At 43.0% G+C, this 144,179-nt stretch overlaps 1 protein-coding gene across 1 annotated transcript; it reads right to left on the bottom strand.

Moving 5' to 3' along the window:
• Window positions 1-62,221: 62,221 nt before the first annotated feature.
• ONECUT1 (one cut homeobox 1) lies at window positions 62,222-103,034 on the bottom strand. Its single transcript, XM_044231116.1, has 2 exons — window positions 101,844-103,034; window positions 62,222-67,010 (listed from the first exon to the last, which is right to left on the bottom strand). Exons 1-2 carry the CDS (start codon window positions 102,946-102,948, stop codon window positions 66,718-66,720), a joined length of 1,398 nt encoding a protein of 465 aa, XP_044087051.1. The 5' UTR covers window positions 102,949-103,034; the 3' UTR covers window positions 62,222-66,717.
• Window positions 103,035-144,179: the final 41,145 nt, after the last annotated feature.

Raw genomic sequence — 144,179 nt, 5'->3', positions numbered from 1 at the left:
CTTATAAAGCTTGAAGTCCTGACTAGTAAAGTTGCATAGCTTTGGTCAAGTCACTTTCTATAGCCTTCTTTCACCTATAAAAATAAAGTATTTTGAATCTCACCAAACATAATTTTTTTACCTTTCTAATTCTAAAACAACTCTATAATTGCATAAAACATATCTAGAGTGGGTTGAAAATAAGGACCTTCCCACAATGGCAATTCGTAAGTGTTGGTGATAAATGTGTTTGCTCTTTGGGGCACCCAAGCAAAACAAACATCACTGGTTGCTACTTGGTGAAGGGTTAAGGGTCAGTGAAGCAAGGAAGTCAAAATAGCTGACAGGAGCCTTACCCTTTTCCATCTGATTTGCTCTCTATTTTGCATTCCCCTAGTGTTCCAAAGACTTATAATTCACTTCAAAAAAGATTCATCTTCAGCAAGGACATAATCCCCTCAACTTTAACTTTTTTTTTTCAACTTTTGTTGAAATAGGCAGTATATAACAAAACTGTATTTAATGGAGGTCTCTCTAAGCTCTTTTACTGGCTGAGGTGTTGAGGATAACTGGCTTGCACACTTTATTAACACAAGGCTGTTACTGTTACCAAGGTCATGGAACCAGGCCAGCCTACCAGAGTTAGCTCCACCCAAGTAGAGATGGGTGCCCTTTTCTTCTGTCTCTAGCACCAAAGGACCGGGCACAGAGCAGGAGTTCAATACATCTCAAACTTTATATTGACCAATAAAGTTTTCTTGTACATGTCCTAAACTGTACCTCTAATATTGACTGGCATTTTCTCCTTAGTGAGTTAAAGCTAGAGAGCTGGGAAATCAGTGGGTGGCACAAACTTCATATGTAAAGGATACGTTTTCACTGTCCTTGTGGTATTCTCTCGTAATAGTAGGAATGTGTTGTGTGCTGAAGTGTGCCCCCCAAAATATTATGTTCAAGTCCTAATTCCTGTACTTGTGAATGTGCCCTTATTTGGAAATAGGGTATCTGCAGATATAATAAAAATGAAGTCATACTGGATGGAGGTGGGCCCTAAATCCGACTACTAGTTTCCTTACAAAGAGAAAGCTATCTGAAGACAGAGGAGACACAGGGAAGATGGCCATGTGACAGAGACTGGAATGATGCAGCTGCAAGTCAAAAGAATGCAAAAGATTGCTGGGAGCCACCCGAATCTAGTAAGAGGCAAAGAAGGATCCCCACCCCCACCCCCAAAAAACGTCATGGGGAGCATGGCCCTGCCAGTACCTTGATTCCCCCCTTTTCACTTTCAGAACCGCGAGAGAATACATTTCATTTGTTTTAAGCCACTCGAGTTTGTTGTATTTTATTACGGTAGCCTTTGGAAACTAATCTAGAACTCTAGCAAAGAACATGGACATAATTTTTTCTTGGCCTCTAAGTTGTATTGCTGATATTGCAAGTGTTCTAAAGTTCCAGGCTCTGAATGATCACCTAAACATGGAGATCTTAATTCTGTAAAAACTACAGTAAATCAATGGCAAATGTGAAGGAAATCGCTGAAGTATCACAAAAGAACTTTGTGACCTACAGCTAAAGGATGATCATGAGTAAGTGGCTGAGAATCATCGCATGAAAATACGCTATTTTAAATATGGTGATTGGTAAATCTGTTTCATCATAAAGTTTTGGGGAAATAAAGAATAGTAGAATTACAATGTGCCGATAATGCTACTCTTGCATAGAGAGTAAAAAAACAAGCAAAAAGGTATTTGTGTACTTTTAGTTCTTGAAACAAGAGGAGAGGCAAGCTATCTTTTCCAAAGCTAACCTGTTTCCAGTGGTTCATTAAATTCATTGCAGTTCACTTGTTTCTAAGGGAGAAAGATTGTGGAGTTGTTGCTAAGGTTCTGTTTACCAGAAACAGTCCTCCACCTTCCCTTAAATTGGTTGGCTGTTTTGTCTTTCTTTCTTTCTACCCTCCTCCCCCCGCTCCTCTTTGTCTACCTTCTACAACCACAAGTATAAGGAAATGAAAAGTGATTCTTCTGGTTCCTGTCTGCAGAAGTGACTACAGTACTTAGAAATACAAAAGCCTCTAAACTACAAGCCATGGAAACACTCAATCAGATTTGCTGAGTTGCTAGAAGTCTCTGAGTCATCAAGATTTAAGATCTTTTCAAAAGTTAATTGCTCATTTTTGTGATAGTAACTGTGCTCAGCACTTCACATATATTATACACTTGATCCTGATACCACCTTCTTATCTTGTGGATTAGGAAATTGAGGCTTAGAAGGATAACTTTCCCAAGGCTACAGTTAATAACTGGAAGGAGTCTTCCTTGATGGCCTCATTTAATGTCTGTAATATCATGAAATAGGTTAAACTATTCCAAAATTTTCAAGAGGGGAAAACAAGGCTCAGAAACATTGAAAATGGTTGTACATTTTAGAATGTAAATTGGTTTAGATAGACTTGGGCTCAATGCTTTGAGATACAAGTTCCAAATAGAGTGGTTCTGGCTGTTTTATTATATATAAACTCCAGGGATGCGTGGGTGGCTCAATTGGTTAAGGGTCTGCCCTTGACTCAGGTCATGATCCTAGAGTCCTGGGGTCCTAGGATTGAGGCCCAACATTGGGCTCCTTCCTCAGCGGGGAGCCTGCTTCTCCCTCTGCCTGCCGCTCCCCTCCTTGTGTGTGCTTGCATGTGTGCTCTGACAAATCTTAAAAAAAAGTTTTTTAAAATAAATAAACTCCAAAGAGCAAATAGCCACACAATAACAGTAGCTAACATTTCTTGAACACTTAGGTGGTAAGCACTATTCTGAATGCTTTATTGGGATTAGTTTGTTTAATCCTCATAACATCTCTGTGAAATATTATACCTATTTTATAATCAAATAACATGCCCAAGGTCAAGTAATTAGGTCAAGGTCAAAAAATGTCCAACCAGGATCCACAGTCAAGAAGCATGACCTTGGAGTATAAATTCTTAATCACTACCTCTTATTGGTCCCATTTAGTTTGGTTTTCCACCCAAACCCTGTACTTTCCTGCCTCTGGGCTTTTGTCATGTCTGTCGCCCAGCACTGATACCTCCCCAATCCCACACCTTTCTTGACTTTCAGGGCCCAAGGTCTTACCTCACCATGTGTTCTAGAGCCACACTCACCAATCTTTTCCCTAAATACATATATATGGCCTTCAGATCACATATCCATTTTATCTTTTTATGGGGCAGAGATGAACTGTGACCTCAACATCCTTTGTAGTTCATGAGGGGCACCAGACTTGGCACAAAGACTTAATTATTGAAGAAGACCTGAAACTACCACTGTTCTCCAGAATGGCTCCAGCCAATCAGCAGTCATTAGTCACATGTGACCACTGAGCGCTTGAAATGTGCCTAGTCAAAGTGAGAAACTGAATTTTTAATTTTAACTAATTTAAACTTAATGAAGGGCTCTGGTTTCATTATTAGAAAATGAAGCATGGGGGCGCCTGGGTGGCTCAGTGGGTTAAAGCCTCTGCCTTCTGCTTCGGTTGTGATCCCGGGGTCCTGGGATCGAGCCCCACATCAGGCTCTCTCTGCTCGGCAGGGAGCCTGCTTCCTCCTCTCTCTCCCTGCCTGCCTCTCTGACTAGTTGCAGTCTCTATCAAATAAATAAATAAAATCTTAAAAAAAAAAAAAAAGTATGTTCGGAACAACTTGGGTATGTTGTTGGTATGTGAATCTACTTTTTCCAACTGCAAATTTCAGGAAATCTAAATATAGACCAATTATTTCTAATGAAAATATAGCACCCAAATTGAAATGTGCTATAAAGTATAACACATATGCCAGATTTCAAAGACAGTAATAAAAAATATAACCATCTCTATTAATACTTTTAAAGTACTGATTACATATTGAAATGATATTTTAGATATGATCATATTTAGATATTTAAATTTTTAAAAAATACACTGCGTAATGTAAAGTTACATATGTAGCTCCCATAATATTTCTTTTTTTAGTATATGTGCTGCCGAAGCGAGCACAGTATATTTCTTTTTTTAAAAAATATTTTATTTATTTATTTGACAGAGAGAGAGATATCACAAGTAGGTAGAGAGGCAGGCAGAGAGAAGAGAGAGAGAGGAAGAGGAAGTAGGCTCTCTGCTGAGCAGAGAGCCCTATGCGGGGCTCGATCCCAGGACCCTGAGATCATGACCTGAGACGAAAGCAGAGGCTTAACCCACTGAGCCACCCAGGTGCCCCATCACATAATATTTCTATTAGGACTGCTTTTGGATTTGGTGGCTTGGCAACAACAACACAAAAGACATTTGAAAATCGGTTGTTCTCCTCAACAAAGTGAAGACTTTGAACAGTTAAATTTTGAGATAAGGGAACCTGCCACTTGCTCTTGTCCTATCAAAAGTTCCATGCATCCTAATGGGACTAGAGTCTACCACAACATGGTGAGTGCACCTTAAATTTGGTGAGCATAGCAGTGTAGGGCTCTTCAAAACACATGTTTGATTTGGTAGTTTTCACAGCAGTTACTTTCCTTATGCCTGTTAGAGGATCACATAGGGAACTAACTGCCTTATCCCAAACAATGTAAGCTATTCTGAGAAGTAGTGATGGGTGAATTCACTAAACAGTTAAATTCTCCATGAGGGGGCAGAGCCATTAAGTCTATTATAAATCAAATTACCGATCCTTTACATCTCATCAAACTATATCAGTTCATTCCATTATTTTTAGATTTGAGAGAGACAGAGTGTGTGGGTGGACAGAGGGAGAAACTCTTCAAGGCTCCCTGCTGAGTGCAGAGCCAGACAGGGGACTCCATCCCACCTTCCTGAGATCATGCCCCCTAGCCAAAACCAGGAGTCAGATGCCCAACTGACTAAGCCACCCAGGTGCCCCCACAGTCCATTGCAGTCTAAGGAGAATTCTGCCATATTGCTTTTCATGGTTAAAAAACGAGGCGGGGGGCACACACCTGGGTGGCTCAGTCCAATAAAGAGTCTGCCTTCAGCTTGGGTCATGATCCCGGGGTTCTGGTATGGAGTCCGGTATTGGGATCCCTGCTCAGCGGGCAGTCTGCTTCTCCGCTTCCCCCTCCCCCCTGCTCACGATCTTGGTCTCACAATCTAAAAAAAAAAAAGAAAGAAAGAAAGAAAGAAAGAATGGATCCATACTATTTAACTTGAAAAGTAGATGTATCTTGGAACACTGAAAAAACAAAATAAATTTTAAAAAGAAAGGAAAGTAGATGTAAACAACAGTAATCTCCATTTTAAAATGTACATAGCAAACCAAATGATCAGATACTTCAGGGAAAAAATTTCGAAGTGGAGTTTTATCCTCTAAAAAAGTTTGTAAGAAAAATCTTTTCTTAGTTTGTATCATCACCTTGGGTTTTAAAGCACAAACGTTTTGTAAGACTACACAAGAATAATGCAGAAAATCCCAGCTCCTTTTTATAAATGGGAAAATACAAAATTGAAACTAAATTCTTCACATAAACTGGATAGAGCATGATAGAGTAATCTGTTTTATATATATATATATATATATATATATATATATATATATATTTTTTTTTTTTTTTAGATTTTATTCACCTATTTGACAGAGAGAGAGAGATAACAGTAGGCAGAAAAGAGGCAGGCAGAGAGAGAGGAGGAAGCAGGGTCCCCGCTGAGCAGAGAGCCTGACGCGGGGCTCGATCCCAGGACCCTGAGATCATGACCTGAGCTGAAGGCAGAGGTTTAACCCACTGAGCCACCCAGGCGCCCCATCTGTTATATATTTTTAATAAACCAAGCTTCTGCTGCTTCTATCAGAACCCAAAAGCTCAGTTCAGCATAAAGAGAATTCTACTAGTTTTCTTTTCCTTTTACAAGCATAAAGAGAATTCTAGTAGTAGTTCTTTTATTGGCCTGTTGCGTGTATCTCAATAATTTCATACTGCCATGCTTCAGAGAGAAAGGAACACTAGCAGCCTCTCTACTCTAAATTGCCCAGGCAAAGCTCTATACTTGCAACTGGCTGTATTTGGTCTTTATTTCCAAAATGTCATTTCTGTCTAACGTAAGTTTAACTCAAGCCAACATTCATTCAGCTTTGTATGCCAAATACTTTGCTGAGCCCGAGAGAGACCAAGGCCAGAAAATCTAGTACTTACCCTCAAAAAACTTTATTAATTTTAAAAGGAGATAGCCATATGAATAAGTAACAACTTCATTTCATTATTTATTTATTTATTTATTTTTTTAAAGATTTTATTTATTTATTTGACAGAGAGAAATCACAAGTAGGCAGAGAGGCAGGCAGAGAGAGAGAGAGGGAAGCAGGCTCCCTGCTGAGCAGAGAGCCCGATGCGGGACTCGATCCCAGGACTCTGAGATCATGACCTGAGCCGAAGGCAGCAGCTTAACCCACTGAGCCACCCAGGCGCCCCAACAACTTCATTTTATAACAGGAAAAAAAAGTTCATGCAGAAGGAAAACAGCCCAGAAAGGGGGAAAAAAAAAATAACTTCTTTCTAGGAGAAGGTGTTGCTCAAGAAGGAAAGGTGAACATATCAGCTATGTTTTGGAGGATGAAGAGGAGCTCACTGGACAGGCAAAATGGGGTGCAATGGAGATGGAGAAGTTGTTCCTATCACGTGGAACAGCTTGTCACTGAAGCATGACAGAATATACTCTGTTCAAGACGCTATATTAGAAAGTCACATTTAAGGAAGTTAGATGCAAATGATGTAGAGCATTAGAAAAAGGCCACCTTCCTCCCCCTCAGTTCTTTGTCCCCCACTGCAACCCCATATCCCTACCTTTCCCATATAACTACAGTCTTTCTCAGTAATAGGTCTGAGTAAAATTTTGCCTGGTTCAGCATCGGTTCAGTCACGTGCCTTGCTTTGAGGAACAGAATAAGGCTAAAGTGACAATTTTGAGCTAGACCTTAAGAGGTTTGGCCTCCTGTGTTAACATGAAAAACCACTTGCTGGGGTTGACATGCTGGTCTCCAGAAGATGGGAGACAAGTGGAATGAACTCTAACCACCTTTCTTGACCCACGGATCAACCCAGTCTTGATTAGCAGAACCACCACAGCCAAACCCAGACGTCCTGCTTATAAATTGTTATTTTAAGTCAGCAAGTTTTGGATTCCTTTGTTACATCACATTATTGCACGGAGAGCAAACAAATACTGCTATAGCGGTGAATTTGGATCTTATCTGGAGGATGACAGAAAACCAGAAAGAACTTTAATAAATAAATTTTTTTCAGAAACAACTGGCTTTAGCAACAAAGCAGAGTATGGAGATGGCAACAGGATGGTGGGAGAGGTGGTGGGGAAAAAAACCTATTTCAAGAGGCCAACCCCAAGAGTATGCAGACCTGAATGAAGGCAATGGCAGTGGGGATGGAGCAGAGAAGAGAGGCTAGAGAGAGGTTTAGGAGGCAGAATTGTTAGAATTTTGGTGGCGATTGGCCATAGGCAAAAAGAGAAGGCAACATTCTTGCCTCCACCACTCTACCTTAACCTGGCTTGGAATAGTTGGTGGAACACCATGGACTAGCAGGAAACTCAAAAGAAAGATCGGATCGGCCCTGAGGGTGGGAGTAAGGGTAGAGAATGGGAGTCTTTGGTTTTAGACACAGTAAATTTGAAAAACCTGTAAACATCTAGACAAACATTCAGAACGTTACAGGAAGATTCTGCTCTGGAGCTTGGGGATGAAACCTTATTTAGATCTAGATTACTCTGAAAACGTCAGCATACAAATGGGGGCTGCTGCATGGGAGTAGAGGAAGATGTCAGGGGATATAAGAAGGAACCATCCTCAGCAATGGCACTCCGCAATGTTGCCTGTTGCAGAGAAGTCAAAAACGTACGTAAGGACTGAGAAATATTCTTCTGATGTGGCCATCATGTCACCCATAAAAGAAACAATTTCAAAACTCTTCACAAATGGACAGAGGTAGCCTGGGCAGCTGAACTAACTGTGTATTCAGAAAATATCCCAATAATCAGGAAATTCACAGTGCGAGTGCTTGGAATCTGATCACTACTTTGTACCAGGTCAGTGTAGCATAATTCTGAGAATAGTTGAAGACCTATTTTGGGAATTCAACACTATTTGTACCAAATCCCAGAAAGGCCATTACCAACGATCTCATGAAGTATACCAGCAAAATCCAACATGTAGAGATCTGACCAAAATTGTTTTTCTGAGAGTAATGTACTTCCAGAATGTTTTGATTTACAGAAATGTCACATGTGAAAAACAAACAAAAAATAAAAAAATAAAACAGAACTAAAACCCTCCTGAGCTCTTATCTATAAGTGCCCATGTATTGAATTTCTCTTCAGTGTGCTTAATACATGACATTTTCTTCTCAATGAATTATGGTTTCTTCATCAGGGTGTATGGGTTTTTTTTTTTTTTTTTTTAAAGAAGGATTTTATTTATTTATTTGACAGAGAGAAATCACATGTAGGCAGAGCAGCAGGCAGAGAGAGGAGGAAGCAGGTTCCCTGCTGAGCAGAGAGCCGGATGCGAGGCTCGATCCCAGGACCCTGAGATCATGACCTGAGCTGAAGGCAGAGGCTTTAACCCACTGAGCCACCCAGGCGCCCCCAGGGTGTATGGTTTGATTCTAGGAACTATGACTGGGATTGATGGTTTGTCTAGCACATGAAATCCATACAGCAAACATGTGGAACATGAATATAAAATAAAACCAGTATGGCTGTTTGGATGGTTAGATATTGATACAAGACAGACCCTGGTTATTGCTTTAAATAGTAAGGCAGTACAGGGCCATGCAAGATGACTCAGGGTACCTGTCTCTTTTGTCACCCTCTTTTTTGTTTTTTTCCATGTAACCTTACTCCTTGGGCCACAGCTGATTGAATCCAGGATCAATACATGACCTGAAGGCAATCCTCTAGAACTCAGCCCAGAAGGAACACACCGTATTGGTTAGTGATTAGCTAATCATACTCTTTATGATGGTGATTGAAGAAGGGTAGTGAGTGATGTGTTTTACACACACAGAGTCACAGCTGGAAAAGACACACAGGCCTCCCTATCCGTGAGCAATGGGAAAATGAGTAACAGATACCCAATTGTGAACAAGTGTTATGTGCTCTTAAGCCAAGAACTTCAAGTAGGCTGCTGGAGGTGCCAGTCCCCAGTCACGGGAATGATGGTCCATTTTTCTGTGAAGACTCTTTTGAGGCTTTTCTGAGATTCTTTGTTGTTACTTTCCATGGTACCATGAATTCTTCCAATAAACCTCTGTAACAAAGGCAACCTGAACATCTCTGAGAGTTGAAACTGGGAAGCATCTAACACAATTTTCTATTACTCTCAAATCCTGAGTGAAAATGTTGAGATGCATTAATGAATTAGACTCCCTACAGATGTCAATTCATTTTTCAATCAACAATATGGACTGATTACCTGCTATATGCCAGACGTGTATTAGCATTAGGAATTCAGGAGTGAGTAAGTTAACATACCTGCTGCCTGCAAGCTGTTATGGTCTAACCTGAAATACTTAGACCGCTTGGGTCTTAATATGTACTATAGGGACAAACCTACACTCAGTAGGTCTCAGAAGCTTGTGATCTACAGTTTTACATATTCAAGGTTTTCCAAATATACTGCATTGATAAGGGTATGGCATGTGTTCACCCTCTAATCTAGGGACACCTACATTTATATTAGAATAAGTTCAGTTCAGGGACGCCTGGGTGGCTCAGTTGGTTAAGCAGCTGCCTTCAGCTCAGGTCATGATCCCAGCGTCCTGGGATCGAGTCCCACATCGGGCTCCTTGCTCGGCAGGGAGCCTGCTTCTCCCTCTGCCTCTGCCTGCCTCTCTGTCTGCCTGTGCTCGCTCGCTCTCCCTCTCTCTCTCACAAATAAATAAATAAAATCTTTAAAAAAAAAAAAAGAAGAAGTTCAGTTCAGAGCTTTCTAAGATTTACTATATCTGGGAAAAAAGCAAATGAGAGAAAACAGAGTTAACGGAACTATAAACTATTAAGTAGAACATGGCCGCTGAGTACAGCCAGAAGTGTAGTAACAAGATGAGGCTTGCAGAAGTCAACAGAAATGAATAAAGTGATGACATTTATATGTGAGCATTTTGCACCAGTGGTAATGTGTCACCTACAAATGAAACTGAGTCCTGACATAAAAAGGCCATTTTTCTTCGTCCTCAGTAAAAGATAACCTGAAAATTAATGGCCTGGATTGCCCAAGATAACAAGGCTGAAAATAAAGATATAGGTAATTCATTAAGCCAGATTGAAGAAAAATGGAGAAGATGGAATCTAGAGCTTGGTGAAATTGAAATGTCAAGGAACTGACATTGATGCATCCTGCTGTTAACTCAGTAGTCAAAGCAAAAATTTTAATGCTGTATTTCTTAAATTGACTAAAATTAAGAGTGAATGTATTTCCAGTGAAGATAAAATGGTCCAGTGAGAATAGAGTTGTTTCGGGAACACTGTTAAATTCTTCAAAGTTTCTCAGACTCTTTAGCTATTGTTTTACTTGGAGCATCAAGGGACTAATGGTCTTGTTTATTATAGTCTACCATTCAAATGTTTTTCAGGCTTTCCTTCCAAGATTCCCAAATCCCTAAGCACCCGAACTTCTAATTGCTGTATGAGAGAGTCTGATTGCTACAGTACTGCTATGGAAATTATCTCTTGCTGTCTTCAGTTCAATATGTTGCAGTTTAAATGTTTGCAGCTCTTTAAGCAACATTAGACATTAGAAAGAGGACCGAACTATAGCTAGAAGAGATAATTTAATTACCATAAAATTTTATTTATGTGATTTTACACAAATTTGAAAATATGAAATGGATAATCTTTTGGAAAATATAAACCATAAAATGGAGTCAAGAACGGGTAGAGAGCCAGACTAAACTAATCTTTTTAAAAAAAACTAATCATCTTCTAAGAAACAGAATGGCAACTCCCAAAGAGATACCAGGCCCAAAAGACTCCACGGGTTTACATAAGAATTCTACCAAACCATCAGAGGACTTCTTTGTTATACAAACTACCCAGAGCAAAACAAAACAAAACAAAAACTGAAAAGATAAGAATTAAAAACCTTCCCATTTTATTCTGAGACCAACATAATCCTGATAACAAACCCAAATGGGAAATACTGCCCCCACCAAAAAAAACCCCAGAATAACATTTATGAATTTAGACGCAAAAATCCCCAATCCATACAGTATTAGCACGAATATGGTAGTAAAGTAAAGGAATATTCCATCATGACTAAGAGAGTTTATTGTGGGAATACCGAACTGCTCCAACATTATGAAGTCTATGAATACAAATCAGCAGACCCGCCATTTAAAGGAAATAGAAACCAAATTATCATCTTAGGCTGAAAAGTACACTTGACAAAATCTAATAACATTCCTATTAAAATGCCTTTAAAAGCTAAGAAGAGAGGAAATCTTCCTTACAGAGGATTTAACACAACCTTACAGAAGGCATCATACCTAATAGTGAAACATTCAAAGCAAGAATTCCCTTGAGGGGACACCTGGGTGGCTTAGTGGGTTAAAGCCTCTGCCTTCAGCTCAGGTCATGATCTCAGGGTCCTGGGATCGAGCCCCACATCGGGCTCTCTGCTTGGTGGCGAGCCTGCTTCCTCCTCTCTCCCTGCCTACTTGTGATCTCTGTCTGTCAAATAAATAAAATCTTTAAAAAAAGAATTCCCTTGAACATAAAAACAAAAAACAAAAACAAAAAAACCCACCTAATTTCCACCAGTACTATTTGCTATTTGAAATTTTAGTCAACACACTCAAAAAGGAAAAGAAACAGAAGATATAAGTAAATAGAAGAATTGAGACAGGGGCACCTGGGTGGCTCAGTTGTTAAGCGTCTGCCTTTGGCTCAGGTCATGATCTCAGGGTCCTGGGATCCAGCCCCGCATTGGGCTTCCTCCTCTGCGGGAAGCCTACTTCTCCCTTTCTCTCTCTCTCTCTATTAAGTAAATAAATAAAATCTTAAAAAAAAAAAAGAAGGATTGAGACAAAACTATTTTGGAGGATGGGGCACTTGGGTGGCTTAGCTGGTTGAGCATCTAACTCTTGGTTTCAGCTCAGGTCATGATCTCAGGGTCAGGAGATCATCAAGCCTCAAGTTCATGCTCAGGGTGGAGTCTGCTTGAGATTCTCTAGCCCCTTCCCTTGCCCTTTCCCTCCTCCTGCTCTTTCTCAAATAAATAAATAAATAAATAAAATCTCTATTTAAACACAATTATTTCAGAGGTGATGGTTAAACTAGACCTAATGAGGAAATTCAATATATGATTAATATTTGAAAATTAATAGCTTTTAATACTCCAACAAACAGGTAGAAAATGTTAGGGGAGAACGATCCATTCATAATAGCAATAAAACCATCATATTGCTTACACATGAATCCAATGAAAAATGTTAAAGACTTATTTAAAAAAAAAAAAAAAAAAAAGGGCATAAAAGAAGACAAATAGCTAGAGATAAACCGTGTTCCCAGATAGGAAAACCCAAAGTTTTGAAGAAAATTTTTTTCAATCTACAAATTCAATGTATCCTCAATCGAAATTACAAAAATGTTTTAAGTGGAATTTGACAAGCTGATTACAAAGGTTTACATGAAACACTAGAACTATATTAACACAGTGAGATGCTTACACTTCTTAGTGTAGCACGTGAAAATACCAACTAATGAATCGCATCTTTAAGCCTTGCTTTCATTGCTCACATAGAAAAAGATAATTCTAGGGCACTGAGGTGGCTCAGTCGTTGAGCATCTATCTGCCTTTTGCTCAAGTCATGATCCTCCTGGGATTGGGCTCCCTGCTCTGTGGGAAGCCTGACTCTTCCTCTCCCACTCCCCCTGTCTGTGTTCTCTCTCTTGTTGTGTCTCTCTCTGTCCAATAAATAAATAAAATCTTAAAAAAAAAAAGTTCTGAAACCAATATTGTACTGTATGTTAACTAACTAGATTTAAATAAAAAAATTTTTTAAAAAGGGCCTGAAACCTAATCCAGAAATGTAATGCAATAGAAATAACTAATGCAATTTACCAAAAAATTCTAAATTTCATCTACCGATAAAATCTGTGAATAATAAAGGTCTTCTGAAAAAGAAAAAAGATAGTAGTGAGGGGAATGGAAGAGTGCCTATACTATTTAAATCCTTCTCTCTGATACCTAGCACTTTCTTTTGTCCAGTAACTATAAAGGAGTTCTCTAAATGCACTATATGATGTGACTATTTTGTACTTTGATACATTTCCTTCAAATAGACCCTAGAATTTTGCAACTTTTCCCATCAGTCTCTGCACTTCACACTTGGGCTTCCAACAAAGTGCATTTTAATATATGACTGCTTAGAATTAAAGCAGATAATTACCCTGTCTCCTTTGACATTCAAGAATTCATAGTTGACCTGGTGCCTTTGTCAACAACTTTTCTGGTGTCAGAAAATACAAAACAAATAATACAAAATACAAAATAATGAAACAAAGCATTTATAACACCACAAAACCACACTGTTTTTCAAGAGCACAGTTGCCAAAATTAGAAAAACCCACTGCACATTTTTTAAATCTAATTTGAAAATATTTTTTGTCTTACTAATTTCCTCGAACACATATACTTTTCCACTTTTAAATTGAGTAATTTCTTTTTTTTTTTTTAAAGATTTTATTTATTAATTTGACAGAGAGAAATCACAAGTAGATGGAGAGGCAGGCAGAGAGAGAGAGAGGGAAGCAGGCTCCCTGCCGAGCAGAGAGCCCGATGCGGGACTCGATCCCAGGACCCTGAGATCATGACCTGAGCCGAAGGCAGCGGCTTAACCCACTGAGCCACCCAGGCGCCCCTAAATTGAGTAATTTCTGTGTGTACGCTCAATAGCCAAAGAAAGAATAGTAGAAAAAGCTATCACTTCCTTTTTGGGGTTCCTTTTAAATGTTAGTTTCCCCCCCCAGATCTGACAGTTTTCTTCTTCGATCAGTCTACAGGTACTCTCTGGACAGGCCCAAGCTTCCAGTATTTCCCACAAGCTAAAGAGCTTCCAAATCTACAATTCTCTACTAATTACTTTATCACCCGAACCCCAGACCAACTCAGGTGTTTACATCTACCAGCATAACCCATAGCTTGATTAAATCAATAACATTCCACTTCATTCCCTAAAAGCTTCTGCTGCTCTCCTGCCTTTCCTTTCTCAGAGACACACCATCATCCCCTAGTCATTCACACAACATCTGCTGAGCACCTGCTGTGCCCAATCACTGCTCTCTCCAGAGAGAGAGACCCACAGGGATCAAAAACAAAGATCCCTGTCTACAAGAGGTTTCTGTGCTAGTGAGAGCAGAGAGAGAGAATAAACAGAGCAAGTGGTATGGTATATTAGAAGGCAGGAAAAAATAGAACAGAGTAAGTGAGTCTTGAGGAGGGGTTATTTTAAGTAGGGTTGTCAGACACACCTCGCTGGTGTAACCTGAAGGAGTCAAGGACGTTCGTATGTGGCTGTCTAAAAAAGACTGTTTCAGGGGCACCTGGGTGGCTCAGTTGGTTAAGTGGCTGCCTTTGGCTCAGGTCATGATCCCAGGGTCCTGGGATCAAGTCCTGCACTGGGCTCCCTGCTTAGTGGACAGTCTGCTTCTCCCTCTCCCCTTCCTGCCCACTCATTCTCTCTTTCTCACTCACTCTCTCTCAAAATCTTGGAAGGAAGGAATGAAGGAAGGAAGGAAAGAAGGAAAAGAGAGAGAAGTTGTTTCTGACTAAGTGAGGAATCAGTGCAGAGGCCCAAGGCAAGAACATTCCCTCATTATATTTGAGAAGAACGACTGGCTGGAAGGCAGTAATCAGTGGAGGCAGGGGATTAGGAGGGGTGAAGGGAGTAGGCAATGAGGGGAGAGAGAGGATGGGAGGTCCAGATCACATGCGGCCTTAAGGACTATTGGAAGGACTTCAACCATTGCATGGCTTTGAGCAGAAATGTTATGTAATCTCACTTATCTTTAAAAAGTTCACTGACTGCTCTGTTGAAATTAGACCTTAGTGAGGCAAGAACAGACCCTCCTAGCTAGTTAGCAGGCTATGACAACAATTCAGCTAAGAGCTAGTATAGCTCGGAATGCCATCAACTCTCTTACCCAAGCAGGGAAGCTAAGGGAGTTCCTCCTAGGCATTTCCCTCTCCCACTTCCCAAACCATCTCCCTACCTGCTCTTAACACATGCACCTGGATTCTATTTCTAAATACCACCCCTTGCCACAGTCTCCACTCAGGATTATCTGGATCACTGAAATGGTGTCTTAGCTGGTCTGCCTCTGGCTTACTCCTTTTAAGTGTATCAGCCAAGATATCCTAATCACAGGGAACCTTAGTCTGGGATGCATACACAGACTTCATTGGATCTGACACCGAGAAAAGCACATTTCTATTTTCACTATCATCTAACTGAAATTCACCTGTGATTATGAATGTGAGAAACAAACCATAGTATTAGGAGAACCCATGACGGTCATCAGTAGATTCAGGTATTTTCCTAACACATTACAGTTGGAACAAGTATCTCATCATCTATAATCATTACTTTGAAATTATGATAATTATTAGATCTATTACTAGATCTTTTAAAAAATATGCTAATAGAACAAATGTCATAATTAAGAAATATTTGTATTTCGCCATGACTGGTTCCCTTTTAATTACCATGTGTTTTAATTTATACATTGAATACGATTAGTTTTAGGAATTTATAGTTTTTTTTTATTTATAGACTTCCAAAGGGGTTCAAGGCCAGAAAATATTAAAATTGCTGTTCTAATTATACCTAATCTATCTAGACCTGATCTTACTACTTCTGTACTTTCCAAATCCTCATTGGGTTTGCCAGCACACAGGGTGAAGTCTCAAACTATAACAGTGCTACAAACTTCTCCACATCCTCACTTAGCTAAATTTCCTGCTGTAGGACAATTCATTCCTCCTCTCCCGCAGTCTGCATTCTAACCATTCAGACTCGTTCTGCTTCTGGTACATGGCCCTTTCACTCCTCTGGGCATTTGATCCTTACATACCCCCTATTCTTTTTTTTTTTTTTTTTTTTAAAGTAGGCTCCATGCCCAGTGTAGTGCTCTAACTCACAACCCTGAGATCAAGAGTCACATTCTCTACCCAAAAGTCACAAACCTACCCAACCATGGAAAACTGCTGCTCCATCTTCAAAACTCACCCTTTTCCAGTATTGCCTCCTATCAGGCCAGATTAGTTTTCCCTTCATTCACACTTCCACTGCACACCATACATGTCTTTTCACATCCTATGGCACTCTTAGTTGACTTGCTTGCTTCTCTTGCTCAACAGTAACACCTCATGGAAGGAAATCATCTTAATTACCTTGGAATCTCTAGAAGGCTTTAACAGATGCCTCATAAATGGCTAGGTGAATTGAACTAAATACTTTTTAAGAAAATTGATCTGAGATTATGAGCTACTTCTTTAATTTGTAAGAACACGATGAAATACACCTCAAGAAGTTTTCCTTCAGTCTTCTAACCCTAGGTTAAGAATATGAAATTCCATTTGCTTATAGATAAATTTGCTTGCAAGTCACAGAGTAGAAGATACTTGCAATACATTTATCTGGCAAAGGATTCAGAACCACTATTTTAAAAGACTCCTATAAATCAGTAAGAAAAAGACAACTAGGGTACCTGGGTGGCTCGGTCGGTTAAGTATCTGCCTTCCTCTCAGGACATGATCCTGGGGTCCTGGGATGGAGCCCTGAGTCAGGCTCCCTGCTTAGCCAGGAACCTGCTTCTCCCTCTGCCACTCCCCTACTTATGCTGTCTGTCAAATAAATTTTAAAAATCTGAAGGAGAAAAAAAAAAAAAAAAAACAGTCCAGTAAAAAATTAGGCAAAAGACTTGAACAGCAACTTGGAAAAGGAGGATATCCAGATGGGCGATAAATATCAAGGCAAACTTCAACAGGGCCTTAGATGACTCATCAGGGAAATGCAAATTAAGACCACAACAGGAGACTATTATTCTCACCCCAGAAAGACTAAGACTTAGAAGACTGAAAATATCAGGGGTTTTTGTTTCTTTTTAAGATTTTATTTATTTATTTGAGAGAGAGGGAGAGCAAGAGCACAAGAGTGGGGAGGGTCTGAGGGAGAAGCAGATTCCCCACTGAGCAGGGAGGCCCCCCCCCAATCATGTGGAGGCTCTGGGATCATGACCTGAGTGAAAGGTAGACCCTTGACTGACTGAGCCACCCAGGTGCCCCAATATCAAATGTTTTTAAGGATGCAGATGCCCTATATTGCAGATGGGGTGGGAGGGGGCACAAAGTGACAATCTCTTTGGAAAATCATTTGTTCGTTTCTACTAGGATTAAATACACATTTGGTTATGATACAGCAATTCTGTTTTTTTTTTTATGTCTAACAGAAATGAATGCAAATATTGTAGCATTTGTACCTTACATCCAGAACAACTTTATTCATAATATCCGTAATATGAAACAACCCAAATGTTTATGAACAAATGAACTGCAACACACATTTATATAATGGAATACTACCCATCAATTAAAAAAAAATAATTGCCTCCAACAACAAGATGGAGAAAGGTCAGATACTATGTTGCAGGAAAGACCGACACAAAAAAGTTGTAGTATGTACTTCCATTTATATAAAGGTTAAGAACAAGCAAAAGTAAAAGATGTTTATAAAAATTGAAATAGCAATTAATGCTTCAGGGCATAGATTAAGCAGCAGCTAAGAGAATCTCATGGGGTATAGGAAATGAATCCTATAGTTTTAGCTCAATGGTGGTTATCCATACATATACACATGTAAATATTCAAACTACATACTTAAGATTAGTGCATTTTATGCACTTTATGGAGTATTACTAAGTATAATAAAGAAACTTGATCAGATCTACAGAAGGGGTAGTATTTTAGGAAACTCAAACCATGGCACAACCATTTAGAAAATGGTTTTAATACAGTCTAAAACAGGGCGCCTGGGTGGCTCAGTGGGTTAAGCCGCTGCCTTCGGCTCAGGTCATGATCTCAGGGTCCTGGGATGGAGTCCCGCATCGGACTCTCTGCTCAGCAGGGAGCTTGCTTCCCTTCCTCTCTGCCTGCCTCTCTGTCTAACTTGTGATCTCTCTCTGTCAAATAAATAAATAAAATCTTAAAAAAAAAAATACGGTCTAAAACAGTTGACCTAGTGGAAAGAATAAAGTTATTCTGGAGGAGTAAGAGGGAGAATGAAAACTGAAATATTTTGAAAGTAAAAGCACACTGCACAAATGTACCGTGTTAGAACAAGCATGTCCAGTCTTGGAACAATGAGAACCTGAGTTAAGCCAATGGCTCAAGAATCACTGAACACAGGCATAACTTTGGCCTAACCATTAGTACATCTTTTTAAGTCTACCTTTTTTTTTAATGTCTTTTTTTTTCAAAGATTTTATTTATTTACTTGAGAGAGAGACAGTGAGAGAGAGCATGAGCGAGGAGAAGGTCAGAGAGAGAAGCAGACTCCCCGTGGAGCTGGGAGCCTGATGCGGGACTCGATACCAGGACTCCAGGATCATGATCTGAGCCGAAGGCAGTCGTCCAACCAACTGAGCCACCCAGGCGTCCCTACTTTTTTTTTTTTTTTTTTAAAAGATTATTTGTCAGAGTGAGAGAGAAGGAGTGAGCAAGCACAACCAGGGGGAGCAGCAGGCAAAGGGAGAAGCAGGCTGAGCAGGGAGTCAGAGGCGGGACTTGATCCCAGGACCCTGAGATCATGACCTGAGCTGAAGGCAGACGCTTAACCAACTGAGCCACCCAGGTGACCCTAAGTCTATTTTTACTCAGATATTATAACACTGTGTAAGTTTAAGGTGCACAACATGTTGATTTGATATATTTATATATTGCAATGTGATTACCACCTTAGCACTCGCTGACACCTCTGTCATGTCTATTTCTTATGTTCTCTCCTCTTTTTTTGCATGTGTCTTCACACTGGTAGCACTTGAGATGAACATTTTCTTCCTTTCTGCAGGAGATGGAAAAATATCTCTGAGGAAGATCATTTGGCAAGGAGAAAGGGACTCCCAGGGTGCCGGGAGTCCAACCCCTGCCATTCCCACATCCCTGAGAGTGTACCTCGTCATCCCAGGTGGGTCCTCCCAGAGGAATCCCTAAATCCCAATCGCCACCTGCCACTGCCTTATAAGGCCCTCAGTGTTGCTCCGATATAGTCTCCTAATTCATCTTGCTTTAGATCTCTCCATGCTGATTCCACTCTCCAGCAACCAGAATGATCTACCCAAAAGGCAGCTCCCATCAGGGTCTTTCCACTGAAGTGCTTCCCTTTGTTTCTGTATAAAATCCAAACTGGCAGTAAGCAGCCTTATCTCCCCAGCAGGCATCCTGGACAAGTTCTCAGAATGTGCTAGGGAGAGGAAACCCCCCAGGTTAGCCTTCATAGGCTCACCTGGACCAGAATTCTAGGGGTGTCTTACTGACGTCCGCAGCAATTCTGTCATTTTCCTTCTTGCCTGTTGTCTCTTAAATTGTCAGCTCTGCAGTTTCTAGGTTTCCAAAACTGAAGGACATTAAACACAAGACATGGGGCTTCCCCAACACAGTAATGTTGAGGATATGTATGGGTGTGGCATTAAGTACTTTATTTTCAAATTAGAAATCCTTTAGAATCTGAAGGTTAGGGGCGCCTGGGTGGCTCAGTGGGTTAAGCCGCTGCCTTCAGCTCAGGTCATGATCTCAGGGTCCTGGGATTGAGTCCCACATTGGGCTCTCTGCTCAGCAGGGAGCCTGCTTCCCTCTCTCTCTCTGCCTGCCTCTCCGTCTACTTGTGATTTCTCTGTCAAATAAATAAATAAAATCTTTAAAAAAAAAAAAAAGAATCTGAAGGTTAGATCTTTAGCATGAAATCAGATTAATGACCAGGGGAGAAAGGTATTTACCTATTCTCTTTTCTCCAACTTTCATAGGTACACCACTATGATCTCGGAGCGGGTATCATGCCAAATTAAAACTTGCTCAGAACTAAACTATGGGGCACAACTTTAAATGCACTAGTTCCAAACTGTAAAAACCTAAGTGTCCATTATCATGTGACTATAAACAGTTTTCCTTTTGTTATTTATTTCTAACTTCTGAGATAGGATATCTTCTCTGAAGATGGAGGTTATCTAAATTTTTTAATCCTATAGAGATTTAAATTGTGGTCTATTATATAGTCTGTCCTGGAAAACGTCCTGTGGGCACTTGTGAAGAATGTGTCCTTCCTTGTTTTGGAGTCGAGCCTTCTGTATGTGTCTGTTACATCTAGTTGATTCATTGATTCCTCTGCTTCCTTGAGGAGGAGAGGGGGAGTAATGGATGAAGAGTTTGAGATAGAAGAGAGATGGAAGGAATAGGACTAGAGGGGAGGACCAACAGGACTAGACTGGAGAGCATGGCGGCGCTTGCCAGGGCCTGGTTGCCCAAGGGTAGAGGAATAGAGGGTTATTATTTAATGGGTTTAGAGTCTCAGATTTACAAGATGAAAGAATTGGAAAAATGGATGATGGTAATGGTTGCACAGTGTGAAGACATCTAATACTACTTCACTGTATCCTTGAAAATGGTTCAGATGTGGGGCACCTGGGTGGCTCAGTGGGTTAAAGCCTCTGCCTTCGGCTCAGGTCTTGATCTCAGGATCCCGGGATCGAGCCCTGCATCGGGCTCTCTGCTCAGCAGGGACCCTGCTTCCTCCTTTCTGCCTGCATCTCTGCCTACTTGTGATCTCTGTCAAATAAACAAAATTTTTTTTTAAATGGTTCAGATGGTTAATTTCATATTACTTGTACTTTACCATAATAAAAAGAGGAAGAAACACATCGAATTGTACATTTTGAAAGGGTGAATTATATGGTATGTGAATTGTAGAACTAAACCTGTAAACACCCATAAAATGGCCTAGAAAGGAAGACTCTTCCCCACAACAGAGGTCATTTAATAAATGTGGAAGCAGTGGTGGTATAATTGGAAAAATGACCATCTTGCAGCCGGTTTGAGCAACCGCAGATGAACAAGAATGCATGTTAAATCTGATGAGGAGGTTATCTGTATGAACTCATTGTCTTTCCAAGGGCTTTTTACTGATTTCAAGTGTCCAAGTAATAAATACACAGAGAAAAAAATAAACAGTGACTGGATGGCTAAGATTATCCCCTTGTAGATACAAACAAATATCATGACTCCAGATGTGAGAGTCTGGAAAGAACACAAAATCACAATGTAATAATGCAGCCAGAGCTGCATAATCTGAGTCTAATTATGAGGAAACACCAGATGAACCATTTGAAGAACATAAAAATAAATCGTCTACATTCTTCATAAACGTCAAAGTCATGAGAGACAGAGTGAAGAACTATTCTAGATTAAAGAAGACTAAAGAGACAGGATACTTTTTTTTAGGGAGAGTAGAATATTAGTTGGATGACTGACAAAAAATCAGAATCAGACTGCAGAATAAATTATTTTAACAAGATTGAATTTCTGGAATTTGTTAATTATAGTGTGGCTATGTAAAAAAATACCTTTGTTCTTAGGAAATATATACTTAAAGAGCATGCTACTTGCTACCTACTCTCAAATGATCCAGAAAAAAATAAAATAGTGAGGAGGGGTGTGAGGGAGTGAAAATGATAAAGCAAATGTGGCAAATATTGAAAAACTGGTGAATCTGAGTACAGGGTATACAGAAGTTCTCTGTACTCTTCTCACAATGTTTCAGTAAATAAAAGTTAAGTAATAGAATATTTGTAAGAAGTGCTCATTAAAGACAAAAAATGGCATTGTTACATTCATTCACCTTTCATCTTTGAGCCTCTGAGAGCAGTTTGGTTTAGGATAGCCAGGAAAATCTTAGTCCCAAATCCACACTATTTCTGTGCCAGAGAAACCTTGCCACCCGAAGGTGGAAACACAGGCGCTTAAGAGGTTTTCTGGCACTTCAAGAAAGGAGTGCAGTTACCCTGGGAAAATCGCAGTGACTATCAAATTAGAAGAGTAGTAAATAGGACAAATGAAAAAAGAACAAATGATGGGGGCACCTGGGTGGCTCAGTGGGTTAAGCGCCTGCCTTCGGCTCAGGTCATTATCTCAGGGTGTTGGGATTGAGTCTCCTGTTGGGCTCCTTGCTGGGCTGGGAGCCCAGAGCCTAAGCTCAAGATCAATCCTGCTTTCCGCAGCTTGGGGGACTGTGACTCCTTCCAAAACCTTCACCTTTCACTGCAGGAGAGGGAATTCCAATCCCCTCTTCCTCAACAAAAAATGGGTGGGGAGAAGGGAGAAGGACTGTTAGGTTCCAAAAGCTAAGCCAAGTATACTTTCCATCTAGCCTTGGGAGTCAAAGCCGGCAGAGTCCCACTTCCCACCCAAAATAAATTCCTCACTGAGAGTTTTAATTCTTTAAACAACCAAGCATTTCATTTGTGATAAAGTCTTCAAATGCAAATAGTTGGCCAGGCGTCACAGAAACATGCAAATGTTATTTATGCTAAAGTATAATCAGCTAACTAATCAGTTCAATCCATAATTATAAAGGACAAACAAAATCAAAAACAGAAAAGGAACTGATTTTCTTGTTTTGAAAAAAAAAGAGGAATTGAGAAAAAGGAAGACATTCCTGGGATGTAAAGACAGGGAAGAGAGAGGAGAAGAGAGGTCCTTAGAACTTTTATCATTTGCCAGAAAGTTAAACCTCCGATTCCTGGTGAACCAAAGCACTTGAGGAGATCTTGGTGGGTTTTTTTTTTGTTTTTTTTTTTTTGTTTTTTTTTGTTGTTGTTGTTATTTTTTAAGATTTTATTTGACAGAGAGAAATCACAAGTAGGCAGAGAGGCAGGCAGAGAGAGAGAGGGGAGGAAGCAGGCTTCCCGCGGAGCAGAGAGCCCGATGCGGGGCTCGACCCAGGACCCTGGGATCATGACCCGAGCCGAAGGCAGAGGCTTTAACCCACTGAGCCACCCAGGCGCCCCGTTGTTGTTTTTTAAGATTTTATCTATTTATTTGACAGAGAGAGACACAGCTGAGGGGGAACACAAGCAGGAGGAGTGAGAAGGGGAGAAGCAGGCTTCCCACCGAGCAGGGAGCCCAGAGGTGGGGCCAAAAGCAGATGCTTGACAACTGAGCCACCCAGGTGCCACGAGATCTTAGGAGATCTTGTTTTTAACCACAGGGACACCCGTGCTTGCAGTTCAGGATTTGTGATGTTAGCTTATCACACTAACTTCATAACACACCTTAGGGCTCGGAGGATTTTTCTGAATCAAGGTGTGGGTGTTAAAATGGACTCTGTTTCTCAATCTGCAAAGTGGGAATAGTTATATTTATAAAATCCACCCCACAGCATTGTCGGGATTTAAGAGACAGTTTCTGTTGAACTGTTTTGGAAAGAAATAATGTAGCACCAATTTAAAATGATAGTTTTTTCCCCCCTATTCCAGTCGTCTGAGCAAATTCTGCTTGAGCCTATCACTTTAAACCTTAGGCCACTCACCCCAGTATTATCCAGTTGTGTTAACTATCATAGAGGAGGGTGCCTGAGTGGTTTAGATGGTTAAGCCTCTAGCTTTGGCTCAGGTTGCAATCTCAGGGTCCTGGGATCAAGCCCCATGTGGGGCTTTCTGCTAAGTGAGGAGTCTCTCTCTCCATTAAATAAAAAATTAAATCTTAAAAAAAATGTATCATAGAGGAGTCTTCTTTTCTCCCTGGCAAAAAGAGGTTTGTTAGTTCACAGGGGTTACAACCTCAACTTCTCCGGGGCCCAACCACGTCACACAATCCCGTGGAGCTGGCTGACAGGACGTGAGTGTTCAGGAGTGGGGAGGACTGGGTCAGCAGAGACAGCATGTCCTACCTGTTGGCCTTCATGACACAAAACCTGTCTAGGCAAGTGGGTCAGTTTTGCCTCCTCTAGATTAGAGGATGTCTAAATTCCCTTTGAGCTCCCAAACCCTGTGACTGATTATTTTGAAATTTCACATCTGGCATGGGAACTCGCTTGGAGCTCCTTTTCCAGTATTTATTAACCTGCATGCCTCTTGCTGGTCTCCTATCACTGCAAAATCATCAGACTTCATGTAGCCAAGCAGTTACTACTTGAATTGAAAAGTTCACATAACATTTTTCATGTATTTGCTGAACTTTGCCCCAAGGCTCAAATTCTCTGGTCTCTCTTAAAGGACCAAACTACTGATTACAAAATGACAAGGTATGGATTATTTTTCATGTGACCTTTTCACATCACAATGTAGACAGGCCCGGTTCACCTCTCCCAAGGTTGCACCTGATTTCTGCTTTCTCTCCCTTGAATATTCCAGAGCTCTCTTACCTCATCTGATTACAAAACTATCTGAGCCCTCTGTCCTGCTTAATCTCTTCAACCTCTTCACCCCACCGTGTGCCCCCATACACCTTCATCCCCCTTCCACGCCCCGTTTCCTCCAGACACATACCTCCTAAGTCTGTGCCACGGGGCCAGAAGCATTCTCTGCCATGAAGACCAAATGAGGGTCTGGGTCTGGAGACAGCAGTGAGGACCCGAAGGGGTTGCTGCTTCTGGCATAAATAAGCAGAGGGAGGAGTCTGTGGGAGGAGTAGCCAAGAGGGAAGTCCTTAAAAGGGGGATGCCTGAGGACTGGTTTGCTGAAGAAGGGGGCCCTTGAATTGTCCCAACCTGGCTGACCCCAAATAACTTTGTTGTTAAGGCCGGTTCCTGATACTGTGGTCTGATTCATTCAATCTGGAGTAAAGCTTTTGGGGCTGTTTATTATTGTGATCATGATAATGATGTTGAATCACGGTGATATTTGGCGCACAAGAACTCAGAACTCCAAATTTCTAGAGCTAGTGAGTGGCCCACCAGGTTCTGGTGTGCTATATTGCTGGCAGCTGATCCCAAAGAAAGGCAGCAGTGAGGTCAGGTGTCCTCAAGTTCAGAGTCCTGGGCTGAGAAGAGCACCTGTAAGATTGCAGCTGTAGCTAGTGAGGTTTCTGTTCCTGAGGTAGGTGTATTTACATGTTCCTTTAGGTCCACTACAGACAGGCTCCTTTGGCTCTTGTTACAGCTTGCTGCTTTGCACCCCCTGGAATCCCTCTCTATTGTTGTTTCTAAGGCCTTCCCTGCTTGGCCCCTGCCAGCATCTCCACCTTATCCTCTACCATGTGACCCTTTTCCACTATGGTCCAGCTATACTGTGTTTTCAATGTAACATATCCTTTAAAAAAGCCAAACAAGGGCGCCTGGGTGGCTCAGTGGGTTAAGCCGCTGCCTTCGGCTCAGGTCATGATCTCAGGGTCCTGGGATCGAGTCCCGCATCAGGCTCTCTGCTCAGCGGGAAGCCTGCTTCCTCCTCTCTCTCTGCCTGCCTCTCTGCCTACTTGTGATCTCTGTCTGTCAAATAAATAAATAAAATCTTTAAAAAAAAAAAAAAAAGCCAAACAAATTCCACCCCAGGACATTTGCACTGATTATATCTGCTACTGGAACACTCATCCCACTATTACTGTTCTTCCCTTATATAAATATCTGGCTCCCCATTATCCATGAGTCAGCTCACTGATAAGAGCCTTTCTAAGGGTGTTAGTGGCGGGGGTGGAGGGGCGCGGGGGTGCCTGGATGGCTTAGTCCACTGGGTGTCTGTCTGCCTTCAGCTTAGTTTCCAGGTCCTAGAAACTAAGCCCGCATTCATTCGGCTTCCTGCTCAACAGGGAGTCTGCTTCTCTCATTCCTTGACCTCCCCATTACTCATTCTCTTTCCCTCTCTCAAATAAATAAATAAAATCTAAAAAAAAAAAAGAGTCTTCCTAAGGGATAACCCTGACTTCCCCCTCAATCACCAGAACACTGTTTTGTCTTCTTCATAACTATTAGCAGTACTTGAAATTATTGAGTTTATTTGTTTACTTGGGTATTTCTCCAGTTCCCTCCCCTCACTAAATTCCAAGTGTCCCAAGGCAGAGTTGAGCCTGTATTGCTCATAACATTACCCCACCTCCAAGATTAATACCTTACGCACAGTGGGTGCTTACTGTATGTGCATGGACTAAATAAATGGGATACAGTTCAATCATTGACTATGTATTATTGTGTAGCTGACATGTGCCAGGCACTGTGCTGAATGTGGGTAATATGACAAACAAGACAGACAAAGCCTCCCTGAGAAGGCTTCCTGTCTAGAAGGGAAGACAATCCTTAAAGTCACATTCACTTGATAGAAAATGCATCTTAAAAGAATAAACACATAAAAAATTGTTTGTTTTTTTCACAGTTTGGCTATAAATGTGCATTTCAGAAATGTTGGTGGGGGAGATAAACTGTCAGTCACAGAGCCCAGAGTTCTCAAGAATCCAAGCCACGTTTATAAATTGATAAAATGATTTATTCCTAGAAACTTGATGGGATCCCTTGGAGCAAATGACCCATTTCTAGTTCTCAGACTAATTTTTTTGCTGAGGAGTTTAATTAAGACTGCCCTGTGGCACTAGCATATTTATCACGCTCAGTGAGTTTAATTCGAGAATGACCTTTGAATCCATGTTTCAACATCAAAAGAATTCAGATTCTGGGGGTGTCCTAGGACTCTCAGTGTCCTTTGGAGCTTGAAAAAGAGATCTGGCGTAAGTCAGGGATTGCAACAGGCCAACAGGGCTTCCTCAAAAGTTTCAGAAGGGAAGTTGGGACCAGATCACTTGCTGGTGAATATCACAAATTACACCATAGTAATTTGGTTGGAACCCTCCTGTTTCCCTTCGGCCAAGTCTCTACTTGGTTTATTTCTTTCACTTGTTAGGCCCCTGAAGGCATCCAGACATCGGGTTGCATATATTAACAATTTTAGGATTCCTGGGCATTTTCGGACAAACAAATTCTGATTTGGAGGAACTCAAATGCTAAAATGCTGGTGATTTGGTACCGAATCCAAACATCTCTAATACAAAGGGGTCCAAGATACAAGGATGATAAATCTCCAATTCTAAAGATTCATGAAATAAAACTTTTTCGACACGTTCTTTCGAATTTCCTCAGCAGGAACACATTTTACCCTTTGGTGGTTGCTTAGTTACTATGACTGCCTAAAAACCACCCTGAAATGGTTAAAAAATAACCTTTTTTTAATGCTCATGGATTCTGTGCATCGGGAATTCTGACTGCGCAGAGAGGGGGCAGCTTGTCTCCGCTCTGTGATTCCAGGTTTGCTCCTGGGAAGAAGAGGGGAGTGAGTCAATGGTTAAAGGCTGGAATCCCATGGAGACATCTTCACTCATAGGTCTGGCGGATGATGTGGGTAACTGACTAAGCACACATGCACGTGATCTCTCAGTGTGGTCTCTGCACATGTTCATCTAGACGTCCTTCCAGCAAGGTAGCCGGATTCCACAAATGAGGGTCACAAGAGAGCAACGCAAAAGGAGAGCAAGGGTGCACAACATCTTTATAATCTGGCTCAAGGGGTCATTGTAAGAAGAGTATGTGGGATGGAATTATTGCAGGCATCTTCAGAAAATGCAATCTGCCACAGGGATAGAGTTGACTTCCAAAAATAGCTGAAGTGCTTAGGTGTCATGTTTGTTGAAAAACGTAAATGTGGGGCCCCCGGCTGGCTCAGTCAGTAGACCATGAGACTCCTGATTTCAGGACTGTGAGGTCAAGCTCCATGTTGGGCCTGGAGCCTACTTTAAAAAATGAAAAAGTAAATAAGGGGTGCCTGGGTGGCCCAATTGCTTAAGCCTCTGCCTTAGGCGCCAGGGTCCTGGGATCCAGCCCTGCTCTGAGCTTCTCGCTCAGCGGAGCTTGCTTCTCTCTCTCTCTTTCTGCCTGCAGTTCCCCTGCTTGTTCTCTGTCTCTCTCTGTCAAATAAAATCTTTAAAAAAAAAATGTAAATGAGTGAAGCTGTTTTAGATTCAAAAGATGAGGAGTAAATAATAAGAACATTAAATAATAAGGACACTTCCTTCTGTGGATCTCATCCAGTCCAGAATTCGATTTCAACAGACCTCTCGTGGAGCTCTTAAAACAACCAGCATCATTCCCCCCAATTACCATGGCGGATCTGATTAGGCATTGCATTAAGTAAATCATCTCCTAGGGGTGTATTCAAAGAACTGACATGCAGGCAGGTAAATTCCTGCCTCTGGGTTTATCAGGGAACAAACAGATAACCTCATCATCTTACATCTCATTTAGTCATCACCAAAAGCTACAATTTGCTTTGGGTCTATATAAATTCTGAGGTGCTAGCAACAATCAGTGGATCCCAAATGTGCTCCCCCAAATGTCTTCTAAAGCTAGGTTCTAAGCATTAGCTTTTGGAGGTGAGAAATCTTCCTCCTGAAGATTAATAATTAATAATCCCTGTAAGTATTAGAGGGTGTCTACAAAGGAAACCTGGTTGATATTGTTTAGCCAAGTGACAGGAAGATTCCCTTTTCAAGGAGATCCTATTAATATCCCTTGGAACAAGCATCCTATGGGAAGTACTGCCTGTGGTCTTGCCACTAAAAATATTTGGGAATAGGGTGGCTGGGTGGCTCAGTCATTAAGTGTCTGCCTTTGGCTCAGATCATGATACCAGGGTCCTGGAATCAAGCCCCACATCAGGCTCCCTCCTCAGTGGAAAGCCTGCTTTTCCTTTCCTGATCCCCCTGCTTGTGTTCCCCTCTTTCTCTGTGTCTCTGTCAAGTAAATAAATAAAATATTTTAAATGTTTGGGAATAGCAACAAAAAAGGGACTGTTGATTTGCCATTGCATGCCCAGTGTTCATGTCTAACTTCTGATTGAATTGGTGCCCCAGGATCTGATGAACCAAGGAGGATGGAGGACACTAGGGGCCACTTGATAAAGACTCATTCATAGAACGCAGTGGTATGGCGCAGGCTCCAGGGCCACTTTCACGAAGGTACAATGCAATCTGGGGTACAGACTAAAAGAACCACAGAGCTGGAAGAAGTCCTAGAGATCATCCACTTTAACACCTTTATCTTAAAGATGGAAAGTTAGGCCTACTTCTACTGGAACAACTTCCCCAAGAAACACTCGTCAGTGTCAGACCAGAGCTGGAAGCCAAATGTACTTTCCTAGAGCTGTTTTTGCAAGTATAAAAAGCACATCTATATGATCTCAGAGTAAGTCTGGATCCTGCACCTCCTAGATGCAAAAATTTGGAGTCAGGCCTTGGGATACCCTGCCATTTATTAGCTGTCTAATTTTAGGCATCTTACTAACTCCCCTTCTCCACGCATGTTATCTCCTCTGTCAAGTGAATGATACTGTTCCTGACTGCCTTACCAGGGGAGTTGTGAGGGTCAAGAGAGGTCAGGTACTACGGGAGGCTTACGCAAATGTCTGTGGTGTTTGGTTTGCCTGCTCTCTGCTGGGATGCAGTTCTCTGCGTTCCTAGAAGTGTGACTCTGGACTCCTCAGTAATCTGATTGGTTTAGGATGTTGATAGACTCACCCATGCAGTTAGTCATTTAAACTAGCTGCTTTTTTTTTTTTTTTTTACCTCTTTGCAAATGACACAACATTGCCCACAAAACTGAGGGCAAAAGAGCACATTTCCAAAGAGCCTGAGAACTAAAGCCCAAGTAAGATACCACTGATGTCTCCCCTCTCTGCTTGAGGAGCCAGAGGCTCTAATGTTCATCTTGAAAAATTCTGGACATAGGGAGGCCAGTTAGACAGGCCTTTCGCTAATGCTAATAAGGCTCAGGCAAGAGTAAAAATAGAGGCCCATACACTCTATGTCCCTCAGCCCTACACTATGCTCACTTTGTGGAGAAGGGCACAGCCAGAAGAGGACAAGGACATGTGCCCCTCATACCTGGGTCTAACGGACACTGAGGTTATTAGAAGTCTCTCACAAAAATTCAGTGAAGGGTGACAAGGTTGTGACCAAAGGAATGAAAAGAAGACAGCAACTGGGAAGGTCACATAGGGAAGTTTCTGTGGTACTTAGAAACTACTGAGATAGGGGAGAACAAAAAAGAAAGAAGGCAACAGAAGATAAGAAATTTTTCACTCCTGGGTTATTGGTGGGGCCAGGAGGGAAACTTCTGACATAGTTAATCTCAGATTTCTGTTAGCTTGTATGATTTTTCATGACGGAACAACACTCTCAGATATTTTCAGACAGAATTGTCACCTATTCTTATGTGTTCAGAATAGTGCAGGTACTGAAGCATTTGCTCTAAGCATCACATGTAAGAACATATTTGCTTAGAAATGTTAATAGTAATATCTTCTAGCAACATAGCTTAGAAAAATGTGTAATACCTTTTCGAATATTATGTTATCTCAAGTCATGCAAATAGATGTCATTCTGTAGCCTTTAAGGTGGAGAATTTGGTCAGCTGCAAAATAGAGCCATTAAAAATGTTTTATCATTAATTTTTAAAATACACTTCTGGAGTGGAATGGGGTGGGATTTTACTAAGCCTGAGACCTCAAAAGTCCGAGACATGAATTTTCCTATTCAAATCACTCCAGCTGATTCATAGATAGAAACATAGAGATGGAATATAATTATTCTAATTGGAATATGGCCATGACACCAGCCAGCCAATATTCCAGTCATAAAAACAATGGTTATTTTTTCATCTCATTGCTTTTTATGAGACATTGCAATAATGGTTTGTGCCAAATAACTCTGACAATGTAATTGAATTCTAGAGTTACTCTTCTAAACTTGTCATATAAGAAACATTTGTAATATAAGAATGTATCTTTCTTCAAAGGTAATCCATCAGAAGTTTGATTGAAAGATAAAAATATTTACTCTTATGAAAGTTCCTATTGATAAATAATAAATTATAGAATTCCCACAGTGTTGTTTTTCCTAAAGAAGAGTGAATAGTGGGGCGCCTGGGTGGCCCAGTGGGTTTGGCCGCTGCCTTTGGCTCAGGTCATGATCTCAGGGTCCTGGGATCGAGTTCTGCATCGGGCTCTCTGCTTGGCGGGGAGCCTGCTTCCCTCTCTCTCGCTCTCTCTCTGTGCCAGCCTCTCTGCTTACCTGTGATCTCTCTCTGTCAAATAAATAAAATATTTAAAAAAAAAAAAAGAAGAGTGAATAGTAAATGGTAAATTTTTTAAATGGCCAACTATTTCTTAATATTGAAAACTATGCAGGGAAACCATGTAGACTTAAGTGTATCTTGGGTTGCAGGCCCTTAGAGCATTTGCAAATACCCTGGTAATCCAGTGTGCCTCAAATCAGAGCCTGAGGAACAAGGAGCAGGACACGATGTAACTGGAAGGTTACTGGGTCCTCATCACCAGCACCAGCCCACCAAGCACATTTGACAAACCCCAGGTCTCAAATGGGGATGGAGGGAGGTGAAGACTAGGATAGAGGTGAAGGTGGGGGCTAGATCTCTAAGAAGATCTATCAGGGGCGCCTGGGGGCCTCAGTAGGTTTGGTGTCTGCGTTTGGCTCAGGTCATGATCCCAGCATCCTGGGATCAAGCCCCATGTCTGCCTCCTTGCTCAGTGAGGAGCCTGCTTCTCCCTCTCCCTCTGCTGCTCTGCCTACTTATTGCTCCCTTTCTCTCTCTGTCAAAAAAATAAAATCTTAAAAAAAAAAAAAAAAGGTATATCAGAATAGGTTCTTGCTCTTCAGAGTGCACTAAGAAGCAAGGGAGGTAGAAGGCTTTGCTAAATAAGCAAGTCTCCCTGAACACCACTGAAATCTTAGGGACCCAATCAATCACATGCTTTCTCCCCTTTCATTTCGAATCAATTGAGAAATACACATGTAAAACTAATGGGAACAAAACCACGTTTTTAAATTAATGGTAAAGCTGAACTAGACAACCCCACTACTACCCAGGTTCATGTAGGACTTCAGCTCTACCTGTGGGTAGGAAAAGCTGTTCTGCAGAGCATACTTGACCTATCTCTACAGGGAAGGGAGTTTCCACCCTTCTTACCTATCAGACTCAGGGAGGAGGCCTAGAGAGACATCAGCCTCCAGAAAGTAGGCCTGCACCCCCATCCAGATCCACTTGCTTCATAGGAACAAAATCAGAGAGACGGTGCAGCAGGTCTGAGCAGAGAGATCGAGCAAGCAATGTGAACTTAACTCTTCTCCCCGGTCATATCAGTCACTCCTCCCCAAAAGGCAGAGCTGGGAGTGCTTTCTCACTTTCCTAGAGAGGACAAAGTCTGGGCAGAAGTTACTATTCTAGGGGTCAATGATGGAACATGAGAAGAAGGAGAGAAGTGTTCTCCCAGCTCTCATGTGATTCAGCCTTATCCCAGCAGAAGAACATTCTAGAACAGTTGGGTCCTAGAAGTTAGATTTTTACATGAACCCAAGTTTTAATCAGAGCATAGCTAGGTAACATTCACTCCCTGTGGCTCCTGGCTGGGGAGTCGAGGGAGGCAGATGTAAGTTGCAGTTAAGCATTTGCAACTGAAACTCAGATCAGTCCTGAAAAAGAGCCAAGGTCTGCCTTCTGAGAACCCTGTGGTCTTATTCAGAGGGAAGAAAATAATGTATACTTATTCTTATTTGGAGCTGCTCTGAGGAAAGAAGGGTGTCTCCCTTCTGCATTCTGGGGCTCTCAGGGAGAGAAAAGTCTGGGGTGGGTGTGAGGGGCGGGAAGGGGACCCTAGATATGTGTACAGGAGTAAGGTTGAGTTTTGGCAGAAGTCTGAAAATTAGGTTGATCTCAGATATCCTCATTCTGCTTTTAATTTGACCAAAGCCCTCCTGCATGATTTCCTCGTCTTCCAGATGACCTTTCCTTCCACCTGAACTCATCAAGCAAACATTCCTTCATTCTTTCAGCACAGCTCAAAGGTAGATGGTGGGAGGAAAATTAATTTATTAAAATCATTAGCAGTGAAGTGTGAGTCTCAGCCCTCCTTAGCCATCTTGGATGTATTTGTGTTTTGAAAGGAAAGACTGGTTTACAGGTATAAATATCTCAGTGGTTTAAATTTCAGGCAGAATTCTGAAGCTATTTGCCTGGGAATCAGGGATAGAATTGTTCCCAGCACCGAGTGGACAATACAGCCTTCTGTGAAAATGGAGCATGAGTAAGGACCAGGCACAGATTCAGCGGAGGTCAAGAAGGATAAAGACAAATGGCCATTGGTTGGCATAAATGAGGTCACTGGTAGCAGGAAGAAATTGGGGAACAGCGGTAGCAGTGATGATGGACAGTGATACATGTAGCATGAATCCAGCCAGTAGTGTCTAGAACAAAACATTTACTTCTCTGAACACCTGCCCTGATAAGTAGACTTTGCTTATCTTGCAAACCACAAGTATTTCTTTTCTAAACCACCAGTCTTGAACAAAGGAAATGCCAACGTATTCCTTTTCTAACTTTTCTAACTGTGGGACTCGTGCTTGGTGGTGAGGTCTGCCCTGGGTCAGTCCCCTGTATGTGTCATATTCATACCCTAAGCAGTCCTTATGTTCAGCCAAACAGGCACCTGATTGATCTCATATCCTTCACACTTCTCTCCTTGCCTCAGACACTGTTCTCCCTGCCACCCCTCCAAGCCTGCTTGTGCCCCTTCTGAATTCTGCTCATCCCTCAGAGCTGGCTCAGGTTTTCAGACACTTCCTTCTCTGGATATGCTTCCCAGAGTACCAGGATCCCTTCCTCTTCCTGAATTTCAAGTCTTCTATGAATAGTCATAATGGCAATAATTACAGTAATAATAATGATGTCCTACATTTGAATCCTAGGAATTTTTAAAAAAAGATTTTATTTATTTATTTGACAGACAGAGATCACAAGTAGGCAGAGAGGCAGGCAGAGAGAGAGGGGAGGAAGCAGGTTCCCTGCCAAGCAGAGAGCCTGATGCAGGACTCGATCCCAGGACCCTGAGATCATGACCTGAGCCGAAGGCAGAAGCTTAACCCACTGAGCCACCCAGGCGCCCCATGAATCCTAGGAATTTTTTTAAGTGCTGACACATTCTGTATTACATGGGTCCATCACAGAATCATTTAACAGATAATAATGGATTAATATTACTCCTAATTATTCCTACCTAAAAACAAAATAAAACAAAAACCAAAAAAGAAATTGAGGTCCAGAGAGAGTAATTCTTCTTTCAAGGCCACATATCCCAAGATGTATTGTTATCTGCCATTCTGGTCTCTCTAATTTAAGTTACAATTTCTGATTAAATGTTATCTTGCATGGTTTTCAAATTGTTTCCTGTTGCTTGCCTCAGCTCTGTAATGAGATTATACATTTCTTCAGGACAGGAAAAATCTCTTGTGCATTTTGATAATTCTTCAGCACCCAGAATTATATTGAACACACAATTTTGGCTTAGAAAATGCTGCATTGATGACATGGAGGGTCACATGTTTATATTTCTGCACATTCTGTGACTGTGGATATTTGAGTTTGCTGGAAGGTGTCATGGCCCTGTGATTCCATTTGACCTTATTTTGGGTGTTAGAGATCCTGGGGCATACATACTGAGAAGGAGCCTTCTACCATTATCAGTACTGGTGGCTACCATTACTGATCTAAAGGACTTTAAGGTTGGTGTCAAGATGGGAAGGAATGAAATATCTCTGTTAAGTGTGTCGTCTCCATAGCCCCTGCAATATTAATCTGGAAACATATGCCCTGCCTCCATCTGCTTTGAAATTCCTTGCCTCGCTCTCTCTCATCAATAGTGACATCTGACTTAGTGGGAAGAGGGAAAGCACCTGACCCTCTGACTGACACAGTGATAATTCTGGCAAAAAGAAGGAGCCGAGAGGGTTAGCAATTGTGCAGGGGACTTTGGCCATGTGAGAGGGAAAGTGGGGAGGCATGCATGCTGTTTCTCTCTGCCAGGGCTTTGCAGAAGAAGGATGGTCTATGGGTTACTGCTCTGGCTCAGTGACTGCCCTCTGAGGGAGAGGAAAGAGAAGAGATCTGCACAAGCTCCAAACCAGATTCCTGCAAGGTGAAACAACGAAAGATCATTGTATTGATAGGGACAATTTGGGGTTCAGTTCAAGGATGTCATGTCCCAGGAGGGATGGATCCATTGGTTAATGTATCCACTGGCTTGTTGCCATGTAGATTATGTCTCACAGTTAGGGTATGTAATCTCAAAATACAAGGACATCATGAAAATTTGCTTAAATGTACATCTGTAAATAGAGTGGAGCACTGTGGTTTCAACACTTGAAGCAAATCCTACCAACTATTGATCATTGCATAAAAGATTCATTTGAGGGTGCCTGGGTGGCTCAGTGGGTTAAGCCGCTGCCTTCAGCTCAGGTCATGATCTCAGGGTCCTGGGATCGAGTCCCGCATCGGGCTCTCTGCTCAGCAGGGAGCCTGCTTCCTCCTCTCTCTCTGCCTGCCTCTCCATCTACTTGTGATTTCTCTCTGTCAAATAAATACATAAAATCTTTAAAAAAAAAAAAAAGATTCATTTGAGCCAGTATTCAAGTTCGAGTATGTACCAATGCCAGTAAGACTACTGAGGTGAAAAACATCAACATATGCCTCCTGGTTTCTGAGTCAATCTTGTGTATCACTTTCAATAAACATGTAACACCTACTTCATCTCTCAATGATAGTATCAAATGTTCCAGGAAACCTGACCTTCTTCAGAGGGAAATCAATCAAACTATGACAATATGGGGATTAATCATCTGCCTTTGGGTCATGCCTCAGGTCATGATCTTGGGGTCCTGGGATGGAGCCCTGCATCAGGCTCCATGCCAGGTGGGGAGCCTGCATCTCCCTCCCCCTCTGCTGCTCCCCCTGCTTGTATTCTCTCTCTCTGTGAAATAAATACATAAATAAAATCTTAAAAACAACAACAACAACTACAACAATATGGGATGCCTGGGTGGCTCAGTCAGTTAAGTGACTGCCGTCAGCTCAGGTCCTGATCCCAGAGTCCTAGGATTGAGCCCCATGTTGGGCTCTCTCCTTGGTGGGAAGTCTGCTTCTCCCTCTCCCTCTGCCCCTCCCTCCTGCTCTTATTTTTTCTCTCTCTTTCCCTCTTTCTCAAAAATATAAATAAATAAAATCTTTAAAAAAAACGATGACAATATAATAGATATCTTGAAACAAAAATAAGAACAAGAGAAAATTTTAAAAAGTATTTATTATGCTAAGAATTATTTCCTTTCCCAGAATTTTGACCCTCTGATTTATCAGACAAGAGAAGTCTTAGAATAGGCTGTGAAATAAAAACAAAGAATAGTTTCAAAATTCTGAATAAGGAAACATTTATTTTGCACATATTAAAGTATAAAAATCATATTAGAGAGCCAAGACTAGCAACAGGAAATAATTAAAAAACAATGCAAGGTAATATTTAATGAGAGGCCAAACTTAAAAATCAAGAGACCAAAATGGCAGATACGATGCATGGATGGGGGTATGTACTTGGAGTTTAACTCATGATTGAAAGTAAAATAGCAACTATTCATGTTATGATAATTATATGCCAGACACTGTTTAAATGATTTGAATATATTAACTGATTCAATTCTCATAACCTACCAATGAGATAAGGTTTTGTTGAACTCATTTTACAGATGAGAAAACTGTGGCACAGATCAGTTAGGTAATTTTATGTTATACCTGAAGTAAAGCTTCAGGTGTGAAGTGAAATACAAATATGCAGTCCCTGGTCTTAGTTTCATGATAAGCCACATCCAGAACATCCCATCTTCCTGTCTCCCAGGCTATAACGGACAGAAGCTATCAGCAGCGGACTCATTAACCATCCCGTGTAGGCAAAACCCCAGCTTGTTTGTAGGTCCACAGCCTATTTGCACGCCCACCGCTGCTTCCTCAGAAACCCAGGTTGCATAAGAGGCTTTAATTTGTGCCATGGAGACATGACCCACCACCCCAGGTGCACATCTGCTCGAAGACAGCCATCTGAAGGCTGGCCAGTGACCTATGACTGGCCTTACCTGAGACCTCTGGCCAGCACTGTGGTGACTGGACCAGTCAGACATTCTCCCTTTGAGACTTTAAATTGTGAGGCAGAGAGGGGATGCTGAATGAGTGAACTGCTGTTGAATGAGACAGAGAAATGGAGAAAAAAGCAAAGAGGAATCATGAGGTGGTAAAAAACAGGAGAAAGTAGAACTGTGAGGTGGATGGGGAAAGTGGGGGGGTGGTCAGTCCACTGGGGGTAGGAGAGAGAGAACAAGTGATAGCAGGCTCTGGGGACCTGTCGCAAACTTGGCCACGGAGGAGGGCTTCAGTTGAGCCCTGAGATGATACTGGATTACGAGAGCCACATTTGAAATGTCATGAGTGACATTTTCGTGAGACCAGGAATGCAGTTACAGAGCTGGTTCCTAGTCCCCTTCAGGTTTCCATGTAGTCTTGTAATCTAATTCCATTCATGGAGGTATTTTGATTACTTTCTTGCATTTTGCAACCTGAAAGAATCCCACTAATCCAGGGGTTCATAATCCCAGACTTTTCTTTGTTCCCTCTCCTTCCATAGGCCATTACCAAATCCTGTCAAATTTGTTCTCTGACCCCTCTTTCCATACCTACCTCTTGACTAGAGCACCTTAAGTCTCCTACCCACATGTCTGCAGGGGCCTCCTGGCACAGCCTGCTTAAAAAATTCAGAAGCATAATTTTCTAATTTGTTTAAATATGGTTCTGATGAGGAATTTCAACGGGATTTGCACTTGTTTGTTAAAAAAAACAAAACAAAACAAAACCAAAAAAACCCCAACCCTGTAAATCAGCCACTTCTGATTAGTATGCTATCACCACTGATTGAAATCAGAGAACATGGAAATTTCCTAGCTGAATTTCAATAAAAATGCTTGCATAATGAGTGTGTAGGATTGAAGAAATAATAATTATCGTGATTTATAAGCACACTTCTTCTTCAGTCTGCTTTACTTTGGTGAGGGATCTTTTTTTTTTTTTAAGATTTTATTTATTTATTTGACAGAGAGAGACCCAACAAGAGAGGGAGCACAAGCAGGGGGAGCGGGAGAGGAAGAAGCAGGCTCCCTGCTGAGCAGGGGCCCCAGGACGTGAGGCTCAAACCCAGGACCCTGGGATCACGACCTGAGCCACGGCAGATGCTTAAGGACAAAGCCACCAGGTGCCCCTGAGGTATCTTTTTTATTTTTTTAAATTAAAAAAATTTTTTTTAATTTTTAAAAGATTTTATTAATTAATTTATTTGACAGAGAGAGAGATCACAAGTGGGCAGAGCGGCAAGCAGAGAGAGAGAGAGGAGATCGAGGAGGAAGCAGGCTCCCCGCTGAGCAGAGAGCCTGGGATCACGACTGGAGCCAAAGGTAGAGGCCAAACCCACTGAGCCACCCAGGCACGCCCCCACCCCCCCAGGTATCTTTTATCAGCCACGACAGCTACTAAAACCAGAGATCAAAATATACCCATCTTGTGTAAGTCCAGCTTATCACTCACATAAATTTTTTTAATTATTGTTTTTAAGAACAAATATTAAGAACGATTTTTAAGGCATATTTAACTCATCTAGATCAATGTTATCTGGCTCATCAAAAATTCCTTTTGAGTGTATGGTTTATAATGTACGAATATTACATACAGGTGTACAAGCTCAAACAATACTAATGGATGATGTGGGTGATGAAAAATCCCGGAACCCCTGTCCTGCGGGATAGAACATTAGGTTCTCAGGGTTCTCCCGCCGCCATCCTCCCCTGCCTTACCTCCAGTCATTCTCAGCCATCGCTCCTCCCCTGCCAGCCAGCTGGCCATTTCTGGAAGCTGGCACTGCTCCAAGCTGTAAGCCCAGCTGCCCTTGCATCAGGTCACCTCTGATAACATACCTTTATCCTCCTCCCACGAAGACAACTGGCTAAATCATATTCTTTTAAGGAAACTCAGGGTTCCTAACCTTTAATTCCCTCCCCCTAACAGTGAGGCCGACTCTAACGTATACCAGTAGCCACCATTTCCGTCACGTCTGCTCTGTCTCGAACTACGATGTCGATGCTAATACTCTCATTTTATGCTAACAGCGTCTGTTTAGATGGATCCACATGTCATTAGCCTAGCGGCTCATTATTCTTCACAACCTCCCCTTGCACAACTGTAGTGCAGTCCATGGGTGGTAGGCTTTGCCAGTGGCCCTTCGGTATCCCCTCAGCCAGTCCTGCTTCCAACCCTTGGCATCTGCAGGTCTGCCTACTGCATGCCCTTTGCTCCTGCCGGGTGCAGGCAAGAATGTGGAGGAATAATGCCTCCTGGGAGCAGCACCCCGTTCTGAAGGGACGGGCGGATACCCCGGCTCTCCTGCCCTTTGGCCTCCTCCATCCGACACTGGCCCCCGGGGTTCCTCAGTGGGATGAAGCTTCAGTGGCTCATGGTGGTGACTTGCTTGACAATGCACCTTTTCTGGCCTCCTTTACTTTCTGTCTCACTTCCCTACTTGCCTACAAATATTTCCTGGGATCACCTCTCAAATCAACTTTCATTTAATAAGACTTACTTTGGGGGAACCCTAGAGAAGACAAGATCATTTTGAAATTCTCTTATTGCAGGCTTAAGGATGGCAAATTCAGTTTGGTTGATCTGAAAACATCTCCACTGCATTCTTATTCTTGGGAAATGGTTTTGATGGATCCACAGGCCTGGGCTGTCAGCTGTTTTGTCTCGGACTTTCAAAGTGCTATTCTGTGGTCTCCTGTCATTCTAAGTATTATTCCTTTGTAGGTGATCTGCCCTTTCTCTCTGAGAAAAGATTTTTTCTTCGTCTCTGGTGTCCTGCAGATTTCACTATGATGTGCCTAGGTTTAGATATTTAAGAAATTATTTTTCTTGGCATAGATTGCTTTTACTGTATCTTACCGTATCTTCATTCTGGAAAAATCCTCAGCAATGATCTCTTTAAATATTGCCTCTCTTGCATTTTCTCAGACCTCCCCTTTTGAGACTCTAATTAGGCATATGCTAAACATTTTCCTCTTTTCTGTCTTATCTTTGCTCCCCGCACTACATTCTGGTTAATTTCTGATGCTCTTGCTTTCAGTTTTTTCAGCCAATTTTTGCTTCAGTTGTTTCTAATCTGCTATTTAATCTCTTTATTGAGTTTTTAAAAATTCTGTACTTATATTTTTTATTTTAGAAGTTCTATGTGTTTCTTTTCCCACTCAGCCCCATCATTTTTTATTGTTTTCCACCCATTTTTGTGATTCCAACATTTATTTATTTACCATGAAGGATAGATGGAAGAAAGGCAGGCAGAGTTAAGGGGAAACCACCCTAAAAGGATTTTACACCCACCCTGGAAGGACCCCTCCACACGTTCCCACATGACAGGCAGATGACAACCTGAGTGGATGCCAGGCGAGGGAGGGTGAGTCAGATTAAAATAGCCCTCCCTCCACAAGCCCATTAAAAACTCCTAGGCATGGAAACTTTGGTGGCAACCCCGTCAGGGTCCCTCCCGTTTTGGGAGCTTTGTATCTATCACTCAATAAACTTTGTACTTTCTGCTTTGTACTGTCGCTTTTTATCACTCAATAAACTTTGCTTTGCTGCCAACCACTCTTCGTCTGGTCTACCTCTTCGCTCTTCAGAACCGCGTGACCAAGAAGGAAAAGAAATCCTACAGCCCTTAGATGTTTCCTATATTACTATTTTGTAGCCTTTATTTGGTAATTCTAGTATTTAAAGTTTGGAGGGTCCTCATTCTTTGTAAGTGGTGACTTATGAAGAACATTTTTGCTGATTCCCTCTCATAGTGACTTTTTTCCTTATTGATCTTTTTGGTAATCAGTGAATATTTTTTTTAAAGATTTTATTTATTTATTTGATAGAGAGAAATCACAAGTAGACAGAGAGGCAGGCAGAGAGAAAGAGAGGGAAGCAGGCTCCCCGCTGAGCTGAGAGCCGGATGCGGGACTCGATCCCAGGACCCCGTGATCATGACCTGAGCCGAAGGCAGCGGCTTAACCCACTGAGCCACCCAGGCGCCCCAATCAGTGAATATTTGATCTTAACCTATAGGAACCCTCAGGGTCTAAACTGAAGTTGCTTTTTCAGAGAAAAATTCATTTTTATCTGCAGGCAGGGGCCACTGCCTTCAGGGACCATTTGGCCCCTTCCAGGATCCTTGGCTTAATCTAGAGTCCAAGGTTCACTTTTGTGACACAAGATGTAGGCTCTGTTATGGGTGGAATTGTCTCCCCAAAATTCACGTGATGAAATCCCAATCCCCAGTGCCTCAGATCGAACCCATAACCATATTTAGAGATAAGCTCATTAAAGAGCTGATAGCTTTAAAATTAGGCAGAATCCCTAATCCAATCAGGGTCAGTCCTTCATCCAATATGACTGGATCCCTTCCAAGGGAGGCAAGAGCACAGAGATGAACATGTGAAGGGGCAGTGAGATGGTGACAGTCCTCAGGCGAAGGAGAGCGACCTCAGAGGGATCCAGCCCTTTTGGTGCCTTGATCTTGGAATTGTAGACTTCAGAATTGTGAAAAAATTAAATTCTGTTGTTTTAGTCAGCCAGTGTGTGGTATTTCATGGTGGTGGCCTAGTGGACTAATAGAAGCTCCCTAGTGCAGTTCATTAGGATTTGCCCTCAGGGTTACTGCAACTTGCCTCCTGTGTGCTGATTATTCATCACCCTGGTTTCAGCACTCGCATTTTAATCTCTGTCCCTGGGAAATGTCCCTCACTTCCTACAAGCTCATTGATGCAAAGAAAATATGTTTCATTGCAGATCTAGCTGTTTTGTGGGGGCATCTAGGCAGGGCCTCTGGTCAGCCAGGCTGTTAGGAATGCTACATATTCTACCGCTTCCTTAAGTACCACTTTAACTCTTCTTCTTTTATGACACTGTCCTGAGTGACCTTCTCCTGTGGCAATCCTTTCCCTCCTTAAGACCTTAGCATTATATAGATGTCATTTACTGCCACTCAGTAATTCATTTAGAATTAGTCACCGACTATTTCCTTGAAAACAGAGGCCAAATCTTACACTTCTCACACAGCTCACAAGGCACCCCAAAGCACCGTAGGCCCACATTTCATGTTTATGAAATGAGTGAATATAAAATGAAAAACTAAGGACCAAAACTCTCTTAGCTGCCCATACTACACCAAACAGACCGCATGAACCACGGAGTTGAGTGCGACTAGGAAGTGACCCAGATGTGCTTTAGCTACCAAACCCTCACGTCTGAGGCCAGATTCATAGACAGCCTTTGAGGAGTGAGTGAAAAGACCTTCCATTATTGGTCAGAAAGCACCGCCGAAGGAAACGAAAACTGAAGTGAATCAGATCAGCCATTCTAATGTACTTTGCAAACCCTGCTCTTCCTGAGAAACAGCAAAAATAATAGAAACTAAATTTATCTGGCACTGCCTCACACCAGAAAGGAAAATACAGTCACCTGTTGTGACTCATGCAGCCTGTTTGGCAATGATTTCCAGATTCCTCTTCCAATTAAGAAGCAAGACGCAAGATCTAAGATTGTTTAGTTAAGTCTGTGTAGCTACAGATATTAGACTGCAACCACATGGAGGCACTTACAATATGGGGATTTAATCTGAAAATAAATTCTGATCTCTAAAGATTGTATTTATTTATTTTTGTGAGAGAGACAGGGCACACGCATGCACACAAGGGTGGGGGAGTAGTATGGGCAGGGGTAGAGGGAGAAGGATGCCAGGACTCTGGGATCATGACCTGAGGCAAAGGCAGCTGCTTAACCAGATGAGCCACCCAGCTGCCCTGAATTCTGATTTTTAAATTTACTGAGATTTCAGGTTTCTTCTATTGATTGTGCCATGTTGGGGGGGGTGGCTCCGTCAAAAGAGCGTGTGACTCTTGATCTTGAGGTTGTGAATTTGAGCCCCATGTTGGGTGTAGGGGTTACTAAAAAAATAAACTAAAAAAATTTCCATGTTATATATTAATAAAAGGGATTAGGTAGAAAATAAAGATTTAATAGCTATATAACCATATGCTCCAAAATCCTTTGTTATTCTAAAGTTTGATTTTTATTATTTTCTTAATCTCTACACCCAATATGGGGCTCAAACTCACAACCTTGAGATCAAGAGTCACACTCTCTACCAAATGAGCCCACTAGGCTCCCCTAAGTCTTGATTTTTAAAAAGCTAAGAAAGATGCAAAGGTAGAAGAGGGAGGTGGAGCTGGGAAGGAGAATTGGGTGTGGGATGGAGGGACGTGCATGGCTGAGAGGAGTAAGGAACCAAGGCCACCTTTTGGGGTGACTCAGGAATCTGGATGTGGGTCTCTTCCCTTCCAGTTCTGAGGCGCTCCTGGAGAGTTCTAAGCAGGCACTTGGAGTCTGGGACAAGAGAGTCAGCTGTAAACTGTATGTTACACGTCCTGCCTTTAACTGAGGGCGTTCTGTGTTAGTGATACGGGAGCAGCCACTTCTTCCTTAGCTATGAACTGAGAGAATAATGCTAGGAGCGAGCTGATTCTTAGGTCAGTGCAAACCCCCAAAAAACTGGACTAAATTTGATGTAGATTCTTCAGTGGACTCCATTTTCTGAAAGACTGGCATTAAAAGATGATGTAGCCTTGTAATCAGAATTTTGATGGTCTCTACAGACTTGTCTTCCTATTGTGTGTGATTGTGTGTATTTGAAACAAACTCACAGGCTGCTTACATTTACCTTCCTTTCTCTTAAGGGAAGGGACAATTGTCCACAAACAGGCCCAGACTAGTTGCTTTCTAGCCCAGCACTCACATAGCCGGTGATGTGGAGGGATATCTATTTACTTAAGTGATATGTCTGTATCCCTCTTTTGTTAATAAATCGATATCCCTTCATACTCATTTCATGAAAAAAGAAAAAAAAAACACAATCCCCGAATTTCCTACAAATCTTTTTGTGTCGCACACATATTTCAACGTCTGTCTTCACCTCATGAAAACACGACAATTTCCTGTTGACTTGATTTGTCTCATGCACGTGCTATTAGATCTTATGACTAACGCACGCCACCTTCTGAAGAGGACCTAAATAACCTACCTGTAATTCTAGTTCTTTTGTAATAGACCCACAACTGGTTTCTCTTCCTGTTCTAGTTAAGGCAGGTGATGTGAGGTAATTTTTCTATCCCCTTCCCCATGGGGGTGGGGGAGGTAGTGGGGTGAGCTGCCTGTCCCCACAATGCACGTCTGTGTCAGAAACAAAAAGAAATATGATATCCAAAGGGTTTCTGGGGAACCATAATAAATAGTTTTCACTTATTACAGCTTTTATAGTCCAATCCTCCAAGGTGCATAAAACCAGCACATTGAGGTAGGGCAAATGAGTCTAAGCGTTGGAGCTCAGCTTTCTTGTCTCATAGAACGCCCCAGAGAATACCTGAACCTCTGTGTAAGCCAACACCAAGGTTAAAAATACCTCTCTCTGCTCTGGCTGAGGGAGAGTGGGGCTTCACCTTGAAGACTAGCAGTTAAGGCCACAGCCACTGCTGCCTGACTTGGGCATTCTGCTTCTGGAAAGCTGCTTAAACACAAGGGTGGCCCACCACACACTTTCCCTAGAAGCATGGTGGGGACAGTCTTGAGCTGTCATAGAAATTTCAGAAGAATTGAGAAAGGCTTTCTCCTGGGCAAAAATACATTCCCTATTCTAACAAAGAGCCACCTAAAATTCTCTCTCTGGTGGATGCCTATAGACAAGTGAACAAGTAGACAAGTAGACAAGTGAAAATACAAATCCTCCCAAGAATGGTAACATACATCAATGTGTGAAACAAACAGCAGCAACAAAAACCCTGTAGTTGTTGAAAAAGTCCTATGTGCAGGGCACCTGGGTGGCTCAGTGGGTTAAGCCTCTGCCTTCAGCTCAGGTCAAGATCCTAGGGTCCTGGAATCGAGCCCCACGTCAAGCTCTCTGCTCAGTGGGGAGCCTGCTTCCCCCTTTCTCTCTCTCTGCTGGCTTGTGATTTCTCTCTCTGTCAAATAAATAAATAAAATCTTAAAAAAAAAAAAAAAAGTCCTACGTGCATTTAAAAAAAAAAAAAGCTCTGATGGTACACAAGGCTATACATTAAAATTAGTTTTCTTCCCAACCCATAGCTTCAGTCTCTCTGCAGTCATACTCATCAGAGTCAGGCAGATGACAGATGGGTGTCCCTCTAGAGCGGTTCCCTTTGTTTCTTACCTAGAGTTGTGGCTCCTCCTGTCCCTCCAAGCCCCACCTTTTTTTTTTTTTTGGCCTCCTTGCTTTCGATGGATTGATTTAATCTAAGGGTTACTTAGCACTTGGAGCATTTTCTTCCCAGCTGCTGCTCCATAGTCCATGATTCTAACAACAGGCCAAAGCTAACCTGTCTTAAGGATGATCCCGAGGCTGGGGCACCTGGTGGGCTCAGCTAGACTAGCATGTGATTCTTGACCCCAGGGTCATGAGGTCAAGCACCACACCCGGCAAAGAGATTACTTAAATAAAAACTTGGGAGGGGGTGGGGAAGATGATCCAGAGGTTCCGCATTTCCTTGAACAGAAGAAATAGCTGAGATCACTTTAAAGGGGCTTCTCTGAGTAGGTCACAGGTTCATAGAACAAATTCCTTATTCCACAAAACATGGTAAAATATTTAGGATTTGGGGTTAAGTTTTAAAATTAGTGGCTCTTATAAACTTTGACAACGAGGTAAAACTTCAAAAGTCCTACTGGATTCTCTGTTGCTACTCTTGATTTGTCAGTTATGGGGTTAGGGCAGAGGGAAGGACCAGGCAGAACAGGTAGTTAGACTGAGATCAGAACCAGCAGTGCGGGGCAGGCTAGCGCTGTGCTTCAGAAAGTGGAAACAGATCTTGCTCCCAAGGAAAAAAAACAGGTGTTTCCTTAAATATCCTAATTTCTTTTATGGGGATTTCTTTTTTTTAAATTTAATTTTATTTTTGTTTTATGGGGATTTCTTCCAGGCCGTGTCAGGGCTCCTATTTGTGACTTATGAGATTCCAAAGGTAGACTTGTAAATAGACTCGGGTCCATGTAACAAATAAGTAAGTAGGTTTTGGGTTTCATGAGACCAAGATACATGTGTTCAATCAGTTGATATGTGGGCAATATAGCCATTGTCATTTATGTCCTTCAGCCTTTCTGTGAGACACTTTCTCCATTTTATAAAATACACTAAGAATTCTGGCACTTTAAAAATGTTTAACCCAAATCTCTGTTTTTAGATCTAATATGCAGGTTACAGGAAACTTAAGGAACAGAGAAACTAGCTAAGCTCCATCCACAGGACGCCATCACCAGGAGGCTGGTATTCTACTAATCAGCCCATCCTAGTCCCCAAAGAGCCAGTAGCAGGAGAAAAGGGAATGTTGTAGATGAAGAGACAATAAAGACATAAAAAAAACAGGTGTGATGTGTGCTCCTGCTATTAGAGCCTAGTTTCTTTCTTTCTTTATTTTTAAAAAAGATTTTGAAGTAATCTGTACACCCAACGTGCCCCTCGAACTCAAACCCCAAGACCAAAAGTCACGTGCTCTACTGACTGAGCCAGCCAGGAGCCCCTGGGATCCACTTTTGATGAACAACTATAAAGGACATTACTGACAATTTGAGAAATTCTAACTGGGAATTGTATATTAAGGCATGTAATTAGGTAATTTAACTTTGGTTCAATAAGAAAACGTTATTTCGACTATTAAAAAAGTTCCTATTTTAAAAAGAGGGTACCCCGAAGTTAAGCAAACTGTGTCGTGCTCCCCGCCTGCCGAAACTTTGAGTTCTTAAGATGTAAGATGAAGGTTGTCAGGTCAGGGTAGGGTGCAAGGCTGTGCTACATTTTTATTTTCCTTCTGGTTAAAACCAAGTGTCATCCTGGACAACAGTGTGTGTGTGTTGGGGGGGGGGGCGGGTGGCGGGTAGGTGTGTGGGGAGGAAATTTCAGCAAATGGAAATGTTTACAGCCATGCAGGTCTTTCTGAGTTGCTTCTTTGTGGGCAATGAGTTCTTGTTGAAGTTTTGCCCCGTCAGCTGAGCGGTGCCTGTGTTATGTAAAGCTCCGGGTTCCTGCATCACAGTATTTAAGCCTTCTTACCCACATCCTGTCACATTCAGCCGCAGATGTGGGAAGAAGCTCCAAGAAGCACGAAAGGCCTACCCTGATATACTGTGGGTCAAGATGAACTGCAAAGACTCTGGGTTGGGAGGGAAGGCAGAGGTAAAGCCGGTGGGTCCCTGGGCTGGCTGGTTTGGATTGGGCCTGTGGCTCGCACAGTCATATAGCTGCCTGCAGTGGTCCCCCCTCGCTGCCCCTCCCCCCACCTGGGCCTCTACCAGAAACTCAGGAACAGCTTCCCCTTGGGACTTTTTAAGCTCATCTCTGTCAGTCGTCTATTTCTCAAGGCTGGCACACGCGAGCCCTGCTGGGCCTGGCTGATGCTGAAGGCCGTGTCCTTCTACACATCCAATCTGCGGCTTTGATGAATGGGCTAGGAGGGTGGGAAGGGGGAAGGGATGTCTGAGGATGCCAGGCCCTGAGTGTTAACTGAGTATCTGAATGTTGCTGGGGAGCTCTCTGAGCCGACACCACAATGCCCATCTGTCCATTAGCAGTAGGCTATGGATTAGAAGTGGTAGAAGGGATATCTTTAAATAGATTTCTTTTTTTGTTTGTTTGGTTTCAGGCCTAGTGATTGAGGTCACTCTGGGAGAAGCTTCAGAAGCAGCAGGAAGCTCTGGTCAGAAGCTTGGGGTTTTACATTTCACAACCATTATCCTCCCTCCCACTTCAATGGGAGAAAGAAAAGTTAGGTGGGTGGGGTGGTGGAATGAGGAACAGGAGTCCTCAGTCTAGGAAACTCAGAATTATAAAACATTACAATACATATTTTAGACGACCGAACCGCTGTGGGGAGGGTTCAGCTCAGCACAGCTCACCTTCCTCCGGACACCCTTGGTGCCCACCACTCCCGAAGTCAGCCTGCCTCCCTGTTCCCTTCGAGCCCACTCACTTGCTGATAAAAGGCAGGAGCTCAGACCTGGTTTCCGCTCCGTGGAAGGACTGGACTTATCCCAAGTCTTCGTTTTCATTCCTAGCTCCGGCGCTTGCTGGCTGTGCTGTTTTAAACATTTCTCTCCCTGGCGCTCAGCAGCTCGCAAAGACGGCTGAGATCAGGGCGTCCGACGTCAGACTTTGCTGGGGGCAGTTCTGGGGTGAGGAGACAGAGGACGAGAGAGACAGAGAACCGTGTGGAGTTTGTTCCAGGTCTATAGTTCCTCCCCTCCGCCCTCCAAGTTGCTCACAGTCATATTCAAACCTTACTAAACTTCTTATAACATTGATAATTATCGTTTTTTTGTAATTCATTCTTTGAAAGTTTAAATTTGCAAGTCATCCTTTGTTATTCTTTCAACAGTGTGGCATTAGCACCCGGTGGAAGCAGTGCCCTGGGCTCCTTCCTGATGCCCCGGGCTGGGGTGGGGGCGGGGTGGGGATAGGGCGGGGTGGTTAATTTTGCCTCCAAGCCTTACATCACTGTTTACCAATTCTTTCCTCCCTGCCTCATCACTTAAGCGTCCATAAAAATGGCATCTCCCTTTAGTGACTGTACATCGAATATTGACGTTGTTACCTTCAGCTCCCGGGTCGGGGAGGTCTGCCTGTTTTCCCTCCCTCTTTGCAATCTCGGGGTTCTTCCGGCGTTTTGCGGAAAAGAACCTGGTTGGGTGCTGCCACCTGCTGGCCAAAGTGCATATAACTAAGGAGCAGTGACAAGGAAAATGTTAAAAACCTGAGGTTTCCAAGGCAATGCGCTGTGATGTCACGGGGTTGCTGCTTTTCACATTATTCTGTTAGCAACCTATAAGGCAAAGAAGGAATCCACAACTGACTTTCAGAGAAAAATAACTTGACTTTCAGAGAAAAAAACTTTAGAAATAGCTGCTTAAATCAGAGTTTTTTAACTTTTTATGTTGAAATAATTTGAGATTCACAGAAAAGTGATAAAACAGTACAGAAAGTTCCATTCACCCTTTATCCAGCCTCCCTTAATTTTAACGGCCTATTTGACCATAGTGCCATTATTGAAACTAGAGAACTAATATTGACATGATACTTTTAGGTACATTACAGACCTAATTTGATTTTTGAACATTTTTTTTTTTTTTTAAAGATTTTATTTATTTATTTGACAGAGAGAGATCACAAGAGGCAGAGAGGCAGGCAGAGAGAGAGAGGAGGAAGCAGGCTCCCTGCTGAGCAGAGAGCCTGATGTGGGACTCGATCCCATGACCCTGAGATCATGACCTGAGCCAAAGGCAGCAGCTTAACCCACTGAGCCACCCAGGCGCCCTTGAACGTTGATTTTTGAACATCCACTCGAATGTTCTTTTCCTTGTCCAGGATCTAACTCAGGAGCTTATGTTGTCACGTTTCCTTAGTTTTCTCTGATAGTGACAGGTCCTCTCGACCTTAACATTTTTGAAGAGTACTTGTCAGTTATGTTGTATAATGTCTCTCATTTTGTCTGACAATTTCTTATGATTAGATCAAAAAACATGTTTTTATCAGCCCATCATGTAAGGGGATACATGATGTTAATATGACTTATGAACAGTGATGCTAACTTTTTTTTTAAAGAATTTTTTTAAAGTAATCTCTATACCCACTTGGGGCTCAATCTCACGACCCCCAAAATCAAGAGTCACATGTTCTGGGATACCACTGGCTCAGTTGGTTAAGTGTCTGCCTTTGGCTCAGGTCATGATCCCAGGGTGCTGGGATGGAGCCCTCGGGGAGCCTGTTTCTCCCTCTACCTCTCCCCCACTCATGCACACTTGCTCTCTCTGACAAATAAATAAAATATATATATTTTTTAAAGTCACATATTCTGCTCCCTGAGTTAGCCAGGTGACCTCCCCACCACCCATCCCGTGATGCCAACTTGGACTTCTTACTTAAGGAAGTGTCTGTCAGGTTTTTCTGATGTAGAGTTATTATTTTCCTTTTTTAAGTTGATGGGCATCTTGTGCCAAATACTGTGAGATTTTGCACATATCCTGTTTACCATACTTTCAACTACTGCTATTAGTATTCATCAGTGGTTCTCACTTGTGATTATTACTGTGATTTTGCCTAGCGGGGACTATTACCATCATTTCTACATTTTGAAATTGGAATTCTACTGTAAGGTAGGGCTGTTTCTACCTCCCTTCCTTCCTTCCCTCCCTCTCTCTCTCTTTCTTTCTTCCTGCATATCGGTATGTACTCTTGGATATTTATTTTATTCCGTAGGTTAGAATCCAGTGCTCTCATTTTTTATTTTGTTGTTCATATGGTCCAAGCTTAGGCCTTTTGGGAGCTTTTAAAAGTCTGCTCCTTTGCTGTTTGGATGTACCATTAGTTTTTAAATAACAACATTACTGAGATACAATTCACCTGCCATAAAATTCGTGCTTTTAAAGTGTACAGTCCCATGGTTTTTAGTTTATTCATAAGATTGTGCATCACTACTACCTAATCCTAGAACATTTCCATCACTCCCAAAAGGAATGTCATACCTATTAGCAGTCACTCCCTATTTCCCTTTCCCTCAGCCCCTGGCAACACTAACATCTACTTTTCTTTTTTCTATGGACTTGCCTATTCCAGACATTTCATATAGACGAAATTAAAGGGGAGAAGACACTTGAAAATGTGTCACTTTGGCATGTGGTTTATTTGATTATTCTGAGCTGACGTCAATCAAGACACTGTAATCTCAAGAAAAACTTTCACCTCTCCCTTAACTACAGAAGAGAATTTAGATCCAGGACCTGACCCAGAGAAAGAGAGCTATCACCACAGACAACTTGAATGTGCAAGACCTATCCGTATGGCAGGATAAACACCTGATTACCAAACATCTGCTCTGTGAATTACCTTCCTCCCCTTGGAAGCCCCAGGTCCATATCCCATTCCTTTGCTCAGGCTGGTGTACGTGTCTTTGCAACCTCACTTGCCTTTGCGTCTCCTACCTTTGGGGCTCCCTTACATTCAAAATTAAATTTGTTTTTCTCCTGTTCGTCTGTTTTATGTTGATTTAATCATGAGACCAGCCAAAGAGCTTAGAAGAGGAGAAGGGATACATTTTCTGACCCTACAGAATCATACGGTATGTGGCCTTTTGTGTCTGGCTTCCTTCCCTTAGTGTCGTGTTTTTGAGGCTCCTACAATTTGGGGCAGGTATCAGTTCCCCATTCCTTTTTGTAGTTGAATAACCATACATTCTGTAGATATACTTCATTTCGTTTATCTAACGAACACTTAGCTTTTTCCATTTTTTTGGCTCTCATGACTAATGCTGCTATGAACATTCATGTACAGGTTTTTGTGTGAACATGGTTTCAATTCTTTCAGTGATATACCTATGAGTGGAATTGTTGCATCAAATGGTAATGCCATGACTAACTTTTGGAGGAATTACCAACTTGTTTCTAAAGTGGCTGCACCTGTTCACATTCCCACGAGTGACATGTAAGGGTTCCGGTTTCTCTACATCCTCACCAATACTTGTTCTGGTCTTTATCATAGCCATCCTAGTGGGTATAAAGGAATATTTCCTTATGGTTTTGATTCTCATTTCCTTAATGACTAATGATGTTGAGCGCATCTTTTCATGTAGCCAGTGCATTGGTCTGATGGAAGGAGACTTAATATACAGAAATAGCCTCCCTGGCCCCTCCTTCTGGTGGGCAGAGCTGTATATGACATCCTTAGATGCTGTGGAACTGAGAAAGGATGAGGCAATCCTTGAGTTAGGCGTAAACTAAGGAGGCTATCAAATGTTTGTCGAGAAGGCACCTGGCATATAAGGTAGAACTGCAGTTAAGGAAACAAAAAATCCTTTCTTATGATCAGATGGCTCCAGGTTGGTCTTAGCTCTTCCCAAAGGATGATAATGTGCTGATAATGCAACTTTTCGGGTGCCTTGAGTGTTCTGGGCATATGGCAGGATATCATCTGAGCCAGTGGGTTGACTGGGCTCAGCTGGGTTATTACTAGGTGGACCAAGGATGCACTGAAGGTACCAAAAGTTGAGAACAATTTTTGGAAAGCCTGTGATGTTTGATCTATTAAGAAAAGGATTAAAGTGGTTATCACAGGAAAAACAGAATTTGTCTAACTTCCATGTACTCCAGGTTTAGTATTGTCTTGAGTTTGAATCCTGCATCAGGGGTATTGTGGGAAGGAGGTGTAGCATAATCTTTTCAGTGCTGTCTGAGGGATTTATCAGAATGTGTTCTAGTGGGAAGAGCCTCTGAGTCTTAATCTCTGATTTTACAAAAGAGGAAGCTGAGGCTCAGAGAAGTTAAATCCTTGCTGTACAAAGTGTGGTCTGTGGACCAGCATCACAGCATTGCCTGGAATCTCAGGTCTCACCTTAGACTTACTGACTCTAAATATGCATTTTTAACAAGAACTCTAGGTGATCTGTGTACAAAGTGGTCTGAGAAGCACTGGGTTGAGAGACTTACTGAGAGTCATAGAGACAACAAAGCCAAAAGTAGGACCTGCCTCCTACCTGCTGTGTATTTATGTTTTTGATGTCACAATTTACTTCGTTTTATATTGTATATTCATTAATTATTATAGCTATACTTATTTTTTTCCAATTTATTTATTTTCAGAAAAACAGTATTCATTATTTTTTCACCACACCCAGTGTTCCATGCAAGCCGTGCCCTCTATAATACCCACCACCTGGTACCCCAACCTCCCACCCCCCCGCCACTTCAAACCCCTCAGACTGTTTTTCAGAGTCCATAGTCTCTCATGGTTCACCTCCCCTTCCAATTTACCCAAATTCCCTACTCCTCTCTAACGCCCCTTATCCTCCATGCTATTTGTTATGCTCCACAAATAAGTGAAACCATATGATAATTGACTCTCTCTGCTTGACTTATTTCACTCAGCATAATCTCTTCCAGTCCCGTCCATGTTGCTACAAAAGTTGGGTATTCATCCTTTCTGATGGAGGCATAATACTCCATAGTGTATATGGACCACATCTTCCTTATCCATTCATCCGTTGAAGGGCATCTTGGTTCTTTCCATAGTTTGGCGACTGTGGCCATTGCTGCTATAAACATTGCGGTACAGATGGCCCTTCTTTTCACGATATCTGTGTCTTTGGAGTAAATACCCAGGAGTGCAATTGCAGGGTCATAGGGAAGCTCTATTTTTAATTTCTTGAGGAATCTCCACACAGTTCTCCAAAGAGGCTGCACCAACTTGCATTCCCACCAACAGTATAAGAGGGTTCCCCTTTCTCCACATCCTCTCCAACACATGTTGTTTCCTGTTTTGTTAATTTTGGCCATTCTAACTGGTGTAAGGTGATATCTCAATGTGGTTTTAATTTGAATCTCCCTGAGGGCTAATGATGATGAGCATTTTTTCATGTGTCTGATAGCCATTTGTATGTCTTGATTGGAGAAGTGTCTGTTCATATCTTCTGCCCATTTTTTGATGTGTTTGTCTGTTTCGTGTGGGTTGAGTTTGAGGAGTTCATTATAGATCCTGGATATCAACCTTTTGTCTGTACTGTCATTTGCAAATATCTTCTCCCATTCCATGGGTACTTGAGGAACTACAGAACACTCATGAAAGAAATTGAAGAAGACACAAATAGATGGAAGACCATTCCATGCTCTTGGATCAGAAGAATAAACACTGTTAAAATGTCTATACTGCCTAGAGCAATCTATACTTTTAATGCCATTCCGATCAAAATTCCACCGGCATTCTTCAAAGAGCTGGAACAAATAATCCTAAAATTTGTATGGAATCAGAAGAGACCCCGAATCGCTAAGGAAATGTTCAAAAACAAAAATAAAGCTGGCGGCATCACCTTACCTGATTTCAAGCTTTATTACAGAGCTGTGATCACCAAGACAGCATGGTACTGGCATAAAAACAGACACATAGACCAGTGGAACAGAGTAGAGAGCCCAGATATGGACCCTCAACTCTATGGTCAATTAATCTTTGACAAAACAGGAAAAAATATACAGTGGAAAAAAGACAGTCTCTTCAATAAATGGTGCTGGGAAAACTGGACAGCTATATGTAGAAGAATGAAACTCGACCATTCTCTTACACCGTACACAAAGATCAACTCAAAATGGATAAAAGACAGGATAAAAGACGTGAGACAGGAATCCATCAGAATCTTAGAGGAGAACATAGGCAGTAATCTCTTTGATATCAGCCACAGCAACTTCTTTCAAGATACGTCTCCAAAGGCAAAGGAAACAAAAGCGAAAATAAACTTCTGGGACTTCATCAAAATTAAAAGCTTCTGCACAGCTATACTTATTTTTGATACATTTGCCCTTTAACCTTTATATTAGAGTTAAGTGATTAACACACCGCTGTATGACAGCATTAACACATTCTGAATTTGAATATATACTTACCTTCACCATTGTGTTATATATTCTCGTATGTTTTCATGTTACTAACTAGTGCCCTTTCCTTCCAGCTTGAAGAACTCCTTTCAGCATTTCTTGTAAGACAGATCTAGTGCTGATTTCTCTCAGCTTTTGTTTGTCTGGGAAAGTTTTTATTTCTAATTTCTGAAGGACAACTTTGCTGGACAGAGCATTCTTGCTTAGCAGATTTTTTTTCTTTCAGCACTTTGTTTTTTTTTTTTTTTCAATTTATTTATTTTCAGAAAAACAGTATTCATTATTTTTTCACCACACCCAGTGCTCCATGCAATCCGTGCCCTCTATATTACCCACCACCTGGTTCCCCCAACCTCCCACCCCCCGCCACTTCAAACCCCTCAGGTTGTTTTTCAGAGTCCATAGTCTCTAATGATTCACCTCCCCCTCCAATTTACCCCAACTCCCTTCTCCTCTCTAACACCCCTTGTCCTCCATGATATTTGTTATGCTCCACAAATAAGTGAAAGCATATGATAATTGACTCTCTCTGCTTGACTTATTTCACTCAGCATAATCTCTTCCAGTCCCGTCCATGTTGCTACAAAAGTTGGGTATTCATCCTTTCTGATGGAGGCATAATACTCCATAGTGTATATGGACCACATCTTCCTTATCCATTTGTCCGTTGAAGGGCATCTTGATTCTTTCCATAGTTTGGCGACCGTGGCCATTGCTGCTATAAACATTGCGGTACAGATGGCCCTTCTTTTCACTACATCTGTATCTTTGGGGTAAATACCCAGGAGTGCAATTGAAGACTCATAGGGAAGTTCTATTTTTAATTTCTTGAGGAATCTCCACACTGTTCTCCAAAGAGGCTGCACCAACTTGCATTCCCACCAACAGTGTAAGAGAGTTCCCCTTTCTCCACATCCTCTCCAACACATTGTTAAAATGTCTTTCAGCACTTTGAATATAACATCTCACTGGCTCCTGACCCTCTGCTGATAGCCTTCTGGGGTTGCCTTGCACATTACTTCTTTTCTTTTTCTTTAAAGACTTTTATTTATTTATTTGACAGACAGAGATCACAAGTAGGCAGAGAGGCAGGCAAAGAGAGAGAGAAGGAAACAGACTCCCTGCTGAGCAGAGAGCCTGACTCGGGGCTCGATCCCAGGACCCCAGGATCATGGATCATGACCTGAGCAGAGACTTTAACCCACTGAGCCACCCAGGTGCCCCACATTACTTCTTTTCTCTTGCTGCTTTTAAGTTTCTCTCTTTGCCTTTGATTTTTGGTAGTTTTTATTTTATTGTGTCTTGGTGATCTCTTTAAGCTGAATTTCTTTGGGTATCTATAAGCTTCATGAACTTAGATATCTAAATCTCTTCCCAGATTTGGGAAGTTCTCTGCCATTTTTTCTTTAAATAAGCTTTCTGCCCCCTTCTTCCCCTCTTCTCTTTCTGGAACTCCAATAATTTCCAGATGGTTTCTCTTGATGGTATCCCAAAGATCACATAAGCTTTCCTCATTCTTTTTTCTCTGTTTTCCCTGGATGATTTCAAAAGCTCCTGTCTTCTAAACACACAGATTTTTTTCTTCTGTCTGATCTGTTCTTCTGTTGATGATCTCTATTGCATTTTTCATTTCATTCATTATATTCAGCTTCAGAATTTCTGCATGGTTCTTTTTTTGTAGGGTTTCCATTTCTTTGTTAAACTTCTCATTTTGTTCATGTATTATTTTCCTGATTACACTGAATTGTTTTTGTATGTTTTCTTATAGCTTCCTAAAAACAGCTATTTAAAATTCTGTCTTGGGTAAATTGCAGATCTCCATGTCTTTGCAGTAGATTACTGGAGATTTATTGATCCTTTGATGATGTCATGTTTCCTTGAATTTTCTTCTCCCTTTAAGTCTGATATTGTTGCCTTCAGATTTAAAGTTGCAGTACCCCCTCCAGTCTTTACTGAATAACTGGGAGAGAAAAATCTTCCCTAAGCCCTGCTAGAGATTTTGAGGTTTTCTCCATCTTCTGTGGATACACCTGCTCCATGCTTCTTGCTTCCTCATGTGGCAGAATTCTTAGGCTCTGTGCTCTCTCTTGATCCATCAGCATACCAGGCTGAGTGCTGACAGCCTCCCTTTTGCTTCCTCAAGGGTGGTTGCTAGAGCTCAAGTTTGTGGACTCACCCTGAACCAGAGATTTGGGCTGGTGCAGGCCTTCTGTGAGGGCTCCCTAGCCATCTGCCAAAGCTCTCTCTCACCTCTGCTGGGGGCACATGTAGGGAACTGACCATAGGGTGTGTGTGAGAGTGAAGGAGTAAGACTCGAAGGGTGCTGGGGGTGCCTGTGGCCAGCTGGGGGGGGGTCTGTGGTTGAAGCATTCCCTAGTAGATCATGGATGAGCTCCTTGATGGAGTCCATGACATGTTTATTAGGATCTGTGGCCCTTTAGTGCCCTCTGAGAGTCCTGTTACTGTGCCAGCCACTTCCTGTCCCCTAGTGGTGAGCTTACAATTCACTACTCTAGATGGGGTGAAAAAGAAATGGGCTTCTTTGGCCCTGTCCTGCACAACTGAGGAAGCTGGGCGCTCACTCACCTGATTTCACTTTCCACTGTGGGAGAAATCATGCATTAAGAAGGTCTTTCATGGAGAAAGGGTAACGTAGGTAAGGTCAAACTGTTCCTCTTACCCTCTCCGATGCATCCAAATTCATATATATTTTTCTTTTTTTTTCTTTTCTTTTCTCTCCAGTGGTGTTCTAGAACCTCAGCTACACTCCTGGACTTTCACAGAAGATTTCTTGTTCATGGGTAATTGTCTAAGATAATGTTCTCCAGGGGCTCCTGGGCCACGGGCAAGAGGCACTGGAGTCAGTTCCTGGTCCATTGCAGGGTCCACAACTGGAACTGAGGTCTGTATGTTTAGTACCCTGTAAGGGTTGGCAAGACTTCTCCTGAGTCCCTTGGCATATAGTGCTGGATCCCATAGCTCCCAGGAAGGCAGTTGTGATCTAGGGTGGATACCAAGTTGTTGATGGGGGATAGGGGCAAGGAACATCTTATTTGGCCAACTTACTGATGTCATTCCCTGGGTGTCAGTTTTCAACAGCTATTTTCTTACACTGCTTGTTAAGAAAAGATGCCATATCCTATGATTGAAATCCATGTTGTTTTGGAGATTTGGCTTATGAGATCTAACTGTCTCCCCAGCAAAATGAAAAATCTTAAAGAAGAAGCCAAAGACAAAAATACTCCGGCTTAATGTTTTCTAAGGAATTGGCTGATGTCATAAACACTATGTGGTCCCGACCATGGCAGCTTAACTAAAATTCAAGAAGGAGGAAGTCAATGACCTCGGTGTGGAGACTTCCAGTGGTAATATATTAGGGGGTTGGTGGTGGGAGTAAAGTTTTAAACACCCGAAAGGAGAATAAGATGAATCCTTTCCCATCACCTCCTTCATGTTCATGAACATACAGAATGCATCATGTTTCCATGAATGGAGTCCCTGAAAGTAAGGACCCTGCCTAGTAGGGTGGAAATACAGAAAACTTTGGAAATAACTGAAACTGATTATATTTTATAGATATTTATTTGCCAGCTGCACTCAGTATGTACACTATTTTCAGCATTTTAATGAAATAGAAGAAAAACACTGACCCCATCTGGAAGACTTCCAATTTCCTTCTGGCTTCCCTTCCCCTGGGCTTCATTTACAAGATCTTTCCGCAGATGCTCCTAGTCCCTCTAGGTCCTCCCGGTGGAGCTTTCCAAATCTACCCAAACTAGCTCCACTCTGCCAAAGACTTAATAGTTGAATTTCAGGAGATACTGTTTGGGATGCCTCTAAGGAGTCTCTTCCTCTTTGTCAGGGTCAACGTCCATTTGCCATTCAAAAAGTTCTTCTAGACAGGTGCACTCTAAACAGTAGTTGTTTTTCTTTCCTTTCTGGTGTCCTGGTACTTAGGTGTTAAACTGGATATCTCTTCAGTGTCAACCCACTGGACCACTTGGCAAAGCCCATTTCACATTTTATTCTACATCTTTGTTGCAAAGCCCCTAATTTTAGAGAACATAAAGTAATTGCTAGAACATGCCAAGAAAACAGTTCTACTCTTATACTGAAAAAAACGGAAAACCTAACTTAGAAATTCAGTTTTTTTAACTAGAAAAATCTGCATTTTAAGATATTTAGCAATAATAAAAATAACTTAGATATATCAAGGATTTGACATATGCCAGACACTATACTAAGCTTTATTTACTTCTAATTTCCTATCCTCACAGCAACCCTGTAATATAGATACTTATCTCCATTGGTTAGATGAGGAAACTGAAATTTAGGAAAGTTAAATCGTTAAAGAATGTGCCCAAAGTCACAGATCTAGTGATCAGCACAGCAGGAATTCCAGAACTAGTTTTCTTTTTCCCTGAGCCAGTCCTCTTGATCAATCACTACACTCTATTAAAGAAAAAAGATCCTAATTTCTCAGTCTTCCCCTAGCTCCTGAGCGACACACACACACACACACACACACAGTATTTTACTGGTGAGGACTTTTAAAGGCCATTCTCTCTAGTAACAATTTTTATTTCTTCTGAAAGTCAATCAGGTTAATATAAATGGCTAACATCTACAAATAGAATGTCCCACTTCCATTTAAAAACAGCCTCCTGCAGCACCTGGCCGGCTTAGTCAGTGGGGCATGGGACTCTTGATCTCGGCGTTATAAGTTTGGGCTCCACGGTGGGTGTAGAGATTACTTAGAAATGAAATATTAAAATAAGTAAATAAACAGCTTCCTGTTCCACCGGGGAACATCATTTTCTTTTTTCTCTTGTGATGAATCCTTTAAACCAGGACCCTGGCTTGAGTTCCCAAACACGCCCCACTCTCAGCTTCATCCTTCCTCCAGAGAAAATCCATGAGCTACTTGCTGATAATTGCGGAGAATAAAAACAAAAGAAGGCAAGAATTGTCTAAATTTAAAGTGCTGGAAAATCCAACCTTTTATTTTACTACATTTTGGTGACTACATAAATGCTGAAACATTTTAACACTGAAAAGCATGATGGCGTCATCACTTGCTTTTTTTTCTTTTTTTCTTTTTTGCTTAGCAAACACAGCAGATGATATTGCACGGCATAAAGTGAGAACAGTAGCGAAGCTTAAAAAAAAAAGAAAGAAACCTTAATGCAGTACAGGAGATACTCATAAATCAGAATAATGCCTAATGCATTACACTTTTTGTTGCTACACACAAAAATACAGAAGAAGCATTGGACAGAGAGAAGGAGAGAGAGACAAAATATTAGCGAACAACCATAACTGGGTACAATAATCATTTAGTCTGAAATGTAGATGCAACGTAGAAACTACCACTGCTTTCTAATTGACAAAGAAAATGACAGCAACATTTGTCTTTTATCAAAAATCTTCTAAGCCCCTCATGGTTAGGTTTTAAAATTAATTATTTAATTATGTATTTACCTTTTTTTTTTTTTTTTTTTTTTCATTGCTAAGGAAGAACTCCCTCTGCTCTTGGAAGATTTTCTACTCTACTGATCTTTTTAAAATTTAATTTTTAATTTTTTTTTTTACCTGATGATTGTCTTAGGCACCCTCCTTACATAATAAACCATCAAGCTAACTTGAACAGGGAAACTGAGTCACACTCAAAGGATAGCTAAGGTCAAAAATGTACTAAAAATAGAAGGGGGGGAAGGGACAGGTCTAAGTGAGTGACAGATGGGCTACCTTCTGAAGGGACAAGAAACACAGGAAGATATGAAGACAACTACCCAAGCAAGTGGAAGACAATGTTTGAAAGTTTATTTTGTTAAAAAATACTTGTCACTTGGTTCAGATGGCAAATCTAAAATGAGCCCACAATGATTATGTAATAAATGCAGAACATACCACAAAAAATAAAAACCAAAACTCACACAGAAACAGAAAATATGACCTTGTGAATCCAACTCTGTTCAGCGTTTCATTGCTGATGGTAAAAGTCTACTTCCTCAACCATTTTCCTGGGCTTTCCGTAACTCGCTGCTCAGCATTTGTATTAAAAACAATAACTAGTCAATGCTCGCCAATCATCCTGCAGCTCAGAGCAGATTTATTGCCCTACTAACATACGTAACAAGTATAAAAATGTTTCTAAGAAAATGGAACATTTGACCCGAAGTCTAAGCCCTCCCTTTCTTTCCCCACCCCTAAGACCCCTGCAAAAGAAAATAAGATAAAATTCTTGTATTGAGAGGAAAAGTATTTACATCTGTGGATTTATGCCATGGAGTTGAAGCAACTTATTTCAGCAACGTAAAACAAAGCAGTGGGCACCGGCATTTCTGAGGATGCCCCTAGCTGGCTGAGAATTATGTCTGTGTGGTGACCTAAAGCAGGACTGAGTATCTGAACAGCCTCGATTCTGGGAGCCTGGGGTAGGGCCCATCTCTGGTGTGGACAAGAGAAGTAGTGGGAAGACGAAGAGTGATAAGAGACCAACTCTAACAGGGCTAGGGGACATTCACTTGGGACTCTTGCCCTTTTGGTTGGGGCGGGGGTGGGGGGAGGCGGTGTTGGGGGAAATTTTAGGTAGCACATTACAAGAAACATATGTGGAGAGGAATGTGTAACTGTGAAGCATTTTCCTTGATAACTGGGGCCAAGCAATTAAATGTTGCTTCTTCTATGGGTCGGCCAGCCAGGCGGGGAGATGGGCCAGCTGCCTCTCAGCCTTGACTTTCTCTTAGGGCGTGAAGCCATTATACTTTCCTTGGCTCTGCAAGAGGAACTGCGCCTCTGCCCTGCCCCTTGCCTTGAAGCAGTTCAGAAACCTGATGAAACTTCAGAGGATTTCCAAATTCAAGTTAGCTTGCCTCTTTTGTTGAGTTTTTTTCACACCCTTTACTTCTCATACCCGTGTGAATGATTTAAAAAAAAAAAAGAAAAGTAGCAAAGTATCTCACAAATGCCGGTGCTTTGAAACATGAAACAACTCTTAAATTCTTTGGAATTTCAGGTCTAACCTGCAAAATAATCTTTTCTTAAAAAAATTAATAAATTAAAAGAACACAAATAAATGCCTTTCTCCTTTCTAAGTGACAAAAAGGTCTACCTTGAAACACTCATTTTGGCATGTACAAGTTTTTTGAGGGGGGATCCTGGCAGTGTTCACAACACACACTGAAGTGCGTGCTAAGAAAAAGCTAAAGATACACCCTGCAGTTAAGAGAAGCTCTTGCCTTCAGCTTATCTTAGCATCAAGAACAAAAAGATTGTAACGTAAAGCTTTGGCCATTTCAATTCTACTATATACACCATAAAAACTACACAGTCATAAATTAAAGCAGTGATTAAATAAGCTCATATAAAATGTAATTAAATTAAAAAAATCACAGCACATTATAGAGAAAAATAGGAACCAGTTTCACAAAAAGGAGATTATATATATATATATTTTTTACCCTGTGGAAACAAACTTACTACGAAACACAAAAACTTCATAAGTAACCATCAAAATGAGAATCATTTCTTATTCCATTCTTGCATTTTTACACAACCCTTAACCCACCTGGGGGAACATTTATGGAAATTAAGTCTTCCTTGAGCAACAGAGCAGTTCTGCCAAGAAAATAAACCCCAAACCGAAGGGGGGGGCGGGGGACATCCCAAACATACAAACTACAAAATAAATAAGAATTATAAAGTTTTTTTTAAAAGTAACCTTAACAATTATCAAACTAGTAAGTTCTGCCTTATCACATAGACTCTCTATACAACATAACCCTAAAACTTTATTACTATGAGGTATTTGGAGGAATTGGTAAAAGTGATGCACGGCCTGCCTGGTGAAGGGACTCGGTGAAGTTGGGGAACCTCGAGAGGGAACGAGGAGGAGGAGCTTTGGTTTATCAGCAAGAAATTGGGGGGGGGTAAAGTCATCCTTTGGTATCAAAGAAAGTTTCATTGCATGGTTGCACGGAAAAAGCACCACGGTGAATAATTATTCCTTTTTTTTTTTTCATTAGTGGCCTTTCTAAGAGGCTGAGGTATTCAAAGAGTATAAGGTGAGAGGTCAACAGCGGTTTAACACTTTGGTTCAAGCAAGGCACTCGTCCTAGGAGTTTACAAAGTTTGCAACATGTTTGCCTAGAGATTTACAAGTAGAACTAGCAGTAGTAAGAGTAGTATTTCCTAATGTTGTTATCATTTCGTATCATTATTATTAAGAATGAAGACAAGTTTACACACTGAGTGAAGAGTGAGAAAGGGAGGGGAGGTGGGAAGGGGAAAAAGGTGGAGTTCCCTCTGCAGACCAAGGCCGTGCATGAACATATCTTTGGTATTCTTTGGTATCATCAATGTGATTAAAATCACCAATGGAAATCGAGTGAGGTAGCGTCTTTGGTTCACACTATAAATAGTAGATTTTTACACTTTTTTTTCTTTTTTTTTCCTTTTTTTCCTTTTTTTTCCTTTTTTTTAACACGTGGAAGTAGCTATTTCTTACCTTCTGCTTCTTTGTCCTTACTATTTAGGAAATAGTTACCAAATGTACTGTAAAGCTAACCACACCACAAGAATAATCCAGAAGGCCAATCGCATCTCAAAATGGCCTCTGGTATTTGAATGCACCCTAAACAACTAGATAGGAAAGGGAGAAGTGCTTTCTCTTTGTTTGCTAAATGCATAGTTTTCATCCTTTATGTACAAAGAAGGGAGGACCTTTCTTAGGGAAAATGCCTTTAGAGTTCATGTGAAAATGTCCTAGGACTCTTTGGTATAGCGAAGTTTGCATTTAACCTGCAAAGACGGATCATTCACCTGGGGTAGCAATGGGAGTGGCAGGAGTCCAAAAGTAGCGCAGTACTTTCATTTTTTGTCCTGGAAAAGTAATTATGATTTTTTGGGGGGCAGAGTGAGTGACATGTTCAGTTGGAACATCCGAATTCCTCCACATTCTCTCTGTGTTTGGGGATCTATGCCAGCTGCTTCCATTAGTTCCTGACATCCAGACCTCATTTACCTGAAGACTTACTGAAATCTGGGCTCTTGGAGTGTCCAGACTTCACATCTCCCACTCTCTCTCTCTCTGCCCCCTTTCAGGGAAGCTTCTGGCCATGAGAGGACCTGAATGATGGATGGTCAAAAATAGTCTAACTTCCTCTACCAAAAAACCCCCAAAACATGTGAGTGTAGCACTGGAATCAACAAACATACAAATGAAAGACTGAGGTACCTTTTTGGGTGAATTTTGCAAAAGGATTGAGAAATAATGGGTGAGCAAATGGCACGTGATCTGCTCCACTGAATGTGGTAGGTTACAAAACCTGAGCCGTAAATCAATGCTACATGCCAAGTTAGAAGCAATCATCGGTCACGTACGACGTAACGAGTGTATTGCTCATGAGAAGCTGAGTTTGTCTATTATGATTTTGAAAAGTAAAGTTTGTGAGTATGCTTGAACAGTCTAGTAAAAAAATTGCTTTTCAGGCTCTGATTTGTGCATCTGCTTATGAGAAAATATATCTCTAGGCCCTGAAATTTTGTAATGGGTGCAAATTCAATGCTGGTATGAAAATTATCTTTGGTGTTAGCAAATAGGATCACTGGATTATTTTTCAAAAAACCATAATGATGGGAATATTAGAAATGTAGCAATATTCTTTGAGGCTGTGTCTACACAGTACCAAAATAATTTGTCAGAAATGTAAAATGCAATTAGATTAATCTGAAGGGGCAATATAGCAAAAACAAAACAAAAAAACATGGTGTTCTAATTCAACTTTTGTTTTTCCTGGGGTGCTGAATTTGGTAAGATTGTGTGTAGACACAGCTTGAGTTTCCCTGCATTTAAAATTCTCGTGTTTTAAATAAATAAGGCTTTCCTCCCTCCTAAATTATAAATATATAGCTGTACTCCTGGCCCCCTCCATTCTGGAGTGAGACAAAAAGTTAATCATTTTTCTCCTTTTGGTTTATGTCATTGACAAGATTATATGTTAAGCAAATCTCTAGGGGAGGCCATTGAAATGGTCTCTTTTAATAGCTGAAGTGTAATTGTGCCATGTTTGGAAGGGAAAATTTTAAGCTGGAATTTGGTGTGAGATTAAAACAAATACTAAGACAAAATGTGTCAAGGCAAATGCGCTGTTTCATTAAAAGAGAAGCATGTGTTGGCTTGCTTTTCTCATTCTATAGCAGATATGAAGGACAGCCAGATGGCTTGTGGGTATAGCTTTATCTCTCCAGGTGTCTGTCTCTTCTAGACCTAGACAAGATGCTCAGATTTGACCTTAGGGAGTTAGGTTTTTGTGTCAAGATGGTTCAAATTCTTTTTAACATTTTAATGACACTCAATCAACAACTTGTTGTGGAGATTACATTTCATTTTATATTTCTAATTAGGTGTGGTAATTAACCAAGAGCACCCAATTCTTTACCTAATAGTACAAAGGGATCCTCTGCTATGAAAAGTTATAATTCATTGGCATTCAGAGAGAATTTTTCTGGGAAGCAAGTGATTCACTTGGGTACTACTACTACAACTGTGTCAGCTTTTTTTCTTCCCCCTTGATTTCTCCAGCTGTGGTTAAGTGATTTGGAAAAATAGAAATTGAAAATTTTGTATTTAGAAGCTCAGGTCTAGGGATCTATCTGTCTCTGTTAGAGAGTGAACTCCATGTCATAAAATTTCCAGCTTAATGCAGTAGCAAGAAAGAATGTAGTACACTTTGGAGGCTATGCTTAGTGAAATAAATAGCTTTGTGCCTAGACAACCTAGTCTTCCACTAGAACTCTGGTGTTTTCTACGCTGTTCCACCATTTCTCAGTTGGATCTGCTGTTTCTAGTGATGTCCAAGTCACACAGTATCTGTGATTGGCAATGAAATCAATTTGGCTTCAAATACTGGATAGTTCATTTTAATAATAATGTTGGTCTGCTCACTTTGTGTGTTTGCAGAGTATTTTTAAAAGGTATTTGGTGTCAAATGCATAAGTCAAATTAACCTAAATGTGATATCCTTTATTCAGTGGTCTTTTACTAAAAAAGCATTACTTAGAACAAATTTTCTAATTTAATTACTTGCTCTGCTAACCTTAGTTTTCTAATTTACAAATGGGGTCCTACTACGGAAGAATCCCCAGGTTTTCTCAGCTATAAACAGATTATGGCATCATGTCTACAGTCTACTTAAGTGTCATTTACGGATCCCGCAAGGGAGTGTGCCATCTGGCTGTACCTGTCCACTACACTGACCTCTCTCTTATGATATTAATTGCTTCCCTGAAGCTACATTCTTTCTTGCCAGTTCTGAAAACTAATATTTCAAATGCGTCAAGAGTCATAAATAATAGTCATGATCCTATGTGGCATGTGTATTACAGCTAGATCAGTTCATACGTATAACTTTACATAGTATCTTGTGTAAAAATAGCTTTGGTTATTAAAATCATTGCAATAAAATACCTGCACTATAATATTAAGTGTGTTCTTTGGTACCTAGGTGATTTTTTTTTTTTTAATGGATGGACTCTTGTTTCATTTCTTAAAAAATATCTGAACATTCCTTAACAAACAAAGAGAATGCACTGGTTTAGGTGTCATTCAAATTTTCTTTGCTGGGTTTGAATCTGCATTTAGGTTGTGGGCCTGGCAGGTTCAAACGCTAGGCTAGATGAGCGAAATCACACTCCTATCCAATGAACTCAGACAACCCCACACTATATTGGTTGCACGCCTACAGCACAACCCTTCCTGAAGACCAGCCCTGCCTAAGTCCCTAACCACTGGTGGTGTGTGCATGTGTGTATGTGTGTGTGTGTGTATGCACTCACGTACCCACACACAGTACTGAGACACCATACACCTTCGAGGCATGGTGGAACAGATGAGAAAGTCTGGTCTTAAGAGAGGTCCACTCAAAGGCTCAAAATCACTATGCTCCAAACCACGAAACAGCCAAGCACAGCGAGAGTGATCATGGATTGAAGATGTGAGATCCAGTGGTGCTTTCCTGCTCATGGTTTTTCTTGCCAAGTCGTTGCCCCGCTGAAGTGTGTGTCTCCGAACAAAGTCAGAATGCAGGTGAGCTAAGTCTTTGGTTTCTTTGGACTATAAATAACACTTTTTTTTTTTCTTCAAATATTTCTAAGTATAAACCTGCTATCTTGAGGTCCTGGTCTTTTAAAAATTTTTTTTATTTAAAGCTTTTCCACCGAGGTTTAGTTTGTGGTTATTCCTTCATGCTTTGGTACAAGTGCTTGATGAAGAAGATGAGTTGCCTGAATTGGAGCTGCCCTCGTCCTGCCACTTGTCCAGACTCCTCCTCCTCGCGTTCATGAAGAAATTGCTGACGGTGCTCAGCTCCAACCCCAGCTGCTGGGAAATAGTGATTTGTAATTCTTTGGATGGGCGCTTATTTTCCTTGAATATTGCATGTAGAGTTCGACGCTGGACATCTGTGAAGACCAACCTGGGCTTTTTGGGTGTGTTGCCTCTATCCTTCCCATGTTCTTGTTCTTTCCTTTTGCATGCTGTAAAAAAAATCACAGTGGATGTTAGAACAAATTGCCCAGGAGATTCAAGAGTAGAAAGGCAGAGCCAGTAACATTTGTTTGCCATTCCTCACGGACCACTTTGTGGTTGCTGAGCTCTAATATTAGTACCATGGTGGGATGAGAGGCAAGCGTGATATAAAGATGGAGAATTTGGAGGAGAGGGGGTTCTGTGAGTCTTGGGTGTGGGTCCTGGCTTTGTAAGCATCGGCTCTTTGTCCGTCATGAGTGGTAAACCAATGAACTCCACCTTGGCCTCAGATACTTCGTCTGCAGAAGATAGTGTCCTGGCAAAACAAACTTGCTGCTTGAATTTTTATATCACCTTCTGCAAAATGGTTATAAGAATAACGGGCCAACTAACGGGTGGCTTAGTTGGTTAAGTTTCTGCTTTCAGCTCAGGTCATGGTCCTAGCATCAGGGTCCTTGTTCAGCAGGAAGCCTGCTTCTCCCTCTGCCCTGCTCCCCCTGCTATGCTCTCTCTGTCTCTGACAAAAAAAAAAATAAAAAATAAATAAAAATAAATAAAAAATTAAAAAAAAACCTTCCTTGCTGGGTTGTGGTAAGGATGTATGAAATAGTGCATGCAAAATTTATGTTAACTGAAATGCTTTACACATGCAAAATCTTATTAGCCAGAAGTGGCTGTATGCTTCAAAGGGTTTATAGTCTGCTCCTGGTAGAATACTAAGAGCCTAAGAGTCTGAAAACAATATAAAAAGGAATTGCATTTGTTCTCCTTCTGATCTTTTTTTGTTTCGCAGGCAACTCCGTATGTAAGGAAACTGTAGATAGCATGCTGTCATACCCATCAAACAGTCTCCAGTGTTAGGGAGTGTACACTTGGGGCTTGGAGACCAGAGACCACTCCCAATGCCCCCATCAATCAATCCCGAAATAACCATATAATCCCGAAATAACCATATAATCTATGTAAAAATGATGCTCTGGTTATGCTAACGCAACTTAAGACAAAGCGCCTGTGTCCTGACTCCAATCAGATTGCTGCCTTTCCTCATCCTACACAGGCACTGAGGAGCAGCCAGTACTATCTTCATTTCTGGCTGGCTATACTCTGACATGAGCTCCAGTCACAGTGAGAGGCAGATGGGGCAAGTTCTTGGTTGAGGTAGAGACTGTTACTCTTCCTTCCATCTATCTTTCACCCTCCCTCTCTCTTCCTCCCAGTGTTTCTTCCTTCTTTCCTCTCTCCCTCTTTCTTCCCCCCTCCCTCCCTTCCCTTCTTCCTCTCTCTCGCCCTTCCCCGCCTCCCCCTTCCTTCCTTCTTTCCCTTCCTTCTCTTCCTTTCTTGGCCTGAGTGATAAAACAACCTTTACTGTAGTAGTAACACTGATACAGATGTTCTATTCTGGATCAGGACTACCCCCACCTTGCCCCACCCTACCCCTTGGTCCTCATCAATGTGGAACTTTGGAGAGGAGGGGCAGAATCCCTAAACAGAGCTGGAGAGGGGCAAGTGGGAATGGTGAATGCAGGGGTCACCTGGAACCAAATGTTCAGCAGGGTCAAGATGCTTGTATCCTCTGTCCTGATGGAGGCTGGGAATACTTGCATCCTGGGTTCAAGATTTGACAATGCCCTGACCCGCGTTCAAAGCTGGGGTGGGGTGTGGAAAAGACTTAGTCCAGGGTTCAAGAGAATGCCTTGGTCCCAGATTCCAGCTTTGGGGCTGAGCATGGGAGATGGATAGGTCCCAGGTTAGGGGTGGGGGAATATCCCTGGGTCCAGAGTTTGAGGTTGACTGGATGCTCTGGTCTCCAAGCCCCAAGTTCAGGACTGGGCTAGAGTTTGGTCCCTTATGTAATGGGGGTCAGGTAGAAGGGATATCCTCTGCTCCACCTCCAGCCTCTTTGTATTCCAGGTTCTCAGTGTCTTACTAGATGGTGGTTCATTGGCTCTGCGTAGATGCAGTCTCTCTGCTCTCCTCTCCTAGCCGTGCTCTCCTGTAAGCCCCTATATTTCATTCTTAATTGTTCCTGGATTTTAGAGTTTCCCTAGGGCCTTAGCTCAGTAGTCAGATCAGCTGAAAAGCTAATGAAAGAAGGCTGAAGAAGACTCCAGACTTTGGAGTCCAATCTAGGGGTCTCCAATTTTTTTTTTTTTTAAAGATTTTATTTATTTATTTGACAGAGAGAAATCACAAGTAGATGGAGAGGCAGGCAGAGAGAGAGAGAGAGAGAAGCAGGCTCCCTGCTGAGCAGAGAGCCCGATGCGGGACTCGATCCCAGGACCCTGAGATCATGACCTGAGCTGAAGGCAGCGGCTTAACCCACTGAGCCACCCAGGCGCCCTCCAATTTTTTTTTTAACCATGTGCTACTTAGTAAAAAAATGTTTTTAGTGTACACTTCCTAACATTATTTATTTATAAATTAAATATATGTGCTACCCTACTACTATATGATGTATATTATAAAATATAAAAATTTTGAAAGGAGAAAAATAAAAATAGACACAGAAATTCTCTTCTGCTGATGAATTCCTTTGCCTAGGCCCTAGCATGCATTTACCCCAACCAAAGCACCACTGGTCCAACTCCAATCACAGGGAACTATGAGGGCAAGAACTTCAGAATGGAAACGAAGGGAAAGCTCAGTCATAAAAGAGAGATCTTGAGGCCAGTCATGCCATATGGTACCTTTTATAACAAATCCTGTAGGTCACTGGCTATCTCCCTTTTCAACATGAGCGACAGCATCAACATAATGGGAAGTATTGTATTAAATGCTCAATCCCTCAGAGCATTGAGCTACCTGTACGGAACCAGCTGAACTTCCCCAAACAGAATCCCTGCCCGTGGGGACTGACAGCCCTCAGTGGGCAACTAGATTAAGTCTCTGAAAGAACAGCTGATTAGATGGAAGGCACCTCTAGTTAGTCTGAATTAGCCCATGTAGACCAGCTTTATACAATACTGATGTACATGGCTGATGGATTCATTCCTTCCTCTTCACAAGTGAATATGACACAGGCTTTGCTCTAAAGGAAGTCAGTCTAATGATCACAGAAGTAAATGACTGTATCAATATAAAGAATATACAGGATTATTACTCCTGCGTGAGGATATTAAAGAGGGCATCATAGAGGAGGGGGTGCTTACAGGGGGCCTGAAAGGGTGAGTAGGAGTTTGCTAACGAGAGACATGGGACAAACTCATGCCCAGCATGGGGAGCAGTGCTCATGAAGGACTGATAAATGTTAGTCGACAAAGATCACAACTAAATTATCTTGTTGGTAAGGAGCATTACTGAAAGATTTTGAGAAAGGGTAGAGTGTGATTAAATTTGGGTCTAGAAAAACCCCTCTGGTGGTGTTGTGGGGATAAAATGGAAAGCAGTAAGATTAGGGACAAGGATGCTGTTACCATCTCAATTCCCTCAGGAGTGAGGCACTCATTCCTCCACCTGCTGCAAGAGTTGGTGGCTGGTGGCCCTCAGCTGAGGGCCATTCTGGGAATTGCCCTGGGGGTGGGGTGGGAGGCTGCCTATATCCAGTGGGGGGTGAGGGGAGTAGGGGAATGCACCCCTCCCCAACCCCTTGCATCATGTTGGGACAATTCTGAGGGATCACCCAGTTCTATAGCACCCCACAGAATTGGTTGAGCTTATTCTGGCCACTATCAAAGTTCCACTTCTTCAGCCTGGTCTTTCATCCTCTACTCCCTTAAAAGGGACTGTTCTCCATAGCTCTCTCGGATACTCTGGCTACATGCAAGTCTCAGAAACCCAGACTCTGGGTTTCTGAGACCCAGAAAATCTGACCTAAGAAAACCAGCATAGTGAGGACCTCAAATTAGACAATGACAGTTGGGGGTGGAATATGGGATCAAATTCAAGAGCTCCTTAGAAGACAGAATCAGGAGGACTTAATGACAACTTGGCTGAGAGGGCAGAATTCTGAACAAGTCCCAGGTTTCTGATTGGAAGGTGGTAATGAGGCCATCAGGGAATGCAGATGGAGAAAAGAATTTTATGAGGACAGTAATCACTTCTATGTGGGACAAATTGCATTTGAAGTGCTTGTTGGACATTCTGTTAAAGATCTCCAATAGGTGGTTGTCCAGCAGACAGCACGATATATGGGCCCTAGAGCTCTTGGGTTGGGGGGAAGGGAGGTCTGGGCTAGGACTATAGACTGGGAAGTCATTAGAGCTCTAGATGGTAAATTACACAATATACTTATGGAAGTGCATAACAACAGGTGCAGACTGAACTTATTTATTATTCAAAAGACAGAGCTAAGGGAAATCACCAAGAGATGTCTGTTTTCCACCTAACCAGGTTGTATATTGGAATCACTTCAGTCTGGTCCTTGGCATTTGGCAGGACTGAGTGGGCTATAGCTACTTCCAAACCAGCATTTCCCAAATGGTGTCAGAGGAATGATACTGTCTCCAATGGGTTCCTGGAAAAGATGGTTTGCAGGTCAAGTACCTTTTGGCAAAACCCACTATATATATAACTTCTTCTTCAAAATTCACAATATGTGTTAGCACATATAATTATGTTTCCCAAATATTATTTAGCCCTAGAACTGTGTTTAGCAGGAGCTTTCTATTAATGTCTCATGCAATACTAATATTGGGGAAATGCAGTTTGGAAGTTTTTGCCCCGAGATCTCAACAGTTGTTCTTACACATGTCATGACGTCAGAGCCTGGGGATTGAGATTCTCCAGCAGCAGGGAGCCTGGGTGACTCACTTCATATCTCCAGGACATCCTAGCATAGTACCTGGCTATAAGGGGAGCTCACTACCTGGTGGTGACTATAGAGAGGTGGGTGTGACTCAGTACCTGGGGTCTATTCGGAGGCAGCTCTGTGCAGACGTTGGAGTTGCTGAGGAAGAATGCAGAGCTATCAGTAGGATGAAGAGTAGATTAGAGCTTGTTGAAGGTCACTGGGTGACCATAACAAAGAGGTTAGGAGGAACAACCCACAGCTTACACAGAATGACAGTGGTTAGAACTGTCAAGAGAATATGAACGAGAGCAATGCTTTGGAAATTCCATGGGATACATTTTAGGGTTGAGATTACCCATTAGAAGGTAGGAGACCACCCACCGGAGGTCATGAGAGCCCACGTAGTGTGCAAGGTCGCAGGCGAGAATTCTACCACTGAACCACCCATGCCGTAGTGTGCAAGGTGGAAAGCAGGAGTAGGGCAGTGGAGTGAGGCATCACATGAGGTACCACTGCTCACAGGAACAACACTGCCTATGTTTTATGTTAAAGTTATACATTCTGTTTAGGTGTACAGTTACCACTACAAATAGAGGAATATTTATCATACAATGAGAATATAAGAAAAAGGATTTTTATTGTTTGTGGAAGGTAGGGCTGAAAAGGATGACGACCTGTCATGAGTCAACTTTATGAAGATAGGCCAGAGATACATTTGCAATATGCAGTGGCAGAGTGTAGTGGGTGATCTCGGACACGAGACTTTGATCTTCTCTGTGGGCAAGGTCACCCATAGTGAGTGCTAAGCAAGAGGTAGAAATAGGCATGGGAGACAGTAAAAGGCAGCTAGGACTTTGTGTACCAAAAGAATAAAGATTGTAAAGAATTATTATTTATTTTTAAAAGGAAGCACATGAGGAGATGGGTAAAAGACAAAGGCTTTCATTTTAGGCATGCCTGGGACCCATGCTTTGCACATAGCTGGCAAGACTGAGCCAACTGTATTTCCAGAAATATGAATTCTGCAGGATATTGAAAGGTATTGCATGAACAATGAGTTTTGAGGTCAGTCTGGGAAATGCTGAGTTAATTAATGATGAAACTGCAGGACTTCTCAGAGCCTTTAATATGTTAAGGTGCTCTGATACTAACACGGTCTCCCAAATTTAATATACTAATGTGCACTGATACTTATGGGGTCTCCCAAACTTCTTTGATTAAGGAGCTCTCTTCAGGGAATTTCTCAAAGGAATGGCGTTGCTTAGAATAATGTTTCTCAAAATGTGGTTGGCAGACCCATGCTGGTCTGTGAACTGTTAACTGACCTGCAGTAAGATCAGTACAGAAAATTGCGAATAAGCAATTAGAAATGCTTATGCATTCTAATACAGGGAGATACTGCTGTAATAATCAAGTGTGTGATTATTGTTCTAATAATACATTTTTTACTGCATTATCAAAACTATTGTTCTAGGGGTGCCTGGTGGCTCAGTCGGTTGAGCCTCTGACTCTTGGTTTTGGCCCTGGTCATGATCTTGGGGTCATGAGTTCCCGTTGAGATAAGCCCCTATTGGGCTCTGCACTCAGCGTGAAATCTGCGTGTCCCTCTCCTTCTGCTCCTTCCCCCACTTGTGTTCTTTCTCTAAAATAAGTAAATAAATAAAATCTTTTTTTTTTCTAAATTTTTTAAGAAGATTTTATTTATTTATTTGACAGAGAGTGGGAGATCACAAGTAGGCAGAGAGAGAGTGGGAAGCAGGCTCCCTGCTGAGCAGAGAGCCTGATGTGGGGCTCGATCCCAGAACCCTGAGATCATGACCTGAGCCGAAGGCAGAGGCTTAACCCACTGAGCCATCCAGGTGCCCCCTTTTTTCTAAATTTTTAAAAAAGATTTTATTTATTTATTTGACATAGAGAGAGAGAGAGAGGGAACACAAGCAGGGGGAGTAGGAGTGGGAGAAGCAGTCTCCCTACTAAGCAGAGAGCCTGATACAGGACTCAATTCCAGGACCCTCGGATCATGACTTGAGCTGAAGGCAGACGCTTAAGGACTGAGCCACCCAGGTGCCTAATAAGTAAAATCTTTAAAAAAAAACCCTACTCTTCCAGGACAGATGAAAATTAGAAACAAACAGCTAGTCCTTTTGTACCTAGGGTTTAAGAAACTCCTAGAACTTACTTTATAAAACATGGCATACAGTAACATCCAAGAATCAGCTGTCAGCCAAGGATTCCTTCATCAGCTTGTATCCATTTTCCTGATTTCATGACACAAAGGACTTTACAACATCTAAAATACTGATTGAGTTCAGCAAAATTCTGCCAAGACTTGGTCTAGGAACATGTGAGTACAGACATATTGGCCTGGGGGACATTTATAAAGCCAGATAGGTTGATAAGACAACTTTATAGATGAACCTGGGCTAAGGACACAGTTCAAGTCCCAGCTCTGTGGCCCCTGATAGATGTGTGATCTTGAGCAAGTCCCCCACTTTATTTGAGCCTTAGTTCATCCAGCCGCAAAATAGAGGACAATGGTCTTTCATCACAGGATTATAATAAGCATTAAGAAGATAATATCTGGGGGCTCCTGGATGGCTCAGTTGGTTAAGTGTCTGCCTTCAGCTCAGGTCATGATTCCAGAGTCCTGGGATGGAACCCCATGTCGGTCCCTGCTCAGTGGGGAGTCTACTTCTCCCTCTGCCCACTGTGTTCTCTCTCTCATATCTCTGTCTCTCTCTCACAAATAAATAAAAATTTTTAAAAAAGAAAAATAAAAAGAAGAAGATCATATATATTGAAGTGATTATTAAAACTACAAGCCCTTAAGGGAGTATTCCAGATGTTGGCAAATTAATTTTTTTACTCCTCCCCCCCCTTCTTTGATCACAATGCAAGTATAGACGCTGGATTCGCAGAGTAGGCTGGAATAATCTTTGCTCTGACTCTAGCCTGTGGCATGAACTTGGACACACCGTTTGACATTTCTTTCTGCCTTCTTTAAATGAGCAGACTATGTTTCAAGGCCCCTATGGATGCAAAAGTCCTGTGCGTCAATGAATAACACACAGTTGCAGTGTCCCTCCTGGTTTCCAAAGTCTACGATCACCTCAAAAAACTTCCAACATAACCATACTCTCATTTAGGATATATAGCCTTGATGTTGACTTTCCTTCTTTTTTTAAAGGATCTTATTTATTTATTTGAGACAGAGAGATACAAAGAGAGAGAGAGAGGCAGAGGGAGAAGCAGATTCCCTGCCAAGCCAAGAGCCTGATGTGGGACTCGATCCCAGGACATCAGGATCATGACCTGAGCTGAAGGCAGACACTTAACCAGTTGAGCCACCCAAATGCCCCCATGTTGGCTTCCCTTTTCTCCCACTTTATGGCATCTCAAAACGGGTGAGTAATGGCTCTGCAGGAATATCAGCCAGCGCCGCCAATAATCCTGATCCCGATCACCATCTGAATGAAGGTGATACACATAAAATTACATTCCTCATAGTTGCTTCAACTTCTAAAGTTCAGGAGCTCTGAAGATTAAAGCGTTTACAACAACCAGTACTGCAGACGCTGAGAACAGTTAAGCATTTGCCCACCTAGGATTCTGAGCCATTAAACAATTGTAGTTTATATTTTTACTGAGTTGCTACCTTTTCATTACAATTGTAGGGCGATTTATTTAACTTGCTTCCTGACTTTCTGGATCATTTGTCCTAGAATTGGCTGCTTTACATAAAATGGAAATGTGGAGGAGAGTAAGGCTGTCTTCTCCGGGGCAGTGAAGCTGGGTATGTTTCACTGTGTGCTTGCTGAGAGTACACCGAGGGCCTGGGAGACTCAGAATGTACTCGATATTCCCAGTCTATGAGTGAGGAAGGCATTGTAAAAAGCACTGCACTGGTCGTCAGAAGTTTTGGGTTATGGTTCCTACTCTGTCATTGATTAGTTGAAGGACGGGGTTAAATCCCTTAACTAAGCCATACCCAGGTTCCTTTAGTGTATTATGTATAATGAAGGAACTGGACTAAATAGCTTATAGTCCCTTCAAGGTGTAGCCATATGACTTGATGTGCGTAAACAGATTTCTATATCACTCCAGGAGGAAGTGGGCAGGCAGTACAGACCCTGTTCAGGACTACTGGTTTCTACGTCATTCATGGGCACCTGGACAAGTGTGAGGGTTGGACTGTTTACTTTAGGGAACAGCTGGGCAATCCTTCCAGGACACATCCCATCTTTTAAAAATTTTATTTATTTATTTAAAGATTTTATTTATTTATTTGACAGACAGAGATCACAAGTAGGCAGGCAGAGAGAGGGGGGAAGCAGGCTCCCTGTTGAGCAGAGAGCCCGATTCGGGGCTCAATCCCAGGACCTGGGATCATGAACTGAGCCGAAGGCAGAGGCTTTAACCCACTGAGCCACACAGGGGCTCCAGGACATGCCCATCTTTTGTCAGATTGTCCAAGGACCACTACTACCTCCATCTCACTCCTAGGAGATGGTTGGGGGGGGGGATTAGAGAGAGAAGATCTTTGGGGCAGGGCAACTTTCAATGAAGTAGGAAGGGGAAAAACACCTGTGTGTACAGTAGACAGTATTATTAGGTGAACAGAAAGCTGGACTCCATAAATTGTGTTATTCTTAGTCATAATTTATAAAGATCTTTTAGAAAATTCTAGCTTAACTTCCTTGCCCTAAGAAGGACTATGGAGACTATGTGATTTTTTTTGGGGGGGGGGGTGAAGGGGACTAGTGGATGCATATGTAGACAAGTGAAAATCAGGGAAACGGGCTCACTTCTAGGCAGTCCTACTATCTGATAGAATAAGACAGTTTGGGGGCCAAATGAAGGGTAAAACTTGTGTCTGTCACTCGAGAGGCATTACTGAATCCAGCAACTGCTCTGTGAGGACCACACTTAATGGGCTGAAGGAAATTTAGGGCCATATCCTGTGGGGTGGGCAAGTTTGGGCCTTGATGTCTGGAGGGAGAACCCCAGAGAGGCAGGGTAAAATGACTGAGGGATGCAGGGAAGAACCAGACCTGGGAGATTCAAATCAGATTCATCTGGTGGTTTGAACATAATGGATTGAGAGAGGACTGTACACCTATAGCTTCCCCCTTCATAGGTGGCTTGTGCCCTGTGAGTCCCCATGCTATGGCCAAGTATTTTCTCCCTCCAAACAACTGCCTGAGTGTCTGCTGCCTCAACATGATTCCAAGGGAGGTGGTCCAGAAAGAAGTAAAGGGGAAAGCTGAGATTTTCAGAGTGCCATGAAACTGTGGCATGTTAAATAGGGCCAGCTAGAGACCCAGTGTCTTCGCCCTACAGGCCAGTCCTAGTGGGATGCCTGGGTGGCTCAGTCAGTTAAATGTCTGCCTTTGGCTCAGGTCATGATCTCAGGGTTGTGGGATCAAGCCCTACCTCGGGCTCCCTGCTCAGCGAGGAGCCTGCTTCTCTGTCCCTCTGCCCCTCCCCCTGCTCGTTCTCTTTTCAAATAAATAAAATATTGGGGAGGGGGGAAGGCCAATGCTGGTGCTGAAATCTTCTTGAGTTGGTAAGCCGGTGATGTCCCATGTCATTCAGGGAAGGTCCAGCCTGGAGTGGGAGGAAGAGAGTCCAGGCGGCTGCTAAGGCTCTCAGGTCCTCTACTGTTCCAATGCCTTCAAGGTCAGGTGGGGTGCACTGGTAACATAAAGGCACACCCTAAAATCCTACCCAGATTCCTGATAGGCTTGCCAGAGAGATCCCTGCACACTCTGCTCAGGGTAGTTCGCTTCAGGAGTAGGGAAGAATAAAAAGGCAGCTGGGCCAGAGTAGGTAAATCCACAGGGACAGAGAACAGGTTGGTGGTTACCTATGACTGAGTGGGCAGTGGGAGGAAATGCCAGTGACTCCTCGTGGCTACATGGTTTCTTTTGGGATGAGGTGATGAAACGGTTCTAAAATTGGTTGTGGTGCCAGTTGCACAGCCCTGTGAGTCTACTAAAACCACTGAATGACACACTTTAAAAGGGAGAATTGTATAAGAGGTAAATTATATCTTAATAAAATTGTTTACTGAAGGAGTCACTGGGCATGCACACAGGGTGAGTCCCCAGTGATCGCTCAGTCTGCCACTGAGAAGAAACCTCTTCTAAACTGTGCCAAGGAAAAGCAAGGGTCGGCTGGTCATGTCTACTGAGCCCCCAAAGACCCCCTCTTGACAGCTGAAGCTTCTTTTCTTTTCTTTCTTTTTTTTTCTTTAAAAAAGATTTTATTTATTTGAGAGAGCATAGGAGGGAAGAGCAGAGGGAGAGGGAGAAGCAGACTCCCCACTGAACAGGGAGTTCATCACAAGACCCTAGATCATGACCTTAGCCAAAGGCAGGTACTTAACTGACAGAGCCACCCAGCGGCCCCAAAGCTGTCTTTCAAAACAAACTCTTTGTGGAGGAGCGAGAATGCAAATAAAACACATTTCAGTAAAAAAAGATAGTGGTTGAGAGAGACGTAAAAAGCAGGACCCTGGAAGTGACCATGGCAGGTTCCTGAGCCCATTCTACAGGCCAACACCTGCACTGTGGGGATCAGACAGCTAGTGAGTGTGTTGCAACAGTTTCCGGATTCTAGCTGTGACTCTGGAAGTGCTGGGTCCATGTCACCGGCTTCGCCTTGTGTTATTTTGCTACACTGTGGTTTATCTGCCAGGCCCCCGGTTGCTTCTGGAATGAGGCAGTTGCTGAGTGGCAGCTTTAGAGGGCACAGCAGAACACACAATGTACCACTTGAACAGCAACTCCAGTGAGTTTCCCGTGATATGGTCAAGGGCAGCCTCTACATGGGGAGTGCACCCCTGCACAGATTGTCTGGAAACCTCGGAGCCCAGCAGAGGGAGGTGGAGCGAGTACGACCTGCTGGCCACAAGCTAGCGTCGTGCACATCTGTGAGTTTGTGGATAGCCAGAGCCCCCGTGGAGACTCTCCTGGGCATGCATGGGGCAGGCCTGCTAGAAACCTGCCAACAAACATTCCCAGCCAGAAATGATCCCTACAACTCACCCCTGTATCTTGCTCTACAGTGCTTAAAGCATCCCCCTTGAACCTTCCTATGGGATCTCCACAAAACTCAGGTGAGGTAGAAATGGGTATTCCTTCTTTCTCTGTAGATGAAGAAACAATGTCAGAGAGGTTAGGTGACTTGCCTATGGGTGTACAGCTGATTGGGTAGGGACCTCCAACCCACTGTGCCTGGAGGCAGGTGTCAGCAAAGTGGACACACGTTCATGACACACGTCCTCAAAATGATTAAATGGGCAGGAGCAGTGGAGGGAAGGGAGCCCAGGGGACCTGCAGCCACAGTGAGCAGGGCAGGAACAAGGGCCAGTGGGCAGCAGACTTGTTGTCAGCCGTGATTCTCTGTGGCTGAAAGGGTTACAAGAGACTGTCTAGGAGAGTGGACACATGGAAATTGAACTGGAGAGAGTTCGGGCAGTGTGGGGACAGCACACACCCCCACTGGCCTGGGAGAGGGAAGCTAGTTCCATAGGGATGCCAAGGAGCAGGAGATAGCTATCTCACGGGGATGTGTGCTTGGAGAGGAAGCTACACAAAACTGAGCTGATCAAGTGGAAAAAGAAAGACAGGAGCAGCTAAAGCTGGGAGAGTGTGCTCCATTAAATTCTGGTGGGAAAAGTCACCCAAACCCCTCACCACCCTGCCTTGTGGGTTTGTTCAACAGAGCTGTCCAGGATGGAGACCTGCCTTCCCATGCATCTGCTGTCCGGACTCCTTCTGGAGTCAGCGTATAAAATATTGCCATCAACCTCTCTTCTCTAATGCCTGTATGAGAAGGAGCTCAACAGTCTGTAGCCCAAGAGGTAAGGCTGTCGGACTTTATGATCCAGAGGGCAGAGGCTGCCTGTGCTTGGGAGGACTGGAACAGGAGCGGTTGAAACGTGTAGCTGCTCCCCCTGTGCTATGCTCCATATGCCTATCACCTTTCAGAGCCTCTCAGCAAGTATGGGAGCTAGATATGACTGTTACCTCTAGTTTGCAGATGGGCAGGCTGAGGTTCCAAGGTCCAGGACCTGGCCCAATGTCACCCTGACAGTAAATGGTGGGCCTGGGATGATACCCTGGGGAAGACCTGCTGATGGTTCTGGAGGAGATGACAAGGGCGGCGCAGGTATTCCTTGGGCACAAACCAGAGGGACACCAGAGAATCCTATTTTATTCTCTGTGACCCTAGACTGTCTTAGTTCTTCTCCCCACAAAGTTTGTCTTCTCTCATTTGTTCTGTGTTCTCATATAGGCTGAACTTGGGCTAGAATGCTGAGCTGAGAATCCTCGTTGAATGAATACATTTTCCTATCCCTAGGATACTTGCATTGTCCTCTCGCTGGCCATTCGCACTCACACACACACATTTTCCTGAGCACAAGCTCAGGCTTTTTGAGGCTCATGGAAAGAAACACCCACTACCAGAACCACCCTTCCATGAAGCTCTTTCCCTGCACTGCAGCTTCAAAGGAACCAGTGGGAAGAGATGCCACTGCCTTGCACCTGCTTGTTCAGTTAGTAACAAAAGGTAATGTGGCTGTTTTCTGAAAGCCTGGCGCAGAAATTCTGATTTTTAAAATCCTACATTTCTCTTAATGCCTGATCCTTTGGAGTTTTATCATATCATTATCCCTCATCTTAAAGAGCCTCTCAATAGTTTAGACCCCAGTAACTGGAAGTGTGATATTGATTTTGATGTTGATTCATCAAAAAATCAAAACAAATGGTAGACCTGATGAATGACATGCTTTTGATGTGTTATTACCTCATTTGGGCCTACTGTGTATTTCAAGTCTTAGTTTGTTGATCCTATTTCTTGAATTATAACGCCATGTATAATACTTTATAATATTTTTAGCAATTGAAAATTATAAAATATAATTCCTTTATTTTATTTTATTTTTTTAAAGATTTTATTTATTTATTTGACAGAGAGAGAGAGAGAAAACACAAGGAGGCAAAGAGGCAGGCAGAGAGAGTGGGGGGGAAGCAGGTTCCCTGCTGAGCAGAGAGCCTGATGCGGGCCTCAACCACAGGACCCTGAGGTCATGACCTGAGTCGAAGGCAGAGGCTTAACCCACAGAGCCGCCCAGGTGCCCAAAATAGAATTCCCTTAAAAATAACCTACAATTTTGACTTTTCACAACGTTATCAGAAATTTACCATAATTAATTTCAAATTTCACATTAGTGGTTTTCCTTATTTGCATTTCTGGAAGGTTGTCCATAGAGTCGAATTGTAAATGTTATTCTCCCAATGGCATGTATAATCAGTCTCACAAGGGCCTCTCAAGAGCCTGAAAGGAAAGCAGCTGGTGGCTATTCTAGGACCCTGACACTGACTGCAACTGCCTTTCCCATCTTACTACCTACTACTGCCTGTCCACCACCCCTGCTGAGCCACACTGCTCAGAAGTCAGTCCTAGATGCACCATGAATTTTCACACCTCTACTTCTTTCGCTCAAGTTGTTCCCTCACCCAGAATGTCCTTCCTTGTCTTTCTTTTCTTAAAAAATATTTATTTATTTATTTGACAGAGAGAGAGAGAGAGCATGCGTGCACAAGTAAGCAGAGTGGCAGGCAGAGAGAGAGGGAGAAGCAAGCTCCCCACCGAGCAAGCAGGGTCCCCGCTGCAGAACTCGATTCCAGGACCCTGGGATCATGACCTAAGCCAAACGCAGACGCTTAACCAACTGAGCCACCCAGGCGCCTCTGTCTTTCTTTTCTATACAAAATTTCCCCCGTGTGTTCAAAGCCCAGCTCAAATATCTCATTTTCTGGTAAGCCTTCTCTACCCCCTCTCCCATCCAAACAGAACTGTTTTCTCCTTTGATCAGACCACCTCCCCACCATTTCCCCAGATAATTATTTACCTACTCATCTCTCTCACTAGACCAAGAGTTCCATAACAGTAGGCTGTGGACTATTTCTTTGGCATATATATTCAACAAATTATTTGTTGGAAAAATAATTTGGATGTGGCCCAGAAAATAATTTGGATGTGGCCCATTTTCTGTATCACAGAAAATGGATACACCCAAGACAGAAGACTAAACTTTGAGTGTGTACAGAGAATGAAATTCCATGAGATTTCTTTAACCCTTTTCATGGGATAACTGTTTTGAAGCAGTTTAATGGTACTGTAGGGGATATTTCTGAATTGTAACTGTGAAGTCAGTGAAAGGGGGGTGCTGAGCCCCTGGTAAAGGAAACTGGTGCAGCCACCACTCCTATGGTTAAGATGGAAGGGGGTTCGGGGAGGAGGCTGAAGTAACAGAGTGGAAAAGAAGATGCCGAGGGGCTGAATTTGGGTCACTGAAACAAGCTGGAGGCAGGGCCTCACCCAGATGAAGTACCTAGGTGGGGTCGCTGGGTTTCAGAGGACAAGATGCTGCGTTTGTCCTTGCTAAGTCTGTATGAGAAGGAGCTCAACAGTCTGTGTAGCCCAAGAGGTAAGTCTGTCAGACTTTATGATCCAGAGGGCGGAGGGGGACTGTGCTTGGGAGGACTGGAACTTGCTAAGTCTGGGTGGTGACTGGTCCATACATGCTCAGTCAAATACAGGGATGCTGTCAAATCAAGGGACACAAATCAAGGCTGGGTGAGAACAGAAAGGAACAGATTAAGGGCTGTGAGCTTTTCAGCACAGATGACACCTCCTCCATCTTGAGGGTACTGGTAACCATCCAACGCAGGGGGGGGTGGGGAAGGGGCAGATGTGGAGCTGCAGGCCGCCCCCTCTGGCAAGTGATGGTCCTTCACGCTCACCCACTCTGCCTCCTGATTATCCTCCTGGCACCAGGAAGAGAAAATAGAACTGGGGTATTTATTTGCTTTTACTTTACACCTCCATACCCATGCTGTGACAGAAAAATCCCTATTAGTTTGCACTGGACCAGCTTCATGGCTGTTAGGGTTAGAATACATTTAAAGCACCACTTTACCTGGGAATAGCCTGTTCTGTGTACACACACGTACACATATCATAAACCCATGTTGCAAATTTCCGGCTATGCTTCTCAAACTTCAGCTTTAGAACCACTTCCAGAGCTTGTAAAAATACAGATTCCTGGGCTCCACCTCAGAGTTTCTGAATCAGTAGGACTTCTAACAGGTTCCCAAGTGATGCTGGAGCATAGGTATGGGGGGAAGAATTTCAAATGAACCTTACATAAAAATTTTTATAACAGGTTTGTTTATTTTATGGGTATGGGTGAAGCAATTTTGAAATTATTTTAGATATATTATATGATTGAGTAAATGAGTAAGTATGGGTGGTGGAGAAAGAAAGAAAGAGAGAGATGTTACGGATGCCAGGGATCTTACTCTAGAGGAAAGGGGATACAAATACTGCAGTAAAGTTAGACAAATGAACGAGTAGTGGGAGCAGCAGAGGGAGAAGCAGGCTCCCTACTGAGCAAGGAGCCCGACGGGACTGGATCCCAGGACCCTGGGATCATGACCAGAGCCGAAGGCAGACGCTTAACCAACTGAGCCACCCAGGCACCCAGCAATAAAGTATTTTTAATTAAGGTATGCACCTTTCATAGACATAATGGTATTCTACACTTAATAGTGTAGTATAAACATAACTTTTATATGCACTGAAACCAAATAATTCATTTGACTCACTTTATTGCTATATTTCTCTTATTGCAGTGGTCTGGGTCTGAACCCACAATAACTCCAAGGTATGCCTGTACAAATATGGAATAGGAGAAGGCAAGAAAAAATTCAGTGGGTATAGTTTGCAATTGGATACAGAGGTATTCGTGTGAACTCATGATTTAAAAAATATGTACACAAGCATGTATATATTATATATATATGAATATATATGTATATTTGTAAGTATGTGTATAAATGAGCACACATATATTTCCTGGATTTTTCTGGGGGATCCCAAAACAAAGTCACCCTGGCAGCTACCCCTAGTGTCCAGGACTTCTTGGTCTCTAACAACATTCCCCACCATAATACATCAGGGCTCATTAAAGTGGCAGATTGAAGAGTTGGACACAGCAGGTAACAGATGAGCTTGGTACATCTTATTATAACACCAGAAAGTTAAAAAAAAAAAAAAGAGAATGTCCCAAGAACACAGGAGCCAGATTAAAGGGTCCCCCCACTGGTCAAATCTGGGATAATTTGAGCACTGAAGAAGGTGAATACAGTAATGAATTATAAAGCATTGGGAGAAAAAAGCAATGTCCAAGTTTATACTGATAATAAGTGGAAGAATCAATGAAAGGGAAGGGAGGTCTTGCCAATGAAGAAAGCTGAGAGCCATCTGCTAAACCTGGCAGGACTGCCGGAGATGGAGACTCATTTTGAAACCATGGTGATAAAGACTAGATCAGGTAAGAATCAGTAGATTCTTAATCTAAATCTAAATCCATGGGGAATTTTGAAAAGAAGTAGGGTTTTGTAGCACCTTAAAGTATCTCCCCACAAACTGCTTATTAGTTGTAAGAAAGGGGGAAAAAAAATACCAACCCACAAGTGATTATACAGTGGAGAAACTTGGCAACAGCTTGACTGGGTGATTGAAATGAACTCACCAGTCAAGGGAGGGACAAACAGACATTGGGCCTCTAGATGTGATCCTTGAGAAGGACACACCTCACCCATGCAGCTTTCCGCGTAAGAAAGCATCACCTCAATCCTTTCATGAGGAAACATCCATCAAACACAAAATGAGAGGGGCGCCTGGGTGGCTCAATGGGTTAAAGCCTCTGCCTTTGGCTTGGTCATGATTCCAGGGTCCTGGGATCAAGCCCTGGATTGAGCCTTGCATCGTGCTCTCTGCTCAGCAGGGAGCCTGCTTCTTCCTCTCTCTCTGCCTGCCTCTCCGCCTACTTGAGATCGCTCTCTGTCAAGTAAATAAATAAAATCTAACAAAACAAAACAAAACACAAAATAAGAAATATCTTTTTTTTAAAAAAGTGGGGATTGGGGACATGTGGGTGGTTTTTGGTTAAGTATCTGCCTTCGGGTCAAGTCATATCTCAGGGTTCTTGGGATGGAGCCCCGAATCGGGCTCCCTGCTCAGCGGGAAGCCTGCTTCTCTTCCTTTGCCTGCTGATCCCCCTACTTGTGCGCATTCTCTCTCTGGCAAATAAATAAAAATTTTAAAAAGTGGGGATCTGATTCACAGACCTGTACCCCTGGGGCTCATAATACATTATATGTTAATAAAAAAATAAAAATAAACAGTGGGGATCATACGCTGCCAACATGTCGGTATTATAAAAGGTAAAGAAAGGCTGTAGAATTGTTTCAGATCAAAGAAGAAAGGAGATATGACAGCTCACCTCAGGACTGGATACTGTCTTGGAGGAGAATAATGCTATATAGGACATTACTGGGTAAACTAACGAAAGTGAACTTTAGTTGCATAAGGGAATAGCCTTACTCCTGGAAATACACAAAGGGACCAGATGGATGTAGCTTACCCTCAAATGGTCCATGACAAAAATTTCTCTGTGTGTATGTGTATGTATATGAGAAAGAGACAGAGAGCAAGCATGAACAGTTGACCATGTGGGCAAGTATGATAAAGTAAATGGGGTAAAATGCTAACAGCTGGTCAACCGGTCCTGTTAACAATTGGGAAAATGGTATACGGATGTTCTTTGGACTATTTTTTTTTAAAAGTTGAAATAATTTCCAAAAAAATTTTTTTTAAAAATCAAGCTTTTGGATAATATTTAATGACACTGTCGGGCACCTGGGTGGCTCACTGGGTTAAGCCTCTGCCTTTGGCTCAGGTCATGATCTCAGGGTCCTGGGATCAAGCCCCGCATCAGGCTCTCTGCTCAGCAGGGAGCACCTTCCCTTCCTCTCTCTCTGCCTGCCTCTCTGCCTATTTGTGATCTCTATCTCTGTCAAATAAGTAAATAATAAAATTTTAAAAATATTTAATGACACTGTCAATTGTAAATTCCCTATGAGCTCAATTTTGTGAAAAATAAAAATTTCATGTATCTCTATCTTTGTACTTTTATTTATTTATTTAAAAGATTTTACTTATTTGCTGTGTCCACAAGAGAGAGAATGCACAAGCAGGAGGAGGGGCAGAAGGAGAGGGGGAAACAGACTCCCCGCTGAGCAGGGAGCCCAACACAGGGCTCTATCCCAGGACTGCACAGCCCCACCTGGGGCTTGATCTTAAGATCCTGAGATCAAGACCTGAGCTGAAACCAAGAGTCAGGTGCTTAACCAACTGTACCACCAGGTGCCCCTATCTTTGTACTTTTAAAAAGCTAGAAGGAAACAAGCCAGAAAATCACAGGTACCATCTGTGGTTTATGGAGTTTGTTGTATGGTTTATATTGTTTCATATTTTCCAAAGCTTCTACATCTAGCATGTATTACTTTAATAACTAGAGAAAAATTATTTTTAAAGTAGTAAAATAATCAGTAATGTTTTTTGTATAATGTTTCTGACTGCTGTGTCATTTATTAGAGCAGAAGGAACTGTCTTTGTCCTTCTTTGTCCATCTCTTCTGTCCTGCAAATCACAAACATCTTGTCTATTCATATCTGCTAAATGAATGCATGCTGGTCATGAGCTATTTGGGAGGGAGAGGGATGACAGAATTATCAGGGATTTTTATTGTCTCCATTATTCTTTTATGTATTTTCAAATGTTCTACCATAAATTTAACAATATGGGATTTTTAATTTAAAAGTTATAAATTAGTATGTATGTATCATCCCATTGAGGAAAGATTAGAAGGATATTCACAAAAAGGGGGGGTTATCTCTGAGTGGGGGTTTTATGGGTGATTCTTGTCATCCTTTTCCTTGATTAACATTAATACTTTATTTTTTAAAAGATTTTATTTATTTACTTGACAGAAAGGGAGAGAGAGAGCAGAAACAGGGGGAATGGCAGGCAAAGGGAGAAGCAGGCTTCCCACTGAGCTGAGAGCCCAACTCAGGGCTCAATCCCAGGACCCTGGGATCACAACTTGAGCTGAAGGCAGACGCTTAACTGACTCAGCCACCCAGGTGCTCAAACATTAATACTTTACAAAGGAGTTTTGTTTTATTTTGGGTTTTTTTTGAGATAATTGGAATAAAAAAGCATAAGATACAGAGCGCCTGGGTGGCTCAGTCGTGTCTGTCTTCAGCTCAAGTCATGATCCCAGGATCCTGGGATTGAGCTGCATCAGGCTCCTGCTTACCACGGAGTCTGCTCCTCCCTCTGATCCTCTTCCTGCTTGTGTTTGTTGTCTCTCTCAAATAAATAAATAACATAAAATCTTTTAAATAAAATAAGACACAGAGTGATTGGACACAGTAGGAAGGCACCACATCGTAAAAAACATATTTACTGGGGTGCCTGAGTGGCTCAGTGGGTTAAAGTGTCTGCCTTCAGCTCGGGTCATGATCTCAGGGTCCTGGGATCAAGCCCCACATCCAGCCTCTGCTCAGCAGGGAGCCTGCTTCCTTTTCCTCCTCTCTCTTTCTCTCTCTCTGCCTGCCTCTCTGCCTACTTGTGATCTCTGTCAAATAAATAAATAAAATCTTTAAAAAAACATATTTACTAAAGCTATGTCAGGACAAACGCAGGATCTAAGAATATATATATATATATATTCTTATATATATATATGTGTGTGTGTGTACATACACACATATATAGTACAATAACTAACTCACTGAAAAAAAATTCATTGTGTTGAAGGTAGTGTTCTAAAATGATACAATAGTTGTATTTGGATATTGTATTTTTTTTTTAAGATCTTTTATATATTTGAGAGAGAGAGAGAAGTCAGCGGGAGAAGCAGACTCCCTGCCAAGCAGGGAGCCCCATGTGGGACTCGATCCTGGGACTCCAGGATCATGACCCAAGCCGAAGGCAGACATTTAACCAACTGAGCCACCCAGGCGCCCAGGTATTGTATTATTTTAAAGTAGGGAGGCAAGGTGGTAGATAAGCTTAAATTTTGAACAACTTTCCTACATTAAGTTGTCTTTCATGAAAGAACTGGATTAAAGGAACCTCCACTGAAGGACTTGAGACCACGTTCAACATACCCGGAAGGGTGGTCACCCTGTGCTACTCCTTAATTGCAATATTCAGATAATTTCACTGGGCAGCACCTTGCTGGGTATGTAAATACGTTTCTAGGAAAGCAACTGTCGGTAAACAGAGCAGAATAAAGGAAACAAGAAGCATTCGCTCTTCTTCCTAGAAGTTCTTATTTGGAAAAAAAAAAATACCTAAGAAACTGGTAACAAGGGTTGCCTCTAGAAAGGGGGGCTGGGTACTGAGGAATAGATTATGAGAACTTCGTTTTCTCTATCTACCATTCTATGTTGTTTAACTTTCAAAACATGATGTGCACATAGCACATACTAAAAAATAAACATTAATTAAAAATAATTCTTAAAAAAATTGGGGCTCATGGGGCAACAACTATGTAAACTAGATTAGAGAAAAATGAAATTTGACATTGGAGGGGTTCGTTCCTATCCCAAACTAATGTGAAAGTGACAAAATCCAAGACTTGGCAACACCTGCCCGCCCTCCAACATATTTGTGCTTCTATCCTCTGCGTATTGGCTTTGCTCACAGAGAGAGGGCTCCTGCCCTACTGTTACAGGGGACTGCTTTTGTTTTTCTACTAGCAGGAACAGATTTGGGCTAACCTTGGACACTGGTTCTTCAAGGCTCATGTGGGCCCAATGCAGGCAGCTGGCTGGAATGAAAGCACTCATCACTATCCACCAGCACTGGGAAGTAAAAACAAGACCCAATGGACTGAACCCACAATCGTCACCTCATTAGCATGATGCTGACATCATGTCTCCCCCACACAACCACGCTATGGCTAAAGGTATATCCAAGCACCCAGCTTTCTAAATCAAAACCACAGGAGTCTGTTCCTCTCTCATTTTTGTTCTCCACAACGTCTTCCCAATTTTACTTTAGATAGATCTCTCAAATTTTGCCCACCCATTTTCTCCACCTCTTCTGATAATGACACACAATCAGACTCTCATAATCTATTTCTACCCCATCCTAGCTAGTTTCTTGTTATTGCTCTTCTATTATCTCACTCAAGTTTTCTTTCAAAAGCATACATCATCCGACAACTTCATTCCACTATATATTATATCAGGATCTATCTATATGCATCTATTTTTCTACCTATAAAGTTATGGAACTATAGATTACTCCAGAAAAATGGTAAAATAACTAAAGGGGCAAAAATAAAGGCCACCTGCCCTTAAATTCTCAATATCAATGTCCTAATTCTCAACTTGGAGTAATATTAGAATCAGCTGGGAATTTATTTATGCGAGAGCAAGAGCAAGAGCTTGCAGGTGGTTATGCTTGTTGGGGGTGGGATGGGGGGAAGGGCAGGAAAGAATCCTCAAGCAGACTCCCCCAGGAACAAGAAGCCAGGAGCTGAAGGTGGGGCTCCATGTGGGGGGATGGTTGGGGGTGCTGGGGGGCTTGATGCTGGGCTTTACTTGGGGCTTGTCAATCTCATGCTCCGTGAGAGCATGACTTGGGTTGAAACCAAGAATTGGACACTCAATTGACTGCGCATGCAGGCACCCCTCATCTGGCAAGCTTTTTAACCAAGACATAATCTTCTTCCCACCCGTCCTCCACCAATCTGATTTGCACTCTTAGAGGAATAGAAAACCCTCTTCCCTCTCCTCCCCAGCACTGAAACCCTGGAGAACACTTTTGCTGTTATTGTTTTTAAGATTTTATTTATTTTCAAGAGAAAGAGAGTGTGCTTATGAGCCAGGGGAAGGGGCAAAGGGAGAAGCAGACTCTCCGCTGAGCAGGGAGCCTGATGAGGGACTCGATTCCAGGACCCTGGGATCATGGACTGAGCCGAAGGCAGACACTTAATCCACTGAGCCACCCAGGTGCCTGAGAACACCTTTGTTATCGACGGAAAAGTATTATGTCACTTAGCTATGCTAGGGAAGAAACAAGCTTTCAGCTATATAGTAATTCAGACTCTAGAAATCTTCAGCAGAACATATTTCAACCAGGGCCTCCACACATCTGCTGTTCCTTCTGTCTGTGGACCTCTTCTTCCATTTCTGACTCAAGTCCTATTCATTTTCCAGATCTTCAAAACTGTCCTTTCGTCACACCCCAAACTTCTCTTTATTGGCACACACACACATACACACACAAAACAATCAAGAAGGAAACGAACAGCTATTTGTCTCTCTTCCCCACTAGACAGTGAATCTTAAGGGACAAGTCGGCTGTATATACCGTCTCCAGTACTGAGCACATCAGGGTTGTTGCTGGTACTCGAATGAAAAACAAACCTCTCTTTCCATATCTAATGAAATTCCTTCTCTCACTTTTTTTTCAAAGTTTTTATTTAAATTCCAATTAGTTACATACAGTGTAATACTAGTTTCAGGTATACAATATAGTGATTGAACACTTGCATACATCACCCTGTGCTCATCACAGCAAGTGCACTCCTTCATCCCCATCGCCTACTTCATCCTTTCCCTGGCCCGCTCCCCTCCGATAACCAGCAGCTCGTTCTCTATAGTTAAGGGTCTGTTTCTTGATTTGTCCCTCTTTTTCCCCCATTGCTCATTTGTTTTGTTTCTTAAATCCCACATAGGAGTGAAATCATATGGTATTTGTCTTTCTCTGACTGACTTATCTCACTTAGCATAATATGCTCTGGCTCCAACCAGGTCATTGCAAATGGCAAGATTTCATTCCTTTTTATGGCTGAGTAATATTCCATTATATGTGCATGCCACATCTTCCTTTAAAAAATATTTTATTATTTATTTTTAGAAAGAGAGAAAGAGTGTGCAAGTGGGTGGGGGATGGGTAGAGGGAGAGAGAGTATGCTAAGCAGGTTCCATGCCCAGTGTGGAGCCTGATGCAGGGCTCAATCTCGTGACCCTGAGATCATGACCTGAGAGGAAATCAAGAGTCGGATGCTTAACTAACTGAGCCACCCAGGTGCCCTCATGTCACTTCTTCGTTGTCCATTCATCAGTTGATGGACACTTGGGTTGTTTCCATAATTTGGCTCTTGTAGAAAGTGCTGTGATAAACTCCTCTTTTCACTTCTTATGTCCTGTCCACAACTGGCAGAACATAATTTCTAGGAGGGGTGATGTTTAGTACGTGGCTAGGAACTGTGTACAAATGCTGCTGGGTTTGTCTGGTCCAAGCTGTTTGGGTTGGAGAGCCAAGAAAAAAAATCTTTTCCTCCCCAATGTTAAAATTAAAAATATTTACCTCCAGGAACAATACTGGATATTTAAGATAGGAAGCCTAGTAACAAAATGAACATTTGTGAGGGCAGCATCCAACAAAAGAACTGCAACATCACTGGCTTTTCAAGCCACTTATCTTCTGACCTTCCCCAACCAGGAGTAACTCTGGAATCTGAGTTTATTATTCATTTGTTTTTTTTTTTTTAAAGATTTTGTTTATTTATTTGACCAACAGATCACAAGCAGTCAGAGAGGCAGGCAGAGAGAGAGAAGGGAGGAAGCAGGCTCCCTGCTGAGCAGAGATCCCGATGCGGAGCTTGATCCCAGGACCCTGGGATCATGACCTGAGCTGAAGGCAGAGGCCTCAACCCACTGAGCCACCCAGGCGCCCGTATTCATTTGTTTTTTGAAAATAGCTTTACCACATTCTTAAGTATCTCCAAACAATAAATTGTTCAGCACTGTTTGCTTTTGAGCTTTGGAAAAGTGTTATTGTTTTGATGTGTGATTGTCCATGGCTTTTTTTTTTTAAATTCAACTATGTTCCTAAGACTTGTATATAACTGTGGTCCATTCATTTGCATTGCAGTATACTACTGCATTACACGAATATATCATAATTTATATGTCCTTGTCAGTGAACGCTTGGGATGTTTCTGGCTTCTTTGCTCTTATGACTAATTCTGCTACAGTCTTGTACACATCTCCAGCAGCATCTGTGAGTTTACCTAGGGTGTATGCCAAAGAGTAAAACCACTGGACAGGTGTAGGTTCAGGGTTATGAAACAATGCCAAATTATCTTTTGAAGCAATGGTCCAAATTTACATTCCCAACCAGCCAGCGGTGTACAAATTCCTGTTGATTCAAATCCTCACCAATAGCCTGTATTATTAGGACATGGGAATTGGAATGTCAGACTGTAGCATTTTTGTGCCAGAAGGTGGCACTCCTGACTGGACAGGCTGCTTTCTCTTGACCATGTGACAGTAGAGCCTGACCTGAGACCTTGCCCAAGAGATGAGCCCCTGAAGCTTACACTTCATTGAATCCTGACTTTGGGACAGTGTACTAAATAGAGACAAAAGACTTTGCAGTGGATACACAGGCATCCCAGAAGGCAATCAATCATAGAATGTGGGACCTGGAAGGGCCCTAACGCCAAATCCTTCATTCTATATTTAAGGAGACTAAGGGCCCAGACAGGGTAAATGACAAGTTCTCTGAGCTAATTAGTCTGAGAACTTGTCTCTGGGGCTTTTGGTTCTTAGTCCAGGGTTTTTAACTTTAATTTGTTTGTTTATTTTAGTAATATAAAATGCCATAACCTGATTAAATTAATGATAACTGTAAATATCTAAGTAATTGCCAATTTATTTATTTTTTTAAAAAATATTTTATTTATTTATTTGACAGAGAGAGATTACAAGTAGGCAGAGAGGCAGGCAGAGAAAGAGGGGAAGCAGGCTCTCTGCTGAGCAGAGAGCCAGATGTGGGACTCGATCCCAGGACTCTGAAATCATGACCTAAGCTGAAGTCAGAGGGTTAACCCACTGAGTCACCCAGGCGCCCCGCCAATTTATTTTTTAAACGTAGTGGTTTGACTTGTGTAACTGATGAATATAGTAACTTTAAAGTCTTTGCTTATGAGGCAAACAGGGATAATATTTAAGTCCAATGAGATAAATAGGGGAAAGATGTAATCTCCACAAGCATACTGAAAATCAGTATGCAAATTTAACAGGGCTAAAAGACACCTATCTCCTGGTGAAAATAATCCTCAGTTTTATGACTGACCATCTTCATCCTTGATCATCCTCCCCACCCTGGACAAATGCTGAGCACCACCTTAGGAAGCCATTTTTATGAGGAAGGCAAGCTTCAGATCCAGTTGTTTCAATTCATCTGTCTCTAATGAGCTCTCATAATCAAGCTACCATAAGAGGCTGGGAATTATTTGTGGACGTTATGGTAAAATAGCCTTAGTATTACTTGAGGGTTTATAATCTTAGATGACTCTACATGAGAATGTAGAAAAATACTGAAAAAAGGCCTATTTGCCTCTGAGGTATACTTAGCAATCTTCAGAGTGTGCATAACAATCAAACGTGTCAGGATCCCATGCAGAGGAATCTGTCCTCTGGAGTCAAAGGCAGTAAAAGTGGATTTAGGAAAGGGGAGAAGGACTGCTTACTTGGAAGGGAGCTTCTGTGAAGGGACGTGGCCTCAGAATCCTTCACAAGACATTTTCATTCTGGAGCTGCTGACTTCAGGAATTCCCTCCCCAGCTCCTCCCTGCCTAGCTCCTCCTTATGCTGAGACTCCACTTACCACGTAAAAATATCTTTTGGTTTAACAATGTCTGTAGGCTGGCAATAAAGGCTTTCTGTGAGGTGTCCCTTTTTAAATGGGGGAGCTGCTTACTATTTTGGGGTAGGGAACTTAGAAGGAAAGAAGACCAAGAAATTTTGCTGGGGCTGCAGACTGAACTATTGAGGTGATCTTGGTTCCAGTTTTCCTCCTAGCAGTCATTTTAATCAGCACTTCCCCTACTTAATGAGCTTGCAGTGCCATTACATAATCACCCGGCTCGCTGGATTAATGATGAAAAGAGGAACTGATTTTTCCAGTTGCATCATTTGAAGTAAATGTTAACTTTCTTTCTGAGTCCTTAGTTAACCGCATTAGTGTGACAAATATGTCTTTGTCTAGCATAAGTAATTAGAATTTAATCACTTTAACTGCATCTTAATTATCCTAAATGAATTGGAAGGACATTTAATAGCAAAGATTAAATTGCCTTAATGAACGATTTTTGTGACTCCATCAATACTTGAATCGCGTTAGCCACTCCTCTCACGAACTTCACCTGCAGTGAGCATGGAGGTCACTAGGTGGCGCGCTTCGCTCGTTTATTTATTTAATTTCCGGGGCCATTGATCTGTTTCAGGAGACAACAGGAAAGAAAGCAAAAAGCTCATAGTTTATTGTGTTCTTTTGATAACCTCTCTTTGGGACTATGAGATCATCACCAGATGCAAAAACGAAAGTAGTGATTTCAGAAACTGTCGATTCTGAGTACCCTATGGCATATGCAAAGGAAGATGAGAGACACCGGATAACTGGAAACACCTAGTGTTTGAGGGAAATTCTAAGCTGTCCTCTGGATGACTGCCAACTTATACACAGAGTTTTAGTTAATTTATTTTTTTGTGTGTACAGAGTCGTAAAACATGAGTAGCAGGCAAGCCTGGGATAGCAAGACAGGCAATGATCTGAAGCAAAGAAATATAACTATTGTGCAAATGAAAATTTCAGAACACCAATGCCTGAAAATAGGGGAGGTTTGGGTCTTTGGGCCCTCCTCCAGGCAGGAGTTCCAATGGGCCAGTCCTACCCACAGAACACATCCAATGATTGGGTCTTGCCCACCAATAATTGTTTAAGTGAACAAATGGACAGGGAGACCTCGGTTGCATGTCTAGCTCTCATACTGCCCTACATTGCCTCTGGCTGCTTCAAAAGACAGCAATAAAAGTTCTCTCTTATGAGTCTTGAGTAAAAAACAAATAAGTTTCCATAAGTAACCTTCCTTGTGAGTCGCAAAGGAATATACACACTCTCCACTAGCAAGACCTTTACTATGCAGACACTTTCTAGATCAGGTGTTTAGGACAATAAATCGGACACTCCACATTCTAGGTCCATTGACCTGGTGGACCCGTACTAGTAGGCACAGGGTGGAAAGTAAGAGCGTTCTGTGCTTTGAGCTGGGCAAGCTGACTTCAGGGTATCACTGCTTTCCAGTTGTGTTACCAGAGATAAGTTATATAACCTTAGTGAACATAGAAAGAGGGAAAATAATAGTAACTACCACATAAACTAGTGGTTCCCCAACTTTGCTGCTCAATTAAATCACCTCAGAGCTTTTAAAAATCCCAACGCCTAGGTCAGGCCCTGGATTTTAGCTAGAAATCATATTTATAAAGGTCCCTAAGTGATTCGAAAGTGGAGCAAGATTTGGGAGCCACTGAAATAGAATATTAAATTAGATCATATATGTCCCAATACAGTACCCAACTAATAGGATGAACAGAACAGATATAAGTTCTTTCCTTATCAATTGCCATGACAAACTGGATGGGTAGTATTTCAGGGACTGGTTCCGTTCAGCTGGGAGGTTTACCAGATTGTCTCATCTAAAGGAGAAGAAAGATCCTAGAAGCTAGTATTTTTCCAACTTTATGATAATGTAACACTTTTTGGGAGAAACACAAGGTAGATGATTCTATAGCAAGACTCAGTAATAAAACATAAGTTCCTATGTTTGCATCAAATCATTAGACTTCCTTGTGACTGGTCTAGTCACATAATCCAATCCTATCACTTCAGGAGGAAATTAAACCTCTAAGTATTAAGTTATTTGTCACAAAATAAAAACCCGTGAAAATCTATTGATAGAAGACAGGAATTTATGATTGTGCAATAAATTCACAAACATAAGAAATCAGTTTTTTTGTTTTACTGAACTTTATGAGGCTGACACTTCTCATGTAGAAATAATGTGGTTTTCTTCTCCCAAAGGTGCTAATTCGTCTTATTTAAATAGAGACATGATGAAAATAGTATTTAATGAATACTTGTTGACTGCTTTTATCAGAATTATGAGAAATCTATCCTAACTACCATGAGTTCTATAAGACCCTTCTTCTATTGCTACCGTAGGCTGGGGACCATTCCATTTTATCAAGAGTGTGGAAATTCTGCTGTTTTAACTGAAATGAAACTAGTCATTTCTCATCAAGGCTTCTTGGCTGAATTAAAGCATTAATCTGGTGTTTATTCTAATATGCGGAGTTTACAAAGAGCACTGAGCACTTAATTGAAGGGCAAGGCTTCTAACAATGGATTTTGAGGAGCAAGACACAGAGAACCCCTTTTTAAATTACCCAACTCCATCAGATTTGAGGATTTTCTTTTGTACAAGGAAATCAAGAGTAAATTTTACCGATACACCCTGTAAAAACTATTTTTTCTGAGAACTTTGAGTAGCAATGTCCTTTTGATTAGCTGAATTTGCCACGAATTTGATGACATCAAAACAGCTCATGTAACAACCTTCTTAAAGACCTCGTAGATTAGAGATGACTATAGATTTTCCCCAGCACGGATCAAAGGGACTGAATTGAACGTTTTAGCTTAATGATCCAACCCCGTCACACCCATAGGGACTTGAATTCCGATTTTATAAGCAGGTGTGCACGTGTACTCAGACATACACAGAAAAGCTGCCGGGGAGGGAGGAAAAGATCAATTATCGACAAAGATAGGTTTGATCTTTTTGATTACTTGACTGTGCTGGTGAATGTTCCTGGTGGGGCCTCGAGATTTCTCATGAACTTCAGAATATTAGCTGTTAGTTCTCCCTTCCTTACTACAACTCTTCAAAGGCATTCTACCCACTTTCCAGCAGCAAAACGGGGCCAGGCAGGGACTGGTGGGGTCCTGTCCAGGGTCCTGACGCTGCACCAGAGCTCCAGGCCAGTCGGCCTCCGCAGGCCCTTTCACCCACCCCACTCAAGAGGAAACAAAGCCCTCCGAGCTCAAAGCCTCAGGGCTGCCTCCTGACTCCTGTCAGTTAGCTAGAAGGGGAAACAACAAAACAAAGGAACCACTAATCCACGCTCCTAGGACTATATCCTCCAGCCCCAACCTCCTACTCGAGTCCTGCCAGGGTCACCTTCTCTACTCTGACCCTGCTTTCCTCAAATAAAAACGTGCCAGCAAAAGTATAATTTGGATAGAAAGTCCAAACACGTATCTTGTTTAGAGAAGTCAGAGCTGGGGTGTAATGTGGGGGTTGGCAATTTTGTCTCATCACTGGGGTAATAACCAGACACTGTTGGAGACCAAGATATATGCCTCCTCCACACCCCTTTCGTACCAGGAAATAATTGTTGTTTTTTAAATCAGCAGTACAGCGATGTAAAAACAAAGCCACAGCAAGCATCCCTTTCCTCTCCACAGATCACTGAACCAAGGGCTTCTCTGGTGGCAGGCGGCAGCCCGCAGGGGGCGTGCGGAGCTATCGCACCACACAGCCCATCAGGCTCCCCCATGGAGGGAATCTGGGAGGGCAGGATGCCAGCTCCCTGAAGGGCACTGAGGATCAAAGCATGAAGATGAAGTAAGATGCAGCCTGAGCTTTCAGTTATTTTGTTACTAAAATTTGGTATTGTTGGCACAGTCTGTCCCACGTGCCAGTTGTCAAATAGCTATGGTAGGGCCTGGGTTTTTAGTGACCACTACAACCCTGGGGCCAGCGGGTTGCTCTGACTGACCCTAATCACCCTTTGGGCATTTCCAAGGGGCCTGTAGCTTGGGGCTGCACCCACTAGTGGGACCATCAGAATGGGGTTATTTGTCTCAGGTGGCCAGCCTGCTTGTGCTGACACTAGGGTCACCACACAATAACCACCAGACCTCCTCAAGACTCAGAAGCAGGTCTTCCTACCGTTGTCAAACAGTGGGCTCCAATCTTCACCATATGCACACTTCTTAACACTAGGCATTCCTTTCCTCCCTTCCCTGGGGTTTGAGCTCCTGGGGAGTGCAAGAAGGAACGATTATCCCCAAACCCTCAAGGGATCAGGCGCAGGTGCAAAGGTCCATGGGGAACTTTTTGGTGACTGGGGTGAGAAATTTTGGTTTCCTGCTATGCTGCTGTGTGTGTGTTTGGTGGGGGGGGGGGTCCCCAGCCGACTCCCTGGGCACATGGCCACCATTCACCCTGAGGGGCTGGGGGTTCTTTGGGACTCCTCCTGACAACTGGCCACCCCCACCACAGCATGTTGGGAGAAGGCCACACCAAGCCTTTTGGAGGCACCCCCTTCCCTCTGTTCTAACCCCCTCCCAGTCAGTCTCACTGGCTCAGGGGCTGTGAGGCTGGCTGCGGTTGGCCGTGCCCCACAGGCCCTTTGTTTGAACCACAGCCGCTGGGAGCAGCTGCACCGTGTGAGAAGTGGGGCGAGAGGCAACCAGTCTGCTTGGGGCCTTCTCTTGGGCCCAGGAACCCTTCCAGTTTCCAAGTCCCAGTCCCCGTTTTCCTCCTGGCCCAGGAGTCTTTGAGATTTGGGAAAATGAGGTTCCCAATGCCCAGCACTGCACTGCTACTTCTTGGCTAACTTGGCCCAGGGAATTGGGGGGGGGGGCAGTTGAAATGTCACCCGCCGGGATAAATATTAACAAAAAGCAAATGGACTTGCGTGGAGGCCAGTTATCAATCAACCAGACCGCAAGGCCACTTAAGGCAAACACAACCCAGGTTGGTCCCTGTGAGACTTTCTCATGGCCACCTCCTGGCCGAATATCCCTCCTCTACCCCCACTCTCTCCCAGGCTCCGGCTCTCCTCCAGGTCTTTCTGGGGCAAATTCTGGACGGGAAAGGGGCAAAGTCCCGGGTGTGGGAGACTGGGCAGTCTCCCCAGGGCTGTTTGGAGGTACCCTTCCTTCAGGTACCTCAGAGTCGGAGGGGCCCAGCACCCACCTCTGCCCAACCCGCTGGGCCTTGCCTCCTCGGTATGCGGTGCTCTGCCCTCTGGTGGGTGCGTGTTGCAGTCTCTTCAGATGCTGACAGCTCCCCTACTGGGGCCAAAGCCTTCTGCAATCTTTAATTGGAAACTAATCTCTTCAAGTCTTAATAGGCGCCCACGTCAGAGGCAGAGGAGCCCACCCACCCATATAGTGCGGCCCGCCCACCCCACCTCAGATGAGATGCGCCCCCAGCCTAGCTGCACTGTACTTTAATGGGGCAGCAGCAAGATTACATTGAGGGAACACGTATTGATTTTTTTTAAAGGTAGTTAATTTGATGAGAATTTCCTCCCATCTCCCACCAAGCCGATGTAATTTTGTAAGGAGAAGGCGCCTCCCCAAACATGCTGCCAAGTGTGGAGGTTTTGACTCTCCGCAACAGACTTCATGGAATCTCAGGTACAGGGAAAAGCATGGAGAAGCCACTCTGCCAGTGAGTGAAGGAACCACCCTGAGGGGTAAGGACAAGGTGGAGGGGTCTTTAGAGCAGCAGCAAGCCAAACTGCAAGGGACACCTCTGTGCGTGGAGGCTGGTGGTGGGAACCCCCCTCCTCCAAGCAACTTCCCACAGCCTTGGCGAAAGTGCCCTGCAATGCGTTTGTTTAAGTCTGCGATTGAGCCTCCTAGGATCATCTGGAAAGTCTGGAAATGGCCTGACTCCCTCCTTACCCCATCTCTGAAATGAAAATATTAAAGGGACAGCTCATGGTTTTTCAGTGATTTTAAAATAGGTTGTGGTTCCTGAAGTGTAATGGGATTGATTCCGGTTGGGCTGGCTCTGCAAGTGCCCCCAACCCAGCCTTTCCCACCAGTTTAATTAATTAAAGAGAAGAAAATTAAACACTCGAAGCTCCATCTGGGTCCTAGGTTGCAACTCCACCTGGGGGTGGGTGCCAAGTTTTGTGCTGCCAGAGTCTCCGATTTTCCTTTTATTATTATTTTCTTTTTTCCAAAGAAAAAGGCCAAGTGCCTCGGGCAAGCATGACTAGTCTTAGGCTGCTGGGTGCCAGACTTGTCACCCCTTCCATAGCCTCCTGGCTAGGGCGAGCACTGGCTGGCATGCCCACGCCTCCCACAGGAGGGTCACAGTGCTAGTGCTCCCAGTTCAACAGCACCGAGGCGCCCACTCGTGTAGGTCAGACTGCAAGGCCGAGTTTCCAGGGTTGGGGGTCATCTCTGAACAGAACCTGTCAGTCTGATATTCCAGGGAGCGACAGGGGCAGTGGGGAGAGGCGGTCATTGAAGTCTCCAGCAAACACCTTCGGGGTGCGGGGGGTGGGGCATGCTTCCCTGGGGGGATCGCTTTTCATTTCCAATCCTTTCCTCCATTTCTCCCCACCCCACTGACAGGCCTATGTGAGCACTGCCTGGGTACAAGATTCTGAAGCGGGGCGTGAGGCTGACATGGGCTTGTAAAAAGCCACTAGTTTGGGGCCGGCAGAGGCTGAGCAGTCAGGGAGAAGGGTATCCCTTTCTTCCACCCCTTCCTGAACCTGAGCTGCCGTCTGGTCTCCGTCAGCTTACGGGAGTGGGAGGCGATATGGTGGATGCACACAGGGCAGGGAATGGATTTGTGGGAGCCCCAGAGGACACCTTGTCAATCTCTCCCTTGCCTTCCTGTCCTCCTATCTCCACCTCGCCTAACTTCTAGGCACAAGATGCAATAGCCTGCTGGGGATTTTGCTTGGAACCAGTGAGCACAGGGCTGGGCTGGAAAACCCTGGCCGGGCAGAGGCTCATGAACTCGACCCGCGGGAGGGAGGCCACCAGTGCCCAGACCCAAAGAGTGCTTTGGGGTTGCTTCCAGATCCAGCGGCAGGCTCCCTGGCACGCTGGCACCTGCCTCCCTCTAGCTTCTCATTGGCCCGCATGAGGTGGGGGAGGGGGTTTCGGCCTTTCGCTTTGATTTTAGACTGTGAAACGGCTCAGTGCCCCCGGCTCTGATCGGATTGACTGTCTCTCATTCTCCAGGGACGAATTAATGGAGAACGATCAGTTAATTAACAAACCCTCATTCCGGCTTTTACCTTTCTCTTGGCCAGGACTCAGGCCAGGGCACCAGGCTGAGACTGGGGGGGGGGTGTAGCACCGACCCAGGAGTCAATCAAGTCGGCAGGGTCTCATCAAACCGTGTCCGCCCTCAGCTGCCCTTGGCTCTACCTCCCCGTGTGTCCTTTGCCCTCAGGGGTCGCGGAATCAGCTAGAAATATCTGGTGTGATTCAGACTGGGCTAAGCTGTCCCCTAGACCAGCTTCCCGGAGCCGTCCACGCACCTTGGCTTAGAGAGGCTAAGAAGGATAGGCGCTGTCTGTGCTGAGCCGCGGAGACCTTCCCGCTTAACGCCCGGGTTTTGGGGCCGGAAGACCTCTGCTCCAAGACTTGGGGGTCATGTTCACACTCCCACCCCCATACATGGGGATACATTCAAAACATAATGCAGAGAAATAAAACGAAATATGAAGTCGTAAATGAGTCGGCAGCAAAAGCGGTCCTTGGGCTCAGCTGCAAGCTCCGTGGCTGCCCCTCCGCCCTCACCCTTACCTCGGCACCATCTGCCTTCCTCTCTCTTCCACAGCCGGTTACCAGGGCAGATTGCTTGCTAACTCTTAAACAGCTTCGCCGCCAAACACACACCCTCCCGGGGGCTTCAGAACCTTCTGCCAGAACTCTCAGAGAGTGTTCCCCATCCCTCCCATTACTGCCTCGCGCCAAAAAAGTGTGTGTGTGGGGGGGGGTGTCACCGCACCAAGTTCAGTCAAACGTAGGCGTGCAGCTCCGGCACGCTCCAAACCAACTCCCGGGTATGTGCCGGGGGTACGAGCGGGCAGTATCTGCGCACAGTTCCATGCAAGAATCGCCTCCCTCTTCCCAAACCCGGAGTGCCCAACTGAGAAGCGATGCACAGACCGTGTCCGGCCAGGTGCGGGGGTTTCTCTTAGTCTCTGGTGGCAACCGCTTCCAATACAGTCTCCGAGCACAAATGCGTCCCCGCATTCGCTCAGGCAGTAACGGTGAGCTCCCGGAGCCTACCACAGCCCAATGTACAGAGTCCTGGAGGAGACGGTCTGCTCCCAGGAGCCGTCGCTAGGTCTACCAGGCCCAGGGAACTAGCCACCTCCCCTTGGGGAAAGGAGGATGGGATGATACGTGCCCAGCTCTCTCTTTTTCCTTCTCTCTTTCAGTCTCTTTAGCCTCCCCAATCCCTTATTTCCCCACGCGCCCAGCTCACCTGCTAAGCGGAGCGCAGACATCCGCTGGAACTCCGGCTCTTGCAGCCACTTCCACATCCTCCGGAACGTCTCCCGGCCGGACTTGAGTTTGCTCCAGGGTTTGGGGTTGCGCAGCAGGTCCGAGAGGGTCCCTTGGGAGCGGCAGAGCACCCTTTGCGCGAAGATGGCCTGTGGGATGCTGTAGCGCTTGAGCTCGGTGGTGATACGCTGCGCCACCTCTTTGGTATTGATCTCTTCCATCTGCCCTGAATTACTTCCATTGCTGACCTGTGCGCCGGTCACCGAAGGGTTGGGCTCCCGGGCCGTACCCAGGAGCTGCCCGTGGCCTTGGGCGTTCAGGTGGGCGTGGGGATGGTGCGGAGGAAGGCCGTTGATGGGCACCATGCCGGCCGAGGTGGGCGTGAGGTGCTGCTCGCCGTGGCGGCCGAGCATGGCTGGGTGATGGGCTTCAAAGCCGTTCGGGGTGAGCATCTTGTCAGTGGGCATGGCGGCGCCCGGGTGGGCATAGTGAGGGAGCCCTTGCTGGGAGTTGTGGATGCCGCCGAGACCGGAGCTGGAGAGGGGCGAGAGGCTCTGGCCCATGCCGGCCACGTCCTTGTGGTAGGGGGTATACAGGTTATTCATGGAGGCCAGCCCGCGCTCGTCCCGCATGAGCGTGAAGCTACCGCTCACATTGCCCGCCAGGCGCTGGTGGTGGTGCGGGTGGTGGTGGTGATGGTGGTGGTGGTGATGGTGAGGGAACTTGTCCGAGACGGTGGAGATGGGCGGCAGCGGCTGCAGAGGGGTTAAGGTGGTGTAGGTGGTGGGCATGCTCATACCTGGGGGAGTCTCGCAGGCCATGGTCATGGTCGGGTGCAGGGGGCCGGCCAGGCTGTGCTCGGGGGCCCGGTGGTGGTGGTGGTAATCGCCGCCGCCGCCACCGCCGTCCAGCAAGGACGCCATGCCCATGGAACGCGGGTGCGCGGGGGGCAGGTGGCTGCCACGGTGCGCCACGGAGCTTCGCGCGTGGGGACTGCCGCCCAGGAGGTCGGCAGGAGCGGGCACCGGCTCATGGCTCACCCCGTGCAGCTCGCCGATCGCCTCCATGGTCAGCTGCGCGTTCATCGTGATCCCGGCGAGCGGGCGACGGACACAACATCGATGAGGCCGGGCAGAGGCGGCGAAGGGCGCACGCAGTCCGGTCTTCACATCGGCTGCCGGCGACTGTTGCCTGCCTTCCTTCCTTCCTCTCTCTGTGGGGTTCTGTCTCCCTCTCTGTGTGTCTCGCCTTCCCTCTTGCCCCCACCTTCCCCTCTGCGTCCTCGGCTTTTTTTTAAATATTAATTTCCAAAAAGGATCCGTGCCGTTGGGCGAGCGCGGAGCCCCCAGCCCGCCCGCCCCTGGGCCCCTCTCGCCCCTCTCCTTCTTAGAATTCTGAGGCCCCCGGCTCCCCTGACGCAGTCCGCGCGTCTTCCGCGGCTGCTGCTTGCCCGCGCCGCTGGCCAGCTCCAGCCATGGCTCGGTTACTGTTGCAGACTCTGTGGCCGCGGTTCCGCCGCCGCCGCCGCCGATGCCGCCGCTGCCGCCGCTGCCGCCGCCGCCGCCGCCGCCGCCGCGGCCCGCCCTCACTCCCGCCGGGCTCAGCGCGCAAGCGCGCGGCTCGGCCCCGCCCCCTCCGCCCCCGCGCGCGCGGCCCGTGACGTCCCTGTACAAATGATGAAGGTGGGGGCCGCGCCTTAACAGCGGCGCCGGATGGCCCTGGAGCGGGTGCACGTGCGAAGGCCTGGCGTGGAGCGCGACCTGGTGCAGCCAACGCAGCCCCAGGAGACTTGGCGCCCCTCTCGGCTCTAAGGCTCGGGTGGGCTCTCACCCAGTAGCACTTGTCGGGCTCCCGTCCTGGGTGGTGCGCCAAGACTGGAAAGTCCTCACCTTTCTCTCCAGCTGCTACCTTTTGGGGTAGATTGCCCTCAGAGCCTCAGCCTGTGTCGTTACTCCTTCCAATTTGACCCACCGGGCTGTATTTCCCAGAGGGCTTCTGGGAGCCCGCCTTCTCCCCATCCTCAGGTGCTTCGCAGTTTTGGAGGGAGGAGAAGTAAATATCTTAAATGCCTTGGTCAGCTTGGTGACTGTTGACCCTCTGCCCACCCTTCCTCTTCCTCGGGCCAGAGAAGGGAACGCTCAAGCCAAGAATTCTGGCCCTGGCCATACCTCGTTGTCCCCCGCCGCCTGGGTCCTTCTTCATCTCAGCTGATAATAAGACGGGGTGCTGCTCCGCGAATGACTCTGTGTGTGTGTGTGTGTGTGTGTGTGTGTGTGTTGGGGGGTGGGGAGTGCCCTGGTGGGTTCCCACTTCAATTTCTGGGTGCTGGTGGGGTTGCCGAGTCTTGGGCTCTTCCTGCGGTTCCCCTACGGCCCTCCTGGTAAAGCACCTGGAGGCCGCTGCTTGCGGGAAGGACTGACGCCGGCAGAGTGGAACAGGCGCGCCGGTGTCCGCTTGGCCCTTAGGGACGCCCTCTTCCCGGCGTCCCCGCGAGAAGCCTCCAGATTTGAAAATCAATTCAGCTTCGGGCATAATTGTCCGCTTCCTACAATCACGCTCCAATCTGGAATCGAACCCGGTCCTTGGGCTCGGCGGGGACGCGTGGGGAGGCCCCCAGTGTGGGACGTACACCCGGCTACCACATGCGGAGGCTTTCTTTCATTTACAAAAGAAAGGGGAAAAAAAATCCGTAACAAAAGGCAGAGCCTTGTCTGCTTAGGTGCTTTCATCCCTCAGAGAAAGGACAGATGTGCCCATTGTCCAGCCCTTGGCAGTTACGACCGGGTCAGCGCAGAGCCTCAGCCCGGGGCGAGCTGTGGTCACAATGGGGGACAGCCTCTCAGAGCCTGGGTATCTGGATCTGATGTGGAACAAAGTGTGTGCGGCCTTTGCTGGGCCAAACTTAAGACTGTACGTTCTTTTCCTGGGGCACTTACTGAATCAGAGCCCACCAACAGTGTCTCTGCTAAAAATGTTCTTAGATCCTAGGAAAGGCTGGGGCTGGGGTGGTGGGAGTAGTGGTGACTGTTGGGCCAACCAATCCTTGGGGGAAATTTCCCACCAGCTAAAGCATGAGCAGGCTCATCTCTTTATCCAGTTCCCTGGCACAATCAGAGCAACATCATGATCCAAGTAGGTCAAGGCCAGTGGGTACAGTCCAACCTGACTTCCTTGAAAGCAGTGGCCGTCTGCTGGGATTGGCTAATCTGGCTGGCTTCATCACCAGAGGCAATCCTGGAATCTTGTCTAAATAATGCCCACAAGGCCCAGGAAATGGGAGTCCATCTCTGTAGACTTGGTGTCTACCTGCACAGTGAACATTCTGGAATTTAAGGCCCCCAGAGAAGAAAAATTGTGTGTGTGTGTGTGTGTGTGTGTAACACACTGACACAAAGGAGCTCAGAAAACAAAATTACTCTATTTGAACTTATATTTACATCTAACTATTTATACACATAGACACAAAAGCAATAGAACATATTTTCTGCCTAGTGGATTACAGTATATTGGTGGGAAGCTGCATCCTTGGTTCCTTCTTATTTTTTGGTTCTCTTTTCTTGTAACACAGAGCATGTAGCTCTCATATAAGACCGAACAGTGGGTTTCAGTAGCAGGCTACCTTTGAGCTAAACTGTCGTGTCTCCTCCACACGCCCAATTTTAATCACCTCTGAAAGGATTGATTTGCCCTTATGACAACTCTCTTCCCAAAAGACAGTTTGTTAAAAGAAAGAAGTAAATACCACTAAGTGCACAAATTGTTCATGGTTTTCTCTTTGTGTAAGTTATTAGGGACTTGATTCTGGAAACCTCCTTCATGTATGGTTCCCAGCAGGGCCCCTGGAGCCTACCTGAAGACAGCTGAGTTCAGGTGAGTTCAACACTGCCCCCACAAGCCCCATGAAAAGAGGGTCTGGTTCAGTGTTGGTCCCTAAAGGAGAAGCCAAAGGAAAGATCTCTCTTAAGTTAATATGTGTGCAGGACTTGCTTTGGTTTGCAAATCTCCCTAATCTTTCTTGGCTTTTCATGCCTTTCATTACCATTGTTTACCTGTAGTTGACTAAATTGCAGCGATTTTTAAGTAAACATTGTATTCTTAGTTGACCTTTTGGAAAATTTTCCCTTTACTAAGGATGTGCCCTGAGTGGGGAGGATGCTCTTAGGCCTAGTTAAAGGTGAATGTACTTGTGTGTATGTGTGGCAAGGAGAGTAGGTAGATTGCCAACTGCTGGAGGTGTGGGATAGCTTTTCATCATTTTGTCCCTCCCTTCCTTTCCTCTTTCCAGTGCCAGCACAATGCCTGGTATCCAGTAGGTGCATTATGAGGAATTAGAGAATTAGAGCCCAAGGAGGAGTCCTTTAAAACTACTTGGTTGGTCAGTGAATGCAATTACAGGATGCTGTTCAAGTTTTTAAAACAGCCAATATGTTTGAGGGGAGGACTTACTCTCAGCTGGTTAGATTTTGAGTAGCTGCAGGAAAATTAAAGAAAGAAAAATAGGGTCAATCACCACCACAAAATTACATTTGTGTATATATTTAAGAAAAAAGGAAATATGACTATGGACTGGATGCTTGTTACTGGCAATATTTTTAATGTGGAAACAAGGATTTCAGACCGCTTATTTTGTAAATGTCAGGTGGTGGTGCCTGGGCAGGTATAATCCTTCCTCTACTGAGTGGACCAGAGCTTGCCAAGCAACTCCACCATATTTAGAATAGAGACTGAGAATAAGGCCATTTTTTCCAAATGCTAGCCACACAAGTTTCTCTCAGAATCTTCAGACAGTTTCAGAGTTCCTGCCTTAGTTTATTTGGTAATAGAGGTGTAATATACCCCCCCTCCCAGTTTTCAGGACTATTCCAAAGAAATGAGCCATCAAATGTTTACTTCCATTTGTTGACCACACAAACAGCAAACCTGGTGTCAGGGCAGAGTCCCCCATCCAGGGCTCTAAAGGGAGACTGACTCCTCGGCCAGAGTCTCAGAATGGAACTCACCAGAATTTCTGATGCCTGTACCATGTCTAGAACTAACCTCCTGGTGAGGAACCATTTCTTTGGTGTCTGGCAATGGTAGGGAACTTGATAACTGTGAGATGAAGGATTTGATCCTGGGTGCTTCCTGCCAGCTTCTCCTGTCCTTCTTCACACCTCTGCAAAAATTTTATTCAGAAAATTGTTGTAAGCTTAGAATAGAACACCCATAAAATTCAAAGTGCCCTGGTGATTCATTATTGAAAAAAAAATTTTTTTTTTAATTAGTCAATGGCTTCTTCCTACTCTCTGGGGGCCGAGGAAGTGGTAACCAATTATTGTAGCTCTCTTTGGTAATCTCTTTGGTAATCTCTGATCTTCTATTTAGCATGTAGTTTTTATACATCTGTTACGTTAAACTTTTATGGCTTTTGCCCATGACATAAGTATGTATGTGTATGAAAAATATATACATATATATAACTCTGTACTTTTGCGCTCTCTTTGTTTCATTTCTTACCCACTCTCTCTAAATCCCAAAGAGATGATGGCTGGTGAAGGGCTCTCTGGGTTTCTTACCCAACCCCTCCTGACTCTGGGTTCTAGAGGATTCTCGAAGATTGCCTTCTGGGAGATGTAAGAGGCAGCAGTCTCAGGATGTTAGACCATTCCTTGAGGGTCTCTGATTACTTCTTCTCCTGGGCCATTTTATAAACTAGAGGTGGCTTCTTTTGGGCTTAAATCCATTTCACTTTGGTGAGGGTTTTTTAAGGCCTCAGGCTCAGAGCGCTGAAGAGAGATGGTGTGTTCTGAGGATATTGTCCAAAGCTTCCGGGAGGTGCTCCAGCCGGAGGACCCGGTGTTGGACGCAGTCAGCTCTATTCTGGGGGAGTTGGCCTTCTCTCACTAACCCTTCAGTGGATTTTCTTTCCTGATCTTATCTCTATGCGGTTGAAGTATATTACAAAGGAGACCTATAATGGCTGTGGAGGAGCGATGAATTTTTTCAGTTGTGGGCGATGGTTGAGGCTTTTCTTCGGTCTCACCCGTCTGGGGCTCCGTTCTGGATTAGCCACACCAGGGTAGAAGGTACAAGGGCCAGGGGCTAGGGAGGACAGGAGCAAGGGAGAAGGGTCCCTTACGGTGCAGATAGATCAAAGCAGCCCGAAGTGAGCAAAACTCGGAGCAAAGGGAGGCAGGCAGAGGGCAAAGTCGGTTCACGACGGCCTCCGGGCGCTCCATCCTCCAGCCCTGAAGAACAGAAAAGGCGGAAGTTGCGGGTCTCGGTCCAGCCGCACATCTGAGGCAGGAGAGGCTTGGACCAGCCACCCCTACCCCGTGTAGATTGCGGGTTCTGCGGTCGGACATACAGCCTGCTTGGCGGGCTTTTCCGTAGCCTCACAGGATAACCTCCACCAGGGCCCGAGAACAGCTGCACTTGAGAAGGAAAACTCTTTAAACAAATCATTTTGGTGTCTAATCAATTAGTGTTTGCGCAGTCAAGTACCATAGATTTAACAGAATAATCGTTACTGCCCTTGTCTTTATTTGACCCGCAGACACCTAGAAGATTTAAAAATGAAACGCCGGTGTTCTGGGCTCCCCACCCCTTGCCTGTGCTGCTCTCCACTGTCTGTCTGCTGGGCCCCCGACGAGTCCTTTGTTTTCTCTAGTCTCCTCTTTTCCTCCCTTCCTGCGTCTCTCTTTTCCCCTTTATACTTTCCACGTTCTTCTTTCTTTTCTTGCCCATCTGGCCCTGTCGGCCTTGCTGATCTCGGCTTCCTGATCCCATCACTCCATGACTGGCATGGGAACCCATCTTCAGAGTATGGGACCTCTTGTGCTGTGGGCGAGCGCGTCTGCCTTTGGCCCGAGTGCCATCCAGGCACAGAATTATGAAGTCTCAGGTGCCCGGAAATATTTCCCTCGGAACTTTGCCCTTTAATCCTGAAGCTCACTTTCTCGTCCCCCTTTGATCCTCCCTGCCCTTTAGCTTCACTGGAGTTCCACAAAGACCTTTACCTGTGCTTCGGGGGGCCTGCATGCCTCTCAAGATCTTGCCACATCAATGTGATGACCCAGGGCCTGGGAGAGGCATTGAGAAGGAAAGCTGAGAATACAGCCTTGGGTCCCAACCTACCAAAGCCCGGCGAGGAGGCAGATCCTTCGAGGGGTGGCATCCCAAGGGATTGGGTGTGTGTGTATGTGTGTGTGTGTGTGTGTGTGTGTATGCGTCCTCTCTCTGAGGTGTGCTTCTCTGAGACTGTGGGCACTCAAGGTCCAGGGGTCCGTGTTGGGAAGGTCTGCAGGTGCTTGTCAATAGCTGCTCCTGTGTCTCCCTCTCTACCTCATGTGTCTTTCTTCAGGCCTAACCTGTGTGTGCCTGCATGTATTTGTGCAGGCACCTCCCCCCACCCCCCACCCCCCAGCCTGCCAGACCTCGGGCTGCCGGGCGCTGGGATGTGGGAACCCATAGCCCTGGGTCAAGACCTGAGAGTGTTGTACCCATGGGTACCAGGCCGAGACACCTGGAGGTGGGGCTAGGAGGCTGTGGGGAAGATATGAGGGGGAGGTGAGGAATTTGGGGGGACCCGGGTGGCCAAGAATACCTCCACCTCTCATCTTCTCTAATCATCATTTAACCCAGCAGAGAGGTCAAGCCTGACACATCTGGGTAGCAGGTTTGTTAAATACAAAGCTGTAATTCTAAAAGGGAGAGAAGAGTGGGCTGGAGGTAAAGCTGCTTCCTTCTCCCCACACTGCCAGCCCCTGGTGGCTCCGGCTGCCCCAACCTAAGCTTTAGTGTCTTGAGGTCCCTACAACTGCCTCTCAAGTCTCTGGCACTCACCAGGGGAAGAAATTTTGCTCTCAACAATAGATGATTATAATGTACTTGACTAATGCCTGTATTTTTCTGTTTAACATACATTAATCCAAGAAACAAAAAAAATCAATATTGCTAACAATATTGCAAACAAATCCTAGTCTCTCTCACGCAAAAAGTGTGTCCAATTTTCAGTCATTTCTACCCATTTGTATTTTGTAGATTCTCCTCACCTTTTGTAGTTCCTGGCTAACCTGCAACCCAGTCCTGTATTTCAATAATCTTTCCCTAGAAATCCCGATATTATTATTGTTATTATTATCATTTTACATTGGGGGAGAACCAGGAACATTCCAAATCCCAGCCTCCTCCCTTCCATAGGCTCTTTGAGTTCTCTGAGTTTACTTAAAACTCTGTCCCTACCGGCACCAGCAGATGACCAAAGTCGCTGCTCAGTACTTTGGATTTTGTTGTTTACCTTCCCTAACAAATCCCCTATATGGCAACTCCCAACTCCTTGGAGAACTAGAGTCCATACATGACTCTCCAGGCCAATATGCCCCCACCCTTGACACTCGCAGCTAATCGCAGCCAGCGGTTTTTGTTGGGAGATTTTTTTATGATTCTTACAGTGCTTATTATTATTATTTTTTAAGGGTGTTTTCTACCTGGAAGGAACAAACCGGAGGGGCTAGCTAATGAAGGAACTTAGGTTTGCAAAACACTGTAAATAATTTAGTATTGTATTTCAAGGAAAAAAAATAGCTTTCTTAAATCATCCCCATAATATAAATTGCAGACTTACAGTATGGTCCTGGTAAGTCTAAATTTTTAAAGGAGCAATATTCAAAGAGACATAGATGTCTGTATTAATTATTTATTCGCCAGTGCCTTCCTTCGTTTCTAACTTATTATTAATTAGGCGCCTCTAGTCTTTCGCAGAGCGCTCCACCGAGCCGGTTGCAGCTTTAAATATGAATTAAAAGCAAATCCAAGCTACTGTAATGCGAAAATTATTCCGTGTCTTGCATGGCAGAGATGAATAGCTGCGTGGATCAATACCGTGAAACTCGGCTCGGAACGACAGGGTTATTGATAGCGTATATTAATGATGTTAATGATGGAAAAAGGAAAACAATGGCCCACACGACTTAGAAACTTTTTAGCCGCTGAAACCCCGCAATAAAAATGGGAAGGGGGCAGGAATCGGGCTTAAGTGTAATAAGAAAATTATTTATGAAACCGGATAAATGACTTCAGAGTCTTGATGCATTTGAACCTAACGCTCTGGCTCCTGGCGGCCCCGGCTCCAGCTGGGGAGACCGCGAAAACCCCAAGCCTCGGGGAGGTGAGGGTGGGGGGCGCTCCGCTGGCCTCTGTAGCCTCCGGTTTGCTGCCCACCTTCCCCCATCCCCGCTGGGAGAGCCCTCTGGGGCGCTGGTTGCGGGCGCTTTTGGAAGTTAGTGGAATGGAGCAGGAGCTAGGCTGTCTGCTTTCCCAGAGGGGACAGTGAAGCTTTCGTTGGAGCCCGGCAGCCCAGACTTTGGCCGATTTCTTCACTGGTCTTCTTGGCACCCACTGCCAGAGAGGAGTCAGAGAGGAGGCTTGAGGGGACTCAGAAGTCTGATTCCGCATTGTCGCCTCCAGTACAACCGGCTAAGTGTCTCCGGATCCCCAAAATGCGAACAGGGGCTCTTGTCTGAGAGGGAAGTAGGTTGGATAAAGAGAAACTGCTTAAACAGGGAAAGAAAACTGGGAATGACGCCCATTCTCGTCCTCCGTGCCTCAGCAGACTCTTTACCAGGCACCGGGTGTAACTGGGCCTTGGCATTCAGCGCCCGGCAAGCGCGGGATCCTGGAGGCTCGGTTTCATAAGCGTTGGGAGAGGAGCTAGCGCTCTGGTTTGGGCCTCATCCACAGTAATTCGGCCTAGGCGCCGCCCCCCTCCTGCCCGCTGGTCCCAAATATCGACCCACTTTCCCTTTTTCCCCAGCCGAGGGCCAGGAACCCGGGAGCGAAAGGTTAAATACTGACCCGGGAGGACGGCGGGAAAGGTCAAAGCCCGAGGGTCACTCGCAGGCCCGAGGTTCCACCCCCTGTGGGGGGCATAGGGCCGCCAGGTTCCCTCCCACTGGCTGGGTCTAAGGCCCTTGAAGCGGAGGCGGAGGAGGGGCGGGGTGGGGATTGGGGAGGAAAGGACGACCCCTCCCAGCAGATTATACGGGCCTCCTTATAGCAGAAGATGCTAGGGTAGTGGGTGGGTCGTCCCTCACATCGCGGTCCTGAGTTTAGTCCTTTGGGTTCGAGTAGGAAGTTGGGGGGCTTTTAATCTATGCTTGAGACTGTCATTTGTTCTCCATTTCAGGAGGGGGTAGGAGCTACCTGGAGCTGACTATATGTTCCAGGTCAATTATAGTTTCCCTTTGAAGGATGGGGTATTTTTTTTTTCTTTGTTCTTCTAAATTTTGTTTTTCCTCCTTTTTTCTTCCTTCCTGCCCTTCACCATCTTTTCTACTTTTCCCATTTCCTTTATTTCTTTTCCCTTTTCCTTCTTCTATTCTTTTCTCTCCACCTTTTTAAAAATTTTCTCCTCCCTTCCTTTTCTTTCTTCTTCCCTCTCCACTTCTTATTATTTTCTTCTCTGCAGCTTTCTCCCCTCATTTCCTTCCTTCTCCTTCTTCTATAGTTAGGCGGAGGCCTGGCTCCCCTCTCTGTGCCTTAAGACTTTCCCAAAAAGGTGCTGACTGCATTCTGCTCTGACATCAAATAATCTTGTTTTTGAAAAAGGAAAAAGGCAAGTGAGCTCAGGATGTGGAGGGAACACTCTCTAGGCCCTTTAGGTGTAACTGGCATTTTCAGCTGAGCCTTTCAGCTGAGCCTTTGCAGTGGTCCAAAGTTCAGGTGGCATTCCTTTCCCAGACTTGGAACTTTGCAAATAGGGAGAGTATGTTCCCCTTGCCAATGCTCCTCACAGTGCCATCTGGGCCCCTGACGGTAGTAAGAATCTTGGGTTGTTGTTTTTACTTTTATTTATTTGACTTTTTTTTTTTTTTTGAAAGAACAAAAAACAACAACCACCACTAACAAAGTGAATCTCTGAGGCCAAAACTCGGGAAAGCACAGCTGAGAACCTTAAATCTATCCCAAGGCTCTAGGGGCAGCCCAGTTGAAACCATTTTCTAGATAATTAGACAAAAACCAAACTTCCTGCCATCCAGGAAGAGATGCTTCTCAGCTATCCAGCTTCAAAGTCCACAATCAACTGCATGTTTCAGATAATCGCCAGGAGGGCTACGTAGACTTAGCGTTATACCCACACAATCTACCAGCAAGCAAGCGGCCATTCCTTGGGAAGGAAACACCACAGACACTGCACAAAATCACTTGATTCTGGAAAAAAAAATCAATAACGAAATTAGGTTTATTGTCTGCTTATATGATTAAAAATGACAAAGTGTTGCCTTTTATTTTCATAAAAAGACAGAGGGCTGAACAAAATAATTTACTATGGAGTTCTGCTCATTTCATTTGCCTGGCAAAACCTGGAAGAGGCCGAAAGGGCAGCTGTGACGCTCAGTGATGGTGCCAGAGACCCCCCTGCTCAGGGATGAGTTCGTCATCGGAGAAGAGATGTGCAGCTGTATGTGCAAGGATAATATATTCCCTAATCGCCAGTTTGCAGCAATGCCCTGGGCTTCCTCAGTTCTCAGTTCCACTTCAATCCAAAGAAATGCTGGGCCAAGTGTCCCATGCCCCTACCTTCTTTAACTCAAATCCAGGTCCCAGGTCTTGTTTTCTTAAATAACTCTAAGGATGACACTGCTTTCACTCAGTCACAGCCTCCCAGATCACCATCCAGCCACCCTGGATCTTCCATCCCAGTAAGCGCAGCCTCCGGTCCTGGTCCTGTGTGAGTGTATAGGTTGGGGAGTGTGTGTGCCTGACCCTTTGCTTGGCCGGAATCAGGCTCCCTTCCGCTGAAGGCTTGTGGGTTTCGAGTCTGGGCTGCAATCAGGAAAATGGGGTTTTGGAAACCTCTATGGGCTAGATTCTCCAAATGTGGCTGGCGGTGCGGTGTGCGCATACGAGGAACATGATTCTATTGGGTGTGCTTTGTTATACCAACGCGGGGGGGGGGGTTATTTAGCTACGTTAAAAACAAAAAGAAAATGCAAAAAAAAAAAATCCACTATGTGAATCTCGGCTTAAACTTCCCTCCCCTAGCCCCTCATTCCCGGTAGCCCAGTTGGAATCTACCCTCGTCTCTCAGCTGCTGCTCTTGGGTCAGAGACCAGCGTGCCCAGAGCACGCTCCCACTCGTTCACTGCCTTGTTCTAGAACAAAGTGGCTCCCAACTGCGCTAGGGTTCATGGAGTGCCGCCTGCGAGAGAGTGTGAATAGCTTCACGCGCACTTAGCACCATTAGGAAAATACCAAGCCTGGTCCCTTAGAGTTCCATGCGCCTTCGGATTTGGAGCTGGCGCTGTTTCATCGGCTGCACAGACCGCGGATGCGTTTGTTAAAGTCTTTAATTGGCTCTCCTTTGTTCTGGAACCGAGAGGACTTATCTCCTAGAGGTTACGGAAATGAAACACAACCCAACCATCTCGTCTACGAAGTCCTCGGGAACATGGCTTCTCCAGGGTCTTCTGGCCTCTTCTTGGGGTCGAGGGCTTAAGGTGAAACGGGTGTGGATTGCGTGTTCCTTGGAAATCTGACAGTCCCGGCTGGGCGCTGTCACCGGGCTAGAAGTCGAGCCCCACCCTCTCAGCCTTCTCCCGGTGTCCGGCTCGATGTCGCTTTCTGCTCCTGCCCCGCCCGGCCAGCGCACCCTTAAGTAGGGCACCTTTCCCGGAGACGTCCAAAGGGAAGAGGCGAGGGCGCGTGGGTCCTGACCGGGCGGGGTCTGAGGAGCAGCCTTACGGAGGAGGAAAGCGTACCGAGGGTTGGGGTGGCCTCTGCTGTGTGGTAGCTCCAGCTCCTTCCTGTGTCAAGGCAGAATCAGCCACCAACAAACTCGACTTCTCCTTTCCCTTCCCGGTCCTTCTCTCCAACCTCTTTTCCCGACTGGGCTCCCTCTCCAGCACTGAGAGCCCCAGAGCTGCGGGTTTGAGGGTCAAAGGTCAGACCTTCACTAGGCTCCAGCTTCCACTTGTACCGCTGCTGGCGTGAGAGCAGGATTTGCCTTCTCTTTACATTCTCCTCTAGACGCCCATTGCCAACAGTAAAAGAGAACAGATGCTGATCTCGGAGCTCCCACCTCCCTGACTTGGCCCTCTCTGATGAGGTGGGGTCTTGGTGTGTGTGTGGGGGGTCAGTTTAATTTAGGAAATAATATCCAGACCATAAAGTCACTCATCCAGATATTTTTATGAGGCTTCTTTTTTTTGGGGGGGGGACGGGGAGGTTTAATGATTTCTGTAGGTGTCCAAATTGGGCTGGTTTTGAGCACAGGATCGACGAGAGGAGCATGTTTCCACTGCATCATTTCCATCACCCCAACCCTGGTTAGAGATGGAAGGAAGTTGCCAGAAGGGATCCAGGAGAGGCAAACGAATGCCTAGTTCTCCAAGTCGGCAGATCTGTTCCAAAGGGGCCGACCTTTTGCATGAATGGGGGCAAGGTCGGCAGAGTAAAAAGCAGATTTCTATGCATGTTCACGTGGCCCAATGTAATGAACACATCTCCATCAATTCCTGGAGGCAGAGGGCTCAATTTACTTCAGTTTTAGCCGAGGAACGTCCTCAGCCTTAGCTCTGACTGACTATAAAGCGGCGGAGTAGTTAGAATTCTCTCTCCAATGAAAGCGATGGTCAATAGAATTCTCGGTATCAAATGAGCAATAATTTGCTGTGGCTACATGCTGGATAATGAAAGATGTTAGCAGGATCAATAAAAAATGAAAACACTTTTACTTACATCTTGAGTTACTGTTTTAAGAGAGGGAGAGGGATGCAACAAACCCAAAGCTAGGTTCAGAGCCTTCTCACACTCCCCTCAGACACACAAAGCTCCATCACCACCAGAGAGGTTTCCTGTAGCCAAGGCCTTTAACTTCCTCCCTCTGTGCTCACTGAAGATTAGGTTATTTATATCAAATTAACTCCTTAGAAACATGTAATTTATTAACTATCAGGGCATTAAAATTTTCACTTTTTTTTTTACAGACAGAAATAAATTTTAAATTGTTTTCCACCAAAACTAAAGGTCGCCTAATTGGTTATAGTTTGCTGAAAAACTAGGAAACATCCCCAAACTGACCTGTCCCTTGAAATGTCTCAAAATAAACCTGCACTTGACCAAGATACCCAGGAGGACCTGTGTTCTTTGGTGATGCATACACAGGAAAAGGCATAGATTTAATTCTTTTTGATTTGTTAGCTATGGTCATTAAATCTGGACACTTCAGACCCCAAACTCGCTCTTTCCAGACTAGTTAATTCCCTCATCTTCTTTCATAATCATTTCATCTGTTCAATTTGTTTTCAATTTGCACTGGGTTTATTTGTATCTTCCAGTCTGCTTTTTTTCACCATTCAATTCCAAACACTCCCCCTACCTATCTGGTCTTTAAGAAACCTATTGTGAAACGATCAGGAAAACATTCTATATATTTTTTAAGAAACAAAGACTTTTAAAATGAGAAAAATATCTAGTGCTCTGCGTAAAACAAGTACAACGAAAAAGCTCATAGACAGAGGGCTTCCAGCAGCAGAACCAATATAAGCAGAGAACATTGGCAAATGTGTGTTTGGCTGCTTCTGTGGGTTTAAGAAGCCTACATTTTCTCATCACTTAAAAACAGAGAGAGAGAGATTGAGACGGAGAGACAGAGAGAAAGAAAGCGAAAGAAAGAAAAGACACAAATTTAGCTGCCGTTTTTTGCTCTCTGACCAGAGGAGCTGGTTCTGCCACGGAGATAATGGTCAGTGCTGCAAGAACAGTGGCCTGGGATCATCTTTAGCAGGTTTGGACTGGTTTTGGAGGGACAACCGAGCAACCTGGGAGATTCAGAAAGCGGGAAGCAGTCTAGGGAAGTGTAGACAAGTTCCATTCGGGGGATTTGCCCCCGGTATGTGAATTCCACTGGCCGCAGTTCCATAACGCGCACCAGTGCAGGTGCGGTTCTGCAGCCGTTCGCTGCTTCGCAGGAGAACCGCGCACAAGCCGCAGACACGCGCTCGCGTACCGGCCACCCAGCTGGGCACGCCGGGATATTTACACCCTGCTTGGGAGGCCTCCTCCCAACCCTCATTTGCTACTTTAAACTCGCCAGGAGGACCGGTTAGCGGCAGTGGCTGGGATGGCAGGCGGGAGGGGGGCGCCCCCGCTTGGCTCCCGGGCCGTGACGCGGCTTCTGCCCTCCGCCCTCGGCTCCCACCCTGTTTGTGTGGCTACAAGCTCAGCAGCGGACCGGCACGGCCCGGCCCCTGGAGCCCCAGCTCCGGCCTACCCAGCCCCCTCCCCCCGCACGCGCCTGTGAGACTGGCTTACCCCGGTGGGCGAGTCGCGGCGCATTAGCGGATTTCATGGCAAGTTGCTTCTGTGACAAGCGATCAGGTTCGTGTTGGAGGATTTGCCCCCTAGGAGGGAGGGAAGCGAGAGTCAATCTGCATAATTTCAAATGTGAAAGAAACCGGGAAACTGGGAAGCCTAATTTCAGGCCCCCTGATTCCCCCTTCCGCAAGAAGTATAAGCCGCCCCACCCCGCTCCCGCGTCAGTGAACACCAAGAAAAAAATAATCCGCACATGTCGCAGGTGATACCTTTTATTGTGCTCATTTTAAAGACGGGGACGTGTTGGCCCCCTCCATGAAGCCTTTCTTGACAGCCTGGCCCGGGGCAGGTGGGTCAGCCAGGCTGCTCCTGGGCCCGCGGATTCCTGCAGGGTCGCGAGGTGAGGGGTGCCAGAAAGAAAGACCTCGGGCTCTGTGCCAAGCGGCCCCCTTTGGCGCGCAGGGTCTGAGTCAGACGCACAAACCCAAATTCCCTCCAGCGCCTTCGGCTCCATCTTTAAATCCAGGCAAAGATCAATTCTCCCTCTCCCTCGCACACACACATTTGCAGCCATAAATAAACAGCTCCCAGCTAAATCAGGAACCGGAGAAGAGGAAGAAAAAGGAAGAACAGAGAAGGATAAGAACCAGAGCACGGGTCTCGCTTCTCCCAGCAGCCGGATGGCTCTTTTTGGTCAGGCCAGCCTCGCATTTGGGGTTGCAACTTGCATTTGAATAGCTGCCTGGGCTTGTTATGGACCCGGGAAAGCTCTGAAAGGGAATCACTATGCAAATTGTCCCAGTTACAATCGAAAGGTTCGATCTTCAGGAGCTGCCTGACGGAAGTTGATGTCAGCTATCTGTGCATTAGGGTTGCATTACCGCCTTCGCTGGCCTCCTCACCACCCCCTCTCGCGCCTGCCGGGGAGGCCTTTTTTTTTTTTTTTTTTTTTTTTTTTGCTTATGTGTATATTTCCCCTCAGTAATTAAAAAAAAAAAAAAGAAAGAAAGAAAGAAAGAGAGAGAGAGAGAGAAAGGGCTGAAGGTGGCGGCGTAGCTGGCTCCGGGCTCGGAGGCCCACGGGTGGAGGGGAGGAGGTGTGGCCGCTCCGGCGGGTAGGAGAAGGGGGGAAGGTCATTCTTTTGCAGCAGGTGTTGTTGGTGCGTCTGAAATCAAACATTTAGAAACGTTTTTTTAGCGCTTTGCAGGACTAGGTGGCTGCGAGGGGTGGGGGCGGAGATGTCTGCCTCCGCCCGCCTGCTTGATCCTACAATGCCGGCTGCAGATCAATACCCGCTCACTGTAATCCTAGTAATTGTAGGACTCGCAGCTTTTATTTAAAAAAAAAAAAAAAAAAGACACTACGGCGCGGGCAGGCTGCTGAGGCAGCGCGGCTAGACGTGGTGCCTCCGGGTGCCTTTTTGGGTGCCCGTCTTTTACCCTGGAGCCCAGAAAGCTCTCGCAGTCGGGTGGTTTTGAGATTCCAGGGCGCAGGTATTCGCTTGGGAGGCTGGGGACCAGCAGACACAGCGAGGCTCGGGTGGTTTCCTGCTAGGAACGGCGCTAGCGCGAAGGTGCTCCTGGCTGCTAAGGGCAGGCAGGTTGCGGCAGGGCTGGCTGCGCGGGATCTGGCCTTTTCCTCGTGTCCTTGCGGGCCTTGGAGGGCGGGTCAGGCCTAGAGATGAGCGTCCTGCGTTTGGACACTGGTTTGTTGGCCTTAGGCCTCATACGCTCCAGACCTTGACGCTCGGGGCCCCTAGGATGTTGGAACCTGGGCCTTCCCGCATAGAAAACGGTTTTGTCCCGCCGTGGTCGTTTCCCAGGACCCTAAGCTGGACCAGCCTTCCGTCTGCGGGCGGGAGCGCCCTGCTGTAGGCCTAGCGTGGGCGTTCGGCCTGCAAGGCTGGCTGAGCCTCGGGCGATTTACCCCCTGCCCCGCGCGGGCCTTTGAGGCCCTGGTTTCCTCCCGGAGCGCGGCCTGTCCCACCTACCCCGCCGTGCCCATGGGCAGGGTTTGTGTTCCGCATGGCGCCTGCTGCCTCTGCCGCCCGCCCCTTGCTGGCAGAGTCGGGGCAGGACCGCTGGGGCCTGGGGCCGCAGCCCCCGCGCGGCTGGCAGCACGCAGCTTCTGGCGACCTCGAAGATGACCATCTGTCATTCAATTAAGGTTTCAGGGCAGCTGATGGGGGAGTCAGGGTCAGCGACCCCAGGACAAAACGGCCTGCTGCCTTGCATAGGAGAAGTTCAAATGTTAAATGCAGAACATTGTGCCCTCTCTCAGCCCTGGCCCCCGCCCGGCCGCAGGTCCGGCCGGTGGACAGCAGCGGGGTGAAGGGCAGCGGTCATTAGCACTTAGATTTCAGCTCTGGGCCGGGCTCCTTCTGTTGGGTCATTTTGACCAGAGAACCTTTAACCCTTTCACACCAGCTCTCCCTCTAGGGAAGACCAGCTTGTCTGAAGGAGGAAAGAAAATCGAGGGATCAGATGCACCCATATAAAGAGCAGTCAAACTGTATTTCTGGTCGCTTCTCTATGGGAAAAAGAAAACCTACAAGATAGAAGGGAAAACAGATTCTTATAGCCAAGACAAACTAAAACATCTTTATAAAGATTTATTTTAAAATTTTTAGTTTTAGGTAAAATACATTCTTTAAGTGTGATCATGAAACCGCTGGTCTGGGTGTGGGGAGAACATGTTTGTAAAAACTCCAGACTTTTCTCCCATAATAATGTTTATTCAAACGTGTGAGTGGTGATGAGCTTTACACAGCGACAGGCAACTCCATTTAAAGTGTTGGTGATGAAAAGTCTCCAATCCAGTCAGTCTCATCTACAGTTGAAAATAGGCTGGACAGTTGGCCTTTCCCTTTTGGGACTTTCCCATAATAAGATGTGGCAAAAAAAATTTTTTTAAAGCTAATGGAATTTAGAAAATACATTCATTAAGCATTCACAGGCTGTGGGCATTTGGGTGTTAATATTATTGGCTTCCTGACACTAGACAGAAGGAAAAGCAGCCACATACTTAACCATTCTCAGTGGAAGATCCAACTATTCCTCTCAATTATTAACCATGAATCCTGAAAACAATTCTATTAGCAAGATATCATTTCAAAGCTTGGAAAACTAGGTCCTTCAGAAAGCTTGTTAGTAATGGAGGAAGGATCCAGGGCTTCTGGCTTCCAGCCCCAGTTCTCGATGTTAAACCCCAGCCCCTACTTTTTGGAAGTTACTATCAAGAAATCAATTAATCAATCAGACATTCAGCACTGAAACACCTTAGCAAATTTTTCATTGGATAACAATGAATAATGCATGGTGCTCCAGCATATTGACTGTGGTAAATGGTCTTTAAGGTAAGGTGCTGCAACAAGTAACTTTAAATAAAATCAAAATAAAAAGTTTACCACAATCATAATAAATTGTTCAGTCATCTTCCTATTGACTCACAAAGCATCTTTCTTCAGGGGCATTTGGAGTTATTTTTTTCCCCTTACAAACAGACCAGAACAAATTGATGAATTGAGCTTTCACTATGCTAATTTAGACATTATAAATATTTAATTAACATCCCTAATAGCCAGTCATAGTGGGCCCCCGCTCTGCTTTACACTGTTCTTAATCTAAAGTAAATGCTTTTCCCATTAATAGCTTGATGCCATATTAGCAGCTTCCTCGGTAAAATGGCCCCATTTAGTTCAAAAGGAGGGAGCACTGAGTAGTCTGCATTAGACGGAGGTTTATTCCTGTTTGTAAAGGAACCTGGGAATAGTATCAAGTCTCTATAGATCCCACCTTTCTCAGTTGTTGCTTAAGTGAGATGATCCTAAGAATAGGTACAACGTCTCAATTTTATTTTTCTAGACAAGATAATTTTTTGCGATTGTACTATAATAAAAACTTATTTTAGTAAGACTTACATTATAAGGTGGATCACAGACAATGGATGACAAATTTCAAATAGAATATACTACTCTTTTCTACAGAGTAGTGCAGTGAAAAGAATTCTGAACCAGGAGTCAAATGATCTAAGTTCAAATCCTGTGATAGTTACTAGCAGTAGGACTCTTGGATTTAACCCTTCTGAGTCTCAGTTTTCTCTTTTAATGTGGATATAATTAATGTCTATGACACAGGATTACTTTAAAGATTAAATGGAAGAATGTGAAATTTTGTGGCTTATAGTAGATAGTTGATATTGGTTAATTCATAAATGATTTCCAAATATTCATTAACCGTTCTGTCCCTTTTATTTATTCTTGTCTTCTTTAAAATACCTTGTTATCATAATGTAACACAATATTTGCAAATGTTTGTCTCATCAGTTATTGGATCTAGTTTCTACAATGTGAAGTGGAGAGAAGCAGGAGGCGGAAACCCTGTCCAGCAGGCAGTGTAAAACAGATACCAGAATTCGGACTTTTAAAAGCTCTGAGTCATAAACTCTGATCACTGAAATGTCCTTACACAACAGTCCATGTGTGTTTAGAAAGACTCCAGAAGCAACCTTGTATATCCCAAGGGGGCAGGAATCAAGCCAGACTAGAGTTCACGAAATTAGAAACTCTATGGACTAATCTAACTCTGGGGTCTGATTCTGCAGATGCTGAACACTGAGGGTAAATAGCTGAAGAAAGGAAAAGAATCTTCAGACAATTTAAACTTGAAATGTTGGAAAGATAAGCCATCTTATTCTGATAATATTTCTCAAAGAGTCTGAGGAGAAAATGGAATTGGCTTGTTAAATGTTGCTGGTGGCAGAGACAATAGAAACCCTGAACTGTTATTTGCTAGCACAAAATAAATACTACCTATTGTAATATAGACATTTATTATTATTATTATTATAGGTATTTATTTAAATAAAGTAAATATCCTAGTAAAATCACATCATTTTGGTTTTTTGTACAAACCAAATTTTCCTTTTTATTTTTGGTTAGGCTTAGAAAGATCAATGTAAAATGACACAGACTGGCTGAAGATGACTCCCTAAGTACCAGGGTAGTACAAAGTATAACCCAGACAACATAGCAGTCTGACATTAGCTAACTCACTCTTTCCCCTTTGTGCTGCTTTTCCACTCCCTTGCTCTCTGGGTCTTCCTTTCTCATCTTTTCTTTCCACTGTGTGAAGCTCCATAAAATAGAAAGGGAAATGTTTCTGCATGTCTACCCCCCCTTCCCCAACATTTTATTATTATTTTTTGAAGATTTTATTTATTTATTTGAGAGAGTGAAAGAGAGAGAGTTGGGGGTGGGGGAGCAGAGAGAGAGAGGCAGAAGCAGAGTCCCCATTGAGCAAAGAGCCTGCCACAGGCTCAATGCCAGGATCCTGAGATCATGACCTGAGCCCAAGGCAGATGCCCAACTACTGAGCCACCCAGATGCCCCTCCCCTTTTAAAATTTTTATTTTATTTTATTTTGAGGTACCCATGGGAAATGTTTTTGACCAGTGGTTCCCAGAGGTGTGTCCAAGAGTGTTAGTTCTTGAGGACATCATTCCTTCTAGGGGAATGCTTGGTATGGGCTTAGAGAACTCTCATTACCCACTTCTTAGGCCTTCTGAGTCATGGCACCGGGCCTGCTGGAAGAAAGCTACAATGAATTGTACGTGAAACTCTTAGAAATAGGGTAGAAAGTGATTGGCAGTTTCAAAAATGTAGTGTTTGCTCAGCCATCCACTGCCCACTGTGTGCCACGCACCTTGCTGGGAACAGGAGTCAAGAGGAAACAAAGTGGTTGTTGTGATATCTAGATGCAATTTTAGAGATCTGAAGAAAGCAGTGAGAGTAGAGAGGATGAGTAGTTGCTTGGGGCAGGGAGTTTTGTCACTGAAGGCTTTACCCAAGGAGGCAAACTCTCAAGCTCAAGAGGAGATGGAGTTGAGCAGGTGAAGATGAGGATGTAGGGGACGCAGAGGCAAAGAGAAATAATTTGTGCTAAGGTTGCACAGTCCAAATGCTCAGCCTGGTAGGCATAATGGTACACAGCTCAAGAAGAAAGACAGTAGGGGCCTGTGAGGGGCCCTGTTGCCAAGTTGGCCTTGGATTTTATAATTTACTCAACACGGAACCAAACGAAATTTTTACGCAGGCAAATGAGATGATCCGATTTATTGCTTAGGAAAATAACTGGTGGCAGAATGAGGAGACTGGGGACAGGAAGGCCAATATAAAAATGACAAAAACAGGGGCACCTGGGTGGCTCAGTGGGTGAAATCCTCTGCCTTCAGCTCAGGTCATGATCCCAAGGTCCTGGGATTAAGCCCTATATGGGCTCTCTGCTCAGTAGGGAGCCTGCTTCCTCCTCTCTCTGCCCTCCTCTCTGCCTACTTATGATCTCTGTCTGTCAAATAAATAAGTGAAAAAATCTTCAAAGAAAATGACAAAAACAGCAAACCAAGACAAAATTAATACTCATATAAAGTGTGTATAAAGCCTGAATTCATTAAATAATTCCCCAAATTTCCATTTCTTTTAACACAGAAAAATCATAGTATCAAATTTATCTGAGGAGTGTAAATGTAACTATTTTTCTATTTCCTATTACTTTTGGTTAATTTTGTAAGTAATATTGTAAGTACCCCATAGCTTTACCTTTGAATCTTGTTTTCTGTTGAACTTGATTTGCATTTTTTGGGGGGGATAACCATTGTTCCTGAACTGGAAGCTTGTCTTCACTGGCCATGGAGCTGGTCATATTCAAATAAAACACAAAGCAACTCAAAAAACCTTTGAGGAATAAAGTGGATCTTCATTATCTGTCTTCTTGGAAGCGTCTTAAAACCTGCACTGACCTTTTTTTATACAACATTTCACATCTTAAATTTCCTAAATTTCCTCTTTAGACATCTCTTTAGTCTTCCTCCCAAAGTTCTTCCTCTTTATTTTTTTATTTTTTAAGATTTTATTTATTTATTAAAGGGAGAACAAGTGAGAGAGAGAGAGAGAGGGTTCATGAACAGAGGGATGGGGCAGAAGGAGAGAAAGGAGCAGACCCCCACCCTCAGCAGGGAGCCTGAAGCCAGGCTTGATCCCAGGACCCTGGTATCATGACCTGAGCTGAAGGCAGATGCTTAACTAACTGAGCCACCCAGGAGCCCCCCTTCTCTTCTTTAGTAATGAAATTCCTATAACATCGGGTGTAACAATGTACCCCTATATTCAACTGTACCTTCAAATCTCTCTTGCAGAAAAGGAAGAGCTAAATGGGAGAGGTGTCTTATGGTAAGACTTTCAGAAAAGTACTTTAACATTTTTTTTTTAATTTTATTTATTTATTTGAGAGAGAGAGACAGTGAGAGAGAGCATGAGCGAGGAGAAGGTCAGAGAGCGAAGCAGACTCCCCATGGAGCTGGGAGCCCGATGTGGGACTCGATCCCGGGACTCCAGGATCACGCCCTGAGCCGAAGGCAGTCGTCCAACCAACTGAGCCACCCAGGCGTCCCCAGAAAAGTACTTTAAAGGAAGCTGAATCAGCTGGGATGTTTGACGTTTGATTTTGTGTCTTTTTCCTGATGTCTGGATCACAGGATCACAGACTTGATGGTTGGAGCTGCAGTGATCATCTTGAAACTATGAGGCATTTTTGAGGGTAAGAGCTATGTGTTAAAGATGCTGTGGCAAAAAGGTAGAAGGATCCTGGTTCCTGAGGATCATGGGGTCATCATTCCAGCCCTTAACTCTGTATCTCTGGATTTCTTTCATGAGAGAAATAGGCCTTTATCGTATTTAAGTCAAGGTTATTTCAGATGTGTTAATAGCAGCTGAATGTATTTCTAAGTGATACAACCTACACAGATTTAGAAAGTAGGTTCTAAAATCTGATAATCCTGGTATGAATTATTATTATTTGTCAATCAAAAATATACTTCCTTATTTTCTTCACTATGATAATATTGCTTATTTCCCTTTTTGTCCTATTGCTATGCAAATATGTTTTAATTTCTTTTTTATAATTTTTTAAAATATTTTTTTAAAAGATTTATTTATTGGACAGAGAGAGATCACAAGTAGGGAGAGAAGCAGGCAGAGAGAGAGAGAGAGGAGGAAGCAGTCTCCCTGCCGAGCAGAGAGCCCGATGTGGGGCTCCATCTCAGGACCCTGAGATCATGACCTGAGCTGAAGGCAGAGGCTTGACCCACTGAGCCACCCAGGTGCCCCTCTTTTTTATACTTTTATTTATTTGAGAGAGAGAGAGAGAGAGAGGTAGTGACACAGAGCATAAGCGGGGAAGAGAGGGAGAAGCAGGCTCCCCACTGAGCAAGGACCCAGATGCGGGACTCGATCTCATAACCCCAACATCATGACCTGAGCCGAAGGTAGATTTTTAACCGACTGAGCCACCCAGGCGCCCCTGTTTTTGATTTCTTATTACTTTTCCTAAGACTAGTATTTATTCTATGTTTTCCTATTCATATGTTTTCTCTTATTATTATTGTCTGTTTCTCATATGAAATGGCTTTCTTATATTTCTTAACTCAGACTTATTCATTATTGATAGTTTAAGCTTCCAATTATTTCATTAGTCTTCAAGGAACTCATCTCTGAGCCTTTACATTATTTTCATTGATTTATTTTCATTTTATTTTATTTCATTATATAGAGGGGAGGAGGAGGGAGGGGCATAGGTAGAGGGAGAAAGAGAATCTTTCTTTTCCACCTGGAAGTGTGGAGTTTGCTGCAGGGCTCAAACTCACAACCCTAAGATAATGACCTGAGCCAAAATCAAGAGTCAGATGCTTAACTAAGCCACTCAGGTGCCCCTGAGCATTTATGTTTTGAAATATATATTCATTTAAAAAGTTTTTATTTGTTTATTTGAGAGAGCAAGGGGGGTAGTACAGAGGGAAAGGGAGAAGCAGACTCCCTGCTGAGCAGGAAGCCTGACTGGGGGGCTTGATTCCAGGACCCTGGGATCACGACCTGAGCTGAAGGCAGACACTTAACACACTGAGCCACCCAGGAGCCCCACATTTTAAAATATATATTCTTAAAAGGCAAATTGCTTTATTTTTATTTCTTTACATTACTATTGAAACCTTATGAAATATGTAGATGAGTAAATTATATTAATTAATTTTACATCAGAATAGTGAAGGAGACATAGCAAGATCTTTGTTCATTTAGGGGGTACTTGGTTTACTTGGATTGAGCAATACTTTCTTATACCCATGCTACCCGAAATGTCTGCTTACCCAGGTTGACATGTACTGGTCCTGGAAGAAGGTCTGCATCCAGGTGGGGCTTAAAAGGATGGAGACTTATGCATCTACTGAAAAGAATGAAACATTGGTTAGTGAGAAGCTGTCCTAACTGACATTGTCTACAAGGCATGCAATTAAGAACAAGATGGGATAGGGAGGGAGACAAACCATAAGTGACTCTTAATCTCACGAAACAAACTGTGGGTTGCTGGGGGGAGGGGGGTTGGGAGAAGGGGGGTAGGGTTATGGACATTGGGGAGGGTATGTGCTTTTGGGTAAATTGGAAGGGGAGATGAACCATGAGAGACTATGGACTCTGAAAAACAATCTGAGGGGTTTGAAGTGGCGGGGGGGTGGGAGGTTGGGGCACCAGGTGGTGGGTATTATAGAGGGCACAGCTTGCATGGAGCACTGGATGTGGTGAAAAAATAATGAATACTGTTTTTCTGAAAATAAATAAATTGGAAAAAAAAAAGAATTTCTCTTGTGCTTAAGTTTGATTTATCTATTCCTGTCTCCTTTGAAACTTAGAGACTATTTTTTCTGTTGTGATATACCCACTTCCATTCAGATTGATTCATACAAATAGCAAAATCCCTAGATCTGTAGAAGTCTGTGTCCACATGCCTTTTCTGTTATTGTTTCTACTTCGGCACAGGGGCATTTGGCTTCAAACTACTGACTTTTCTTGGTATTACCGAGCCCATGTCTTTTTTTTTTTTTTTAAGATTTTATTTATTTGAGAGAGAGAGAGCACAAGCTGGGGCAGGAGCAGAGGCAGAGGGGGAAGCAGGCTCCCCACTGAACAAGGAGCCTAACACAGGTCTGGATCCCAGGACCTGAGATCATGACCTGAATCAAAGGCAGATGCTTAACTGTCTGAGCCTCCCAGGTGCTCCACAATGGCTCATGTCCTGTGACTCACTTGACCTAAAGATCCTAAAAAAAACTATTGATATATTGAGAATACTGAATCTATTCCTTAAAATATATGTTCCTTCCCCTTTGCGTTTAAAAAGTTCAAAACTCCTAGTGACTGCAAGTGTAGTGTTTGGAAGCAGAATAAATACAGAGCGAAACATGAGAGAAAAAGCAATAGGCAATTTGAAATAGGAATAGAAATAGAAATAACACTTCAAGTCAGAAATAAAATCAAACTACGGTGCTTCTTAAATTTGTGGTATAAAATCCATCATTTTCAATAGGACTAAAAGTAAAATTCCAGCAACTTCTGAGGGTTTACAGCTGAAATCTTATAAACTCTAGGTTCTTCTTAGGAAAACTGACATAAAGGAGAGGCTCTGCAGGTAGAGCTATGGGTTTTTAACCCTACTCAAACTGGAGCATCTCCATTTTATAAAAAAATTTGGATATGAATTAGTGTGGGTAAAGAATTTATCTCTAAAAGCAATGGGAGGGGTTCCTAGGTGGCTCAGTGCATTAAGCCTCTGCCTTTGGCTCAGGTCATGATCTCAGTGTCCTGGGATAGAGCCACATCAAGCCTGTATCCCATCGGGCTCTCTGCTCAGCAGGGAGCCTGCTTCCCCCCTCCACCTGCCTCTCTGCCTACTTGTGATCTCTGTCTGTCAAATAAATAAATAAAATCTTAAAAAAAAATAGAAGCAATGGGAAAGCATTGTTTAGTACTCTTTGTGTTGACCTTAAGTAGGCATGCATAACCAGTATTTTCAGCTCCCCTAGGTAATTTAAGTCTCCTCATTCTTTTTTGTTAAATTAACATATTTTCTCCTCATTCTTAGGAAAATCTGTGATTACTAACAAGTGAGTAAATATAATGAAAAACTCTCTTTTAAAAATTTTCTCATTCAAATAAAAATAAATCTTGAACCATATTGATAAAGATATTCCATTTTTTTTTTTTTTTGAGTTTTTAGTTTTGTTTTGAAATATCAGGGATGCTGGGATGCCTGGGTGGCTCAGTTGGTTAAGCATATGCCTTCAGCTCAGGTCGTGATTCTGGAGTCCTAGGATCAAGCTTCACATCGGGCTCCCTGCTCAGTGGAGAGTCTGCTCCTCCCTCTGTCCTTCCCACTTCTCTCTCTCTCCCTCATTCTCTCTCAAATAAATAAATCCATAAAATCTTTAAAAAGAAAAGAAATATCAAAGATCCCTAACTAGATTTTTGACATTAGAAAATTAGTGATAATCCCTTATTAACACTATATACTTCAAGCTTTTTTCTTTTTGTCATAGTGACAATACAAATGCCATTTTGCTCTATAGAGATAATCTGAGTTGGAATCATATCATAATTTTCAGAGACAGAAAATGATGCAGACGTTTAAAACATGATTCTTTAAGTATAAATGTTAGAGATGGAACATTCTAGTTCTTAAGACTTTTTGAAATATGAGGTGCATATTTGATGCTGCCTTAATATTACTCTGCAGGATGAATTATAGACTGAAGTTCATAAACATTTATTTCACATTTAAGTTGAGGTCAAAGAAGAACAATAGTATTTTCCTACTTGTTTCAAATTTAAACTTTTAAAAATTATTTCTATTTATTCATTTTTTAAAAAAAAGAATTATTTGACAGAGAAGCAGAGTGTGAGGGGGCAGAGGGAAAGGGAGAGAGAGAGAGAGAGAGAGAAGCGGACTCTCTGATGAATGTGAAGCCTAATGTAGGGCTTGATTTCACAACCCTGAGAATACAACCTGAGCTGAAATCAAGAGTTGGATGCTTGCCTTATTGTACAAATAAGGCAATGGAAATGTTAAATGTGAAAGAAAAAGGACAGAGATAGTATCAGGATAATCATTTATTTTGTTTGCTGATATAGATGGTATGCCACCTTCCCTCTGCTGACTCCAACAAAGTTGAAATATATGTTGCTAAGACAGATTAATTTGATAGTTAAAGAATAGTAGTTGAGTGCTACAGTGACACCAGACAAGATTGGAGACTTGGTCACAGACTGGACTACAAAAGGCCTTTGGGGTCAAATGTTAAAGACATCTGCATCATATTCCAAATGCAACTGGAAGTAATCAAAGAGTTTTTAATAGAGTGACCTGATATAATTCATGTTTTAAAAAATTCCTGTGGCTGCTGTATGGGCAATGAATAATAGAGGTTGAAATTAGAAGTGGAAGTTGAGGAAGATGTTGCAGCTTCAGGTGAGATGATGGTTTGAACTAAGGTCATGGCTATGGAGAGGAAGAAAAATGGAACTTTAAAAAAAATTTATTTAAGGGGCACCTGGGTGGCTCAGTGGGTTAAAGCCTCTGCCTTCGGCTCAGGTCATGGTCTCAGGGTCCTGGGATCAAGCCCAGCATCGGGCTCTCTGCTCAGTGGGGAACCTGCTTCCTCCTCTCTCTCTGCCTGCCTCTCTGACTACTTGTGATCCCTGTCTATCTAATTAAAAAAAATTTATTAAAAATTTTTTTATTAACATATAATGTATATTAGCCCCAGGGGTACAGGTCTGTGAATCGCCAGGTTTACAAACTTCACAGCACTCACCATAGCACATACCTTCCCCAATGTCCATAACCCAACCACCCTCTCCCTACCCCCTTCCCCCGGCAATCCTCAGTTTGTTTTGTGAGATTAAGAGTTTCTCAGGTTTGTCTCCCTCCCGATCCCATCTTGTTTCATTTATTCCTTTCCTACCCCCCCAAACCCCCTACATTGCCTCTCAAATTCCTCATATCAGGGAGATCATATAATTGTCTTTCTCCAATTGACTTATTTTGCTAAGCGTAATACCCTCTAGTTCCATCCACGTCATCCCAAATGGCAAGATTTCATTTCTTTTGATGGCTGCATAGTATTCCATTGTATATATATACACCAAATCTTCTTTTTCCATTCATCTGTTGATGGACATCTAGGTTCTTTGCGTAATTCGGCTATTGTGGACATTGCTGCTATAAACATTTGGGTGCACATGCCCCTTTGGATCACTACATTTGTATCTTTAGGGTAAATAGTGCGATTGCTGGGTTTAGGGTAGCTCTATTTTCAACTTTTTGAGGAACCTCCATACTGTTTTCCAGAGTGGTTGCACCAGCTTGCATTTCCACCAACAGTGTAGGAGAGTTCCCCTTTCTCCGCATTCTCGCCAGCATCTGTCATTTCCTGACTTGTTCATTTTAGCCATTCTGACTGGTGTGAGGTGGTATCTCATTGTGGTTTTGATTTGTATTTCCCTGATGCTGAGTGATGTGGAGCACTTCTTCATGTGTCTGTTGGCCATCTGGATGTCTTCTTTGCAGAAATGTCTGTTCATGTCTTCTGCCCATTTCTTGATTGGATTATTTGTCCTTTGGGTGTTCAGTTTGATAAGTTCTTTGTAGATTTTGGATTCTAGCCCCTTATCTGATATGTTGTTTGCAAATATCTTCTCCCATTCTGTCAGTTGTCTTTTGGTTTTGTTAACTGTTTCCTTTGCTGTGCAAAAGCTTTTGATCTTGATGAAGTCCCAATAGTTCATTTTGCCCTTGCTTTCCGTGCCTTTGGTGAAGTTTCTAGGAAGAAGTTGCTGCGGCTGAGGTCAAAGAGGTTGCTGCTTATGTTCTCCTCAAGGATTTTGATGGATTCCTTTCTTACATTGAGGTCCTTCACCCATTTTTAGTCTATTTTCATGTGTGGTGTAAGGAAATGGTCCAGTTTCATTCTGTATGTGGCTGTCCAATTTTCCTAATACGATTTGTTGAAGAGACTGTCTTTTTTTTGAAAAATGGAACTATTGAATGTCAATTTTTCTCAAACTCTTCCAAAGGAATACTTCCAAACTCATTTTACAAGACTAACATTACCCCTATATAAAAATCAGACAAAAACCCCAAAGAAGTAGTGCCTGGGTGGCTCAGTTGTTGGGCGTCTGCCTTTGGCTCGGGTCATGATCCTAGTGGGATCGAGCCCTGCATAAGGCTCCCTGCTCTGTGTGAAGACTGCTTCTCCCTCTCCCACTTCCCCTGCTTGTGTTCTCTCTCTTGCTGTCTTTCTCTCTCTGTCAAATAAATAAATAAAATCTTAAAAAAAACCCAAAACACAAAAAGCCCAAAAGAAAGAAGACTATAGGCCAAATATCTCTGATGGACTTTGTGATATTGGGATTTATAATAAGAAACATATATTTAGTCTTAGTCCCCATTTCTAACACAGAGTTCCAGAAACCCTTGGAATTCCTAAGTGATGAGAATTGTACAGGTATCTTTTGTTATGTTAATGAGGTGACTTGCAGATCTCATCTAAGGATGGGGGCTGGCTTATCCTTATTAAGGATGGAGAATTAACTAGATGATTAGAGGGTTGGGACTTTTAGTTCCTATAGTGCCCTATCCTCCAGTGAGGGTAAGGGGCTGGAGGTTGAACCAATGACCATGACCAATGAGTTAATGAATTATGCCATAATAAGCCTCCATAAGCCTCCAAAAAGAGGGTTAGGAGAAGTCCTGGGCTGGTGAACACATGGAGGCTCAAGGGGAGTGATATGGAAACTCCACACTGTTTCTCCATACCTTGATCTATGCATCTCTCTCATAGGCTCCTGAGTTGTATACTTTCCTAATAAACTGCTGACATAGACAGTAATATGTTTCTTTGAGTTCTGTGAGCCACTCTAGCAAATTAATCTTACCAAAGGAGAGGGTTATGGGAACTGCAGATTTATAATCTGTTGGTCAGAAGTACAGGTAACTTATGACTGGCATCTGAAGTTGGAGGGGACAGTTTTTTAGGCCTAAACACCTGTAGGATCTGACAGTATCCTTGGGTATATATTAGAATTGATTTGAATTGTAGGATACCCAGCTAGTATCCGATAATTGCCTGTTGGAAATATGGGAGGAACCCTTTCCCCACATATGATATTTGGTGACTAGACATTAAATGTAGATGTAAAAATCTTCAACAAAATACTAGTAACCTGAATTCAATGGCATATTAAAAGGATCTTATATCATGGCCAAAAGGGATTTAGCCTTGGAATGCAAGGATGGTTCAACATATGAAACTCAATTAATGGGATACATCACATTAACAGAATAAAGGATAAAAATCACATGACCATTTCAATCCATATGGAAAAAGCATTTGATAATATTCAACACCCTTTTATGATAAAAACTCTCAACAAACTAGGAGTAGAGGGAATTGCCTTAACAAAATAAAGGTTATTTATAAAAGGCCAATAGCTAACATCATACTCAATGGTGAAAAACTGAAAAATTTTCCAGTAAGATCAGGAGTAGGAAAAGGATGTGCACTCTCACCACTTCTATTCAACATACATAGTACTGGAAGTCCTAGCCAGAACAATTAGGCTAGAAAAAGAAATAAAAGGCACCCAAACTGGAATGGAAGAAGTAAAATTGTCCCGGTTTGCAGATGATATGATCTTATATGCAGAAAACCCTGAAGACTCCACCAAATGAAACGTGTTGAAACTAGTAAATACATTCAGTAAAGTTGCAGAATGTAAAGTCAACATATAAAAATCAGCTATGTCTCTATACACTAAAAACAAATCAATGGAAAAAGACTGAGATTAGTAAAACAATCTGATTTAGAATAGCATCAAAAGAATAAAATACTTAGGAATAAACTAAGCCAAAGAAATGAAGGAATTATATACTAAAAACTACAAAATACTGATGAAAGAAATTAAAGACACAAATAAATGCAAAGACATCCTATGTTCATGGATAGGAAGACTTAATATTCTTTTTCTTTTTTGAAGACTTAATAGTCTTAAAACATCCATATTACTCAAAGCAATCTGTGATTTAATGCATCCCTATCAAAACCCCAATGGCATTTCTTTTCAGAAAGACAAAAAACAATTCTAGAAATCATATGGAACCACAGAAGACTCTAAATAGCCAAATCTGTCCTGAAAAAGAAGCGCAAAGCTGAAGGTATCACACTTCCTGATTTCAATGTATGTTATAGTAAGTAAGATAAAATGGTAATGACATAAATACAGATATGTAGACCAGAGGAACAGGATAGATATCTCAGAAATAAATCAATGTTTATATGGTTTACTGATGTCTGACAAGGGTGCTAAGAATATGCAATGGGTAAAAGATAGTCTCTTGGATGAATGGCTCTGGGAAAATCGTATATCCACATGCAAAAGAATGAAACTGGACTCTTAACACCTTACACAAATATCAACTCAAAATGGATTAAAGATATAAATGTAAAACCTGAAACTGTATAACTCCTAGAAGAAAACACAGGAGACATCTTCATGACTCTGATCATCACAACTATTTTCATGGATAAGATACCAAAAACACAGGTAAAAGCAAAAATAGACAAGTAATGCTATATCAAACTAGAAAGCCTCTGTACAGCAAAACAAAACAACAAAAAAAGACAATCACAGGAATGAAAAGACAACTTATGGAATGGGAGAAAATACTTGCAAACCATATCTTATAAGGGGTTCATTTCCAAAATATATAAGGAACTGATACAACTTAATAGTAAAACATTAAAAATTAGGCCAAAAATTTAAGCAGATATTTCTCCAAAGAAGACAGACAAATGGTCAACAAGTATATGAAAAGATGCTCAATATTACTAACCATCAGGGAAATGCAAATCAAAACCATGAGCTATCTATCACCTTACACCTGTTTGGGTGGCTATTATTTAAAAATCAAAAGAGAAGTGTTGGAAAGATTATGGAAAATTCAGATTTCTTGTACACTGTTGGTAGGGATGCAAAATGGTCCATCTGCAATGAAAAATGGTTGCTCAAAGAATTAAAAATAGAACTACCATATCATGTAGCAATCCTGCTTCTGGGTTTTTATCCTATTGGGCTCTCTGCTCGGCAGGGAGCCTGTTTCCCCCTCCCTCTCTCTGCCTGCCTCTCTGCCTACTTGTGATCCCTTGTCTGTCAAATAAATAAATAAAATCTTTTAAATAAAAGAGATTTTATTAGCTAGAGTAGACCATCTGCAATAAAAAACTAATCTAAAAATTGTTAATGCCTTGTCCTAATAAATATTTATTTCTTGTTCAAGAAATATGGATGTTCCTGGTTGATGAGGAGCCTTCACTGTGGTCACTCAGGAATATATGCCCCTTCTGTCTTGGTGTCCTCTGATGGAGACTGTGCATTGTTTTGGGAGCTGGGATGGTAATAAAGGCTACCCATGGAGGTCTCATGGGCCATATCCAGTAATGACTTTAACTTTGACCTGCATTCCAGTGTCAGCCACCTAACTGCAAGGGTTGATGAGGAATGGAGTTTAACTTTTTGTCCAGGAGGAAGGAGAACAAAGGCAATCACTGAATACAGGTATTTGGGTTCTGAAAGACTGTATTCTTGAGTTTGAAGTTTATCCTTTGCTCTTTATTGAGGCCATCCATGATTTAAAAGAAAGGAGCTAGAGAACACTATCTCTTACATTTGACAAAGTATCTCTATAAGGCTGTCTTTTTGAAAATAGGAAATTAATCCTTCACTTCTTTTGTTTAATAAAAATCATTATCTTCACTCCAAAATAAGCTCTTTCATCTGGTTGCCATATTTTGTTTTTATAAAATAACTGTTTGCTGAGTTTCTCATTTGTAACTTTTAAATTGGTGAATTTCAATAATTTTTGACTTACAAAAATGGCAATTTCATATTACTCAAACAAATAGGCATCTTAAATCCCTTCCTTTTATTCTTTTCTTCTGACATTAATTGGTCTTCAAGTGTGGGTTATTCTACTTCTGAAATAAATGGGCAAAGGACTTGAATAGACATTTCTCCAAAGAAGATACACAAATGCCCAGAAAGCACATGAAAAAATCTTCAGCATTATCAGTCATTAGGGAATGGTAAATTCCAAATGCAAAGAGACACCACTTCACTCACTGGGATGGCTATAATTTAAAAAAAATGGACTAGTGTTGAAGAGCATGTGGAGAAATTGGAACCCTCATAAACATTGCTGGTGGGAATGCAAAATGGTACAGCTCCTTTGGAAAATAGTTTGGCGGTCCCTGAAAGAGTCAAGCATAGAGTTAACACATGACCCAGCAATTTCATTCTATGTTATCTATTCAAAAGAACTGAAAACACATGTCCACAAAAAATTCATACATGAATGTTAGGAGCAGCATTTTTCATAATAGCAAAAATGTAGAAACAATTCAAATGTCTATCAACTAAGTAGTGGATAAATAAAATATCTATATAATGGTTTATCATTCAGCAATAAAAAGGAATGAAGCACAGATACATAGTACAGCATGGATGAATCTTGAAAACAGTAGGCTAAGTCAAAGAAGCCAGAAACAAAAGGTCACATATTGTGTGATTCCATTTATATGAAAAGTTCAGAATACACAAATCCACAGAGACAGACTATAGATTAGTGGTTTCCAGGCTGGGGGTAGGAGGGGTTGGGGAGGCTATGGAGTTTATTTTTGGGGTGATGAAAATATTCTGGAATTAGATAGTGGTGATGGTTACATAACTTTTGAAAACAGTAGAAATCACTGACTTGCACACTATGTAAAGATAAATTTTAAGATGTATGAATTGTTCTTCAGAAAAATTTTAAAAAGAACACATGATATGTACCTTGTCCATAGTTAGAATGCCAAAGAAATATAAAAAGATACCAGTTGGGTATATTTGTCTGAGTTCTTTATTCTGTTTCATTGATCTATGTGCTGTTCCTCAGCTAATACCATATTGTTTTGATTATAGTAGCTATATAGTTAGTCTTAATATTGGGTAGGATAGTTTCTCCCATGATATTCTTCTTTTTCAAGATTAAAAAAAAATATTTACTTACTTGTGAGAGAGAGAGAGTGAGTACCAGGGGAAGGGCATAGGGAAAGAATCTCAAGCAGACTCCCCACTGAGTGTGGAGCCCGAAGTAGGGCTCAATCTCAGCATCCTAAAATCATAACTGGAACGGAAAGGAAGAGTTTGATGTTCAACAGACTGAACCACCCAGGTGCCCCTTGTTAAGATTTTATTTATTTATTTGTTTATTTTAAAAAATTTTATTTATTTATTTGACAGAGATCACAAGTAGGCAGAGAGGCAGGCAGAGAGAGAGAGGAGAAGAATGCTGAGCAGAGAGCCTGATGTGGGGCTCGATCCCAGGACACCGGGACCATGACCCGAGCCAAAGGCAGAGGCCTTAACCCAGTGAGCCACCCAGGCGCCCCCCCCCCCTTGTTAAGATTTTAAAGAAAGTATTTTAGGGCCTGTGTTCTTCCATATGTATTTTTTTTATTATTATTATTATTTATTTATTTATTTTTAATTTATTTGACAGAGAGAGAGATCACAAGTAGGCAGAGAGGCAGGCAGAGAGAGAAAGGAGGAAGCAGGCTCCCCGCTGAGCAGAGAGCCCGATGCAGGGCTCGATCCCAGGACCCTGGGATCATGACCTGAGCCGAAGGCAGCGGCCCAACCCACTGAGCCACCCAGGCGCCCTAAATAAAATCTTTTAAAAAAATACTGGAGACAGGCATTTGTTTTTGCCCATTTTTAACCAATATTGCTTTTTACTGATCTACCTTGGATATAGATTTATATTCTTATGATGTTTAATTTTGCTTCCTATGTTTTCAGTATCTTTTATCATCAAATAACTGCCATTCTTTTCAAGACCCTGGGGAATCTCTTGGAGTTTCTCACAGTTTTATGATTTTACCTTTTCAAATACAGTCTATTCAAACTCTGTCATATCTTAATGTCCTTCCTGCCAAATGTCAGTTACAAAGAAACACCGCTTCCCTTGTAATCACATTTACTTCTCTCCTGCAGACACAGAAATGCTTTCCTGTTTTGCCTAGCTTTTCTTTTCAGTTTTTCACCTTCTTGCCTAACTATTATTTCTTCCTCCTGTGACTGCTTTCCTTCTTAGTCATAAATTGTTTTGAATACTCTTATTCTTCAAGAGCCCTCCATAATAATAGATATCTTGTGAGGTCATGAAGGAAACATTCTAAGTGAGATGAGATTAATTTGGATGATTTATTTGAAATTTGTAGTAGGTGGACTGGGCTTTATATTATTCACTAGAAACATTTTGTGCTACTAATTAAAAGCACAAATAAAATGTATGGAGGTGGAGGAATGGAAGTGGAAAGAGTGTTTAAGAAAGAGAATTATATTTTCAAGATTTTAAAGTCAGTTTCATTTAATGTTCACAATAACGCTGTATAGTATTTGTATGTCTCTATTAGTACAGAACCAGTAATGCTTCTTTTGTTTCATCATATATATGTACATATACACATACATATATATATATACACATATATATGTATAAACATATACCTATGTGTGCATTTGAAAAATACAATTATAGCTACTTATTTCCAACAAGTCAAGGAAATTTATTTAAAATAAAAACAATATAACTGACATTAATGTATGCATACATTAATTCAGAGGACAACAGGGTATGAAATGAAAGACAAAACTCTACATATACTCTTCACTGTCAGAAACCATTTTATTTCTTTTTTTAAAAAAAAATTTATTTATTTATTCATGAGAGAGAAAGAGAACGGTAGAGGGAGAAGCAGGCTCCCTGTGGAGCAGAGAGCCTGGTGGGAACTTGATCCCAAGACCCTAGGATCATGAGCTGAGCTGAAGGCAGATGTTTAACCCACTGAGCAACCCAGGCACCCCCTTTTTAAAAATTATTTATTTATTTATTCATAAGAAAAGGAACATTTTCAACAGTTTCTCATGTAGTCTTTTGTACATTAAAAATCTTTTAAAGTTCCCCACGTGTGGGCAGGCATATGCTTTTTAATTTCATTTGATTTTTTACTTTTTAAAATTTATTTTTATTTTTATATATTAAAATTTTTATTTGAGTTCAGTTGATATGCAATGTTACATTAGTTTCAGGTGTACAATATAATGATTCAACATCTCTATAACTTATGCTATGCTCACCAGAAGTATAGACAGATGGTAGCTTTATAAAGATTTCGCAAATAGAGTACACATCATGTACTACTGTCTTTTTTTGTTTCATTTCATAATATATTTTAGACATATTTCTATTCCACTTCAACAAGGTCTACCTAATTTTGTCAGGGCTGTGAAATATTCCATTGTATAGATATGCTATAATTTATATAGCTAAAATTAAAGCATAGATACTTAGTTTTTTATAAAAATATATTTTTGCTATTGTAAGCAGTACTGCAGCTCATAGCCTTGTGAGTTTGTGTATGTTTGTGTGTGTGTGTGTGTGTGTGTCTGTGTCTGTTCCTAGCAGTGGAATTGCAGGTTAAAGAGTATGCGCACTGACAACTTTTAAAATAGATTTATCCAGGGGGCGTCTGGGCTTCTAACTGATTTCAGCTCAGGTCATGATCTCAATGTTGTGGGATCCAACTCTGTGTTGTGCTCTGTACTGGGTGTGGAGCCTGCTTAAGATTCTGTCTCTCCATCTCGCTCTGTCCTTCACCCAATCTCTCCCTTCCTAAAATAAACAAACAAACAGATTTATCAAAATGTTCCTACACTAAATGTATAGATTTATTCTTTCTATCAGTGTATGAAAATGCCCATTTCCCCACCCATCATAAAAAGTACGTGTATGTTGGGTAGAAAAACTTTAGCTATTGTGGTAAAAATTCAAAGACAGGCATTTTGTTATTATATTGACTTTTAATCTTGAAGACCTTCATTAAGCACTTGCAGCTCCCAGTAAAAGCCCCTTCCTCCTCTGTGGTTTCCTCTGGAAACCCTTGAACTGAGGACTGAGTTCCTTTCCTAATATTAGCCCCAAGAATCATTGTCTTAAACAAATGGTAGTGAATGGTGGGGTGGTGGTGGCTGGGTTCTGGAAGGGTGAGTAAGTGGTTTTAGATCAAGTAAGGCTCAATATCTTTGGCTATTCTATAGGAAGTAGAGTTGAGTCATATTAGGAGGTTCAGGTTGGCAAACTCTGGATCTATATGAAGCAGTGTGGCTCCAGCATAAACAATGGAACATGGAGAAAGAGCCCAGAGTAGGGTGATAGGAGATGGAGTCCTATGTGTGTCTTTACATGCTCTATATCACTAGGTAGAGTAAAGAACATTCCAATTCACTAGGTTCTAACTCAGGACAGGACAGGGTCTGATTAGTTTTGGAAGACATGTGGGGCAGGTTGGTAGTGGCCAGAACTGGGCCTTTTGTCCAGGACAGGTAGACACAGGGAATAGACCAGACAAAGCTTCTTTACTGTGACAGGAACACTGTAGGTCTTCCATATATGTATGTGACTAATTGAACTGAACTCACAGGAACTGCAGTAAATGGCTGTGGTGTTCTGGGCCCAGTCAATCCAAGCTGACTGAGCACAGGGATCACTCTGAGGAAAGGGGCTTACCAATTGGGATCTAGAAAGGATCTCACTGTCATGTTGGTTACACGTCTCCATATGCCGATGGTGTCTATAGACAGTTTCTGGCTCTGATTAGCGCCTCTTTGTTTGTAAATAAATTTCTTATTTTCCAGGTTATACTTGCTTAGCAATAGTGAAAAGTAGAGGAAAAAAAAAGAATCTCATCTCTATTATACCTTAGAGGTAGCCACTGTATTGATTGGCTGTAATTAATTCTCTCCTCTTTTGTGTCATGTATTTATCACGTATTTTAAAATTGTTTTGAACAATTTAAGATATACCAAAAGATGCAAAAATTATAAAGCCAATCTGGTACCCACTATTCTGCTTAAGAAATAAAACATTCATCTGTTCTACTGAAGTTCCCTTTGTGCTGTTTTTCTGTTATGTTTCTTTCCCTATCCTTAAGAGATAACTGTTATACTGCATCTCTTTATATTATTATATTTATATACATTTATCATTAAGTAATATAAAATATTGCTTTGCATGTTTTTAAGATTTTCATAATTATTTTTTCTACAATTTGTGTTTGATGCTTAATATTATATTTGTGAGAATTATGTATGTTGATGTCTCTAGTTCTTCTAAAATCATTGCTATACAGTACGTCTCTGTATGACTGACTAGATTTATTCATCCATTCTCTTATTAGTAATTAGTAAGTTGTTTTCCTATTACAAAAAGTAAAATTTTCAGTGGTTATCTCATTATGTTCATGCAGAAAGTTTCTTTTGGGTATATACCTAGGAGAGGAAATTCTTCAGTTTTACTAGTTACTGCCAATTTATGGTACTGGTTCTTGTTGTTCCACAGCTCCATCAACACTTACTATTGTCAGACTTTTAATTCTGTGGACCTAATGGTGTGAAATGCTATCCCATTGTAATTTTTATTTTCACTTCCCTGACTGAAATTGAGCCTCCCCCTTTTAAGACTTATTTATTTGAGAGAGAGAGAAAGAGTGGGAGAGTGGGTGGGGTAAGGCAGAGAAAGGGAAGGAGAAGGAAGGTGGGGAGAGAGAGAGAGACAGAGACAGAGAGAAAGAGAGAGAATCCTCAAGCAAACTCTCTGCTGAGTGAAGAACAAACATGGGGCTCAATCTCACGACCCTGAGATCATGACCTGAGTCAAAGTCGAATGCCCAACCGACTGAGCCAACCAGGTGCCCTGAGTCCCTTATTTTTGTGCATACATTTTTATATAATTAAGAACATCTTGGGACGCCTGGGTGGCTCAGTTGGTTAAGCAGCTGCCTTCGGCTCAGGTCATGATCCCAGCGTCCTGGGATCGAGTCCCACATCGGGCTCCTTGCTTGGCGGGGAGCCTGCTTCTCCCTCTGCCTGCCATTCTGTCTACCTGTGCTTGCTCTCTCTCCCTCTCTCTCTCTGGCAAATAAATTTAAAAAAAAAATCTTAAAAAAAAAACAACAAAAAAACATCTTATAAACACATACTTTTCCACCTATAATTAAGTATAAGGATTTCTCCTTTTTACATGCTTTTCATAAATAATTTTTAATGGTCATATAATGTTCCACCATGTAAGTAGAATAAAACATTCTGCTATTTTTAGAAATTCAGGTTCTTTCCAGATTTTCACTGTTGTCAATAAAGCTTTGGATGAATTTGACTAGAAAGCTTTTATGCATTTTAGATGATTTCCTTAGGTTGGCTTTCCAGAAGGTGAATTATTGGGTCAAATGGGTTGTATGATTCTAGAGTTCTTGTTACTACATTGCCAAATTGCTCTTCAAAAGGCTTATACTAATATTCTTGCCAACTAGCAGTGTACACTTGGAGCCTGAAACTTGAAGGGCACTGCTGATGTCTTTTCCTGATTCAGGGGAGAATGGTTCCAAATACTTTCTACAAGCAAGTCAGAGTCTGTTCTGAACCAGAGGACAAATAGAAGAGATGTGCACTAAAGAAAAGAGAGAGAAGCTTAAGTATTATAAGGTTTCTTGTCTAAAGGAGAGGAATGCTCCTCAGATTTTTTCCAGAGAGACCAGATTATGGGAAGGATAGGCAAGGCAGCTAGAGACTAACCTTACACAGCTGCTGAGAAAGCCCCCTTCTACTCCTCGTGTCTTTCATCTGGTACAGTCCATCTCTGACTTCTCTGTCTTCTTTTAAAAAAATTGTCAAGTAAATGATAATAATCTGCAAATAAAAACATATAGGAGTCATAAATTGAATTTTTTTTACTTAGATAAAGTATTATCTATCATATTGTATATAATACTCAATTAGAGTCAACAAACATTAGGCAGCTGCCATATACTAGACTAGGATACAATCAATGGTGAGCAAAATATATTACAATAGTTTATTATTGTTATAATGAATTCTGTAATAGTATATTTAGTATATGCCCTCTACAATAACTACATTGGTTATAGGGAGTAATGGCAGTCATGTCTATCATTAGCAATAACACTTAAGATCACCATACTGACTAGCGGTACCTGAGTTGTTGTTTTGATAAGTGTTTTTCTGGGCAGTGCTGGAAATGAGGTGTGTAGGCAGATATTTTCTCCTGAGTTTCCAGGTCTTTCATAGCTGAGTAGGCATGCCAGATGGGTTGCTTCTTGAAATTGGCATGGTGCCCTCTGGGGCTAATGTCTTAATAGTAAGTAGTGCTTCTCTTGAGCATTGGCCCTGCTCCTCATTAGTATCCCCCAGGATCTGCCATAGCCACCTTGGGTCTCCATTCTGCCCCCGACATTCCACTGAAAGCCTCCAGGAGTGGGGTTTCAGTGCTGCTCATACATCACAGGTGACTCTTTAAAAAGGGATCTTAAAGATGGCAGGATAATTTAACAGCCATGTGTAACATTTGTAGCTCCAGAGGCTAAGATAATGATGAAAGCAATGAAACCTTGAGGTCTGGAGCAGGGTCTTTCCACCAGAGAGGGTGAAAAAGGCACCTGGCAGTCCATGCATGGTGTGGAAGGATTTCTTTTAATTTTTTTGATCTTCCTTTGAATGTTCATGTATTTGCTAACCGGTCATGAAGGAAGGAAGGATATAAAAGTTAACTAAGAGGGAACCATGGTATTTTGACTTGGTATGATAGAGGGGGTACTTTAATTGTATGCAGTAAACTAGAAGAGGAAACAGATCTGTGCAAACCCAGCCACACAGCCCAGTCTGGGAACATCTTCACTATAAACACCATGTCACAGTTCTTCATGGAGAAGGCTTTCTCGGGCTATATCATACTGTGAACTCTAAGGGCAGTTTTTATGTCTTCTATGCATACATTTCCAACAAGGATTTACCAATATAATTTATTCAGTTATAAGATTTAATGAAATATTTACTGCACTGTTTCAACTTTTGATATTTGGCAATATTTTTCAATAATGATACTGGGTAAAAAAAATGATTGCTGAGAGCTCACATTGTTAGTGAATTGATTTTCTAAGCTCATGGAATTTAAACACTTTTGGAAAAAATTTCTCAATATAAAAAATTATATCTGATCTATTAATTTTATAAGCATATTCATTATTATTACTATTCTTAAAACTAATGAATTCAACTTGGCATTAGATCACCATATAATTAGAGGAATAAAATTCTCTCTCTGAATGCTGAACTCATTGGGAATGGGTAATTTGACTACTCCAGTCTGTTCTATTATTAGTTTCAGGGCTGTTCAGTTCAGCTTCAATTAAAATCAAACATTTATTTTATTACTTTCAATTTAATTGAATTGAATTGTTATCTTTGAATAAGTAATGTGGATAATATATGCACAAGGTAATATATGCAATAGGAATAAAATTCAAGCAGTATAAAATGGTACACAGAGAAAGTAAGGCTCTGTCCCACCACTGACCCTAAGTATCTGCTGCCTCTTCAATGGCAATCACTTTATCAATTGTGTGTGCATGTGTATCTCTTGAAAGATATAGCAGAGACCAATCTATCTATTTTTTCTGTATATACCTCTATCCACATCTGATTTCATTTTATATTAATGGAAGTATGGTATAAACATTTTTCTCCTTTTGCTTTTTAATTAATATTATATCTTGGTCATGGTTTCATATCTTTTTTGAATGGCTGCCTAGCACTTTCCTGTAACCCCAAAATGTGTGGAATAGCTACCATGTGCTAGGTGTTGCCTGGGAGGCAGAGGTGAATATGACATGTTTCTGTCTCACAGGGTTCATGTTCTGTTGAAAAAGAAGATATATACCTGGGTAATTATAAAAAAATATAGGCTGTAGGTGTGCTATAAGAATAGTGTAAGCAGAATTGGAAGAATGAATCTAAGAGGAAAAGATTAATTCTATTTAGAAGACATGAGAATTCCTCCTAGAAATGGAAGATTTGAACAAAGTATTGAGTAATTGATAGATGGGTACAGATGTGGGCTAAGGGTCTCTAAGCAGGGAGGAGTGGAAAGGGATGCATGCTAAATCTGTTCAGAGCACAGCAGGTGTG

The sequence above is a fragment of the Neovison vison genome, chromosome 13 (assembly GCF_020171115.1).
Source record: "Neovison vison isolate M4711 chromosome 13, ASM_NN_V1, whole genome shotgun sequence".
NCBI lineage: Eukaryota > Metazoa > Chordata > Mammalia > Carnivora > Mustelidae > Neogale > Neogale vison.
The sequence above is the reverse complement of the archived record's forward strand: the minus strand, read 5'-3'. Positions and strand labels throughout refer to the sequence as shown.

Coding starts and splice junctions, on each gene's coding strand:
- ONECUT1 (XM_044231116.1), bottom strand. CDS start 102,948: ATGAACGCGCAGCTGACCATGGAGGCGATCGGCGAGCTGCACGGGGTG. Junction 67,011..101,843: donor GTCTGCGCTCCGCTTAGCAG/GTGAGCTGGGCG, acceptor TTTTTTTTACAG/CATGCAAAAGGAAAGAACAA.